The sequence below is a fragment of the Lepidochelys kempii genome, chromosome 7 (genome assembly GCF_965140285.1).
Source record: "Lepidochelys kempii isolate rLepKem1 chromosome 7, rLepKem1.hap1, whole genome shotgun sequence".
Taxonomy (NCBI): domain Eukaryota; kingdom Metazoa; phylum Chordata; order Testudines; family Cheloniidae; genus Lepidochelys; species Lepidochelys kempii.
The window spans coordinates 68,654,597-68,778,656 of NC_136386.1; the positions used below are offsets into that span (position 1 = coordinate 68,654,597).

The 124,060-nt window shown below is 41.5% G+C and overlaps 4 protein-coding genes across 4 annotated transcripts; 2 read left to right on the forward strand and 2 right to left on the reverse strand.

Annotated features, from left to right (window-relative positions):
* Positions 1 to 7,580: 7,580 nt before the first annotated feature.
* Positions 7,581 to 14,983, forward strand: LOC140915321 (pulmonary surfactant-associated protein A). The gene is made up of 6 exons (XM_073354905.1): positions 7,581 to 7,666; positions 7,979 to 8,097; positions 9,740 to 9,923; positions 11,501 to 11,620; positions 12,730 to 12,807; positions 14,493 to 14,983. The coding sequence occupies exons 3-6, from the start codon at positions 9,752 to 9,754 to the stop codon at positions 14,867 to 14,869; spliced, it is 747 nt and encodes a 248-aa protein (XP_073211006.1). The 5' UTR covers positions 7,581 to 7,666; positions 7,979 to 8,097; positions 9,740 to 9,751; the 3' UTR covers positions 14,870 to 14,983.
* A 13,694-nt stretch (positions 14,984 to 28,677) lies between these two features.
* LOC140915322 (pulmonary surfactant-associated protein A2) lies at positions 28,678 to 32,117 on the forward strand. Its single transcript, XM_073354908.1, has 3 exons — positions 28,678 to 28,837; positions 30,585 to 30,662; positions 31,741 to 32,117. The coding sequence occupies exons 1-3, from the start codon at positions 28,678 to 28,680 to the stop codon at positions 32,115 to 32,117; spliced, it is 615 nt and encodes a 204-aa protein (XP_073211009.1).
* A 30,408-nt stretch (positions 32,118 to 62,525) lies between these two features.
* Positions 62,526 to 73,945, reverse strand: LOC140914725 (uncharacterized). The gene is made up of 6 exons (XM_073353267.2): positions 73,672 to 73,945; positions 71,457 to 71,524; positions 69,611 to 69,725; positions 66,755 to 66,867; positions 65,810 to 65,924; positions 62,526 to 64,849 (listed from the first exon to the last, which is right to left on the reverse strand). The coding sequence occupies exons 1-6, from the start codon at positions 73,748 to 73,750 to the stop codon at positions 64,659 to 64,661; spliced, it is 681 nt and encodes a 226-aa protein (XP_073209368.1). The 5' UTR covers positions 73,751 to 73,945; the 3' UTR covers positions 62,526 to 64,658.
* Positions 73,946 to 77,009: 3,064 nt separating this feature from the next.
* Positions 77,010 to 105,516, reverse strand: MAT1A (methionine adenosyltransferase 1A). Its single transcript, XM_073353268.2, has 9 exons — positions 105,169 to 105,516; positions 95,816 to 95,893; positions 94,390 to 94,512; positions 91,980 to 92,092; positions 88,622 to 88,765; positions 87,380 to 87,598; positions 83,904 to 84,086; positions 83,229 to 83,362; positions 77,010 to 82,531 (listed from the first exon to the last, which is right to left on the reverse strand). Exons 1-9 carry the CDS (start codon positions 105,260 to 105,262, stop codon positions 82,426 to 82,428), a joined length of 1,194 nt encoding a protein of 397 aa, XP_073209369.1. The 5' UTR covers positions 105,263 to 105,516; the 3' UTR covers positions 77,010 to 82,425.
* Between the last annotated feature and the right edge of the window lie 18,544 nt (positions 105,517 to 124,060).

The following is a 124,060-nucleotide window of genomic DNA, read 5'->3' on the forward strand; positions in this document are numbered from 1 at the left end:
CTTCCTTTGACGAGATAGAGAGGGACTCTGTAAAGATCAGCTCCTTGGAAGTATAATCTGTTGGGACACTTCTGTGATTACTCGTGTACAGTGTTTTCCATTAAAAGGGCAGCATTTACCCAGTTATGATACTGTGATTGTTGAGACATCACAGGTAATTTCCCCTATTTGGAATAATTAGTATCTCCAATACTTCTGTGTGGCAATGGTTAGCAGTGACAAGCTATTAAAGATGGTCAAGGAGGCTCAGGGATGGCTTGGTTTCAGATTCAGTTTAGTTCAAACCATCAAGCATGGGGGACAGGATTCAGAGGAAAAATAATCCCATCTCTAAATTGCTATATTTTGCCAGACCACTGCTGTAATCAATGATCTCACATAATTAAGGTGAGGCAGTAGGTGTGAAGATTAACAATGGCTGTGGTTGGGGATTTTCGCCCACCTTATTTTAACCACAGGGAAGTGGTTATTTCATTGTATTCCAATTGTGTAACCTGAATGAAAGAACATGAAGTTACAGTTCCTCTTTTAAAATGTGTTGCCATGTAGTCTGCCCAGTTTCTTAGTAACACTTACCTACCTAAGTGTTGTTATTGGCTCCTTTCTTCTGCAGCTGTTGATAGGTTTATTTAAACACCACTTTCAAAAGAAATCATTCAGGAATTCAGATAAATTCCTAGCTACCCTTCAGTGACAGGTAAACATAAGCCTCCACAACTATTGGTCAGGTAAAGACTTTGGGGGTTATTATGCTTGAATCATAAGTAGTATGCAGCCATCGGAGTGAACTATATGTTCTTTTTCTTCCACAATAGTTTTTTAGGTTAATCTTTACTTGAATTTCCATTATATACTAAAACTTTACATGTCTGCAAATGTGGGAAACATCCATTTTTGAACATTTGGTACAGGGAATTATATGATGTATTTTACAGAAATGAGTCCTGCCTGCTTTTGAACCCACAAAAGCAAGGAAAATTCTGAGTTATATCCAACCTCCTTGTGCTTAGGAATTGCAACTCATATGGTTTGTAATGGTATCCTTTTATTTTTAAGAGCCCCGAAAGAAGGCTACATGTTAAAATCTACCATACAGAGGCTGAGTGGAGTAAGCAAAGGATGGAGTTATTACTTTAAATCTAAATTCACATAGGCGTAGTTTTGTTCACCATCAATGTTATTTTAATGCACCTTACTGTAATTAATTTCCTTTGTTTTTTAACATACAGCATGGAATAAAATTCAGAGGGAGGCAGGGAGGGATAGCTCAGTGGTTTGAGCATTGGCTTGCTAAACCCAGGGTTGTGAGTTCAATCCTTGAGGGGGGCCATTTAGGGATCTGGGGCAAAAATTGGGGATTGGTCCTGCTTTGAGCAGGGGGTTGAACTAGATGACCTCCTGAGGTCCCTTCTAACCCTGATATTCTATGAAAATGGTCCAGATACAATATATTTGACTGGCAAATTACCTGCTATTCCTACATAATAATCCTAAAGATCAGCCAGAAGGAGAACTATTTCAAGGTTTTTTTGCTGAATGTTTGAAAGTAAGAAGGGTTGGAGCTGAATCCCTGATCAGAACCTCTGCTATAGTTTTGATTCCAAGTCAAACCAACACCAAAAATGGTTTATTTTCCAGTTCTAGGTCAGACGAAGTCAAATCATTGTGAAAATAGCTAATCACAAGATGGACTGAAAATGCCAGGCTACATTTTCTAAACTCAGTTTAAACATGATTAATATTTGTCATGATAATCTAACCACTGTTCTCCAAAGCTGCCCCAGTGGACTCATTACAAGAGGACAGAAATCAGCTCTGAAGCTTGATTCAGAACTCCAGAAATGAAACTCGGTCATCAGGGAAAGAGGACTGAATACCTTTTGTCACTTTTTTCCTGCTTGTGTAGACCGATGTCCAAAGGTCTGATCCTGTTCTACAGAAGTCAGGGAGTATGTCTACACACCAGCGTAAGCCTAGGGATAGTGGGACTTGAGTCAGATGACCCTGGGCTTGAGCATCTACTCTGCATTTTAACCCTAGATTAAGGACTTTCTGACCTGTGATCGAACCTAGGGCTACGGCATCCACACTTCAGTACACAGACCTGAGTCAAAGTAACCACAGGCACTGACTCCGTGGGTGCTCTGGGGCTCCGGAGGAAAAAAATAGTGGGTGTTCAGCACCCATTAGCCACCCACCGATCAGCAGTTCAGCAGTGGGCTGGAGGTGCTCAGGGGAGGGGGCAGAAAGAGGTGGAGCAGGGACAGAAAGAGGCGGGGTAAGAGTGCGGCCTCGGGGGAAAGGGTGGAATGGGAAGCCAGGGCCTTGGGGTGCCTATAACCTATCCTACAGTACCTAACATCCCTCCCCCCCGAAGTGTCAACATTCTAGCCCTATGAATGTATTGCATTGTGGGAAAACTCTACTGCTCACCCTGTTTTCTAAGTGTGATGGTGCTATTGATGGGACTCAGGTGCCCATAAGGAGCACAAGTACATAAACTGCATAATTAACTCCTTTGGTGGCTGTCTCCGTAGAATGACAGCAGTGTGAGACGGCTTTATACTGAACTACCATCTAATCTGAGAACCGGCTCTCCACCTCTAGGTTGTCACATTGGCGGAAAAATGCCCATGTGCATGTGGTCTGAGGAAAACTAGGGCATCAGTCTCCTGGGCTGTCAAACTATTAAAATGAAACTTTGCAGTTCTTAATTTTGAAAATGGCATGTTCAGTGACGGCGCTTTTGGTTGGTTGGTTTTTTATTTATTTTTGTCTGTTTGTTTTGAGATTTGACATAGAATGGCAGGTTTCAGAGAAAAAACGCACAGACACCCCAGCCCAGCTGCTGCTGGCTGCAGAGCGTTGAAGTGCATCCCCAGACCTTGGGGTGCAGCACCCCCCAGGGATCACTTATCCCTGCTCCTGCTAAGGGGAAGTTTTGGGGCTTGTTCCCCCTCACAGTGCATGCTGCCCAGGTGCCCATGTGTACACAGCCCCAGGGAAGACAGGGTGGACCAGAGAGCAGAGCAGGAACCAAGTGGCTTGTGACCTTGTGACCAGCAACCAAGTCCTTGTGACCAGGAAGCAGCTCTCTTACAAAAAGCTTCTTCTGACCGGTCTCCACTGCAAACACTGCAGGCTGTCTGATGGTTGGGGGAACCCTTGGGGCTGACTGGCTGCTCCCAGCCAGGAACCAGCTCCTTAGAGTGATCATTCTCTTCCAACTAAGCAATTAGCTGTGCCTTGGTGAATCTTCCATTGCGCAGCCCTCTCTCTCTCTGCACAGCTCTACAATGTCCTTTTTAAGTAGATGGTTATAGGTCATCTCCCAAGTGGTCACAGACTCACAGTCCTGTGCTCTCTCAGCTCCTCACGGTCCCTGGGAGGAACCCCTTCAGTGCAACAGCCCTTCTTGGGGGCCCACTCTCTCTCAGGGTTAAGGTGTAGATTCCTCCGCCTCCTGGAACCGCACTTCTCTGAGCCTTCAGCACGCCTGCTAATCCCCCTTCCTTCTACTGCTCCCCAGTCACTTACTGCAGGATGCTCTGTCCATGGGGTGCAGTTGAGCCCACCACTAACACCAGTTATAACTGAGTCGCTGGATCAATACTCTGGGACTACTACATATGAAACCAGTCAGGACTCTGGGGGATCATGCGTCCTCTCTCTGAGCATACTGTCTCCAGGGTAAAAAGCTTACACAGCTTCGACCTTCCTGGGTCTGACCTCGGAGCATTCAGCATCCCCTTCCACACCGTGCGCTTCCTGCAGTGAATCTGCCCGGGCAGGCCTCCTGGGGAAGCCAGAGGGCCCTGCACCCTAACTCCACAGTCAGACATGACTCTCAGCCAGCTGGTAAACAGGTTTATTAGTCAACAGGAACACAGCATAGAACAGCGCTTGCTATTACAGAAATCAGTGACTTTCAGCCAAGTCCATCTTGGGAGTCCTGGGCCAGATGCCCTGAACTCCTCCTCCTCCAGTCCCACCACGCAGACTGCCAGCTTCCAGCTACCTGACCTCCGACATTCTACTGTTGCTCCTCCTCCTTCTCTTTGTCTCGCTTCCCGGGCAAAAGATGTCACCTGGTTGCATCCCCCTCAGCGGTCTCAGGTTACATAGGTGCAAACACCTTGGCAGCCTCACCTGCCCGAGGGCCTCAGCAAAATCACACACCCAATTCCCACCACTGAAGTGTTGGTGCAGTACACTGGGAAACTGAGGTACACACAGTATTAGTACAGGACAATAAGACTCCCATGCAACGTAAAAAGATGAATAAAACCCCACTTTGTCACATCTCTCCCCCAAGACTGAACTGAGTGGGGCCATTTTAGCCAGTGGCCTGGGGAAGTTCTGGCCCCCCTTTCTGGGACAAAGCATTGGCTATAATGTTGGCACTCCCCTTAACATGGACCACCTTCATGTCGTAATCCTGAAGTTGGAGACTCCACCTCAGGAGCTTGGCATTCGCCCCTTTCATCTGGGTAGCCACGTTGGGGGCAAATGGTCGGTGTACACAGTGAAGCGCTGCCCAAATAGATATGGCTGCAGCTTTTTAAGGGCCACATCATGGCTAGGCATTCCTTTTCTATGGCTGCATAGTTCTGCTACTGCGGCAACATCTTCCTGCTCAGGCACACGATGGGGTGTCTCTCCCCATTTCCGTCAGCCTGCATTAGCACTACACCCAGCCCTGTGTCTGAGGTGTCAGTGAACACCATAAAGGGCTTCCGTTTGCACTAGAGTGGAATAGACTGCATCACAGATTGTCTGCATAGAGAGGACTAAACAGGTGGCCTGAAGGAACTATGGGATACAATCCAGTCCAGAGGACTTCCGGGACCCAAGTCAAGCTGGAACTGTGTGCACACAGGAAAGCAATCGGGCTTGGACCTTTGGTCCCAGCTTAACAGAGGCTTGGACCCTCCACCCCTGCAGGGTCCTGGGAACCTTGATCCAAGCCCTAGGTTAACACAGTTGGTGTGTGGACGCAAGGGCGTTAAAGCTGGAGCACTCTCATTGCTGTGTAGACATACCCGAAGGGTGCATCTCAGGTCCCCAAAAACTAACATCTGCCATTGTCCTGTGGTAGGTTTAATGAGCCAATAAAAGAAGAAAAAACTCCCCACACAGAAATTGTCATGGAAAAACATCTAGATATAAAGAATGAGAGAGACTGAAGCGACTATGGATAATGAGGCACGCGGTTACCATGGTACCACATGTGAACTTGGATGACTACAAAGAGAATCATGTTGTGAGTAAGGTATGAATGAGTTGGGAAACAAATTAGGGTCTGAGGTAAAACCTACTGAAGGCAATGGGAGTCTTTCTGTGGACTTCAGTGGCCTTTGGATCAGGTCTGAGATGTCATCCGAATTCCAATTGCCACTAGTGGGAGCCGAGGTGGCATAGGTACAGTATGTGTGAGAATACTCTCCATAAGAGCCTCTCTGAAATATGGATGATATCACCAGCACCTCTTCTGAAAAAGAGAGTCTATAGGAGTCTCATAAAGAAGAGTGATAAAGGGAACTTTAGCGAGTGATTGGTGTGTATGCGATACACATACACCATATTAGAAGAAGTGCTGGCCCACCAGTTTGATATTTTGCAAGGGAGCTAGCTTTATAAATTAATCTATCATTTACCTTGATTAGTACCAAGTAGTATATGTGACATATGTGCAAGTAATGTCCACCAAACTAAATCCCATGTTGCCTCTGGAGGAACAAATTAATTTATTCTTTGCATAGATGTGGCCTTTGAACATGTTCCACAGGGTTAGATTAATGATCCATTCCAGGAATTATTTCCCAGGTCACAATCTTAGAAATGACTTATGGTAAATCAATGGCACCCACTTCTCTGAGATCGTTCTGCATTCAGTTGTTTCATCTAGCTTACTGTGACTCGCTGAGACAATGAACTCCTTTTGTCATGCAGTATCCAGGCTACTTGATTTGAGGATTTAACGTCTGACTTCAAGGAAATAAGAAATCAGGAAAAATATGTAAACCAAAAGCAAAGGACAAGTAGCTCTTCTGTTAATAAGGTTATATATTTCCTAAAGCAGAGAAACCACACCTACCTTTTTCCACAGAAGCTGAAAAATTCTTATGCTCATTTTTTTGGCTGGTATAACTGGCATTTGTTTTCCCTAGGAGAGCAAATAGATTAAAAGGGCTGAATTTTCTAAGACTATCTAATTGCTTGAAGATTTTAATTTTTATGGTTTAACTTAAATGTTCTGAAGTTTATTTTTGTAAGTGTGATACTACGGCAGAAGGCACCCCTGAAGTCACACCCTGCACACTATTGTAGGAACCCTTGTACAAAGCCTGCCTTGTAAAGTATCATTTGAAAACTCATAATTTGCTGGACAGTACTGTCCTGGTAAAAAATGTAGGGCAACAGCGTCTGTGAAGTTATAATATCCTCCCCCACCCCCACCCGCCACATGGTGGCGGTAAGGCATGTTTCAAACCCCGCAGCCCTGGCCAAACCGAAATTGGCAAACAGGTCTGCCCCTAAACAAAGGAATGTGTGCTCTATTTAAGTTGCATGTAAGCAGTAAACAGAGTCATCATGCAGGAAGGGAAGACAAAAGAAGTGCCTCTGTAGTGGTTTAAGTGTAGTGGTATGTACATAGTAAGAGACTGTCCCTGGCCTGAAGAGATCACAGTATGATGAGACAAGTCAGCCAAAGGATGGGAGAAAGAAAGTAGTATTAATATCATTTTACAGATGGGAAACTGAGGCACAGAAAGATTAAGTGCCTTGCCCAGGTTGTCAGTGGAAGTCTGTAGCAGAGCCAGAAACTGATTCTACACCTCATGAGTCCAGGTCCATTGCCTTAAAAACAACACCTAGTTTTTAGTGATTGTCATCAGTAGGTCTCAAAGGACTTTACAGAGGAAATCAATATCATTATCAGAGAAAAGGAAGTGATTTGCCCAAGACCACCCATCAGACCACTAGCAGAGCTGGGACTAGAGCCCTGTATTCGTGAGTCCCAGTCCAGTGCTGTACCCACTAGGCCACCCACTGCCTCCCTTAGCTACATGCCCATCTTTCCTTGTAATCTTTTTAACAGTAACAAGGTTTATTTTAGAAATGAGATGAAATGTCCATGAAAACTTTGTATTCTTTGAATTAACTCAAAAAAAAAAATCTTTTGAGACGATCTGTTCTGCTTGAGAGTTTTTTTCCTCCTTTAAAACATAACTTATTACTATAATCGAGAAAATCAGCATCACGCAGTTCCTGAAACTTTTCTAAGTATTTGTATAACAAATTAAGTGTGTGAACAAAACAAAAAAGAATTATGCAAATTATACTTATCTAGCCTCCACTTTGGTATGAAGGCGTGTTATCAAATAACATACTTTATAAGTGAGACTTTTGAGGACTTTTTTTTCATTCTACTTCAGAGCAGAAGGGTGAGTGAACTCTTTATAAAACTACAAAGAACTTCTCTTAGGCCATGCTGCAAACCTCTCCCTTTACATTTTCCATTATATTTTCAAATGCTTCGCTATATTTACCTTTATTGTTACTATTCCAGTCTACTTGTATTAGTGGTTTCAACAGATGTGGAGTTGCTTGAAAAATGCTGGGGTTTTATGACTGAGGAGCGAGAGGACGAGCAAGAATTAGGGTATGTCTATACTGCAATTGGGACACAACGTGTAGGCATACCAGAGCTAGCTTTGAGCCAGCTAGCTCACTAAAAATAGCACTGTAACCAGAGGGCCATGGGCAGCGGCATGGACTGGCCGCCTGAGGGTCTGGGTGGGATTGTACTTGGATAGGCATGCTGTGCCATCGCAGCTGCACAGCTATCTTTAGCAAACTAGCTCGATGGAAGCTAGCTCAGGTCTGCCTTCACGTGCTGCAATCGTGCCTCGAAATTGCTGTGTAAACATCCCCTCAGAGTTGAATAATTGCTTTTTCATCTTAACATCCAAAGGATCAGGAACCTGGAACTGCATCAAGATCCACTAGTTTGGAGTCAGTAGGACTCCAAATGGATGCAGAAGTCTAACACATTATATGAGAGTCACCCAATCAAGGACACAGTCACCCAAGGTAGGATGGGAGAGCCACACCGACATCCTGAACCCATCTTCACCACTCTCGCTATTTTAGCTGAATGATGCTAATAACTGAAGGAGAATTCGTGCTTTAGTACCGTACATTACGTCCAGTTTGACTTTAACCATTTCTAACTAGATTGTAATGAGAGCAGGTCAGAAAACATTTTGATTTTTTTTCAAAATTGCTCACATTTTTGACATTTGAAAAATTTCAACCAGCTGTATAGTTGATCCAAAATTGAGAAGAAAGTGTTGTCAAAACTGTTCTGTTTAGTTCTTGAATGTTTTCACCACTTTGAGTCATTTAGACTTGGTGTGGATTATAAAGTTATTTTGCAGATGCAAATAGTCTGTGATCTGCCATACATAGGGCCCTTCATTTTCAGTTTTTATTTTATTTAATTTTCCCCAGGAATTTACCAGTGTTTATTACCAAAACAACAAATACAGGTGAAAATCAGTGCAAAAAACTTAATAATTTTTCTGGGTAAATATCGGGGGGGAGGAGGGCGGTTGGTGGACGGAAAGACGGGGGGGTGGGGAGTATTTAGTAGATTAATGCTTTGAATTCCATTCCTCAGTGTGGTTTGCTGCAGAACTAAACCAGAACTCAAAACACAACGGTACATCTGAGTTTAAGAAAACAATATATCTCTAATCCCCAAATAAAACTTTTCATTTGAATAAACAGTTTACTGTTGTAGACTTAGAACTATTAGCCTATAAATATTTACATTTAATAATTGGGCCACACCATTTGTAAGCCATACACTCAACTTCATCCTTTTCTCCTGTGTTTGTTTATTTTTAAACTTTCAAATACTTCTGAAATATATTCTGATACAGATTTTCATTTTCTTCCCATTTTAGTGTGTTAAAACTTCAAACTGTTATCTCCTAACAGCTTGAAATGTATACGTGGTGGGTGAGGGATTTATCAGGATGCTCAGATGCACACGCACTTCAGAGCTTGCATGTGTGTCTGTTTGTTTATTGGGTGTATCTTCTAGACTAATACATAGCCTTACTTCAACAGGCAGGTTTGCGTATACACATAGACTAATGTATTATCATAATGCATGTATCTCATGCTATGTATTGTATTTTCCTAATAAAATAAGATATTTTAATATATTTGAATGATACAACAGTAGGGTGAAAAATCAGGAAAAAATGAATCATACTTTTTGTAGAACCTGGGAATTTTTCGGTAAAAATTGGTTGAAAACGAAGGGACTTAGCCATTCATAACATGAGAATCAATCCTGCTTGCAAGTTAATGTTTGGAATGATGCATTTTTCAAAACTGCCGTGTAATATATTACATTTGATTTACACACATCAAATAAAAAAAAGAGCATGATTTATGACCATTGCCACCAAATGACTAATTGTTTATTTTAATATTCTCTCTCAACCTTGGATCATTTTAGGGATACTTCCATAACCTCAATATAAATGGGCGGGGGACAGGACGAAACTTGAAAGATTTAATCCCAAATTGAAGACTTCATTCAAGGCCAAATTTCATTCAAGGCCAACAGTCACCACTTCTTCATTATTTCCAGTTAGCATAAATGAGCTCCTATTTTCTCAATGCAGAATTGCATGGTAAATGCAGCTTGTTTTTGTAGCTGGCCTGAACAATGCTGTCACTCCAGTCACTTCACATACTTGCAACAGCAGCTGTTTTTTTGGTGACATGTCATGCTGAGGAGAAGTGTGCAGGAGCTCCTGGAATCCCTGGCACCCCAGGAGTCAATGGATTGCCTGGAAGAGATGGAAGAGATGGTATGAAAGGAGACCCAGGCCCACCAGGTATGGTCAGTGGTTATCTCCCCTGTTAAATAGATGTATTGCTGTGTTGACTATTATGCTTAGTAAACTAAATGGTTTATCACCCGTTTCCTTGAGTCAGATGAAATAAAGAAATGATGAGTTCTATTTAATGCACAGTGGAACCCTCTGATGGTGAAGTCAGTAAATACCGTGAATTTCTGCTTAGAGTGAAATTGTCCTGTAATTCCAACTTTAGTGAACTTCTACTGGTGCAACAACTCCCCGTGGTGTGGAGTAGGAGGAACATTCATGTTGTGGAAATGAGAGGGAAACAAAAGCAGTTCTTTGGCAGAAGAGTGGGAAGCTGAAGGAGGGAAAAGTGGCAATTTTAATAGAGCTGGTTAGGAATTTTCTGACAATATTTTTTGTCATAAAATGTCAATTTGTCAAAACCATAATGGTTTGCAGAAAGGGTTATTTCTGACAAATCTCACAATTAAAAAAATGTTGATATTTTTTAAAAGAAAAGTTTGGGTTTGGGCTCAAACCCAGTTTTTATTTTATTTTTTTTTAGTTGAGTTGTAATGTAAAAAAGGGGGGGAGCATTAAAAAGGTCAAAACCAAAACGTTTTGAAATTATAGAAATGAAACACTTTAGTTGACCTGATCCAAACTTTTTTTCTTACTTATCAGTTCATGATTTCTACTTTTTTGTCCTGATTTGGGCCAGGAAAGAAAACTGATATCTCAAAGACTGTTGTGGAAAAAATCTCCCACTCAGCTCCAACTGTTAATTTGTCCCCTTCCCAGTGACAAGCTTCCCTTACAGCAAAGGTTTGTGGCTCCTTCAGCCATTTTTAAACCACTTCCAAGTGTAAAAGTTAAATTGGGCGCTGGTCTGTAGTCCCCATTTATTTTTTGCAAGAAAATGAGATGAAAGTGGCTATTGGGCATAAACTACAGCTGATTTCTTGGGCATAAGAAGAGAAGGCAACAGTTCACAGTATTCTTAAAATAAGAGAGAATTAGGGCAGAAAATTAACAATTGATCAATGCATTCACAAGCATAACTTTCCCCATCTCTTTTCTATTACCCTTTCAGTGGGAACTACTTTTCATGCAGAGGATACTTTCTATAATGCTCAACAAAACTGGTTTTTAAAATGAATTAATGAAAATGTAATACCAGGAAGCAATTACATGTCAGTGGATTAATTAGGCTTCTGATGCACTTCTCAGGTTGTTGAAGCCAAGAGGCTGTATGCACCATTGGTCTATTAATGCACCACCTGCAGATGCTGATTGTTTCATTGTGCAATATTCCTTCCATGCCAAAGGGCAGATCAGAAGCTTTCTCCAGCTCCATCACCAAAGATGCTCCAAGGTTCAAGTAGTTGGGATCCTAACATGCATTTGGTTGCTCATTCCATGGAGTCAGTGTTATGAAGCCAACAGTCACCCGAGGCTTGTGCATTAATGAAGTTATTCAGAAGCACAATGCAGTTTGTTGCTTTGCAGGCCAGCATCTGTTAAACCACTGTTCTGAATTTCCCATAAAATGCATCAGTTGAAAAGAAGTTTTGTATGTTTTTCATTTGTGTGCTTCTCTTCTCCAGGTCCTCAGGGGCCACCGAGTGGCATGCTAGGTCTTCCCGGAAGAGATGGGCTTCCTGGGGTTCAAGGGCCCCAGGGTGAAAAAGGCAACAAGGGGGAGAGAGGGGAGCCTGGACCACAAGGTGAATAAGACTAATCTTTGTTTAGTCCAAAAAACTGGATACTTGTGCTGCGTATAAAGCAGTCCAGGGAAAAGTAACTGAGTCTATTAAAGTGCAGTTCTGCTATTAGAAGTGACTGTACAAATGGTGCCTTTGTTATTCAACTGATCTGCTTCCTGTATCTATCAGATCTCCTGACTGTATTGACTAAAGTACATTTTACTACCTTTTACTCCTCTTACAAATGCAGAGCCAACACAGTTCTGAGATACTGAGAAGGAATCGATTCCTCCTTGTGCAACAGCAACAGAATTCTGTACTGAGTTTCATCAGTTACAGTTATGCTACCCCAATGACAGCAATGGGACTGTACAGGTGTCATGGCATAATTTTGCCTGCAGAAGTTTTATTACTGGTGATGATTTTGTATGAAAAAAAATAGCCAGCTTGATTCTCAGATCCCATGATAAACTTGCATGCTGGGAGGTTTTTTGTTTTTGTTTTTAAAATCTCTGTATCTATAAACTGTGGATATTTCATATGTCATCCTGGAGAGAACCTACATGGAACCCTACAATGACATTTTTGCAGTCACTATTCAGATAGAAGCATACCGTAAAACTATAAGAGTTTAACTGACCATAAAGGAGGCAGAGAAGAGGATTCCAGTTCTGTTCAATATCACACAAACTCCACACCCACTAAAGTTTTCCATTGTGGCTGTCAAGTTGCAAATTTAAATCAGAGCAAGTTCTGATTGGTTCAGCCTACGCAGGATATGGTTTCTAAAATATTAACCCTTTCATGGATTTCACACACACAAAAGACTTCAGATTAGAAAAACTGATCTTATTTCACATGTAATCTGCTTTAAGTAACTACTCTCCAGAGCTGGAGTTTCAACTGACATATATTTTATGTATTATGGATAAGAACAATCAATATGTGATAGGGTTTCTTTGAAAATATATACATACAGGAAAATAGAATTTTCCACCCCAGAAAATGAAACTGATATATGTCAAGTACAAGCCAATTTTGGAAACTTGTTATTAATTGTATATGATGCATTTTTCTTATCAGTGAAGTCCAGTTTAAATCAATTGTATAATTATTATTTTTATCTTTAGGCCTGCCTGCTTCTGTTGACCCTGAATTGCAAGAAAGCCTCCAGTTTTTAAAACATCAAATTACCAGACTGGAAGGAGGTAATCTTTCTGCTTTTCCTCACAACTTGTGTAAAATGCAATGTACAAAATGAACCATGATAGCCCAACTTAAAGTAAGTTACATTTCAAAAAATTTATTCAATTCTAAAACTTTCCTCACTAAAACTTCCTTCCAAATACCAATTAAGTATGCTGAGGTGTTTGTTGCACTTTGGAAGAAGAGGAAAGATGATCCAGCAGCCCAGCCTGAGATGTGGGAGACCAGGGTTCAATTCCTGCTCTGCCACAAACATCTTGTGTGACCCTAGGCAAGTAACTCAGTCTCTCTATACCATAAAATGGGGATAATAGCACTGCCCTACCTCACAAGGGTGTTGGAAAGATCATTTGTGAGGCACTCAGATACTGCAGTAATGAAAGCCTCCCAAGAAAGACTGGTCAGTGTGTGTGTCTATGCAGTATAAAGGGCAATGCAAAAGGCTGCCCATAAGATGCAGCATAGATGGGGGCTTAGGGCTATACAACATACTGAGCATTCTGCATACTACATGTATGAATGGACTGTAAGAACTTACACTAGAATCAAAAGGGACTAGGCACAGCCCAGTGCGAAGGACTGTGCTGTGCATCTCCAGCATGTAGGGCGGCACATGGAGAAAAACATCAAGCAGGCTGTTGCAGTTTCTCTTGCTTGTACATGTTGCTCTTTGGGAGTAGGTTTCCCTCACCATGACCAACTGATTAATGTGCAGCTCTCACTGTAGAGAGTGGAATCTACAGGTCTTAACAGAGCAGAAAAGTTACCCCCTTTTGGCTAATTCTCCATTGGTTTATCTATGAGGAGGAGCAAGATACATACAAGGTGAGGTGTGCGGCTCAGCTCTTTTGAAACATAGATCATCTGGGGTGGGTACTCAGGGGACTGAACTCCCTCTGGAGAAGCACAAATCCCTAATAGGAGACTGCTCAGGGCCCATTTTCTCAGCAAGAGGATCTGTATAGGACTACCACAATTGTTCTCCGAAGCAAATGAGATCTCTGGTGAGCTGACACAGGGCCTGATTCTCCCAGAGTAGGAAGGACCTTTAAGGAAACGCCACTCACATTCATTCAAATTGCATTAAAAATCTTGTTAAAAAGAATTTTTTTTGTGTTGAGCTCTTGGGAATCATTGAAACTGAGGCAGTTGTATGATGTCAGTAGTGCTTATATTCTCAATACACTCTAGGGTTGTGTAGTCATTAGAGCTGTTGGGGAAAATTGGGGAGAAAAATCAAAGATTTTATCAAAATTACTTTCCTTTTCTCTTGTTAAAATTTGAAAAATTCCAACCAGCTCTACCAATTGTACATAACAGATCAGGTCTGAAACTGTATTTAGTACGGGGGGAGCAGTGCACACTGAGGTTGTAGGAGGAGACAGATTTCCGTAGGTGAAGAATTATATAGACTCGCTGAAAAAACTAATGAGTTGGTGGGATTGTGACAGAGGTAGTTCCTCATTTTCTCCTCCTCTTCATTCTTTTCCTCTATCTCTTTTCAATCCTCTTTCCTTTCTCCCTTTATTTTTTCCTCTTTCTTCCCTTTCTATTTGTAATGTTCTCTTCTTTTCCTTTCTCTCATTTCCACGTGGTTTTTCTCCCTTCCCAGGAGTATAGTAGCAACATGTACAGTATAAAATACGACAAAAAAAAACCAACCAGATCTTTTCACTTTCCTTTGCAGTCCTTACTTTGGAAGGAAAAATAACAGAAGTGGGGGAAAAAATTTTCGCTACCAATGGGAAAGAAGTCAATTTTGAAACCACATTAAAAGCGTGTGAACATGCTGGTGGCTCCATCGCCACCCCTAGGAACAAGGAGGAGAACGATGCTATTTGGGATATTGTGAAACAGTTTAACAGATATGCTTATCTGGGCATAAGGGAGAGTGATGTTCCAGGTGAATTCCATGATCTGGATGGGAAACCTCTGAATTATACCAACTGGCGTGCATATGAGCCAAATGGCAAAGGAGGGGAAAACTGTGTAGAGATGTACACTGATGGCGGCTGGAATGACAAAAAATGCAACCAGTACCGCCTCACTATCTGTGAATTTTAAAGCACATTCTTTCAGTTGTTTCATAGGGCAGAGTCCATGCAATATTCTGTGTCTCAAACATAAACAGGAGCTTGTTCTCTCAGCATTATAGCTAATGTTGTCTGTGATTATTTTATCTGAGAGAAACAAAATCATGGTGTAATATTTTCCTTCCTCATGCTTACTAAGGAAATAGTAACTACTGAAGGTGATTGATCTGCAACTAGAACTATCCCTAATTTGAGAGGGGGTTAATGATAGTAACCAAACTCTGCCTTGTCTCACTGTGGCTGATTAAGCTCCAGATAAGGATTTCAGGGTTTGGCTTAATGTGTTTGAGGAGTCCCATGCTAAGATAACTTTGTACATTCCATTGTAGTTACATGCCTGGATAATGCAGCATACGCTATGCAACAACATTAGAGGAACAGGTCTCAATCCTGGAAGGAAATGCACACAGGTATACTTCAGTGGAGAAATACATGGTGGATCCGCCTTTATGCATCTCTTTGCAGGACTGAGGCCATACTGTGTACTATGAAACCCTGCAATAAAATGCAACTCAGTTATTATAAAGGGAGGCCACAACAAAAGCCCTTGAAATCATAGATCATTTAGCTATACTGCAAGCTGCCCATTTTGTTTTTTGTGTCAAATACCATGTTCTATGTCCAAGCACTATAGAAATAGTCATTTACAGTATTTTACAGTTCTGTCAAGACTCTTCTATATCATACTAACCACTGACAAATAGTATCATTCTGATGTGTAAGCTGAATAGATTTGACACACCCACACAAACCACATGCTCATCTGACCACCATTATCAGACCAGCAAAGGCAAGGTTTGAGAAGGGGGCTGCCAGCAGTGACATAGGTTCTGATCCAAAGCCCGCTGAAGTCAATGAGTGTCGAGCCGTTGATTTCGAAGAGCCTTGGCTCACATCACCACCACCACTACTACTACCTGGCATTCAGCTTGCGTAACTGGACTGGGCATTGAGAATCCTCATGAGCAGAAGGGGGTAAGAAATTTCTCATACACTTCCCCACCCCATGGAGCCAGCTTCCCGGGAGTGTCCTCAAACTGTTCTCTCACCAATGCAGGGAGAAAAGGAGGTACCACAGGGTATATAGAGCAACAGACACTCTGGTCCTATCTTCTCCTGTTCCCAAGATCTTCCTAGATGTTGCTACACAGAGAGCCTGCATAGTGTTGGACTCTACACCATGCCAGGGAGTGATCTTTTTCCTATCCTACACTGTAGGGACTCCTCTGTATGGCCAATTCATACAGTGTGCTTCAGCAAAACTTTGAGTTCCAATATTAGGGAATGGGCTAGTTTTTTGGGAGTAAAGGAGGGGTCTCTTGTACAGGCCCATACACAGCAAAGGTCTCCAGCCAGTCTAAGAATGTGCAACATGACTGCTACTTCAAAACTGGCATAGAATAGCAACTCTTGATATAATGTCCACTATGTGGGCTTCAAAATGTTGACTCTTCACTTGCAAAATAACCTCTTTAAAGTCCTATTGTTGTCTTGGCCAAAAATATGCCTACTAGAATGGCATAGATTCTGTGAAGAAGAAAGATTTATTATTCTACAAACAAAACTCTCTTGGCTTTATCTATCTTTGATTATCACAGTGTAGCCACTTAGTTCATTTTATCTTTTCATTACACAGCTGGAAGGACTTTCCTTTCATATATGAAGATTGCTGGATAACACCCGTCCTTGTGATAAATAGGTTTAAGAGGGGTTATACTTCCAAAATCAAATACAGACCTGGAAACAGCAGGAAATCTGCCCCTTTTGTAGGACTTCAGCATAGTACCAAAACCAAAGTCTGATGCTGAGGCTGCCATGGTTGACTTAACATAGGGTTCAGCCCGAGTACCTGCATCTCCCCAGTGACTTCTTTTCTTTGATGTGGATGCATGGGATACCAGGCAGCAGGACCTGTCTGCTCTCTAGAGTTTCTCTCATTTTTTCCTGTTGTTTTACAGCATCTGGATGAGTGGGTTCTCTTCTCTTAGAAGCCATGAAAGGAGCAATGTTTTGTGGTGCTGAAAAACACCTAGGGAGACAGTGTGGTTCATTAGACTGGACTGGGACTTGAGAGCTTGGGTGGAATCTTGGTTTGCCACTGAAGTCAATACCAAAACCCTGGTTCTGTTTCTTGTTCTGCTGCTGACATGCTGTGTGACCTTGGGTGAGTTGTTTCCCTTCTCTGGGTCTGTTTCTCCTCCCATTCTTTGCCTTTCCTGTCTGTTTGGAGTGAAAGCTATTGGGCACAAGGGTTGTCTCTGAATATTTATATGCACTGTGCCTCTAGGTACTACTGTAATACAAAAATAGTAATAAGAAAAAATGAAGGACCCTCTAGATCTCAGAGGCCCTGCCGTCTACATCTGAGATGGACAAAGTTTCTTGTACCGTTCCTTTTTGAACCTCCCCAAATGTGCAGTTTCTTGACTCCTCGAAGGCACCAAAACCAATTTAGATAAACACCTGAAGTTCGGAGGCCTTTCCTAAATCTTTTTCAGGTTCAACCATCGTTAATAAGATTATTACATTCTCCTAACCACTGCAGGAGTGGCTATGTGAACTGTTGGATTAAAGTTCATGAAAACTGATATTTGCCCTGTAATTTTTGAGACAAAAACACATAAAGCTTGGTATCTGTACTCAGCTGTGTAAAGTTAATTAAATGTTCCAAGAAGCATAAGTAAGCAGTGATTAAGTATTTATTCAGAGAAACATTTGAGAATCAGGAAGTTAAGTGTACTTGAGGTCTAGTTGGGAACCTGTCTAGCTCTTGTTACCTTTAATGACAGACCTCTATTATGAACCAGTAGTTGTAAAAGACTTAATTCCACAGTGATCTTTGAATTTCAATTGGTGCCTATATATAGCGAGCTCAGTTTCTAAAGCTTTCGTACACTATGATAAATAGGTAACATCTAGTCTATTGTTTAGGGTATCAGGACAGGGTTATCCCCTATAGTGTGTTCTCCAGTGATCTCCAATCCAATTTGAAATATCTAAACCAATGGAGCCTCCACCACTTCCCTTGGGAGACCGTACACATTCAAATAGATGTCATGATTAAGGAATGTTTCCTGCTATTTAGCCTAATTTTCCCCCTGTGCTAGACTTCATCCCATTACTCCCAGTTGGACCAGCTCTAAACAACTCCTTTTCCTCCGTGGTGTAAACACCCCATCATTGATGTGATTGGGTGCCTTGGGCAGGCCACTCTGAGAATTCCACATTCAGGGCAGACAAACCGCAAAAATTGGTGATTTATTCTTTAATTAGATTCACCAAACCAGTAACAAAATAGCCTCTGCAATACCACACTGATAAACCAGAAACCAAACACAGTTCCCTTAGGCCTGGTCTACACTACGGGGTTAGGTCGAATTTAGCCACGTTAGGTCGATTTAAAAATGACTGCGTCCATACAACCAATCCCATTCCGTCGACCTAAAGAGCTCTTAAAATCGACTTCTGTACTGCTCCCCGACGAGGGGAGTAGCTCTAAAATCAACCTTGCTGGGTCGATTTTGGGGTAGTGTGGACGCAAATTGAGGGTATTGGCCTCCAGGAGCTATCCCAGAGTGCTCCATTGTGACCGCTCTGGACAGCACTTTGAACTCTGATGCACTAGCCAGGTACACAGGAAAAGCCCCGGGAACTTTTGAATTTCATTTCCTGTTTGGTCAGCGTGGCGAACTCAGCAGCACAGGTGACCATGCAGTCCCCCCAGAAGTGTAGAGCGTAGAATGTTTCTATGCTCCCCCTATCATCTCCGTCCCTGAGGTTATCGCAGATTAGAAGGTGAAAAAACCGCACTCGCGATGACATGTTTTCCGAGCTCATGCAGTCCTCCCGCACTGATAGGGCACAGCTTAATGCATGGAGGCATTCAGTGGCAGAGGCCAGGAAAGAATTAAGTGAGCGCGAAAAGCAGAGGCAGGACACGATGCTGAGGCTAATGGGGGAGCAAATGGACATGATGAAGCATCTGTTGGGGGAGCAAACGGATATGATGAAGCGTCTGTTGGAGCTTCAGGAAAGCCAACAAGAGCACAGACTGCCGCTGCTTCCACTGTATAACCGCCTACCATCCTCCCCATGTTCCATAGCCTTCTCACCCAGATGCCCAAGAACACGGTGGGAGGCTCCAGGCACCCAGCCACTCCACTCCAGAGGATGGCCCAAGCAACAAAAGGCTGTCATTCAAACAGTTTGATTTTTAGTGTTGATACAATAAGCAATGTGGCCTTGGCCTTCCCTCCTCCCGCACCCCACCCGGGCTATCTTGTCTGTTTTCTCATTTTTTTTTAATTAATAAAGAAAGAATGCATGGTTTCAAAACAATAGTTACTTTATTTCGAAGGGGGGAGGGTGGTTGGCTTACAGGGAATTAAAATCAACAAAGGGGGAGGGTTTGCATCAAGGAGAAGCACACACAACTGTCACACCAAAGCCTGGCCAGTCATGAAACTGGTTTTCAAAGCCTCTCTGATGCGCAGCTCACCTTGCTGTGCTCTTCTAATCGCCCTGGTGTCTGGCTGCTCAAAATCAGACACCAGGCGATTTGCCTCAACCTCCAACCCTGCCATAAACGTATCCCCCTTATTCTCACAGATATTATGGGCACACAGCAAGCAGCAATAACAATGGGAATGTTGGTTGCACTGAGGTCTGACCTAGTCAGTAAACAGCACCAGTGAGCTTTTAAATATCCAAGGGCACATTCTACCACCATTCTGCACTTGCTCCGCCTATAGTTGAACTGCTCCTTACTACTGTTCAGGCTTCACGAGCCATGGGAGCAAGGGGTAGGTGCGACCGTGCTGTGCTGCCGGCTGGGAGAGCAGCCTGAGGCAGAAGCCTCCAGCTCGCATGATATTCCAGGCAGGACTGAATCTCCATGAGACGAAACTTAAAGAAGAGAATGACCTGGAGTCTCTGGCTCCCATTAGGTGCTATAAGAGGATAATAGCCACATCTGTCCAGGCGCCCCGATCGACCTCACCGAGGTCTGCCAGGAGCACCCAGGAGATATATGATGGCTCTCAGTCCTACTGCACCATCTGCCATGAAGGCAAGGAGCTGCTGCTGTGTAGCAATGCAGTACTGTGTCTGCCAGCAGCACCCAGGAGACATATGGTGACGGTGAGCTGAGCAGGCTCCATGCTTGCCGTGGTATGGTGTCTGCACAGGTAACCCGGCAAAAAAGATGCAAAACAATTGTCTGCCATTGCTTTCATGGCGGGAGGGAGGTGGGCCTGATCGCATGTACCCAAAACCACCCGCGACAATGTTTTGGCCCCATCAGGCATTGGGAGCTTAACCCAATATTCCAATGGGCAGCGGAGACTGCGGGAACTGTGGGATAGCTACCCACAGTGCACCGCTCTGTAAGTTGATGCTAGCCACAGTACTGAGGACGCACTTCGCCGACTTAATGCGCTTAGTGTGGACATACGCAATCGACTGTATAAATTCGGTTTCTAAAAATCAACTTCTATAAAATCGACCTAATTTTGTACTGTAGACACACCCTTATAGGCATTCCAGCCCATGGCTGCCATCCAGGCATCCCAATCTACTATACTGGGAGGTTATTGAAAACCCATTTCATGATATGTGAGGTACTTACATACCTACTTACATGGGAGGTAGTTAGTTTACTAAGGATTGGCTAACTGCATGAAATTTGGGTAAGATCTGTGCTATATATTGACCTGGGGGTATGTGTCTGATCCTTTGGGTTTAGAAAGACTAAAGATGTAATAATAAAAGAAAAGAAGAGTTATAAATGGTTAATAGATCATATACATACTAATGATTGCAAAGTCCTGATATCAGGTCTGGCTTGTAAAGTCTGTCTGATAACTTCCAAAAGATTGGAAGGGCCTCAAGCTATAGTTCAAGATGCTCTTTTTAGTTGTAAATCCACAGTCCAGAGCAGGAGAGAGGCAACATGGAGCTGTTTAAGGTGTCTTTTTATATCCTCTTCCAGATGCATGGAAAATTACTGTCCCAAACAAAGCTGACAGCCCCTGTAATGGAAAAGGTACTGGCCCAGGATGGAGTGCAGGTTCAGAGCATATCACATGCCCTTACGTGTTTTGCTGAATCATGGGGGTTGGCCTTTGGCTTTTTGCTGTCTGAGGCATTCTCAGGAAGAGCTATCTGTACCTGATGAGGGTTTGTAAATGGCCCATTGTGAGACTGGAGTGTCCCTGATAGGCCATCAACACATAGCTGTCTGGCCCACATTTAACTCTATCTGGGAGGTGTCACTCAGGAATACGCCACATGTTTAAGATACATAGACAATATTCATAACTTCAGATACAAAGGTAATGCATGCATATGAACAGGATAATCATACTTTGCAAATCATAACTGTTCCATTGACACCTTCAGCGATATCATTTGTTCAAGATATGTTGAAATTGTATAATAGTGCTACCAGCAATGATTCAAATGGTCATCTTTCTCTTTCACAGCATCACAATTGACATAAATTAATGTGTGTGAGTATGTGTGTGTGTGTGTTGTTGCTGGTGCAGGTGGCGATACATGTAGGTAAGGTTACCCAACACTTCCCATTACAACCTAAGAACCAGTTTTCAGTTGCTTATAACTTTGTCAAACTTTAACGGTTCAGGTATGTCTGCCTCAGCCTGAAATTTTTTTTAAAAGTCTCACCAAAAATGGTTCGGCCATTTCTGAGAGTGAGGGTAGGTGAGGAGAACATGCATTGTTTTACCCGTTTTAACAAATTATTTTTAAGAAATGTTTAAAACATTCTGGCACCTCTGTGCTGTGGAATAGGAACTTCGAATGTGGTAGGAGTATTGTCCTGGTGTCAGGGAAACGCCATTTGCTGTTCCCATGATAAGACACCCACATTTGGCTAAGTTATGAGCCTTTGAAAGCTCCACTGATTAGAGCAACTGATTAGGGTTTGTCTGCTAAATTCTTTGATGGTTATGTCAGTACTGGGCATGTCTCATCTGCTCACAGTTCCTACATGTGACCAGAATGCACGTGCCCCATCCCCTGAGAGCAACTGAGCATACCCCATCCTGGGCTTCAGGGTCTGAGCAGGTCTTTCCCTGAAGTTGCTGCTCTGAGCTGCTGTGACACTGGGCACCTGAACTGAAAGCCTGTAGACTCTCTTGTGCACTCAGTGCCTACCCCCACCCCCTGTTTCTGGCCAGGCAGGAAGAAGGAGGGGGAAGCAGCCTGACTTAGATTTCAGAGTGTTGAGGAAGTGGAGGCAGGACATGGGGAGAAGGGATTGCAGGAAGAGTGAGGGGTGGGAACAGGACAGTAGCCAGACATGGGGTGGGAAGCAGTAGGAGACAGAAGTTGGAGCAAGTGAGGGAGACAGGATTGTAGAGGAGGGGCAGTGGCATAGGATCTTGAGAGAGAGGAAGGGAGGAGAAGGGTTATAAAGAACTGTACATAGGCCTCAATAATCCTAAATAGGCCTGGATAGGAGCAGTGGAGGAATAAGGCAGGATTTGGGCAGTGGAGCACATAGGAGGAGAGGGGGACAAACAGGCTTGTGGAAGGGATGGGGCTGATGGGTCTATTACCACTAGAGGATTTTCCCCTTCGGAACCTGGAATGAAACCCAGGAGTCCTGACTCTCTACATTCCTTACAGCTGGTTACAACCCAGATTTTCCGTGCCACAGGCAATTCCAAAAGTTTGCTTGTTTTTTCATTTTTCATTGGAACAAAAATTCCAAAATTTCATTTAGGAAAAATCAAAGTGACATTTTGTTTTGAGTATCAGGGGGTAGGCATGTTAGTCTGTAACCAAAAAACAACAAGGAATCCGGCTACTAATGTGATATATCCCATCATGTGCCAGCAATGCCTTTCTGCCACGTACTTTGGCCAAACTGGACAGTCCCTACGTAAAAGAATAAACGGACACAAATCGGACATCCGGAATGGTAACACACAAAAGCCAGTGGGAGAACACTTCAATCTTCCTGGACATTCGATAACAGATTTGAAAGTAGCCATATTTGAACAAAAGAACTTCAGAAACAGACTTCAAAGAGAAACAACAGAACTTAAATTAATTTTCAAATTTAACACCATTAATTTGGGCTTGAATAGGGACTGGGAGTGGTTGGCTCATTACAAAAGCAGCTTTGCCTCTGACACCTCCTCATCTATTATTGGGAGTGGACTACATACACCCTGGTCAAATTGGCCTGGTCAGCACTGGGTCTCCACTTGTGAGGTAACTCCCTTCTCTTCCTGTGTCATTATATAATGCCTGCATCTGTAATTTTCACTCCATGCATCTGAAGACGTGGTTTTTTTAACCCACAAAAGTTTTTGCCCAGATAAATTTGTTAGTCTTTAAAGGTGCCACCGGACTCCTTGTTGATTTTGTTTTGACTTTATCAAAACATCTAGACTTAAATTAATATTATACAACAGAAAAGTCAAAATGATAAAGTTGAAATAAAACATTTTCTACCTTATAAAAATCAGATTTTCAAAGAAGTTTTCATTGAACATTTTAATGAAGTTGGTACGTTCCCAGGGAAGGTTTCACTTTTGTTGAAGCAGCATTTTCTGAAGGAATTTTTTTCTCTCAGACAAATTTCAACCAGCTCTACCTCGCCTTTGCTGTTAGCAAATAGGTATGAAACCCACTGGCACAGTATAGGTGTCTTCTCCCTCTACTGTCTGATCCACATACTAAGCCTGCTACTACTTTGTTACCTCAAGGGAAAGAGTTCTGTGCTGTGGATGTAAAGGCCCAAACCTTGCTGATGACCCAAGCTGGGGGTGGGGGGTCAATATAGTTCCAAAGTTGGAATTTTTGAGGTTTTTTTTTTAATTAGGAAATTAATCCAAATGAATTATTTTAAAGTGTGTTAAGGTTCTAAACTCAAGCACTCAAAAGCGAGGACTTATCAAATTTCAGGTTACCTGTGCAAAATTAATTTCCCTCCCCCCACATGCAATATGATAGTTTTTAATTACATGACTACATGCTATTTTTTCCCACAGGACTGACAGTGCTCTGAAACCGCATCAAGTTTCTGCAGTGATTGAGGCTGTTCTCTGTTGGACCCTAATATATTACAGAAATTAGGAGGTGTGTAGTGAATAAGGAAGGGGGTGGTTGGAAGAGAGAAGATAGTCTCAGAGTTAGGGAAGTCAAATGCCACCCTGGACAACTGGATTCTATTCCTGCCTCTGCCAGTGAGGCTCGCAAAGTGACTTAAACCAAACTTTTCACAGCTGTCACTAATTGTGTGTTCCTTTTGGAGTGCCCAATGGGAAATGTCTGAAGCCAGATTTGCAGCAGTGCTGAGTGCTCATGACGGCAACCAAAGTCGACTGGAGCTATGCTTTCAGCATTTAAAGTTCTATAAAATGCTAAGTACTCTCAAAAATCACGGCCTATGAGAATCAAGCTGGGCACTCAAAATTGGTGAGCGCTTTAGAAAAATTTAGCCTTAATTGCTCTGCATTTCAGTTCCCCATCTGCAAAATGGAGCTAAGTACCAACCCCCTCACCTTACAAGGGTGCTGTGAAGATAAGTTCATTAACATTTATAGTAAGAGCACCATTACTGTTTATGAAGTACCTATATACTGCGGTGAGAACCCCACGGAAATGCCCAGTAGAAAATTAGAAAGACAAGGTAAGTGAGGTAATATCTTTTATTGGACCAACTTTGAACTTGGAGAAGAACTCTGTGGCACTCAGAAGTTTGCTCCCTCACCAAGAGAAGTTGATCCAATAAAATATATTACTCCACCTACCTTGTGTGTCTCTTATCCTGAGACTCATATGGCTATAACAACACTGCAAACAAGGGAAATTTAATAATTTTGTAGTCAGTATGCAAGGTTTGAATGGCATGTGCAAAATAAGGCCTGGGGTCACACATTGAATACAGAGGATAAAAAGAAATATTGACTAAATACTCATCCACTGAATGAGGCATGGTCCTTCAGAAAAAAATAGTGTGTGATGATATACGTAAAGACTGTATCATAATGCATCTGCACAAAGGAGCTGAATTAAAGTTGTACAAGCAACATTGTCTGGTGTTTATTAATTTTTGAGAGGTGGACGTTGTCTTAGTATTCTTTTAATGTCATTATGGGATGATATATATATATTTGTGTGTGTACACAAGGTTTTTTTACATTTGGAAACAGATGTTATTGGTGAAAGGTGCGAGATTAGGAGCAGCTGGAGACTGATGAACTCTGTTTATCTAAAGAACATGCACAGCACAGAGAGCAACTGATTTCCCCCCATTCCTCCAAGATGTTGCAATCCTCAGTCCCTGTGCTCCCTGAGTTCAGTGTCTATTCTTCTGAGCTACAGTCTTCATATCTCTTTCCGTCCTTAGTCTGGCTTTTGAGATTACCAGTGAGGAGGCTGGTTTGTACCAGTTCTGGTGCTGATTTGGTGACATCAGACCCATCCATTGTAAACTGGACTATGATCAGCAGGTCATTTAATATAGATCACTAACTAGCCACTAGATGGGAACAACTTTTAGCAGGGACATAAAAATGTAAGATAATAGGAAGAAGTCTTCCATTTTCGGTATGTTTCCACCACTTTTAAGGCCTCTTTGCACTGCCAGAGCTGTGTAAAGGGAATTTAATCTCACTGAGAATCTGGCTTCCTGTTTCGTGGGTGATATTATCCCCCTCATATTATCATGTTGAGCTATTAGGATATGGAATTCCCCTTACACCACAGAAGATTGTATCTATTTGTGTCTTAGGGAGTCAACTAAATTCTTATCTGGGAGTTTCTCTGAATAGGGCATAGGTGGAGATGATGTGTCCTGTTTTGTATGCTTTGTCACTATTGTGTTAGATTGTATTTACTCATAAGCTTTCAGCTCCCATCACTGATGGGCATATAATGCTTTTACACTATGGTTTCTGAGAAAATAATATGTAGATAATAAAAGTCAGCTGTGTTCGGGCTTGTTTTTCCTTCTGTGACATTTAAAATCACAATGACAATGTAATTATTTAATACTTAGAGTAAGCAGAAGATCTATGGAAATGTTATATCCTGCAAACAACTCATGACAGACATCTCTACAATCATCTATTCTTCTGCTCCAAGACTGTTTTACTCAATTAAAATGTAATATCTTGGCTCAACAAAATGGGAAAGCATCAGTGCATGTTGACTTTTTAAATATTCTTGCACAAGGCTTTAAACATAAAGAAAATAGAAGCAAAAATGATTGAAGGTAACAGTTATCAAATGTCTGTGTTGCTGGCCAAATGTATATCCAATTACATTTTTGTGCCTATTAGAAATGTATTGTGTGTGTGTGTGTGTGTCTCCAATTACGCGCCCTATAAATTGTACCTTTATCATGCTCCTTTTGCATTTCACATTGGAGCTGACAGGTAAGTTGAACTTCTTTATAAATTACAAAAAAAAATCTATTTTAAGTATAACAAAGTCTCAATTTAAACTTTCCATCTTAAATGCTTTTTCAGAGTTTCTTTACATTTCCCTCTGTTGCTAATACACCAGTCTATTTTTACTGAGGAAATCACCACTGATACAGAGGTGTTTAGAAAATGCTAAATATATGATAATGAAGAGAAAGAGGCAGAAGAAGAATAAAGTCTGAGTGAAAAAGAATGAGGAGTACTTGTGGCACCTTAGAGACTTACAAATTTATTTGAGCATAAGCTTTGTGGGCTGAAGTCCACTTCATCAGATGCATGCAGTGGAAAATATAGTAGGAAGATTGTGTGTACACACACACAGAGGACATGAAAAAATGGGGTTGCTATACCAACTCTAATTGATTAAGGTGGGCTATTATCAGCAGGAGGAAAAAAAAACTTTTGTAGTGATAATCAGGATGGCCCATTTCAAACAGTTGACAAGAAGGTGTGAGTAACAGTAGGGGTAAAATTAGCACAGGGAAATAGTTTTTAGTTTGTGTAATGAGTCATCCACTCCCAGTCTTTATTCAAGCCTAATTTAATGGTGTCCAGTTTGCAAATTAATTCCAGTTCTGCAGTTTCTCGTTGGAATCTGTTTTTGAAGTTTTTTTGTTAAATACTTGCGACTTTTAGGTCTGTAATTGAGTGTCCAGGGAGATTGAAATGTTCTCCGACTGGTTTTTGAATGTTATAAATTCTTGACATCTGATTTGTGTCCATTTATTCTTTTACGTAGACACTGTCCGGTTTGGCCAATGTACATGGCAGAGGGGCATTGCTGGCACATGATGGCATATATCACATTGGTAGATGTGCAGGTGAACGAGCCTCTGATCATGTGGCTGATGTGATTAGGTCCCATGATAGTGTCCCTTGAATAGATATATGGACAGAGTTGGCAACGGGCTTTGTTGCAAGGATAGGTTCCTGGGTTAATGTTTTTGTTGTGTGGTTGCTGGTGAGTATTTGCTTCAGGTTGGGGGGTCTGTCTGTAAGCGAGGACTGGCCTGTCTCCCAAGATTTGTGAGAGTGAGGGATCGACCTTCAGGATAGGTTGTAGATCTTTGATGATGAGCTGGAGAGGTTTTAGTTGGGGGCTGAAGGTGATGGCTAGTGGCGTTCTGTTACTTTCTTTGTTGGGCCTGTCCTGTAGTAGGTGACTTCTGGGTACTCTTCTGGCTCTGTCAATCTGTTTCTTCACTTCAGCAGGTGGGTATTGTAGTTGTAATAACGCTTGATGGAGATCTTTTAAGCGTTTGTCTCTGTCTGAGGGGTTGGAGCAAATGCGGTTGTCTTAGAGCTTGACTGTAGACAATGGATCATGTGGTGTGGTCTGTATGAAAGCTGGAGTATATAGGTAAGTATAGCGGTCAGTAGGTTTCCAGTATAGGGGGGTGTTTATATGACCATCGCTTATTAGCACCATAGTGTCCAGGAAATCGATCTCTTTTGTGGACTGGTCCAGGCTGAGGTTGATGGTGGGATGGAAATTGTTGAAATCTTGGTGGAATTCCTTTTCTATGGGTCCAGATAATGAAGATGTCATCAATGTAGCGCAACTAGAGTAGGGGCATTAGGGGACGAGAGCTGAGGAAGCGTTGTTCTAAGTCAGCCATAAAAATGTTGGCATACCGTAGGGCCATGCGGGTACCCACAGCGGTGCTGCTGACTTGAAGGTATACATTGTCCCCAAATGTGAAATAGTTATGGGTGAGGACACTGCATGCACCTGATGAAGTGGGCTTTAGCCCACGAAAGCTTATGCTCTAGTAAATTTGTTAGTCTCTAAGGTGCCACAAGTACTCCTCATTCTTTTTGCTGATACAGACTAACACGGCTGCCACTCTGAAAGTCTGAATGGTTGCTTTTCCCTTTTAAAATATAAATAATTTAGACGGTCACCCAGAGTAATCTTGATTGTTCCCCCCCTCCCCCCCGTCACTGTAGTGGACATGCCTACCTAGTGCTGCATAAGTAATACTGAAGTTTAACTTATCTCATTTTTTCTTGTGTGACAAGTGTATCAACAGCTTTATAAAAAAGGGTTTTTGCTCTCTTGACCGCTGACTATAAAGGATGAATTGTTTCATCTGTAATGATCAATCATTCAAACTCTAACCACTTTATGGCTACACTAATCATGTTAGTATCACTGGGGGGAAAAAAAAAAGACTAAGCTAAAAAGATTTCAATCCCAAACAGAAAATGTTATTTTGAAATAAAGAATTCACACTTCTCAATCATTTTTAATTTTGAAAAAAAGCACTCAGCACCAGGTAGTAAATACTCTTTGTTTTATAGCTAGCCTCCAACAATGTTGCATCGACTGTTTCACATAGTCACAGCAATAGCCTTTTTGCTGGTGACGTGCCATGCTTGGGACCTCCAAGAAGGAATTCTCAGAATCCCTGGACTGAATGGACTGCCTGTGAAAGAAGGAAAGCCTGGTTTAAAAGCATTCCCAGGACTGCGAGGTAATTGCAGTGGTTACCCACCCCAGACGTATAGATATTCTGCTGTATTTCATTATTTGTATCTGATAAACCGAATTCTACTTCATTGCACTTTCTGTCCCATTTTCAAAAGTGACAGACATTTAGAAGCCTGAGTCTCATTGAAAGTTAGAGGTGCTTGGTTACTTCGATGTTTTTCAGAATATTACTCTGCCCCCTAAGCTATAAAGGCACCAGCGAATGTGATTATGAAGCAGTCAAAATGTGTCTACAGGGATGCCGGGGCTGAAGGGATTGTTCCAAACATATTGAGCTCATTCAGTTTTTAAATATCCCTTTTTTTGTCATTTAGACATAATCTCTGCATATCGTACAGAAGAATGAAAATCTGGAATTGTTTTCCAATCTGTTCATTTAATCTTGCGGTGGCAGGGGTGGGCGGGGGGGTTAATGAGTCTGAATCTGTAGACCTGGGCTCTTAGACTTGCTGCTGTAGGTTTTAAGTGTAGACATACCCATTGCGGGCATAACTGGGACTGCAGAACCTTCACACTTAAGGTATATCTACACCAACTCGAGTAGCCACACCTGACCCCCTCTGAGGTCCTAGGTACAATGAAGGTGGCTAGCCCAAGCTGCTGCCATGCGACCACAGACATACTGCTATTTTTAGCATGCTGACTTGAGCAGAGTTCGTGTGTGTTTGCTTGCCTACCTGCGCTGAGACACACCCTCCCAGTTGCTGGTAGGCATGACCTTAGAAATGATGTACCAGTAGGAAAGAGTGCAGCTTGACTTTCAGGGTTTGCACCACGGGAAGTGAAAACAAAAGGTCTCTCTCTTTGTAAAAAAAATGTGTTTAATACAGATCTCCTAGAGAGACTATAAACCTGAATCTCCAAAATGCCATCGTTACAGAGTCACTATTCAGAGTACAATCAAACTTTAAATGTAAGAGATTAATTTAATCAAGCTAATTGGCACTGTGCGAGCTGACAAGAGATAATTACATTTCTGCAAGGTTATCCACAAGGTTTGAATTCACAACCAATAGCACCAAAGCTTCTACCTTCCTTTATTATTACAAGGAGACACAACACCCACTTTACAAGTCTGTTACACTTGGTTCTGCTCCACCACCACCACCACACGTAATCAAGTATCTCATCCCAGCAAAATCTACTTCTCTGACCATACCCTGAGCGCAGACCATCCTTTATCATTAGCAGGATGCAGAGTAGAAAATTACAGATTATAGCCCAGATTCTCCTGACCAACCTGGTCCCAGGGGGATTGGAAGTGAAGGGGGTGAGTGCTACAAAAATAGCTTAGTGCTGTGGCCAGGAAGCACTGGAACAGCCTGATGGATGTTTATCTTACACCAGCCGTCAGTGATCTCAGGGAGCCCATACAGTATCTTAGGATCAACCCTCTTTTGCCTGGTTTGGTACTGGACTGATGCAAAGCACCAGTGAGGCATTAAAGACTCTAACTCAAAGATCTCAATTTTAATTCTTCATAAGTGGTTCCCTTCTTAAAGCAGTTTCCATGAGCCTTGTTTATCATCAGGATGGTCAGCGTCTGAAAAGGCCCTTCATTTAACACACTGAGATCAAATTCTTTCACATAGAAAATCAAACAAATGTTACAGTCACAAGTGTTTTAGAAAACTGCTATTAATTTTACACAATGACTTCCACATTATTGGTGAAGCCTGGTCTTAATACTTAAACTTAAGGGCATACATTTTTTTTTTTTTTGTCCATAGGCCTAATTGCTTCTCATGTTCCTAAATTACAAGAAATCATGAAAGGATTCCACAATCGAATTGCCAGACTGGAAAGAGGTAATCTGTCTGCTTTTGCTTTCTGCCCCACCCACAACTTGATTAACAAGTGTGGAAAAAATAAGCCATGAAATACCAGCACCTTAAAAATAGTCTGAGTCTTGTTCCATTTATTTTTATATTCTTTTTACACAGAGGATCTCTGGGGATGGGCAATGATACATTCTGTATTGTGTTAAAGAGATTAACTGGTGGGCCATCTAATTAGTTACTAGGGTTCCTCCTACCTGCCCCAGATAACTGCGATAGGTTGAAACACTGATGCAAACCAGCCAGAGGTGGCTTATTGCACAATTTCTCTGGGTCACCTGCACTCTGTGAATGACCCTCATGGCCACAACAGTTAATCTGTGGCTACAAAAATGTCATGACAAGTGACATATCTAACTAGGGCCTGCAAAGATTTATGCATGTGCTCAACTTTATGCACTGTGACTAGTCCCAAAGAAGTCAGTCCCATTACTCAGTGTATGCAAAGTTAAGTAGGTGCACTAGTCTTTAAATGATAGGAGCCTCAGGAGCAAAGTGAATTTTTTTTTATTTAAAATTCTTCTCTTCTCTCCTTCATTTCTTCCCCTCCCATTCACATTCCTTTTGTCTCTTTTTAAATTTAATTTCTCCCCCCCCCACCACTTTTCCATCATCTTCATCTATTTCTCCTCCCTTTTCCGTCTCTTTCCCATCTCCTATTCCTTTCTAGTTTTATAACTATCTCTAATCAATTCTCCTCCCCTTCTCTTCCTCCATTCTCCTCTCTTCTTGAGTTTATATTCTCTTTGTTCTGAAGTCACTAGACAGGAGCAATAGCCTATTCAATTTAGCATGTCATTGATGTTCCATCCAGCAGAGAGCAGGGTTTGGTAGGATAGAATGACATAGCCTATGTTCTGGCTTTCTTTAATCTGGGGTGGGGGGAAGAGAGGGTTGTGTCAAGTTTGCAATTTGTGTTCCTTATTTTATTCAGAAGGGTCAGTTTATTATAGAAGAATACAGAAAGTGGGAGTCCCAGTGTAGTAACAATCATGAGAGTGTAAAATGATTCAAAAAATTTTAACAAGATTTTTTGCTTTACTTTTAGTCCTTACTTTGGATGGCACCATAAAGACAGTTGAAAAAAAAATGTTTGCTACCAATCGGCAAGAAGGCAATTTTCAGACCACATTGGAAGCATGCAAACAGGCAGGCGGCTCCATTGCATCTCCCATGAATAAGGAGGAGAATGATGCTGTTTTCAGTATTGTGAGGTTATTTAACAAATGTGCCTATCTGGGCACAGAGGGGCGTGGGATTCCAGGTGAAGTCAGTTCCCTGAATGGAACAGCCCCAAATTATACCGACCGGCATGCAGGTGAGCCCAGTGACATAGGGGAAGAAAACTGCAGGGCAATGTGCACGGACGGTGCTTGGAATGGCACAAGTTGCAACCACTACTGCCTCACTATCTGTGAATTTTAATCCTTGCTCCTACCTTTCCTTTAAAATGTCAGACATCTGTAGGGTCCTTTGAATTCTCTTTCATCCACAAACAAGAATCTGTTTTCTCAATATTGTAGTTTGTGACTTCTGTGATTATTCTGTATGAGAAAATGAAAATCAATAAAGTCATGATGCACTATCTTCCTTTGTGATTTTCATTAAGGCAATGATAACCTGCTAACCATAAAAGGAGAGTTACCCTTAACCACAGCACTGACTAATTTACAGGATTCCTATCAACCCCACTGTACTGCTGGTTTCATTTATAAGCAGAATTTGCAATGTTTAATTACAGTTATGATATGCCAGCCTGGACCCATTTGGGACACTAAGGGGTAACCTATGAACAAGAAAAATTATATCACCACAAGTTAGGCACATATCTGGTGATCATCACCAGGATGGATGTAGATGCTGGAAGTGGTGCCGTTTTTCTAGATCATGTATGTTTAAATGTTATTGAGCATCCAATCCAAAAGTGTCATAAAAAGGGACACAACTCATAGAAACAGAGTTTAATTTTGACCAAAATTGGCAGAAAGCTTCTAAATACAATTAATAATGCAACTATGTACTCAAAATATACTGTTTGGGAAATATTTAGCTCCAGATTATCTATTTTCCCCGTACGTGGCCTTTGTCTGCAGTCACACAAAAATAGGAGCTTGTTTGTACCGTATAATACATCAAACTTTTTGTCATTATTTGTAGAATAGACTGATTTGAGAACAGTTTTTCCATCTGCTATTTTTATGAAGTTATGCAGATAATAAGACCCCAGCCACCTAATTATAGAACATTTTTTTAATTATTGGCTCAACCGATGACAAGTACACATGGTACACCTGTCATTACCTCCGTACTATCACTGAATACAATGACAATACATGTAAACTACTTATATAACAGCAATGACTCTGAGTAGAGGGCTGGAGAATGTCTTGTATGAATAGATCCTGTGAATTACAAAGTGACCTATATGCTGTTATGTAGCCCCTACATATAACTATGAGCTACTGGATGTCTAATGCAACATTACTACTCCCTCTCTGAACCTGTGACTGATGAGTACAGTACTTTGTTGGTATGCTCGTCACTGTCACCGTTGCCTGCATCAGAATACGCCAAGTCTTCCCTGTGTCATTTGCATCTCCTTGTTGCACAGGTACTCACAGCGCCACACCGCACAAAGGGGAGGATGGGTTCTGGAGCAGGTGGCAGCACCATTATGTAAAGAACAAGATGGCCCATGCTATTGTGGACACTTGAAGATACTAACTGTTGCATGAGGCCAAACATGTGACTGATATTTGCACGTTTCAGGTACTGCCTGAAGGAGCTCATTGTGGGTGGCAGTTTCTCACTGGTTATGTTCTTCTTAGCAAACGACATGTAGCACACATTATCCAGAGGTCCTTGCTTCCTATCGTAGTACAATAAAGATACCAGTGAGACCCAGGCTGCTAAGTCTGAAAAAGCTGCTTTGGGTGGGAGTGGAGTCACTTACCTTCAAATCCTGCTAGTGATACCAAGCAGGGACTTATTTGATTCAGCTACTGCCTGGTTCTTCATTAACTCTGGTTAGGTCAGGTCTGTCCATGCCATGAATTCAAAGTAATGTTCCTAATTTATAAAGCCATCAACAGGCAGAGATACAGCTACTTGCTAGACTGTCATATTAGCGTTGCTGTGTGACTGTGTCCGAATGTTTCTGCTCTTTGGGAGTAGGCTTATAACTAACAGCATGTGGTTACTTTACTGAGACACCGCAACTGATAGTTCATGCTGGTTCTTGGGATGGGAAAAAAATCACTTTTCTTTTGCTCAATGCCATGGAAAAAATAAGCAGGATTCACATAGAACATATCTCAGGAGCTTTCTCCTAATCTGACCAACACCCAGCTCCAAAAGACAATAATCCAAGCATTGTTTCTACCAAGTGCGGCTGCTGTGAGCAAGGCATGGGCTGCCAATGGGTGCCAAGACCCACATGCATGCTGCAGTCACATGGCTGTTTAAAGGTAAACTTTCAAAGCTCTCTAAAGTTCCTAGACAAATTGTCACCCCTTGACCATGACCCCAAATGGTACTCAAGGCCTTCTACTAGCATACAAATTTTCAAGCCAGAGATACAATTCCCTTTCCCTCCTGACAAATGAGTTGTGTTTAATTTTAGAGTACTCGCAAATACAGAACTAGATTGCCTTGAGCACTGGTATGCTAGATGAAGAGGCAGAATAGCATAGGCGGGGGGTACAATTTTGGGAGTTATTTGGTGATGAACTTCTCCCCTGTCCCCCCCCCTTTTTTTTTTTAAACAAAGGGGCAAACTACACGGGGAATCCAGTAGAGTTTTAGTCAGAGGTACAGCGGGCCCTGACGCAGCAGGCATACAGTGCTGAGCTGAGCCGAGCCTATGTGTGCTCAGTATGTACCATAGGCACACAAAGCCAGAGCCACAAAGATACCTAAATTCCAGTTTTAAGCACCACTGAGAGCCACAAAAACCCTGCTCAGCTGCTTCCTAACCATATAAACTCACTTGCCACTTACGTTTTTGCTCCGAACGCTGCCTAGGCACCTACGTTTATGCAGCTGGGCACACGTACTACTACTTCACTCTAGGCACCAGACACCTATGCACCAAACCCAGGGCAAACGGACATTGTGAGGCCTTTCTTCCCTGTGGGACTTGAGGTGGTTGGCAGGCTCAGTGACCACCTAACACCACATAAGGTGGTCGAGAAGACAGACTCCTGTTAGCTGAATGGTTAGAGTATTCACTCAGGACACTGAAGAGCATGGGACAGTTTCTTCGCTTTCCCTGTTGAGGAAAAGGGCTTTGAAGGTGGCGGGGAGGGGGGTCTGTTACCTCCCCGATGAGGGTTCTGAGAAGAGAAGCAGTGCTCCCGCCTAACCTTTACCCAGTGGTTAGGGTACTCACCAGGGGATGGGGGGGGGGAAGAGGTCGCTGCTGGTTCAATATCCCACCCAGTGAGCCAGGCTTAAAGCAGGGGGTATGCCATCTCTCAGGCGAGTGCCCCAATCATTAAACTAAGATATAAATTGATGTGGACTACCCTACAGCAATTGGTGAAGCTATTCCAATTTCATTCAATAATAATTGGGCCATAGTCTGAGGCCCTCTCTAGTCCAGGGGTTTGAGTGCTCACCCCGCAAGTGATAAAGTCAGGTTCAAATCCTCTCTTTGCTTGAGTCAAGGGGATGTGAACAGTGGCCTCTTACCACTCAAGTGAATGGCCTAAGTACTAGTCTATGAGGTATGCTGACGTGTCAGTCAGTCTTGTTGAAGGTGTTCCACATTAACTGCCTCTTAATGGGGGCCAAAGCAAAGATGAAAAGCCCACTAGGATATGGGGGTAGGGTTTGAAAAGGTGAGCTACAACCTCAGATGCATGCACTTGTCACTGGTTCTTCCCCTTGTACTTAAACATTAATGTGGGCCCCAGAAAATATGCAAATCACCCTTTTGTTTCCAGTGCTTAGGGTATTCACCCAGGCTGTTGGAGACTACACTGAAAAGCTCTCCTCCATACAGGGGTTTATGGATAAAGTGGAATACCTTCCACAGACAAGCCTGAGGGAGTCCTGTCCCCCAGGTATATAGCCCACATACCTAAAACTAAGTGATCCCTTTCAAACTGCGTCTTAACAGGAAGTGGGGGGTAGGGATTTGACTCAGGCTATCCCATACCTTAGGTCAATGGTTCTCAGCGGTGGAGCTGCACCCCCCTGGGGGGGTCCTGTATCCTTTCAGGGGGGGCCAAGGCGTCCCACAGCTGAAACCCAGTGCCTGAGGCCCAGAGCCCCAGTGTTTCCCATGGGGAAGAAGCTCTGAACCCATGGACAGAGTTAAGGTGCATGGGGGGGGGATTTCTTCCCCCCCCCCAAAGTGCAGTGCAGGAGCTGGGCAGTCCTCGGGGCAGCACCGCCACCCCCAGCCAGTTCCAAGGTGGGAAGCCAAACCTGGGCGGTGGGAGGTAGCTGCTGCTCTGGCTGGTGCCATGGAGCAGGCAGCTGCAGTGTTCCCTCCTTGCTGCTGATGCCTGGGGTTAAAGCTGCTCCCAGCCCCCTTTGCTCAGGCAGCTGGTGGCACCGATGCCTGGGGCCAACAGGGGTAGGGGCTGCCTGAGCCATGCGGAAGCTGGCCATGGAAAAAAGACCAAGGCAGTTATGCATAAACCCTGGGAGATGTTTCACACTGAAGGGTGAAGGGCTACAGTGAGAGCACGAGGCAAACGCTGCAGTCACTCTCAGAGAACTGGGGTTATAGCTATGAAGTGATCCATGGGGCACAGAAAGGTGAGAAGGATGCCTGGGAAGGAGGCTACCTGATAACACAGAACTGGAGCAAGCTCCTTTAGCCACCCCCTCATGCAAGGGCAAGCCCTGGATAGAGCTCTGGGAGGTACAGTTTGTTATAGAGCTCCCAGGAAGAGGCTAGGGAAAAGGCCTGAAGAAAGATTAATGGTAGGAAGGATTCCAGGGTGATAGAGGCAAGGTATCCGCTGGCAGAGAAGATGGACCTAGGTTCCCCGACCAGTCAGTCACTGGGAAAGTGGCATGAAGTGCCCGGATGTGAAAGGATGAGGACAATTCAGAGCACAGAGATACAGGTGCAATGACACTGGGCCCAGAGTCAAGGCCAGAGATTTGACACAAGGGCTTGGACTTGTTTGTTGGATGTGACTCTCTGTTCACCCCACCTCCCTCTCCTTAAAGGGTGGCACTAGACCCTGCCCTGGACGGAGAACCAAATCACAAGGAGATGAGCAGGACTAAAGCAACTACTGACAGGAGGCAATGCTACTTCACACCCAGCCACGGCAGGAGGGACAGAGGGTTCGCTAGTGGTGAAGCCAGTCTACTACAAGTGATCAAAGCTGTAGTTCTAGTGCTGAACCAGGACCTAGTTCTGGTTGAACAAACTGGTGCCTGTGTGACTCCTTATACCATTGTCTGGTGTATTCAATTTGGCAATACTTGTATCCCTTGCTGTACCAATAACATTGCTTATATTATGTAGAACTGCGGTTTCGTGTGATCGGAACAGTGCCATTAACCCACTCTATTGCTTATTATGCTGCAGAAAAATACAATGAGCATGATCCATGGCTTGCCCTGTGCACCTGCTCAAGGTGCAGGAATCAGAGTCTTAATTTCCTCTCAGATTGGCTCCTGGGGCAGCGAAGAGACTCGGGGCAGATTGTGAACTGACGCTTCAGTCCTAGCGCTGTCGATCACTCTACTGTTATGTTTCACCCCACTGGAGCAATATTGGTGGTATCATGATTTGTTTCTCTATAGCAAGTAGGACCCCAGTCATGGATTAGGGCCTTATTGTGCACACACAGCACCAAAAAAAAAAAACAGATCTGTCCCAAAGAACTTGCAATTTAAGAATAGCCCAAGAGTCAATAGGTAAATACAGATGTTCCAAGAGGGAACCGTGTAGCAGGGGATATTGGCTTTTTCTTGGTTTCTCTACTCTGCATCTTCTCCAGGACATGTTTTAGCACTTATGACCATCCTTTCCCCTGCCTATGGCCCTGAGCCTTGCTTGCCTCCTCAGTTTGAGGCTGGAGAAATGATGGCCCGTACTACAGGGGAACAGGCAGCAATTACTAGATTGTTCTCTTTGTTATACTAGTGTTACACTCACATACCTGCATTGAAGTCAGCATTACTCCTGAGTCTCCCCCACCAGAGAAGAAACTTAGGCTTCAGTATTTTTAAGATTGGGGTAGATATAATCTTGCTTTTTAATTTTGATTTGGTTGACTAGGTGGCTCAAGGGATTGGTTATGCAGATCAGAGCCTCCCTCAGGTCAGATGAGTAGTCACAGAGATTCATTGCAATATATGAGGGTCATGTACTGGCAAAGAGAAATGAGTTGCTGGTCAAAGTCTAGTGCTCAGTGGACATATAGCTACCTCATAAAATGTACATGCCACCTCAAGTATCAAATCAAAAAGTGCCCATGCATCTTTGTGGCCATTCTTAACTGACAGGCCATAGGCAGACCTTGAGTTTAGCCCTGTTAGTTCAGGAACTTGAATCACACTGCCAAGGGATGTCTAAGAAGAAACCTGACACACAGTTTACCTGGTTGTATCTATTCAGTTAATAAAGTGGAGAAATTCATCTCCAGCACACTCAGGCCAGCATGGCCTTTATAGCAACTAAATTCACTTTGAAATTGTTTTTTTAAGTTGGCCTATGCATATGTGACTCACAAACTAAGGTGAAGGATTTTTGTCAGAAAATGCCAGACTAAAACCCAACCCTGAAACCTTATTCATCTCTTAAGTTTACAAAGTTCTGATGAAGGCAGCTAACTGGTTTAGTACCCATACTTACTTGCCCACACCCTCAAATACCACCCTGCTTCCTGGCACTCCAAATGATGCCATATAACGTTTGAAACTCAGGTAGCTGAATGTGTTGCTTCCAGGAATGACATGTAAGTGTCACTGTGCCTCAGTAGGTCACCACTGAGGTGGTCATATTGAGGACAGTCCCCTGAGAAATAGGATAGACTCGACCCAAACTGGTGGTTACTCTGTCATTAGATAAAACCAAGCCAGTAACAAAAGAGAACTTCTGTAATCACCACACTGGTCAACAAGAAGTCAAAAATGCAATCTCCTTAGGCATTCCAGCCCTTGGCTCACCACCCAGACACTAGAGTTCACGATGAGCGGTTACTGAAAACCAGTTTCATCAGTTATAGGGTCCTCCCAATCTAAAGAGACCAGCCACCTAGCCAGATCAATATATAACACGGATCATACCCAATAATCCCCTGATGTCAATCCTTTAGTAACTAAAAACTAAACATTTTATAATAAAAGAAAAGAAGAGTTATAAATGGTTAATCGATCATATACATACATGTGATGGCTAAATCCTTATATCAGGTTTGAAGCAGTGATGGAATAAACTGCTAGCTTGCAAAAGTCTCTCTACAATTGCCCAGACTGTTCAAAGCTTCCTTGTTAGAAATCCAGTCCAGAAAAATGAAGCCCAAATGAAAATGTCAAATGCCTTTGATATCCTCTGCCATGTGCATGGAATTTTACTGTCTCGAACAAAGCCCCAACAGTACAGGCGCTCATGAAGTCCAGGGTCACCTGAGCATATCACATGCCCTTACATGCTTTGATGACTCACAGAGGCAGCCATTGCCCATATTCTTTCTGAGGCATCCACAGGAAAAGCTTACTGGGCCGGATTAATTTCTTCAATAGCCCATTGTAAGCTAAGTGTCCTTAATTGGCTATTAACACATAGAATTTACATTAGGGCAAGACAGCTATCTGGGGGTGCTACCCAGGATTACAACGCATGTGTAAGATCCAAATACATAGCCAATATTCATAATTTCAGATGGAAAGAGGATACATGGATTTAACCAGGATAATCATCATATTTGATTGATTGTAACTTTTCCATTGATACCTTACATGATACACAATTTCCATAAATCTTATATGAAGTGTAACAGTGGGCTTCTTTCTTATACACAGCATCACAGTTAGTTTGTCACATTAACGCTAAAACAGATTGTTTAGCACAGACCTCACTGAAAACAGGTAAACATACTTTTAAGCAAATGATCATTTGGTTTGAAATTTTCCATGAAACAAGAAATTGACCCTCACCAGTTAATATATTTGACAAGATATGGGAATTGCAGCTGGAAATCGGGAACATTAAGGACCAGATGCAGAGTCTAGTGCTGTCTATGGAAAGAGTCCCATTGACTTCAGTGGGACTGGATCAGGCCCTAATGGGGCAAATCAAGAAAAATTAATAAATACATAGCTGTGTGTGACTAGTAAATAGGGTGACCAGATGTCCCAATTTTATAGGGACAGTCCCAATATTTGGGGCTTTTTCTTATATAAACGCCTATTACCCCCGACACCCTGTTCCTATTTTTCACATTTGCTATCTAGTTACCCTACTAGTAAGTGATGATGTTGATGATCTATTTAAAAAAAAGCACAAGCCATTTTCCTGCCAAGAAGGCCTTCATTAATAACCAACAAGTGACTCTTAAAATAAAGCTTTTGACAGTGTGCAAACCCACGGCCTATCCTTTCACCGTGTTTCAGGACAAATCATCAGAGGCACGTGTGGTGAAGACAGATTAAGCCCTACTTGAACATTTCTTTAAAAGGATCATGTCACTTTAAGAACAACAACAAAGTGGGAGGTGATAGAGGTACCTACAGTATAACTAATCAGCCGTGTGTACTTTAATGTCAGCCTTACTTGATCCCTTCTGTCTCACAGGCTAATTATCCTCCCAGCTAGCTACCTTTGTCCGATATGCTGAACAACTTTTAAGAAAAACTTACTCTGTTTCAGGCTGACAACCAGGAATGGAATCCCACACAAAGCAACTTGATGGTATCAGTGAGATTTGAAAGCTACATCTAAGACTTTAATAAGAAGGTAAGATTAGACAGGAAAGAACAGAACTGCTAATGATACCATACGTCATGCTTTCTTAGTTGCCTATAAGAGTAGAAGAAACAGTGCCTGAACAATTCAATCCAGAAAATTAGTTTATTAGCCAGGTTGCAAAAATAAGTGACAAATATGGTAACAGTTAATACTGGTGTTTCTAATTTCTTTTTTGATCATTTTAAATTGCCGATTTTGTCATTCAATTTAATAATCTCACTGTTAACCCAATGTAGTCTATGATAACTAAATGGGTGTGGAGTTATGTCTGCAAATATGTTGCCCTCGACTGTCCTTTATTATTTGAAACAAAGCTCCTGTAATGTACAAAGATACTAGATTCTCAGCCAGTGTAGACTGGCATAGTTTCATATAGTTGATGTCAGTTCTAGATTGATTTACACTACTGCTACTGGGTTTTGTTGCTTCCATTTTAGGTATTCTCAAATGTATGAAAGACTAATTATAGACATTCTATCATAGGAGGAGTTACTGTCTTGTATACAGTATATGGCCCCTAATTACAATAAGTACAGGAGACAGGTGGATAACAGACATATGCCACAAATTCCAAAATACACACAAAACATACCTGGGTCAAATATTAAGAAAATTATAATTTTTCATATTCTACAAAGAGACCCCCAAACTCTCTTTGAAATTTGGGTTCACAAATTTTAAATAGTAAGAGAAAAATCATGGGGCTATTTCAACTAACAGTGCTGCTGTTTACTTTAGACAACTGGCTGAATCATATCACAAGTAACGGGAAAAAAGACATTTGTCAATGAAGTCCTAGTAGTCAGAAATGGTCTTTTATTAATAGTCTGAGATAAAAAATGATCAAATATACTGTGTAAGTATTGTTTCATAATGTATTCTCATTTAGTATTTTTCTTTCCTACTCCTTATTTTCATTTTATCAAAATATATGTCAACACCAAAACTTCTTATTGTTTATAGAACCCCATCAAGCTAAATTTACATTAATTTACACTGCGAGACTACCAGCTTTATTATTGAATACTGTGGCTCAACAATGAAGTCATTTCCCTTTAAAAGAATAAAATGAAATTGCAACAGTTTAATATGTTCAAAAGAAATTCCAGAAATCAATTGAAATATTTATGAACTAAGAGCTTGATCCTACACTTAATACCATTGCTGGATGGGAATTTTTTCAACAATAATTTTGCAGTGGAAAATGCCAATCTGTTGAAACCAAAACTTTTCATGGGAAGGGGGCATTTTTTATTACACTTTTGTTGGGAATGGTTTCTTATGTCCAGGATGCTATTTCTGGAGAGACAAAGAGAGAACACTCATGTGAGATGCTGAAGAGTCAGAAATCTCTCCCACATGTGCCTAACCTCTAGGCTACTGGCTATTCTGGGGTGACTTGCTGAATTTCCATGAAAAGGTATCCAAAGGTTTCTTTCACCCCAATGGGAAATTTTTTGAAGTCTCACATTTTTGCAGAGTGGGGAAACAGTTTCTCACCCAGCTCTTTTACTACCAGATTTAGGGCTTATTATTATAAATAGTAAACATGACTTTAAAATAATGGGACTTCTCATAGCAGTAAGCACTGTGCCCAGTAGTTAGTGTTTTCAGGATAAGGGGGTTTGTTGGGCTGGGGGGGGGGGAGGGTTGGTTGCTGAAGAGCATAATTTCCATTAAAAAAAATAGACAGGCATTTAGGACACTAAATCTCATTGAAAGTCACTCCAGTGCTTTTGAAAAAAATATATGTAGGACTTAACTCAGGAGTTGAACATTTTTTTGTTGGAAAGTGGCCTATTTTAAAAATGAAAACTTGTCACATAAAATTTCAGATCATCAACATTTTCTGGCTCTCCAACGTTTTCTACCAAGCTTTTGACTGATACGCTTGCCAATTTTTTCAGAAAGTTTAATCAAAATCATTTTAACTTGTTTAATGGCACATTCATTTTCCTCACTGAAGAACCCTGCAAAACAAACTAAAAATTTCAAAACATTTCACAAAATTGTTTCCCTGTTTTGACTGGCTCTAGTTATTGTGTCTTACTGTTACAGAGAGGGCCCAGGAACCCAACTTCTCACTGGTATATGCCTCAGTGGACTTGCATAGTGTAACGTAGGCTCTTTAGGAGCAATTACTTTCTTTAGAGGAACAATATAAATCCATTCGATTGTTGTAACTATGAAAATATGGGTTTGGCAAATAGTAACAAAATGGGCATATAATGGAATATCATTTAGACCATTAAGTTATAGTAAGTTAATGGAGACTGGATTACATGAAGCAGAATCAGTACACAATTGCTATTTTTAATCCATTTTACATTATTTTCCCATAACCTGTTTTAGAGCACCTGTCGCCACACACGAAAGGATTTGTATATCCTTGATATAAGAGACTTAAAAATTTCCCAGTTCTCCAGCTGATGTCAGAGCAGGAGCAGCATAGTACAGAACAAGCCCATATGCACACGGAAATTCAGACTTACATGGAAAAAAAAAAGTAGCTAGAGAATTTTGATCATTGGAGAACATTCACCAGCAAAACCCATCCTAAGTTAACTGTTAAAACATCTCTACCCTCCTGATTGTTTAGGGTTCAGAAATGTCACATCCACCTTGACATGGAGGCCTCAATTTATTATTTTCCCCACTACTAATATTGCATGCTTTATTTTGAAACTGGTATGTATCATTTTTATTAAATACTCTAATACGGTAAATCAACAATCTAACTTACTTAACTGATACTGTTTCCGTAAAGGGATGGCCTAGTGGTCTAAGCACCAGGTTTGCAATACTGAGACTATGCTGATATATAAAATATAGGTGTTCAGTTTTCTGAGGCATGAAAGACTGCGGTCTCTTCTGCCTGAATTCCAGGATTGTGTCATTTGCTTTTTGTGCACCTTAACAACCCCAATGAGTTTTGTTTTTGAAGGAATCGGAAGTTGCTTCAGTATCTTGGATTAAAGTTTTTCTCTCTTTCTTACTTTGCTGATTGTTTGTCTTGCAGCTAGCTTCTATCCGAACTGGCTACATTTCATTAAGTTCTCAGATTCACTAACTTCTAGGAAATGAGCAAGGGATGGTGCTGCTGAGACGGCGGCTACTCTCCTTTACAAAAGCTCAATTGAAGCCACATCAGATGGGCTTCTACTTGATGGTTATGATGCTGCTGGAGAGGTGAAATTCCACTCTTCCACACAAAATGAGGGAGAGCTCCCTAAAGAGGGAACAGCCTAGGCCAATAGTCTTAATCCAAAAGTCACAACCAAATAAAATATATATTGGATCTACTGTGCTGTCAGCACTACACTTAACCCATCAGGGCAGTGAAGAAAACTCAGGATCTTTTTAAATCTTGTAAAGTTTTTTGGGGAAAAATCATGGGTGTAGTCTGACTTCTATATTGTGGGGGGGCAGGGTAGAGGGATTTAACCAGGGCCACAGGTGGCTAATGCGCAGGAGCCCCCATCCGGGGTAGGGGTTGCCTTGGAAGCCACGTCTGGCAACCATGCAGGCTCCAGCCGGAGGAGGGGCCGGGGAAGTGCGGGGTTAGCCACCCAACTCCCACATGTGGGTTTCTTGCTGACTCAGAGCCAGCTCCACTTGGTCACATGGTACACCAGGCCCACTCCCTGTGCAGCAACTGACGGAGCCGAGCCAGTCAAGTCACCGCTGAGCTGCGCTGCCAGGGGAGAGGTGATTTTATGGATTTTAACTTAGCAATTGTTTTCTATGCATTGATGTATTTATTTATTTCATGGTACTCTTGTGCAGTACATGTTTGCTTCAACTGTCTGCTGATTGTGTAGAAATTAGTATGTTTACTGCAGCATGGGAACATCTGAGCAGGTAGCCTCATTAAATTGTCCCTCACCAGCCAGGCTGCTTTGCCTGTGAGCTCCCACTCACAGTTGATAGAGCTCATTGCTATCAATTAATCTGAGAGCAAACATTCGTTTACAGAAAATATTTCCAGCCCTGGGGACTGATTCTGCAGTCCCTTACTGATAAGTATAGTGAGAGAAGTACCACTGAAGTCAATTGGGCTGGCCTCAGTGGAGTTTGTAGACTTGGGCCCCTTCTGTATGTGCTGAAAAGCAGCAAACCCCTTTCTGTAGGAGGCAACCAGGAAGGATTCTCCTGCACTCAGGCTCTCCACACATCACTCACGGAGCTCTCAATGCTAATGAGAATGGGTGATCCCAGCAGGTTGCATGCACCCTATGGGAACTTAGGTGGGATCCCTGTGGTGGGGCCTGGCCTCCCCCACACTGGGGCCAGGCAGTAGGAAGTAGAGCTCCCCATTCAGCGCACCTGGACTTTGCTCCTATTCTTGTGCCATGAAGCAGGAACCCCGCACGCTACTGGGATCTGCCAAGCCCTGCAGCAGCCCAGAGCCATTGAGCTGCTGGGGTAGCTCCAGCAACTGTAAATAGCAAGCATGGGGAAGCACTGACCCATCTCTCTGTCCCTGCCTCCTGATGCCTTCAATGAGAGCCCGCCCTGGGGAAGGTGGGTCGGGAACTCACTGGCCACCTGTGGAGTCCCAGGCTTCCCATGCCCCAGTGGGCAGGAGCAGGGAAGCTGCCCGGGGAGCAAACTGCACTGAGTTTCTATAACCTATGAGAAGTCCCTCCCTATAAAGGTAAATGACACTCTGCAAAAAGAATTCTGTTGCAAACAGACTGTGCTCTTTGAAATGATAGAAGCAAGATAACAATCCCTTGCTACATGCTTCAGAGAGGGCAGCAAAGCAGCAGAGCCGCTCAAACAGGCTCTTCCAGTCAGGTCCAATGAATATTGTATTTTTGTTCATGAAACAAAAAAATCTTCCAGAAAATGCAGCTAAACTATCCAAAAATCCTCTTGGCTGTCAGTACAATGGTGACAATAGTCAAGAAACTAGTAGTTATAAGTTCTTCAGGGCAGAGACTGTTCCTTACTGTGTTTGTATAGTACCTAGCTCAATGGAGTGCTGTTCTCAGTTGCCCTTCAGGCACTACCATGATAATGTTGAGACTTGAATGTCAGAGGCCATTCCAAGACAAGGAGTTAAATATTACAGTCAGCAACTTGGACATACTTCACTAATCAAGTGCCTGCTAGTTTCTTTGGTACCTCATTAATGCTCACTGCTAAAAACCCACACACAAGCTTCAAAGCTAAGGTAAGTCCATATTTGCTTTCCAAACCTTTAGCAGTTTGTTCTTGCTCAATGAAACACAAAGCATCAAGCTAATTCACTGGCAGGGACTTTTTTTTTCTATTGTTGCGATGTCTTGTGGTCTGTACCTGTCATTTAAGGGATGACATTTCTCCAGGAGTTATTCAAGAGTAACACAATTAAACTGAAGCCATTTCAAAAAAGCAACCATATGTTTATCCACATGTCCTGTACGTTTCCAGCTGACTGACTGTAAGCTCATAGGTGCTATATGAGTGGCATTAGACACTAGTTGCTAAGGAAGATCTCCAGGTAGAAATGGGAGCACAGACTCAGTTATATTTGCTGTTACGAATACTTCAGAACATACGCCTCCATGGATTTTGGAGCCATTATTGCATTTGGTCATTGTGTCAAGTTCTTGACAGCCTTCCCCAAGGAGAATCCCTTGTTGAACTTGCTTTGTACATTTCCAGAGAGTAGTCAATAGTGTAAGATTTGTAGTCTTTCAGCACTCTTCATAAAAGTTAGCTAACTTTTATGAAATCTAAAGGAGGACAGAATTTTGAAGCACTTAGCTTTGTTCTTATGATCAGTTCAAAGAGTAGGGCACTAGGTTACAGTCACTGCCCCCTTTGTGAAAGCCATTTTAAGATGTATCTGAGAATTGAAAACAAGAGACTAGTTACCCTCTCTACCCACGTGCCTTTTACTCTCACTCACCATTTCACTTTCCCTAGGCCTATGAAACCTTTACCTTTTTAGAAGAAAGTCATTTAAATATTAGTGTATTTTTCTGATTGTAAACCAGCTTTCATCTTGCTTACTGCTATTTCAACAACCTTTACACACAACTTGGAACTGGTCAGAAAAGGGCCTTTTAAGAAAACTGGCTTTTGCCAGCTACATAAATATTTGTATTAAAAAAAAATAAAGCACGCATTTCATTTCAGGACAATGATATTTTTGGGGGTGGTGTTGAGGGTAAACATTTCTACATTTTGTAAAAACTGTTCCCATATGTGAAGACCAAACAATGGTTTGGTTTGGTTTTTAAAAGAAAAAATACCCATAAAAATTGGGTGCTGGTGGGAAGACACCAAGATGGTTCCTTGAAGGATAAAGGTGACTGGGAACTTGTCTCCTCTTCTTCTCCCCCCAACCCCCTATATTGCTATCAGGAGTGCCTTCAGTGATGATGATTAAGGGCACCAGAATCATCTCTGTTTCACACCTGTCAACAAAGACTAAGTCTTCAGACCACCTGGTCCAGACATATTCCCATCTGGTGTTTGAACTCTGTAAATTCATTGTAGACAAGTACTAGACTGCAACTATACTGTAAAACAAGGCCTTTCATCAGTATTTTGTGTTTCTGCAGCCCTCAGCAATGATCTTAAAGGCTATGTTATAATTATGAGCCGTAAAGGAAGTCTCAGCTATTTGAAAGAATGGAAGCAGTTCACCATCTTTTCAAGGCAGCCTGTTCTTTCAAGTTCTGATTTAGACTGTCAGTCATATGCAGTCAATGAGATGTATAGTTTAATTTGGACAATGACGACAATAAGAGGCCTATTTGCTAAGGACGGGGACACACAAGTTTGAAATTGTGGTTGGCCAAGGAAAGGGTTTTGTTTGTCTGGTGGCAATATAAACCCTTCCATGAGGTACCTTGTTCTAAATAAATGAATAAATAAATAAAATAAAGGAAGCTCCAGAATCTACTGCCCCTTTAAGGTTCAAATACAAATACAGCTTCCACCAGCTATAGTCCAAAGACAAGGTAGAAAGTGTGGCTAACTTCAAGCAAGTCTGAAGTAAAATGGCTAAAGTGTAGGAGCCACCTCTCAGATCAAGTTTAAGTTTAGCTCTCTGATCAAGTTTAGCTCTCTCTATTTCTCCTAAAACCCCTCCGTCAAGGCATGCTTTGTTGTCTGCTACTATTGAAGAGTCATCAGCTGTCCTTGCTAGAGGCTCTGCTACTCCACCCATGCTGGTCAGCAGATCTCCAGGATGCATCTCTCATGAGTGTCCCTCCTTCCAAGGAAAGTTACTCATTAATATCCCCAAATCACTTATGTTCCACACCAGTTTGGTGTACCCTTACTTCCATTGACAGTGATTTACCTTAGAAATGAAGAGGTGGTTATGGACAGACTTATTTGAAAGGAAAAATTCCATCATATTTTACGTACCCAGTATGAATATTTTTGTTGTGACTGGCATCTAATGCCTTGTGTCCTACATTTGAGGCTTGGCAGGTTGGGAAATATGCAGGATGGTTGCTTGTTTGAGGTGGTGTTTTAAACCTATTTCTACAATAGTCTGCATGCAAGGTCCCTTCACATCAACACAAAGCTATACATGATAGAAAAATGGAATTGAAAGTAGTTGTAGGCCCATTTCAGAGGCAGCGGATAAAATATCCAAATGCTGACTATGTCACAATGAAGCCTGTTCAAATTGACATTGTCAATGGGGTGGGAGGTTGGGGGGGGGAGGGGGGAATCATATTGCCAACAGCACCAGATACAGAAGTTAGTTACAATGAACCCGGATGTTTTTTAGAACTGACAGGAGTTAGTAAAAATGTTTCCATTTGCCCCTCCCATCATCATAGTATGAGTGCCTTATGAATTTAGCCCACTTATAAGACACTATTGAAATGGTTGGTTAAAATCTAATTTTGAAATAAATATAAAGGTAAACTGGGATAAAAGGGTGAGAGTTAACTGAGCTACACAGCCCCATTAATGCTCACATCCCCCCTCCAAATGTCTTACATGCCGCCTTTTTCTGCTCCGTGTTGCATAGTCATTTGAAGTAGGTAATTACTGGGTTGAATTTTTAATGTGCTCATTTCATCCCAGCCAAAATTTAAAAGAAAAAAAAGTCAGTTCTGCTCTTTGTTTCCACTGTGTGAGCAGAAACTGCTATGCACTGTTACACTGGCTTTTCCTTTCCTCTCCGAATTAGCAGCTGAGGGAAGCTATAGAGCATTAAATGGGAAAATAAACTTCAGGTGGAAAAGAATGATGCAGTTGAGAATTATCTGCCTGCATGTAGGGGTTTGGGGGGGTGGGGTGAGAAAAAATTGAAACACAAATGGGAACAGAAAACAGTGGAGGAAAAGCAAATGTCCAGGTAAAGGAGAGAAAGGGAAGCAAGAGAAAAATAAATCAAAGGTTAAGACAAAATGTCAAGGTTCCTCCCCCACTCTGAACTCTAGGGTACAGATGTGGGGACCTGCATGAAAAACCTCCTAAGCTTATCTTTACCAGCTTAGGTCAAAACTTCCCCAAGGTACAAAATATTACACCTTGGACAGGCCGCTACCACCACCAAACTAATACTGGTTACTGGGGAAGAGCTGTTTGGACGCGTCCTTCCCCCCAAAATACTTCCCAAAACCTTGCACCCCACTTCCTGGACAAGGTTTGGTAAAAAGCCTCACCAATTTGTCTAGGTGACTACAGACCCAGACCCTTGGATCTTAAGAACAATGAACAATCCTCCCAACACTTGCACCCCCCCCTTTCCTGGGAAATGTTGGATAAAAAGCCTCACCAATTTGCATAGGTGACCACAAACCCAAACCCTTGGATCTGAGAACAATGAAAAAGCATTCAGTGTTTTACAAGAAGACTTTTAATAAAAAAATAGAAGTAAATAGAAATAAAGAAATCCCCCCTGTAAAATCAGGATGGTATATATCTTACAGGGTAATTAGATTCAAAAACATAGAGAACCCCTCTAGGCAAAACCTTAAGTTACAAAAAAGATACACAGACAGAAATAGTTATTCTATTCAGCACAATTCTTTTCTCAGCCATTTAAAGAAATCATAATCTAACACATACCTAGCTAGATTACTTACTAAAAGTTCTAAGACTCCATTCCTGTTCTGTCCCCGGCCAAGACGACTACAGACAGACCCAGACCCTTTGTTTCTCTCCCTCCTCCCAGCTTTTGAAAGTATCTTGTCTCCTCATTGGTCATTTTGGTCAGGTGCCAGCGAGGTTACCTTTAGCTTCTTAACCCTTTACAGGTGAGAGGAGCTTTCCCCTGGCCAGGAGGGATTTCAAAGGGGTTTACCCTTCCCTTTATATTTATGACACAAAACCTGAAGGAAAACTGAAGGCAAGAACCGAGTGAAGAAAGCACTATTAGAAGAAGAGACAAAACAGGTTAGCAAAACAAAGGCGGGGGAGGATAGTCTGATACAGAGGTGTGGAGAGGCCACAAGGCCAAAATTAACCAGCTCCTGGATAGAGCACACTGTACTCCTGCTGTTCTGGCTCCATGAAGAGTCAGTGCAGCATTAGTCAGAGAAGCTAAAGTGGAGAAAGATGATTGTGTGAAGAAAAGGAGGAAGAGGAGATAAAAAGGGGAGAATCAAAACCTACAAGCCAGTAAACTTTTTATGAGATGTGTATTTTATACAATTGGTGGCACAGGACACAATACAGCTAGCTATACTGAGAGGGGAAATATCCTTGTTGGAATGCAACCAGTCAGGCTGACTATTTAACTACAAACATGCAGCTAAGATAACAATAAGGGTAATCATCATATTCATGCTTCAGGGTGTAATCTGATCTGCCAGGCATCTGGACAGAATTTCTTCCTTCCCTGTACAGCATTGCACAATTTACTACAAGTGAAATTAATTCATCAAGTTACACTTATGTGGCTGAAGGGGAAGGGAGCAGCTTTGCTATGTGCTAGGGAGCAGTTCTCTAAACAGCCTTACCTAGACCAGAGGAGGGGGATACAAGATTGGGGTTTATGGATTTGAAGTTCAGAACTCCCTGCATAAGGGGAGCAGAGTGGGTGCATTGGCACTCCAATTGCCCAGAATGAAAGGGAAACTCCATCTCCCCAAAACCCATGAAAAATTCTTGGATTGGAAGCAGGGTTCAGGATTTGGTCGTCAATTACCAGGTTCTGTTTCCTTTTTCCTTTTGCCTAATGCCAAAATGAAGTTCCATTTGGAATCTGCTTGATGATAAATCCCAATGTTCATAAAAAAATGTCACCAGCAAAATCCTGCTAGCATTCATTAGCAAGTCAGGTGTGCCAGATACCTTCTTCCTCCATGGGTCACAGGATAAGATCCTTATTACAGATCCTTTGCCCTAGCCTTCAAGGACCTGCACAGTTTAACTCCTGCCTACCCCTCTGCTCCAATCTTGCTCCTTTATTGCCATTTGCACCACCTGAGATGCCTGACTTACCACTCAGCTACACACTTTTTCCAGTGCAGGCCCCTTCAACAGACTCTGTCCACCTGTCTTGAAGTTTCTCCTCAAAAGACCTCCTCCTTCAAGGAGGACTATATACGCTAATCCACTCTTAATATAAATAAAAATAAAGCAGCATTAGGACACATGCTAGACACTACATCTCACTCATTTGCTTTCTGCTGCACCATATCCCTCACCTTTTGTCTGTATGTTGTTTATTTAGGCCCTGATCCTGCAACCTGTACAGTGAGGGCAGACCATGGAATACATGCATTGATCACTGCAGGACTCGGTCCTTTAATTATAAGATCTCTGGGGAAGAGATCTTATTCCCTTTCTTGTCCATAAAGTGACCTGCACAATTGTGTCACTATATAAATAGACAGGTTTCAGAGAAGCAGCCGTGTTAGTCTGTATTCACAAAAAGAAAAGGAGTACTTGTGGCACCTTAGAGACTAACAAATTTATTTGAGCATAAGCTTTCGTGAGCTACAGCTTACTTCATCGGATGCATTCATTTTTTCCACTGAATGCATCCAATGAAGTGAGCTGTAGCTCACAAAAGCTTATGCTCAAATTAATTTGTTAGTCTCTAAGGTGCCACAAGTACTCCTTTTCTTTTTATATAAATAGAGCCCATCAAAACTGTATAAAGAGAATTTCAGTGGAAATGGCTTTTGGATAAAATGGAAGTTTGCTTGAAAAAAATACATTTTCATCAAGAAGTTTGGGGGTTTCATCAAAAAGGAAGGAAATGCCAAAAACTGAACAAAAATAGGGTTTGAGTTTTTGGACAAACCCCCACAAAATTAAGAAAAAGGTAAATAAAGATGTGAAAAAATGTTTTTCCATCTACATTTTTCACAGAAGAAAAAGTGTCCAGACCCATTCTAATAAATAGCAATAATATAAAGTAACTCTACCAAGCAATTCTGTTTATGAGAGAGTCCAGACAAAATTCAGTGGTTGGATTCATGAAAGAAGTGACTGTGAGGAATGTTTTGTAGCTAACACACTAGCTACAAAACCTGTGTTCTCATTATTAGTCTCTCTTTGAATTCTAGGATATAGTTACAATGAAAATTCATGTATTTTCTACTATTTGCGAGTCAGTATTCAGTATGTATGAAGTTTTTGCATTTTGTACATGATGGAACAAATTCTCATCCCCTGTGCAAAGTCTAAGTGAGTGGGCTTTGTACAGGACTGTGGTGAGTTGTGTCTTGTCCCCACAAACCTTCCGGTATGGTGTGGAAAATCAGCACTGCTACTTTGTGGCTACCACAGCAGCTTTACGGCTGGGTTAACAGAAGCAGCCCTCTATGCTCTCCTGTTATAGAGAGGTTTTGGCTCAGTGGATCTGCATGATTTGTGCATTACCTGAAGTCATATAAACATAAGTGGCAGGTGGAAAAGGGTAGCTCAAGGATTGAGACTTCATTCCTCTGGAATTTATTAAAACAACCCAAGAAGGGAACTTTAGAAATTAACATTGCTGGGATGAGCAGGTACTCATATCTTCAGTAAAAGAAACTACGGCCTCCTGAAAGAGTGTCTGACCAGTAGATTGCAATTCCTGGAGGAATGCTTCCATAAAACATTGTTTTACTTCTCCTACTTCTGACCCAGCTTAGCTTGTGAGAGATAATAGTATGATGTGATAATAACATGTAGATAATAATAGGATGTGGCATAACTTTAAGGTTCTGAAGCTTTGATTTCATCTTCAGAGCCTGACCTGCCCTGTAAACTATCAGCCTGTAGTTTTATGATAAACATATTAAAAAGTACTGTAGTGCTGATACATATCACCCTCAACTTTACAGGAGTAGAGAACAGATTTGTTTAAAACACCAAACTATACTGCTTCTCCTAGAGCTTTCCCCATCCCGTAAGCTGTTCATATGAGGGTGGCAGTGTGCTATATTACAATGGATATCATTAATGCACTTGCAGGGGTAACTGGCAGCAACCTAGGCCTTCTTGAATGGTTGGGGGTGGAGGGCTTAGGGTTTGTAGTTTATGCTTAGCCAGGCTATTGGGTTGAAATACATGTCTTACCAGTCTACGCCCAAGCGATGTGATCTCACACACACACTAACATGGTTCACTTACCACTGGGACACTTTCTTGTAGCAGGGTCTGAAGATCAGGTCTCATCCATTCTGGCATCCCCTTCCGTCATTTGCTTGTCCCATAGCCTCTCTCTGCAAGACTCAGACAGGTCACCCTATAGTTTTCCCCTTCCAGGGTATCAAAGCTTCTCCAGACAAACTGTCTGACACCATCTCAGATAGTCCTCCATACCAATTCTAAGTCCAGGCCACTCACCCAGTGACTGATAGGGGAACCCAGGCCTGCCCACATTTCCAGCCCAGGGATCCAATAAACAGCAGCCAAAATCTACAGATTCTCAACCCTCACTGCTCTTTCCCTGGGCTTCTTCCTACTCTGCCTTCCACAGGATTTCTTCCCCACAACATCTCTGGGTAAACCCTGATCACAGGGCTCTTACTCCCCCAAGTTTCTGCCTACCAACCCACCTCCCTGTACCCAGAGAAGAATACCAGACTCATTTCCTTCTGCTCTCAAATTCCTGGCTGTATAGAAGCCTAGCCTGCTGCTGGCCAGCAGCGCTTCATCTCCAATTAATGCTTATCAGTCAAGCCTGACTCTCCCCAGAGTGTGGTTGATAATCTTAATTGGCCTCTTCTGAGCCACCTTCACCTCTTCAGGCTCAGGTGGGGGAAACACCGCATCTCACACACACACACACACACACACACACACATACACATACACACACACCCTCCTCCCTCCCTCCCTCGCGGCAGGATGTCTCCCTTGGAAGGCACTTTGGGAGGTGCTGCTTCACACCTCAGCACTGTGGCTGGTGAGCAGCATGGCGGCTCACAACCTATTGCCCACTAATGCGAGCTGGCCCAAGCAGAATCCCTCCAGCCACTCAAATCAGATCTGATTCCTCCTTTAAAGAAGAAGTCTCGATCCTGGCCAGCTGTGTAACATCTCTCCTGTTACTATAGCTCCTGCCTCCCAAGAGAGGGCTTTTAGTTCAGCTGGGGATACAGTACCTTTATAGGGAACAAGTCTCCACCTAGACCACATATAAGTATCAACATGGCTTCCTGTAGCTCACCTTCCTTCACCTGCCCTGGGGTGCAAATGCTTCATTATAGGATGTAGATAATGTGTCCTCTGCTCACTTCCTCATACTGTCTCCCTTAGATCACACCACTGATTTATCACTCTGATCTGAGCACAGAGCCAGCACTCCCTCCCTCTGCAGCAGAGCTGTCTCCTTTCCCGGTTGCTCTTCACACTACCTTGGGATCTAAAAAGGATACAGGATAAAGTAGGGCTGTCAAGTGATTATAAAAATTAATCGTGATTAATCGTGCAGTTAAACAATAATAGAATACCATTTATTTTAAAAATGTTGGATGTTTTCTACATTTTCAAATATATTGATTTCAATTACAACACAGAATACAAAGTGCTCACTTTATATTTATTTTTATTGCAAATCTTTGCACTGTAAAAAACAAAAGAAATAGTATTTTTCAGTTCACCTAATACAAGTACTGTTGTGCAATCTCTTTATCATGAAAGTTGAATTTACAAATGTAGAATTATGTACAAAAAAACCCTGCATTCAAAAATAAAACAATGTAAAACTTTAGCGCCTACAAGTCCACTCAGTCCTACTTCTTATTCTGCCAATCGCTCAGACGAACAAGTTTGTTTAGAATCATAGAATCATAGAATATCAGGGTTGGAAGGGACCTCAGTCATCTAGTCCAACCCCCTGCTCAAAGCAGGACCAATCCCCAACTAAATCATCCCAGCCTGACCTTAAAAATATCTAAGGAAGGAGATTCACATTTGCAGGAGATAATGCTGCCTGCTTCTTGTCACAATGTCACCTGAAAGTGAGAACAGGCGTTCTCATGGCACTGTTGTAGTTCATGTTGCAAGATATTTCCATGCCAGATGTGCTAAAGATTCATATGTCCCTTGATGCTTCAACCACCATTCCAGAGGACGTATGTCCATGCTGATGACGGGTTCTACTTGATAACAATTCAAAGCAGTACAGACCGACACATGTTCATTTTCATCATCTGAGTCAGATGCCACCAGCAGAAGGTTAGTTTTCTTTTTTGGTTTGGGGTCTGTAATTTCCGCGTCAGTGTGTTGCTCTTTTCAGACTTCTGAAAGCATGAAATATGAAATAAAGCTCCACACCTCATCCCTCTCAGATTTTGGAAGGCACTTCAGATTCTTAAACCTTGGGTAGAGTGCTGTAGCTAGGTTTAGAAATTTCACATTGGTATCTTCTTTGCATTTTGTCAGATTTGCAGTGAAAGTTTTCTTAAAATGAACAACGTGCTGGATCATCATCCGAGACTGCTATAACATGAAATATATAGCAGAATGTGGGTAAAACAGAGCAGGAGACATACAATTGTTCCCCAAGGAGTTCAGTCACAAGTTTAATTAACACATTTTTTTTTAACAAGCGTCATCAGCATGGAAGCGTGTCCTCTGGAACAATGGCTGAAGCATGAAGAGGCATATTAATCATTAGCACGTAAATATCTTGCGACACCAACTACAACAGTGCCAGGCGAACGCCTGTTCTCACGTTCAGGTGACATTGTAATTAAGAAGTGAACAGCATTAGTTCCCATAAATGTAAACAAACCTTGTTTCTCTTAGCAATTGGCTGAACAAGAAGTAGGACTGAGTGGGCTTGTAGGCTCTAAAGTTTTACAAAGTTTTGTTTTTGAGTGCAGTAATGTAACAAAAAAACTCCATTTGTAAGTTGCATTTTCATGATAAAGAGATTGCACTACAGTACTTGTATGAGGTGAATTGAAAAATACTATTTCTTTTGTTTATCATTTTTACAGTGCAAATATCTGTAATAAAAAATAATATAAAGTGAGCACTGTACACTTTGTATGCTGTGTTGTAATTGAAATAGATATATTAGAAAATGTAGAAAAACATCCAAAAATATTTAATACATTTCAATTGGTATTCTATTGTTTAACAGTGCGATTAATCACGATTAATTTTTTTGAGTTAATTGCATGAGTTAACTGTGATTAATCGACGGCCCTAGAATAAAGCAGAGCTCTGACAAGAACCTTAAACCCTGAGTGATCATCACAGTTTCTTGTTGCTTTCTTCTGGTTTTTTGAATAAGATTACTATTATCTCAAAACAACTGAAATCCTGAGATGCTTGGCCTGAATAACAGAAAAGAGTTCATTATTCTGGCAGCTATATCCTATTTTGATGGGACCCTATCATAAGCTAGAGTGTGTAAGACAGACTTGACCCACAGCACTTGACAGACGGCACCCTTTCTGCTGAGCCAAAACCAGTTGTAAATCAAAGCGCCACAATGAAATTGGAGCGACCATACACAACCTGAGTTGCTGCTGTCTTTCTGACAGGCTGTTACACTGAGTTCTTGCCTGCTTGCAGACCCATAAGATTGCGTGGATCTTCTTGAAAGAGTAGGAAGTATTAAGTCTGGTGTTGTGGATAAATTCTGCCTTTTTCCATCATTTCCACTCTATTTTGAATCAGAAAAAGTATCTTTGCCTCTCGTCCAGGATTGTTATGTGGTGGTGCTATATGGTATTAGGCAGCTTCACTCAGAGGTAGCTGCATTTCACTGGTGGACGAAGTGATCCTTGGGGACCATTTGTATTTCATTTCATATTTCAGGTTGTAAAGTATGTTGGAATCCTTTTTGCCATGAAAGTTGCTGTCTGCATTTAGGATTACTTTTCTCATCCTGCTCTGTAGCAACCAGTTGTGTCACCATGGCCATATGGTGCCATCCTTCCCACCCTTTGGCTGTCTTGTCTCATTAGTCCCTGCCCCAAAGAGCTTACAGTCTATCTCCACGGGCTTGTAAAATGCCTTGAACAATGGAGCCTGATCTAAGGGTGGGCCTCTAAGCATGACCCAGGTACACATATACCTAATAATTATTCTAAGCTAGTGTTTAGTCCCAAGAAACCACCTGTTTTCTAGAGGTGCATGGCTAGCACTGACAAATCTGAATGGGATATTGAATGAACCTTGTCCATGTGAAACAAATTCCCGGCCAAACTAGGGCTGGTTGCTCAGTTGCTGCGATGAGTTAGGGCAGGTCTATGCTAAATTGCTACAGCAGTGCCACTGCAGCTTTTGAAGTGAAGATGCTACTATGCCAACAGGAGAGCTTCTCCCATCGGCGTAGTGAATTCACCTCCACGAGAAGCGGTAGCTAAGTCAAAGCAGTAGCGTTGTCTACTCCAGGGGCTAGGTCAGTGTAACTATGTCACTCAGGGGTGTGGATTTTTCACCCCCAGAGAGATATAGTTATACAGATGTAAGTTTGTAGTGTAAACCTGGCCTCAGAACTCATCTGGGCCTTCAGTGAGTCAGCCCCCAGGCATGCGGGGCAGCCTATCATTGAGCAGAGCCTGGGTCAGATGGCCCCAGGATCAAGTATTTCCACAGCCCCAGCAGAGCTGCAGTTCAGGCTGAGCAACAGCACGACCTGCCCAGGAATCCTCCTGCTGCCACACAGTGCACCAGACTCCAGCGACTCCCAGCCTCCTTGCCTGAGCCCTGCACTAGCTTCACTCCAGCCTTATCACTGACCTGCTCCAGCCTTGTCTCTGCCTCCTGACCCAGCCACCCCACACCCTCAGACTCTGACTATCTGGTTTTCAACCTTTGGCATGTAACTGGACCCTGGCTTCGGTACCAACTTGGCTTGCCTTTGAACTCTGACCACTGGCCTGTACCTGGACTCTGGATCTCGATTCCGCATCCACCCTTCACTCAGGCCCAATCCTCCGCCTAGCTGTGACCCATGCTCCAACCACTAGGCCTGATTGTCAGAGGCAGAGCCTGATGTTGTGTCTCTTTCTATAGCCTTCTAAATATTGCCAAATACTGATTCGGCTCCACTAGGGTTAGTGACATTGGGCACCATAGTGTAGACAGGCCGCTGACATCCATGTCAGGTAATGCTGTTCAGCGCAGGTCTAACTATGCAGTACTTAACACCAATGGAAGCTGGCTGCTCCTTAGGATCAATTAAGCTGAACTGGTGCTGGCCCCATGGGAAATGCTTGCATATTTTCCCCTGTGTAAACAAGACTCTTGTTTCCTGGAGACTGAAATCCGGGATTTCTGTATTGTACATCTAGATCTGATTTACTGTGTGGGCTTGAATAATACTTGTCTACCTCAAAGTGCTGTTGTAATTATTTATTGTCCTGTATTTGATTGTTTGCAGAACAATAAACATTGTTAATCTTAAATAAACTCCAGAAGATTATAAAGATGTGATCTAGTGCAGCATGTGCTAGGCTGGCAGTCAAGCGTTCCGAATTGCAGTCTCAGATGGGCCGTTTGCTGTGGTAGTTAACCCAATCTGTAAAGCAGGGATGCTAAATGCACTTTACAAAAATGGGCAACATCTCTGAATAAAAAGTACTAGCTTTATTAATAAGCTGTTACAGACAACAATTATTCTTGATATTCAAACTAAACTGTTCTTTCTCCATGTCATATCCTTACTCTAAGTAAAGTGAGTGCAAAGTAATCTTCAAGCAGACTTTTTAGAAAAAGACTTACGTGTGTTTTCTCTTCACAGATTCAGGTCTTAAAAGTGAGGAAATCATGGTGGACACTGTCTTGGCACCATGGACAATAATCTTGGTGATCTTTGCTTCAGTGCTGATAATGAGCTTTCTGATGTTTCTCCCCCCTGTTGCCATGGTGATCTGGAAAATGAAGCATGTGCCCCAGATCTCTTTGCATGGAACTGTGTAACCAGGCCTAATGGACAGTGCAATGCCCTGGAAACCCACAAAGAATCCTGCAACTAAACAAGCTACAAACTTACTCACAAATAGCAACTATTTAACAGAATCCATCACAAAACCTGAGCTTTTCCCAGGCCTATTGCTGCTGAAGTCCTGCAGGACTCTGTATATAACTTTATATTAACTTGCTAAAATTCCTACCACTCTTCCTACATCTAATTGGCTGCACTGTACTTCATATCACTTGTTTCTTGGATTGTGCTTCTCTCTATGACCATAACTGACCAACCTATGACAAAAAGAAAAACAAGTAGCACATGCCTTTGTAGTTATGACCACTTGTAAATAGCACCAAAAAGACACAAGGTAACTATATTAGTCTGAAAAGCATGGTAAGCCCTGGAGCTATATATATATATCTATATATAGTTTGATAGAAGCTGAATATATTTTCCCTCAAAGGGAACAGTGCAATGAATGGCATAGTCATTGCTATTAATTAACCACAGTCTTGTGTCTGTTTGGTTTGAAAACTCATTCTTCTGTTTTGACCATTTCTTGTTGTTGTTGGCTTTTTGGTTAGGTGGGTTTTTATTTTATTTTTTTCCCCAAATTCTAAGTGTCCCAACACAAAGCTATCCCTATCCCTTGGCTAAAATTCTTGTGTGCTTTATAACCTGGTGCTCAAAGCTCAACTGTGCAAACACAAACTGTGGCAGGTTAAAGCACACATGCTGCAGGAATTTCCCCTGAATTGTAGTGACCGAATTTACTATGGAAAACGGAATGTGATTATTTAGGTTTAAATATGTCCTGTTGTTCGTGTTCCTTGGTGTGCCTTAGCACTTCTCAAACTGAATATTTTGGAAAGGCGGGACTAGAACAATTAAAAGCTTATTAGCACTCCTATCAGTATAGTAACCTCCAGCATTTTATTTCGAACATAACCAACGTCATTTAAGATTGTGGGCCTGATTCTGCCCTTCTCATGCTGGGTTTAATAAGATGATTTGCACTATATGTGGTTAATGCTTTCCCCTCCCATGTAGGTTTGCTCTGAGCCACATTCTGATCTGTGTAAATCTGGCATAAACACGCGCCACTGATCAGACTCTGAAGTTTGTCCGTTTATTGATAATTATTATGTCAACTTTAAAAAATAATATAATAATAATAATCAAGAGGCTAAGTCGTATTGTTCTTATTCAGGCAAAAGTCTATAGGAGTTTTGTCTAAACAAGGCTCAAAGACTAGATTTCTTTATTTTGGTGAAAAAAAGAGAAAGAAGTCTGCTTCTTTTGAAAGGAGATAGCAATAGTTTTTATCTCACATGTAGGGAATTAAGCTACTGCCTGCACTGTAACTGACTGAACCAGAAGACTTTTTTTCTCTTTCCCTTGGCATCCTTTTCCACTTCCATCTAATAAATAAAGGAGGACTGTCCTGTTCAGTTATAGGTCTGAAACCAAATATTCTGGATAATTTTACAGTCTGTTTTTTTTTTTACTTACTAGCTTTTTAAAGCTGTAACTTCACTTCTCAGCTATACAAAGTACAGTTACCCTAAAATGATCTTCAGTGTCCTTGACGACAATGGCTACGGAGAGGGAAGGCTACTGAGGGTCAAGTGCAGCATAACAACTCCCTTTCTTTGAAATTACTGCTAATAGTCATGAGGATTGGGAAAAGAAACTTATATGAGAAAGAACACAAACAGTGGGGGTGTCTGTTATTAGAGCTGTGGACATGGTGTACAGTCAACAAAAAAGTAGAACAAAAAATCTTCCAGACTCAGATTGCCTAGAAAACTAAGTAGCCAACCCTCTGTTTATGTTTCATAATTGTTTGTTTTCATGTTCTGTTACTATGTCACCCAACACAGATTAGTCCCATCTTTGAAAAGGACCTGGGATTTTCTTCTCACCTTCTGCTCCAGGTGACCAACAGCTAAGTGTTCTTTTCCTCTTCATGTTTCTCATTTAACTTGCTAAATAGTGATTAGATTTTTAGCAAAATGGTCTTAACCTCAATCCTCCTCCAAAATTAAATGAAAGACCAAATCATTGTGTATCTCTTCTACCAAACCTGCCTCAGTATTGGATTGGAATCAGACAAGGAAGTATAGAAGGAATGTGGCTGGAAGCTTTTGAAATCTCCTTTCATGCAGCTAAGGGAGCTGTACACTCTTTGAAAGTGATGCATGAGGATGGGCTACTGCAAGCTCAAGGCCAAGTGTCTCAAAACTCTTACAAGTGACATCATCAAAGGTGCCTAGAAAAGTTCCATGCTAGAAGCCACCTGTGGTTAAATCCTCTGAAGAAGAATTTAGTGCTTCATTGAAGGGTCAAGGTAAAATAACCAGAGACACTCATGATCCTAGTAGGGCATGTAAAAGTAGAGCATGTTCTCCCAACTGTCTAGCCTTTGCGGGCAACAAAAGTGACTTATGCTGCTTGCTTATAACAATCAATTGAGTTCATTACACAGTTCATTGCTAAGGCCAGCTAAATAATGGGGGAGGGGAAATAATGACACTTTTTTCCAAGCGAAACTCAGAGCTTACAGACATTTTCAGACAGGCATATCCATGGGCATTTAAAGTGTGTAAATTCTCCAATATTCTTGGCTATTGAGTATCATTAACTTCGCTCCTGCTCTGTTAAAAAATGTAGGCGGGAGTTGGAGGTTTGTGTGACATTAGGTATAGACTAGAAGTTAGTGCAAGATGTCCATTTGTATCTAATCTGTTTAAAGGAATAATTGCACGTGAGTCTTCACTGAAAACAGATATACTTGCATAGGTTTTTTAAATAGTTTTTCATTAGCTCATGTGAGCTACTATTTGCTCTGCTGTGTTGCAATACATCTTCATTGGCAATGAACTTGAAAACCCAGCTAATCTCATTTTATCTATTTATCAAAAAGTCTGCTAGGCTTGACCAAACTGAGTAAATAGCTTTTACCACAGCAGTATGTGACTGTCAAGGTTCCTCCCCCACTCTGAACGCTAGGGTACAGATGTGGGGACCTGCATGAAAACCTCCTAAGCTTATCTTTACCAGCTTAGGTCAAAAAGTTCCCCAAGGTACAAAATATTCCACCCTTTGTCCTTGGATTGGCCGCTACCACCACCAAACAAATACTGGTTTCTGGGGAAGAGCTGTTTGGAAACGTCTTTCCCCCCAGATACTTCCCAAAACCTTGCACCCCACTTCCTGGACAAGGTTTGGTAAAAAGCCTCACCAATTTGCCTAGGTGACTACAGACCCAGACCCTTGGATCTTAAGAACAATGAACAATCCTCCCAACACTTGCACCCCCCCCCTTTCCTCGGAAATGTTGGATAAAAAGCCTCACCAATTTGTATAGGTGACCACAGACCCAAACCCTTGGATCTGAGAACAATGAAAAAGCATTCAGTTTTCTTACAAGAAGACTTTTAATAGAAATAGGAGTAAATAGAAGTAAAGAAATCCCCTCTGTAAAATCAGGATAGTAGATACCTTACAGGGTAATTAGATTCAAAACATAGAGAATCCCTCTAGGCAAAACCTTAAGTTACAAAAAAGATACACAGACAGAAATAGTTATTCTATTCAGCACAATTCTTTTCTCAGCCATTTAAAGAAATCATAATCTAACACGTACCTAGCTAGATTACTTACTAAAAGTTCTAAGACTCCATTCCTAGTCTATCCCCGGCAAAGGCAGCATAAAGACAGACCCACAGACCCTTTGTTTCTCTCCCTCCTCCCAGCTTTTGAAAGTATCTTGTCTCCTCATTGGTCATTTTGGTCAGGTGCCAGCGAGGTTACCTTTAGCTTCTTAACCCTTTACAGGTGAGAGGAGTTTTCCTCTGGCCAGGAGGGATTTTAAAGGGGTTTACCCTTCCCTTTATATTTATGACATGAGTAAATAGCTTTTACCACAACAGTACGTGACACATATCTAAACAGTTAATGCAAAATTTCCAAGCTTTCATTTAATCAGACTTGCTGTCTGTTTATACCATTGATGGGACTCTAGGTACTGTTATACCATCACCTTTCTATGGCATACAGTCCATTTTGAAACACTTCAGGATTTTTTGCACTCTATTTGTAGACCAGGCTATTAAAAAAGACAAGCTTGTTTTACACACAGAGAGGGGATAGCTTCCTGAAGGGAAAGTTAATATCTTATAAATAAAATATAGAATTTTAAACAAAATGACCTTTTTAAAAATGTGTCTACTTTAAAAACGTAATTAATATCTCATTGCTATCATCCTGTATTCACTAAGTGGTCTTAGATTTGACACATAAGTGATCTCAGAATCTTCACGTAGATGGCCTTTGTTTTGTCATTTGGTTGCGGTGAGTTTTGCTCTTTAAGAGGGCTCAGGAGTGATTTAAGTGGTCTCAGTTTTGCTTTAGTAGGGTGATTTTGGTATTTAAGTGGTTGCAGGGGTAACTTTTCCCAAGGAAGTTATCCCAGTTTTGCCACTTAAACGCCAAAATCACCCCACTAAGTGGCAAAATTGAGACCACTTAAGTGACAAAAGTAACCAAACTGAGATACTTAAGTGAGCTCTTTAATGGGATGGTTTATGTGGCAAGTCCGTCCCCCCCCCCCGACTTCTTAAGTGGCAAAAGTCTCCTAATGTGGCAAAACTGAGACTATTCAAGAACTAAAACTGGATATCTTAAGTAGGAGAAGTCACCTCAGAAGATAGCACTATTATGGTACTAGTAAGCACTAGATAGCACTAGTGAGACAACTAAAGTGGCAAAACCACCTCTCAGGTCCAATTAAATGGCAATCACATCCAAGACCACTAATGTGGAAAAAATGGGACTCCCTGAGTGGCAAAAAACACCTCTTAGACCACTAAAGGGGTAGAACTGGGAACATCTAAGTGGGAAAAGTCACCCCAAAGGGCACTAAAATGGCAGAAGCCACCACACTAAAATGGCAAAACAGGGGCCATTTAAGTGGCTAAAGTCAACCAACAGACCACTAAAGGGAACACTAGTGGTAAAGACTACTTAAACAACAAAATCAGGGTCACTTAAGTGGCAAAAATAACTCATGAGACCACTAAAGTGGATGACACCAAGCTGGGAGGGGTTGCAAGCACTTTGGAGGACAGGATTTAATTTCAAAATGACCTTATAAAATTAGAGAATTGATCTGAAATCAACAAGATGAAATTCAATATAGATAAGTGCAAAGTACTACACTTAGGAAGAAAAAAGCAAATGCACAACTACAAAATGGGGAATAACTGGCAAGGCAGTAGTACTGCTGAATAAGATCAGTCCAGGATTGTTAAACTGACATGAAGAAAGTTTGCGCTATCACTACTCATGCACTACCTGTTCCCTAGATAAAGAGAAGATTTCAGTCTCCAAGGCTGTCAATTAAGCATCTTTCATCAGCACTGAACAAATTTAATCTACATAACTGAACACTTTCTTTATTACACGATACACATGTTGGGATATAGACCATATTGCCTTAGCTTCAGCTCTGAATTCTATGCAAACTCCATATTTGTGCGCATCTAAGGGCTGAAGTTAGTTCAAAAAATGGATGTGCTCTTCAACCCTTCCTAAAAATGCCACACGTTCATTGATCTGAGAACTATCCCATTAGATTGATATGAATTAACCTGCCTTTAGCTTTTAAAATATCCTATGGCAATTACAAATATAGTAACCCGCCTGCCTGCGCTATGTTTGTTGAACCATATACCTAGTTACCACACAATATACAATTAATTGCCATTTCACGTTTCTGAGAGATGTCCTTCTCAGCCTCAGCAAGTTCTCTGAAGAAGATTTCTATCTGCTCGCTTTCAGCAGTGGCATTGGCTATTGTTTGTTGACAGCACATGTGAGTGGGGAAGTATGCAGAATCGACTCCACTAACGGCCACTGGTGAGGCTGTAAATACAAAAGGAGATTAATTACTAATCTGAAACCAGTGGACTAGGCATGGGAAGGGAGTTTGGGTAGTGGCCCCAGAGAAACTATGTCCACCCCTACTAAGTGAAGCTCAGGAATAGCATTTGCTGTCTGAAATAAAGCTGCTCCTCTTTTTGACCCTCGTAATCAGCTCAAGTAAAAGGAAATGAGTCTCCATATTTAAGAGTGGAACGCTTTCACCAAACACAAGAAGGATGGCCTTGTGGGCAAGGCACTGAAGTAAGACTTAATAAGTCTGTGTTCCATTCCTGGCTCTTCTCCAGACTTCGTCTGTGACACATAATCTCTCTAGTCTTCATCTGTAAATGGAAGATGATAATGCTTTCTGTGTGCTCCCCTTTGTCCATCTTATTTATTTAGACTCTCTGGGGAAGGAATTGCCTTTCATAGTGACTTGCACAACAGGTCCCCAGTTGGGTTCTTTGAGCACTACTGTAATATAAATGTCAATCCCTCCTCCTAATATTATTCCATGCATTGATATGGATACACTATCTACAGAAGATGTTAGAATCCACACATTCGTCATCAAGCACACAAGAACAAAGTAGAATATATGTTCAGGTATAATGTCATAAAAGGTACCGCACGCGCCAGGATGATTATTGGCTAATAAATGTGAAAAATGATCAAAACTGAAACATAAAAACTCTCACATGACCTTTCCTTTACTGTGGGTTTAAAACTAACAGTATTTCTAAACCAGCAGTAAATAAAACAGTACTATTACCCATATTGGAATAATTGCTTATTAGAATTTTAAGGAGTTTTCTTAAATCAGTGGTTTTCAACCTGTGGTTGAAATCTAAGATTTCCAAAGGGGTCTGCACCTCCATTTGAAATTTTTAGGGGTCCAAAAATGAAAAAAAATGTTGCAAACAACTGTCTTAAATAATAACAGGTTTCAGAAATACTCACAGATACACTCAGCCAGCCTGTTTCCACCAACTAGTTCTGGTGTCCAGGAATAACCAGTAGATGCTCCACATTTCTCATATACCCTGCTTCGTCTCAGAAATCCAAAGTCATAACCCTTGTGTAACACACATGAAAGAAATTCTATGAATTAGATGACATCACTGAATCATGTTTACTACAATAAACTGTAATGTTAGTCCACTGGATTTCAGTGAGAGTACTTGTGTTAATAAATGTATACATGTTTGCAAAATCAAGGCCTTTGTTTGTATATATGTGCAGTGACATATCAGTAGTTACAATATTAATTGGCAAATTGGAGGGAGTCAGAAGAAAGTAAAAAAAAAGGAATTTAAAAGGATCTGAAACTATGATGAAGAGAAAGGTAAATATAAACAGACAATAGTTATGGGATAACAAACTTTGGGAGGAAATAACATTAAGGAGGCATGATTTAAGGTGTAAAATTAAGGAGTATTGACTTAGAACTAAAACAGGGGGAACAACAAGTTAAGTATCAGGACTCCATGAGACACAAAGGAGGTGACTGAGGTGTTTAGAGTCCCACAAATCCAATAAAACCAAGCATAATGTGAAGTCATAATGCAATCTTCCTTCAGACAGGTCTAAAAATAAATACATCACGATTCTGTTCTGCAAAATCCTTCCTATTCCAAGCATCATTCTCCCCAATACAGACAATAAATGCACAGCAATATATGGACATATGTTCATACAAACATTAGGCTAAGGGTAGCCTTCAAACTTAACACTGTGATCTAAGCATTCAAAGATGTCTGTGATGGGTGCAGGAAAGCGTTAGAAAAGAAGAGGAGAGATGAGACCAGAGGAGGGGAGGTTTCCACACTTACCTTTCTGGGTAGAAGGGCTACTGTATTAAAGCACTGAATTACAATAGTACTAACTGTAAAATGTGTACAATACCTGGTTACACATTGGCTTGCAGTAGTGGTCGCTGTCAATGCTGACACACACAAGACCTCCATTTTTGGGAGCCTCTGGGACAGAGCAATTTTTTGACGTAAAGGCATGGCAAGCTTTAGAAAGAGAAAATAATTCAGAGAATTGGAAATTTGGCAACCTTACAAAATTATGCTATGTGTGACAGGGTCAGGCCAGATGGCTACAGGAGAGTGCAGGGAAGGAAGGTATTAGCCTCAGGATAAGCAGGTCCCTCTTCCCCAGTAACTGAGCAGGGGTTACTCAAAGTTAATTAGGACACCTGGAGTCATTTAAGAACCTGCCAGAATGGGTTAAAAGCCTTCCCTGCAGCCAGTCAGTGTGGGTGATAGGTGTTGTGAGAGGGAAGGTGAGCTGAGTGGTATGAAAGTTGACAAAGACCAGGGGAGAACCCCACAGGTGTAGAGATTGGGGAAAAACCCTACCCTAAATAGGAGCTAAGGACTCTTCCAGGTCCAAAGACCTGAAGAAAAGGACCCTATCAGAGGGGAGAGACTGAGCCATGCATTTGGTGTGATGCTGCCATGCCTGGAAGGGCTGCCAGAGACCAGGGGCTCTCCCTCCCCCAGCAGGAGGGTCAGGAGGAACTCTGCCCAAGCAAAGTGGGAACAATAAGCCAAGGGGCATGGGGAAGTAACCCAGGGAAGCTAACGGCTTTCCTGGAAACTGGCAGCGTGAGGCTGCTACTTGTAGGGTCCCTGGGTTGGGGCCTGGAGTAGAGTGTGCTACTACCCTCCACCCCTTTTCCTCTCACTGGATGTCCACCGCGGAGGCCAGAAGCCCCAGTGAAGCAGTGAGGCCCAGAAATGGGAAGGCCACTTGGAGACAGAATTTATCCACCCACTATATGGGGGGGGGTGTGGAATTCTGAGAGACAAGATGCTAACCCGACCCACGGCTGGAAGGAAGTGTGGGACCCACCGAGGCAGAGAAGAAGCCCTGCTACATATGATTGAAACAAGTCATAATTGCACTCAATGCAATTATCAACATCAAATCTAGGGGCCATATTCTCTTCCATGCTTCCGTCTCTATGTCTTGTTCAGGAGGCTCAGAGCACACACTTTCTACAAAAATATTAGTTTTGTCAAAAACACAATTTTCCATCGAAGACTGTTTTGATAGAATACTCTCGACCAGCCCTAGCTGTTATGTTGTAAAAGTTCATTATGTTGTGCATGACTCAGGTTTGCATTTACAATCAGTGCAGAGAAAATTGAAAATATCACATTTAAAATAATTCAGATGTTACACAGTTTTATGGAAAATATGATAAACTGCCCATTCCTCAGTGCTACAGATTCAATAAACCTACTTACTGCAGCTACTTACATTTCTTATAACATGAAAGGCTAGAAACATTTTGTTTTTACTGACATCTCAGGGTTTATCTACACTGGTGCTGAAAAGTTAGTAATGTCCAGTTCAAGGAGACATAGTCATACTAGCTGTGATCAAGCTAGTGTGCTAACTAGTATGGCTAGTGTAGACACAGCAACACAAGGACTGGAACTGGCAAGCTGCCCAAGTATTTACTTAAGGTTTCAGACAGGATCATACTCATGGTAGCTAGTCCCTCCCATCATTTGCACCACCATGGGTATATTTATATTTTTAGCATGCTAGGCTGATCAGAGCTAGTGTGGGTATATCTACCTGAGCAGGAAATTACACCTTCCAGCTCCAGTGTAGACATTGTCTTAGATTCTGTAGAAAATGTGATCCCCAGAATAATACTCTTCACTGCTTATTCAGGGGCATAACCCCAAGTTTGAAAACCTCTGATCTAAAGCCAAGTTGTAAACACTAATATCCTCCTATTTTATATAGATTGTGAAGAAAGGACTTGATGGGAGAAATGGACAGTACTGCTTCCAAAATCTCAGTAAACATCATTGCATCCTCTTGTGTGTTTGGACATGGTGAAGGAGGAGAACTGGACCCAAAGAATATATGTATCTGGAAGGAATCCATGTCCCCAACCAGGCCCATAGCGATCTAGACAAGGATGTATGTACACACATGTGTGCAGTATGTGGAGCTGCATAGGAGAACATCTCTTGCCTCTCAGATGCCCTTTGCATCTCAGCCTACTGCGGCGTGTCTAGAGGGCAGACGGAACTAATGAGGCCCTTTTACCCTTGATGGGGTTAGGGATACTGGTGGCAGGATCTGCTTTTTCCCCTCTGTCCCCATGAAGGGGAGGGAGACCAGCAAGGGGACAGATCTACCCCTAGAAAAAAGGAGGCTGTTAAAGGACTCATAGCTTGGACAATTCTTCTCCAAATCCAGTTCAATATCTCTTCCTTCCTGCGTAGAAATTGAGGCAAGGCCTCTCTGAGGTTGCTGGCTCTACACATCTGGCTTTCTGGTCTGATTTCAAGGGTTAGGCGTTTGTGATGTCATTGACTAACCACATCGAAGCTTGCTTGTCTGAGGTCAAGGGACAAGCTGTTGTGAGATCACCGGTTCAGCATCTATAGCTTGCCAGGCTGTTGATAGCACAGGCCCCTGTGAAGTTTCTTAGGCCCAGATCTTAAAAGGTATTTAGGTTTAGGCTTAAGTACCTTTGAGGAGCTGGGACTTAATCATGATTTTTTCCTGCTGCTTCCACTTCGGACCTGGTAAGTTCTCATTTTGTCAGCCAGCAAAGAGCAGGAGAGCGGGTTTTGGAAGAGCTGAAGAGGGTTGGATCTGACATTCTGGTTCAAACCCATCATTAATGATGCCCAAAGAATTCCTCTGGCTAATACACTACAAACATAGATTCCCCTTCAGGTAAAAATGAAGAGTTTTTCCAATAAAAGGTAAAATCCTCACCTTTCCCTTGAACCTTTCTTAGGCGATCAAGTACCTGTTGCAATAACCATGCAAGGGAATTAATTTCAGTTCTCTGATCATCGGGAAGCATTTCAAGGAAGCACTGAGAAAACCTCTGTGGAGGAAGGAAAGAATGGATTGTTAGTGTGGGAAAGGCTTATGAAATTCAGAGAAAAGAGAAATCTCATAGTGTTTTTCATTATCTTAACAAAGATATTTTTTCCTAAAAATAATTAACCTAAACCTGAAATTTGTGTGCTTATAAACAAATCTGCATAAATAAATGCAGACACTATTGCTAGAGAGCACTGGGATATTGACCTTGGTTGTTTTATTTATACTATATATGTATAAGGAGCAGTGTAAAAGTGATTTTAAACACAATTATCCCCACATCTGCCACCACACAACCTCTAATGCCCTCAAAATTATACAGAATTTGCAAAGAGAGGTGAGACAATAAATCAGTCCAAATCTGGGTTCCATCAGTTAGAACAACCATGCTTTGATTTCCTAATGGCCTAAGCACTAAGGGTATGTCTACATTGCAATGTAAGCCCAACAGCTGACTGGTATTGGGGAATCTGGGCTTACATATCTACATTGTATTTTAACCCTATGTTAAGACTTTTCTAACCTGTGCTCGAACCTAGGGCTCTGGCATCCACACTCCAATGAGCAGACCCCCACAGTCCCTAGCATCCACCTCAAAATGTGGCCGCTCTTGCCCTACGACCAAGGTGCACTGTGGGAAAGCTTTACTGCCTGCCCTACTCGTTATCAAGAAGCAGCTCGCTTTCCAAAAGACTTGATCGGTTCGCTCTCCATTACAAACTCAGGAGGCTCTCTGATACATGCTTGCAGATCAGTGATCAGAACAGAATGGGTTAATGCTGGCCTGAGCTACTCCTTCACAGGGGGGAGGGAGTGGCTTCCATTTTCAAAAGAATGGATTCCAGATTGTTGGAATAGAGAAGACTAAGAAAGTTGTCCCATGAAATTGTGGGATACTTCTGGAGATTCCCAGGACAAGCAGGGCTGCATCTACACTGCAAAGCAATAGGGCTCAGACCCTGAGTCCTGGTGTAATACAAGCTCTTACCTTCCAGCCCTACAGGGTCCCGGGACCCTGGGTCATCCCTCAGCTAGTACAATTGCGGTGTAGATGCAAGGGCGGTTAGGCTTGAGCCTGGGCTTAAGCACGGGCTTAAGTTGCAGTGTAGCCATACCCCAAGGCTACTGTGGTACCAAGGAGAACTGCAGGTGGCATGAGTGGAAGGAATAAAAAGCTGCAGTCCATGGATTGTCAGCAGAACCACTCCTCAGAACTGCAGCTGTCCCTGTGGTGGGTGTGCACCTTCTCTATGGTGAGAATGGAAAGACGAATAAATTTATTTGTTTATCTGACTGCCCCATCCCAGCTCCTCCATCTCCCTTCCTCTGTTCCACCCTTTCTCCACAGTGTGAAAGGAGTCTTCTGCACAGAGTCCTGACATCCTGCCACACCATTTCTTCACTGAGTGATTTGCTCCTAATAATGTTGTTAGTCCACATAAAGATGAGGCACAATTCCATGCAGAATACTCCAGCCCATGGCTGCATTTACTCTTGTCTTGTACAGTCTTACAGCTGAGATGCAAACTCCCATCTGTCTGATTAGTAGGGACTAGCTCTACCAGCTGAACTAAAAGGGACTCTCTTCATTCTGGTCTAGGCAAAAGGAACTGTTACAGACTAGTGTACAATGTAAATCCCTGTTTTTTTATACAGCTTAAACCTCATCAACTCCAGCCCCATACATGCATACAGCTAAGAGACCACAGAGTGTATAAAGCCAGTTCTTTACCTTCACCTGATGCGTCAAATCACTTAAATCAGCATTTTTACAATTGGCAGTTCCAGCTTCAATAATATCTACAAACAAACAGCATATTTATCTGTTGATGCTTCTGAAAATCAAAAAAGTACATTTTTCTCTGCCTGTTGAAATATCATAGTGGAGCACTAAAAAAGGTGAAGGGTGGAAGTTATGCTTATTATATTTATTATTACGCACACATTTTTCCTCCGTAGAGACTCATATCACAGGTACTAGCATCTGTTCTCAATATTATCACAACTAAAGAGACACTCAAACAGCGTAGGCCACATAATGCACTATTCTAAAAGGAAGTTAAATCCAAAGCAATGCCTTTAGTAGAGGATGACATCAGATGCAATTGTTAATATTTTGCTCACCCCATTCAGGAATACTTTGTGACATTTCTGGGAGGTAGATTTGAGACCTAAACAGGTAAACTGTGTCCTTTTACCACATGGGACCAAATTCTGCTCTCAGTGACATGGATATAAATCTAGAGACAGACTATTAATTTCAAAGGCGTTATTGTAGAATTATTCAAATGTAATTCAGATCATAATCTGGCCTATAAAGTGCATTGGGGAGAGAGGATTATTACTGCAGTGGCTACTAGACTTTTGTCTTTGGAGACCTGGGTTTAAATCCTGGTTTAAGTCATGAGCAAAACTGAGCTTTGTTGATTTTACCCAAATGTCTCCTCTGAGGGGACTTTCTAGCCCTCCAAGCCTGCGTATGCCAATATATTTGTTGGCCTAATGAAAAGTATCACAATACCTACCTTTAGGGTTGCCAACCCTCCAGGATTGTCCTGGAGTCTCCAGGAATTAAAGATTAACTTTTAATTAAAGATGATGTCATGTGATGAAACCTCTAGGAATTCAGCCAACCAAAGTCGGCAGCCCTACCTACCTTATCCATAGTTTTAATAGCACAATACTGTCTTTAGCCACAGGGTGAGATCTGGCCTAGTGCTGAAGGCGGCACAAGGCCCTCTGCACCACCTAGTTCAGAATTCTAATGGTGCTCACAGCTTTGTGTGCGGCCTTCAGCATTGGGGTGAACTTCATCCTGAGTGGTTAAGTATGTGTAGTCCCTTTGAGGGGGGGCAGAAAGAGCTTAAAGGGGAGCCTGATGTCTCCCCCTTGCTCTGTGTAAAGTAAATCCCATAGAGTCACCACAGCAGCCTCTACCTCACTCCCAGATCCCAGTCCCTATGTCAGAGAGCATGTTTGAGAGAAAAGTGGTCAAGCCAGGGAATTCCTACCCCCCCGCAACCTCTGGCTGCTTGATCCAGCCTTCATCAGCCAGGTGTAGGTTAGACTGAAGGTGCTTTAACTTACGCTGACGACTGCTTTTGTCCCCGGCCATCCTAGGTTTAGATGGGGAGGTGTACATGTTGCTTAAAGCCACCCTTGTCCCACCTCCCTCGCTTAGCTGCACAGAAGGCAGCTCAGACAGCCCCACAGCACAGCCTTCTTGATAACTCTTCTCCTTATGCATGACTAGTAATCTCCCTTTAAAATTACTGCTAGGTCCCTCTGGCTCACCCACTGTGGTGTTTAGATGTTGCTTGTAATTATTAGAATTGGGAGCACTGGCTGTTGGGAGTCTGAAAGGACAGGGAACAGGAAGGAGGGGGAGGAGTTGAAGAGGCTGAGGGAGAGCTACTGAGGGTGCAGCAGCAGCTTGGAAAAGAGGTTTCCACTTTAAAAAATAAAGTCCTGTTGAAGTTTGTTAGTACCTTGCCTGGCTAATACAACAACCACTCCCTCCCCTGAAAAGAAATGACAAACTTTATGATCACATTTGTCAGGGATAAATCTACCTTCAAGTTTCACTGTGAAGAGGTGACAAATGTAAAATATGTAAATAGGAGATTTAAAACAAACAAACCTTGCCTGTCAGACAGACAAAGGGTATCAAATAAATAATCTCTAGCAGCACAGTAAGAATAAGCAAAGCAAAAAGAGCAGGGATCACTTTGTGTGTATTTTTGCAAGATCAGATGGTTATGGTTCAGATTCTAGCTTGGATAGCTGAGGATATCAATTTTCAAATTCAAACCAACTGCAGGAGGTGCTCAAATACCCATTTTAGACACTGCCTTGTCTATTTGGGTGCCTGAAGGTAGAAGTAACTGCCTATCTTAGGTTGAAAATTGTTTTCTGTAAGGTATTATTAAAGAATGGTCACAACTTACCTGTAACAAGCCATACTGCGCTGATGAAAAACAGCATTCTCCAGAGCAGGTGGGAGTTGTACTTCATCTCTGCTACCATGGAGCAGGTAGTAGTTACTCTTTCCTTTCAAAGTCTAAAACAAAGGTGCAGGAAGCACAGACAAGGCTCTATTTGCACTGGGTCACTGGTTATTTAGCTTGTGCTTTATCCAAAGTTAACAGGCTCCCGTCATGGAGTATGCACATTACCCAAGCTGCTGGGAACCCACTGGAGACCTTGCCAGGAATGCACCTAGGAAAGATGTTTATTTACATAGTATTGGATAGGGGTGCCCACAGTCCCTGCCACTGCTGCCATAACTGAGAAGTCCTCTGACTAATTCACTGGTTTGCTGTAAACGTTTTGATCACTTATTATTATTATTTTCTAATCTTCAAATGCCTATGTCACCTTTAAAAAGAAAAATCTCAAAAAAATGGCTCTCACTACTAGTTTTCACCCACTTCAGCGAAAATGGGCCAGACTCTCAGCTGGTTTTAGGATACTGCAGTTAGTTAAGGGGTAAGGGCAAGAGGTAGTTGAATCATTCATGGAGTTAACCCTTTTGGGCCTGATTTTCCACTGCTTTCTGCCTTTAGTAGCAAGTTACAACAGTGCAAAGTGAGTGGAGAACTGCCCTAAATGCTACCACTGTGTAAGCAAGTGGAAAATTCTGATTTGTTAGCATTTTGCACCTGTTTTGTATCTTTGTAAATGGCTACACAAGTTAAAATACGGTGGAGAATCAGACCCATTCTCTGGGAATCATTCACATATTAATCCTGATTTCTGCTATTTACTGGTAAGTTTTTGCCAAGTTCAGACAGTTTACAGACTAAAGTTTGTTAACAGATTGCTTGCTTTGACTATTTGTTATTCATTATTCATGTTGTCTGATTGGTCAGCTAAAGTCACATAAGATTGATTCTGCTCCCTCATTGGAGGACTTTATAAAAAGGTGAATAATTGATGGTGAATAGCATGTAATAAATTGCAAACAGCAAATACCCCTTCTTTCCCTGTGAAAAGAGCTATCCATGCCAAAAAAACAAAAACACACACACACTCCAACTACAACCATTCCCAAAACTTCCATGCAAAGAAAAACCTGTTCACATTAATGAATGTGAGTAGCAAATTAAAGGGAACATCAGCATGGACCCAGAGAGCTGCTAGGAATTTGAAGGGCTGTTGGAGAATACTGTTTTTGCAGGACTCCACCTGCTCTATTTGAATTACTCTGGTAATATGCAAAAAGCCCTCACTACCACCACACATGAGGTTGTCCCTTCTGTAGATAAAGATAGGATGGCTTCAGCCTCCTGGGTTGCCAAACCAGCCCCTTTCACTTGTGCTAAATTCACTCTGATAAATCTTCTAGCATAGCTTTATCTAGATGTCTCTCATCAGTTGCTCACGTGACCTCCTGAGGCCCAGATCTTGATTTCAACGGGAGTTAAGCACCTAAATACCTTTAAGGAGCTGCGCCAACTTTCACATCTCATGGGGAAACAAATACAGAAGCAATCTGTGAAAATGCTGATCGTGGTTTTGATATATTACATGACTTCTGCATATGGGTTTCCAGATCGACATAACAAACAAATGAGCTATTGTTTGCACTTTTATGGGAGCTTTGCAATTGACTTCAGTGTTCTCAGGACTGGTTGTTTAGCGTGGAAGACTCTGAATGCGAGTAGGCCCCCAGCCAAGAGGAAGGGTAAGTATTTTAGCAAGGCCTCGGGCCAGATATTTTCAGGAATTAGGCACTGACAGACAAGGCGCCAGATCCTTCATCTCGCTTCAGCTGCTTTGTACTGGTCTGACAAAGCAAGCCAGCAACAATGCTAGTTGATCCAGTCAGCTGAGGCTTCCCCTAAAGTAAGGGGAATCTCTGGATTCTCCATGACAATACTTCCCCACAGCCATGCTGTAGGGGTCTTCTCTCCAGTGTGTTCTGTCTGTGGAGTGTCTATGTCTTGGCAATCTCTAGCTGCTGGGACTCTCCCTCGGGGCCATAGACAGCTGGTGTAAGCTAAAGGAGCCCTGAGGCTGCTCTGATTTAAGCTAGAGACTGGCCTGGAGATGGGAGGGTAAAGTTGGTGGATAATCACCTTTGTTCCTGTCCCTTCCCTGTGTTGTGCCAACTTGAAGCAAGCCAAGGACCAGGACCTACAGAGTGTGATTTTCATAAATGCCTAGGGGCCAGATTTTAAAAGGTATTGAGGTGCCTAAAGACGTAGGTAGGCATCAAGAGGGATTTTCCGAAGTTAGGCACCTCACCGGTTTAGGTTGTTAGGAAAAAATCCCATGAGTTGTCTGCCTGCACCTTTAGGTATTTAAATACCTTTGTAAATTTGACCCTGGGGTGAAATTTCGAAAGTGCTTAAGAAAATGAGAAGGCCAATTCTCACTGACTTTCAATAGAAGCTGGGTGCCTAATACTCTTAGGTGCTTTTGAAAATCCCACATTAACTGACTTAAGGCCACATTTTTAAAAGGCACTTTTGAAAATCCTAGTGAGTATCCATCTACATCTTAGGGCTGTCCATTAATTGACACATTAGGGTGGATAAGTGGGTCCTTAATTTTGCATGTTTGTTTCAGTGTTATAAGGGGAGGGGGATCTTGAAAAATCACCCACAAATGTGTTACGGAATTTATGGAAAGCCCTTTAAATGTCCAAATACCTTTACAATTCTGACCCTTAAGACCTATTTTCAAAAATGACTTATGCATTTAGAAGTAGAGCTAAGTGAATAACTGATTTTTCAATACACTAACATTTCTAAAACAGTAAAAATTTTGTTTTGGGTCAAACTGAAAATGAATTTTTTTGAAATTTTTGGTGAATCAAGAAGTACAACAAAAATTATTTTAGGGTCAAACAGAAACTTTTATTGTGACAAAATTGAAATGTTTTGATTCAATTTTGATCATTTAAAAATATTAGGGATTTTTTAAATAACATTAAAGAAAATGTTAAACCAAAAGGTCTTCTGAACCAAGAAACTGAAACATTTAATTCTGAAAATGTCAAAATGAAACATTTCACATTTTTCAGATTTTTTTTCACTGAAACACTTTGTCAAAATCAATATAAATTTGCAAAATAATTTTGGTGTCACCAGCTCTGCATTTTTCACTGAATTTTTTTTGGCAAAAAAAAAACAATGTGCCTGTTCTAATGAGAAGTCTAAGTTTCATTGAAAAATCAATGGGACTTGGGTGCCTAAGTCACAGGTTCTTTTGAAAATGTTACCCCATGTTTGTAGCAGTTGTTTTCCTACAATTAATATTAACAGGAAATAGGATCCAGTTTATGACATGGGTTTTATTGATTCAAAACTACTGTACATTGAAACATGATGAAATAGAAATTAAACTCAGAGGCCCTTTGTTGTCTATTTATTTTTCATACACAGAACTAATAGGAAATGGATAAGGAAAGATGTCGGCAGTACACAAAGATCTCAACAAATAAGACCGCTTGGAAGAGAAAGCAGAAAAATACTTTAATCACAAATATGCTTGGAGGTGGATTTTCACGTAAACATCATAGGTGTAAAAAATGTCACACAGACAGGCACCTCTCTGACCAGCTACCCAATGGGGCTTTGAAGCATTCCTACTACCCTCATTACCGCTCTGCAGTTGCCAATCACACAGGCTTTATCCCAAACTCATCATTACTGGTTTTGCAAGGTATATAGGCTCCACGGGCCAGATTCTCAGCTGGTGTAGATCAATGTACTTTCATATTAGACTGATCCAGAATCTTTCTGGACAACCAGGATGTAGGCAGTAAATAGCTAATTGAAATCAGTAGTGCTTTGGTGATTTACACAAACTGAGGATCTGACCCTACATATTTTTAAACTTTAAGAACTTCTCCTTCTATATTTAGAAATTAATCCCTTGGTAATGATGCTCTACCCAGAAACCAGAGGTGGTATTTTATGCCAACAAAGGATATGCATTTCTAGTCATGCGAAATTGGGGCTCTCGGATGAGAAGAACCTTAGCTGGTCTGTTTTATTCCATGATATAACGTTCATTAGTATATGCAGAGTTTTAATTCTTTCCAGCAAATGAAGCCAGGAGAACTACTGACAGCCACTTGGTCACTGCAAGTAGCGCTGTCAGACTTTGGAAAGGGTTGGGGGAGTTGGGTCAAAGTGCTTGTGGGAATTGTAGGCAGGCTTAGCAACTGGCAGTTAGGCATATGGAAGGGTATGGCAGCTGAGAAAGCCAGCTCGGGTTGGGACCTTGTGACAGGGATACATTATGGACAGTACTGCTTATCTGCAGTACCGGTTACAAGTAAACTCAACTGCAATGTTAATACTAGTATTTCTACAGCACCTTTTTACCCACAGATCTCAAACCTCTTCCCAGTCACAAATTCACACAGTCACCTTATAACATTCCTGTGAGGTATGAACATATTATTCCATTGCACAGACAGGGAAACTGACACAACTTTGACTTGTCAAGGATCACACAAGCAGGGCCAGGAATAGAACCCAGGATTCCTGATGCATACATTCCCCACTCTACCTACTAAACCAGTCGAGAGGAAAGTTTCCAAGATGGACAAAGGGAGGGCAGATGAAAGATTCACCCTTCTCATGGTTAGTTGTTATTCCCATTCCACATTTAAATAACAGTATAAAGAAGCATGGGCATACAAAGTAGCCACTATTATGAAGTTTAAGTTCCACATACAGACAGGAAACCCAAAACTCAATCACAGTCTCCAGTTGTGCTGGAAACAATTTTCTCCTGTCTGTACTAACAGTTTAAACTGGTTTTCTCACTATTTCTGGTGGGACGCCCTGCTGACAAGTGACCTTAGCAACAGGTCAGTTTCCCACAGACAGACTGGACTTCAGTGTGTTCTTGAATCACACATTTAAAAGCAGTAGTGATAGGATATGCAAAAGAACAAAAGCAAATTAGTAAATGCAATTTAAAATATAAAGACTCATTTGCTAACATGCTTATAAATTTTTTCATGCAAACCCTGCTAGGTAAAATATATAATTGGCTCAGTGTTTTTATGTACCCAACATAAAATCCTTAGCCATTTTTATTTCTTCATGTAATGGGCTTCCCTTGCCCAGAACTGTTGCTACCATTTCCTATGAAGCAGCTTGAGTTGATCCTGATGGGATCATGGCACTTTTATAAGAGTATCAGCAATTTTTTTATGTATATTGAGCTCTTTCTAGGATTGGGTTGGGTGTTCTTTGTTGATGGTGGCTTACTCCCTCTCCCAATAATGATATAAATCATTAAGGTCCTAAGCCAATGCTCAATGAAGGCAATGGAAAGATCACGACTGCAGGCGAGGCTGCCTGTGGACTCCTGGTGGAGTTCCTTGCTGAAGAACAGGTGTAGAACTGCAATTTATTTTTGCATACTAATCCTGAGGCAAATAGAACAGGTCACGTGCTTGTTATTAGTAACCTCTATCTATTAGTAACTGTCTATCCTTGGGTGCAATGTAGGCCAATAAAGGTTCATTAGGTAGTCTTTGAAAAACTATAGCACTTTTTTTTTGTAATGACTTAGCAGCAAAGCATGGCTTTTATTATCCAACTAAAGTTACTTTGCAACAATTGGCCAGTATGGAAATCAATGAGAGCAGGAACAGATCTGGTAATGCAGTGGATCGCCTTGTATTGCACTGCTAGGATAATCTGACCTTACAATGGAAAAATCACCCAGGGAAGATCAATCAGGGTAAAGATGATCCCCCTACAGCAGAACCTATGTAGGGGCTCTTATACCACTGACCCTCGGTGCTCCTAGCATAGCAGGGAAGAGAGGTAGTGGCTGGAGGAAAAGGGACATGGCCAGGGTGCTCCCGTGCTACTGTAACGCCAACAGACCCTGGTCGTCGGCAGGTGGGATCAAACCTTGGGCCTTTGGAGCTTAGTGCACGAGCCTCTACCGCATGAGCTAAAAGCCATATGGCTTTTAGCTAAGGCTGTAGAGTAGACTCATTAATCCCTCTCTCTCTAAGTGGTCCCAGTGCCACTAGATGGGACAGAACACCACACCCAGAAGGGGTGTGGGTTACACTATCACCAATCCATAGCCCATTTTTGGACCCTCAGGGCCAGTTGCAGATAGCATAAGTTAAAGCAGGCCTTCGGCTGTTCCAACACAGCACAGGGAGTGGACTTTACAGAGTTGCAACATACCTAGCCCTGACCCCTGACACTCAGTCTGAGTCCTTTTTATCCTGGGCATCATAACTAGCCATAGGGCAGCTGAAGCTCAAAAAATGCCATCAAATTCACCTGTGTGAGCTCATGGTCTTCAAATGATGCCTTCAGGTACACCTGCATAGCCCCATTAGTCCTGAAAGGGTTTTCACAGGTGGCAGTGAGAGTGTAATATGAAGGCAATGGAGTAGCATAGGTGTATTCCAAGGTGTCATGGCCTCTATTACTAGTAATGGGATGGAAAGAAACCAGCTCGCCTTTCTGAGCCTGGGCAGAATTTTTTGGGCTAGCAGTTACAAATAACAATTTAATTTACAAACTCTGCAAATCTGATCTGGAAATCAGTGAATCAGACCGACTACAGAACCCCACTGTGTCTTTTTTGGCCAAATGACTCTTTTACGTGCAGCTGCACTTTGATGTTTTCCTACCAAAGGGCAAGCATTTGTGTGGCTAGAGGACACGGATTAATGTTCTGATTTCTTTTTTCTGGAGACGTGGGTTCCAAGCCACACGCACAGAAACAAATAGTTTTGAGGTTGTTTTTTTCATTCTAGCTGGTACACATTGCACAGTCTAGCACAGATGCTGAAGAGGGGAGGCTTGTTCCTTGAATAGGAAGGAGGCATGTTGAATTTGAGATGCACTGAAAGGGGAGAAGTTTCCACAATACCTGGCTAAATCATGCCTACTGTTAGCCAGTGCTATTAGTTCTTTATTTTAATGATCACCAAACTTAAACACACAGCAATGAGTCAGGTATTAGATTATTCCAACTGCTTCCATTTTCAGAACAAGTCAGGAGACAGTGTGCAAAGAAACTGCATTCCCCTGAAGCAAAATTTCTCCAGTGCAGAAATCCCGTACAAGGGCCACCTAACCCCTTAACCCTTATGTGAATTTTGAGTGGCATTTTGGGTCAACCCCTGCAGCAGCATTAATTTCACTCTTGGTGCCTACTACATCAACATGAAATGTTGACAGTGGACCAGAGCCTGATTTCACTGAAGTCAGTGAGAAAACCCACCCATGACTCCAATATAACCAAGACTGGCCCAAGTCCTTTGCAGAAATGGACTAATCCCATTTCCTTTCACTCACGCTTTAAGACAACACAGTGTGTGCGTCCACAAATGACACACTCTCCCTCAACCAGCTATTGCCTGGATCACAGAGATCCCACGTCTACATTTTGTAAGCAGAGCTGCTAAAATAAAAAAGCAGTTGGTGACTTTTAACTTTGGCAGTAACATGTACACAACTCAAGCTATTCTGGAACATTGCCTAGAGCCAAGTGTTTTCTACAGATGTTAGACTTATAAACCTAGGGTGGGTAGTACTACCATCTAGAGGATGACTCAATCATAGTCTTTCAGTTAAAGATGCTGTCAAATTTGGTAGATCCAAATTTTAACATATAAGGACCTTTTATTTTTATTTCCAATGTGTTCTGGTTGTTTTATGTGCATATTTTGTCCCCATATAGCATTCAATGTCAAAAGTGAAAGCCTTGAGCCTACCACAAGTGAGCAATGCTCCAACAGCAAACCAGTGTATGCATAAAAGTAACGGACAGCACATTTCAATAAAGAAACAGATTTCAGTGTCATTCTCCCAAAGGGCTGTTGTTATAAATACCAGTGGGAGAAAAATAACTCCATAAATTGTGGGTGATACCTTGACACCATGCCTTTAAAAATCTATTAAAATAGGGTACTAACAGCATGCTCCTCTACAGTGTTTAAAAGCACTGTCGCTACTAGGCAGTGTTCATATTAGCACAATCCACGAGAAGTCAATGGAGCTCTAATGTGCCATACATTGGGATGAGCCACTGACTCCAAAATTTGATGTGCTAAGATGTAAACACATAGAAAAGAAGCCCCTATAAGTACATAGTAGCTAAAAGCTTTTTGCTGCAAGGTCAGTATAGAAGAAAAAGTTTGAGTCACCAATGAAGGAGGTCTAAGCACCAACAACATCCTTTAAAGGAGCAGCTATGTCGCAGTTACATGATAACGAATCCCTTCCAAGCAAAATGCCCCATAGTTGTATGCAATACCAGCTCCTATAAGAAAACTGTCCCCCCCTACCCCCCCCCCCCCCACCATATTTCCTAGTGTCCAGTCAGGGTGAGGAGACCTACTGCTCCTTAGCTAGACTCATGAGGAATACCTTTTCTTTTGAATGTAAAATCACACTGTAACAGAGTTGAGGCCCAAACGCTGGTTTGTATGTCCTAGTCAGATTTTGCCTTTGTCAGTGGAACCAACATAGCAGCAGTAAAATAAACTGTATTGTGTCTTCTTGTGACAATAAAAACAGACTCTGCCTTTGGTGTCTTTGACAATGAAATAGGATAAGGCATTGAGAGTAAGTATTAATTCCCATGAGAATATCCTGTCCATTTAAAATCTGAAATTCCTTGAGCTGATTTCTGCCAACATCTTATTGACTAGTAGAATCCTCTTCACTTCTGCTTTGGGGATGGACCCATTATTATTGAAACACAAGTTTCTTAGGCACCTCCCATGAAAATTCATTTCTTCCAAAGTGACCGTAACAGGCAGTCTTCTGATAAATTGGCTTCTTTAAATCCAAATCCCTTAGTGTTCAAGAAAAAGAAAAGAAAATAGTGTTACACTTTAGACTAAACTATAAATCATTGAAGTTCTGCTGATTGAGGCTAGTTCCTCCTTTCAGTCCAGCAAGTGGGCTGAATTTTGGAAGTGCAAATGTACCAATGAACTTGTTTTATGGAATAATGACCATGAACGTGGCTATAAGGGTTAGTCTGTAGCCTTTTTGGGCCAGACTCAAAACCCATTGAAGTTTATGGAAATTTTGACCCAATTTTCAATGACATATTTGTGAAAAATAGTCTCCATTTCTCAAACAGCTCTAGTAAAAATGAGATAACATTACTAGGAGCCAAAACTATTTCCATGACACATACTACAGAACACACACATGTAGCTGTAGTAACCCCTATGCATGGCCAAATTCTGAGAGGGGCTGAGTAGTTGCTGAGAACACAAAACTCCAGCTGAAACCACTGGGAGTTACATCTGGCTTCTTATAAGATCTGGAATATTGTTAGGTCCAGAAATAGTTACAGTTTGTGTACAGAGGTGAAACATCTTTTTTGTACTATAGGGACCAATACTATACTAGAACAAGAGGTTGGGCAGGCTGATTTAATAGCTCTTTTCCTTCTGTAACCTCAATATTTCTTTGAGATGAGTTCCAGGAGGTGTTCACTCTGATTGTTCCATATACGTGTGCTCCTGGAACATGCTTACTTGACAATGACTCCGGGTCGAAGGTCAAAGTTCTTGTGCACAATGTCTAGTAGCTCTTTCTCTGTTCTCTGAGAGGTTCCATAAGTGAACAGTGAAATAGAGAGGGGTTGAGCAACTCCAATGGCATAAGAAACCTTTGGCAGACAAAAGCAATAGTTAGAAAACAAGGATGGAGCCTCATATGGCCAGCAGGACATGTGACAGAACAATGTAGTATCAGAACACCCTCCTCCAGCACAGCAAGAAGAACCCCTAATGGGGATAGTCGATACAAGAAGACTGATGGACCCAGTAAATATCCAGAATAACCTCCTGTAAAATGTAAACTATCCAAAAAGTCCCAGGCCTGAGGAAGCTACTATGCTGAAAGCCCCAGTGACTATGATCTTGAACTAAGCAGAACAAGATCTTTCTCCTGATCTTCCTTTTAAACTCAGTCCAGCTCCAAGCTAAGCTTCCAGAATTCCATAAACTTCTGATTTCTCCCCACCTGCCCCATCGCAGACTAACCAAGGCCAGGATAGCTTGAGAAGTGCTGGCCACCTCATCAGCTCTGTCCCTCACAAACCCATATTTCTCAGGAGGATTTTTCAGGGAAAAGGTAAAAATGAAAAGTGTATTTTAAAAAAAAAAAATAAAAAGGCAAAAATCAACAAGATTCAAAATGGAACATACTTGAACCAGAACACGATGACACAGCCCAGCTTTCACCAAAGACTTGGCCACCCAGCGGGCTGCATATGCTGCCGACCGGTCCACCTTTGTATAATCTTTGCCTGAAAAGGCACCACCTCCATGGGCTCCCCATCCTCCATAAGTGTCCACAATGATCTTTCGACCAGTAACGCCAGCATCACCCTGTGATATTCAAACAAGCGTTACCTCTCATGCTTTTATTAGCTAATAGCTTTTTTGTGAAAAAATAATTCCACTATTTCACTATCATGTTATTATACTGGCTCCAAGGAATGAACGCTTAAAATGTCTGATGAATACAGTAATTTCCTCACAGACAAAGAGACTTCTAGAAAGCAAGATAGTGAGCTGTGCATTCTTGAGGTGCAACTGTAACAATGAATCTACCGGTATCACATTGAATTACCATGACAGTGGGTGGCTATGTATGTTCTTTTAGGGCCAGATTCCAAGCCCACTAGAATTAATGGAAAACTCCCACTGATTTCACTGAGCTTTGGATCAAGACATTAATGAGGAGCATTTAGCGGTCAGGCAAAGAGGTTGCAAGATGGCTATTTCTGCCAGCACTATTTCCTAATGCCTTTTTCAAAGGCAAATATTATAAGCTTTCTTAGCTGCCGCCAGATCCCAAATATCTGCTTAAAAAATGACTTTTATACTGGAATTATACTGAAAAAAAAATGCATCTACTTGCAAGATAAAAAGTTCCATTGACGTCAATAGGAGTTTTTCCATTGACTTAATGGAAGCAGGATCAGGCTCTGTTACTTTGGATAAGATCTAAAGCTGGGTGAATAATTCAATAAATACTGTATTTGATTTCCTCACACATGTTCACAATTTAAAATGAACCAACTCACTTTCAGGTGGTTTTATTTTTACTCTAGGGATATGTTGGTATTGTTATTAATAATGATTTGTATCATGGCTGCACCCACAGATCTTAGTCAGGACTGAGATCACATTATCCTGGGTGCTGTGCAGATATCCAGAAAACACAGTCCTTGCCCCAAGGAGTTCACAGTCTAATTTAAGACGAGATGCAACAAATGAGAGTAACAGAGATAACTGGTGAAGGAGGAAGAGGCTAACAGTGACAGGAATATGAGGTTATCTAAACTAGTTATACACATGACTTGAGGGTTCTTAGTCATTTTAAACGTATGATTATTATGTATATTAATGAGAAAATAAAACAGACATTAGTAATCCCCACTGGCCATCTACACAGCTACCTTGATCACCACTGCTAACAGTGAGCAGTTGATATTCCTATTCGAACTGTGTTGGTCATTTACAACTCATCAAGTCCCATGGTATTCTTACTGCTCCCAGATTTGCTGAGTGCTTAAGTATTTCCTGAGTGAGGAAATTTAAAATGTAGCATGGGCATATTTAAAGTGTAGTTTGTATTTTTGTGTGTGAACCTTGAAATTCTCTTTATAGAGAATTCAAGCCAGTAAAACTCAATCACTGGAATATTTGCAGATAGGAAATATAAAAGGAGAGCCGAAGCTTTACTTAGAAAGATTGAGCAAATATTCACAGAAACTCTTTGGGTGTTCGCCCAGTTCTACTAAGAAATTTCTGAATGACAGAAAATGGAATTACAGCTATCTGAGCTTGAATATAAGCTCTCTCCCCCTGAGAATCTTCTGTTAGATCCTGTAGTACATTCAGAATTTAGGCTTGGGGTAGCACATTCAGTTGCAGTGGGAATGATTGGGATGTCATGAACTTAGCATTATTATGACTTAACTGAAGGATCAAATAAGAGACTATGAGATGTGTAAGTGAGAGACAATGTATTCAAGCACAGATCTCTTTTAAGGTGATAAAAAGAGCTCACATATATTTGTAAACGTTACACAGTGTGGAGTCATGCTTTAAAAGGGGGTTGTGATGTAATCAAGGAGCCACTGGGTGCTGCTGCTGTTGGGAAAATGGTGTTTAGAAGTTTCATTATAACTTGGCATTCATCAAAGCTCTTAAATTGCCAAGGCCAACATGCAAGTCATCATTAGCCTTGAAGATGTGAGGCAGAGTCCAAATGAGGTAAGCAACACAGACACTCCAGAGTCAGCGTTTACAGCTTTAGATTCCCTATAAGCCTGCTGTCCATAGCTAACCATTTCTAGTTTTGTTGCCATTTCCCTTTTTGGGGTGTTCTGTCTATGAAAGGGTAGACAGAACAGAGTAAGACATGGAAGTAGTAGATTTATAGCTGCGTTGGTCCCAGGAGACCAAGAAGAAGAAGAGAGAAGAGCTCTGTGTAGCTCAAAAGCTTGTCTCTGTCCCCAACAGAAGAGGGTCCAATAAAATATATTATCTCACACACCTTGTCTCTCTAACAGAAGAAAGTAGGCATTTATGTTGGTTGCCACAATGAGCTGCATATCGTTATTTATAGGGCCAATATTTGTCAATGCTGATGGTGCTTGTTAGACCGTTAATACTGCACAGCTTGTTTTATTAGTCATATTATGAACTGACCACTTCTAGTCTACATTTCTCATATGGGTTATAGTACAATGATGAACTAACTTTGGCAACATGCTTTATACCCCAGTGTACTGGTGCTTAGATATTATGGTAACAGCCACCCTAGAAATACCTGAGATAGGTTTGAATAAAGTGAATGAATTTCAACAATGAAGGATAAGTAGGTCTGTTTGGGATAGACAGAAAATTGGCCCTACAGTCAGGAATGTCCCTGCTAAGAGGATGTGGTGCTGGCCTAGTTATGCAAGGAAGCATTATAGGGGGAAGCGGAACAAACAATGGCCTAGGAAGATGTTTTTCACAAAATCTGGACTAAAGGCCTGGTCCTGCAATAGTGAAGTCAATGGGTATTTTGCCATTGACTTCGATGAATGCCACATCAAGCTCTAAATCCTGGCTCCTAAGCCTTAACACGGCAAATCTCTCCCTCCCGTTCTCCTCTTGGACAAACCTGGCTAGGGTCTGATTTTCAGAGGTGCTAAGCACCCGCAGCTCTCATTGATTTTAACTAGAGTTGTGTGTGCCGAGCACCTCTGAAAAGCAACAGCTGCTAAATGTTTGGCTATGTTTGGCTATCCCTTTTACTTCACTGAGTGTTTTGCCTGAGAAAGGACTGAGGGCCTGATCTTGTGAGGATGCCCAGCACCTTGCCGGGCTGGACACTGAATACACAAAGCAGGTCTTGGCCCAACTTGCTTATATATATATGACATAACCATGCCCTCAGAGGTTTCTTTGGAATCCAGTGCATTAAGGCCTTGGTCTCACTCCCATGTAAATTAGTGGTGAAACTCCCATTGGCTCTAATGGTGCAGGACTGGTCTCTTAACATGTGTTTAGTCTGTGCCCTTCTGTTAGAAATACAGGCTGAGGACACAAATTAATCTGTAGAACAATATGATGGGAAAAGGAAAATTGGCAGAAAGATCAAAAGAATACTAAACACACACCTGTGGCCCCCCAATGACAAAACGCCCACTGGGCTGAAGGTGGTAAATTGTTTTCTCGTCCAGGTATTTGGCAGGAACGACAGGTTTAATCACACAGTCTCTCAGGGTTTTGCGCATGTATTCCAGCGAGATGGTTTCATCATGCTGCACAGATATCACAATGGTGTGAACACGGACCGGGATGACGGCTCCATTTTTCTGTGTATACTGAACAGTGACCTGAATATGAACAAGGGGGGTAAAAGAAACAGCTGTATGATACATTACCATATTGTATATATACCACACCAGGCAGTACAACAGCTGACATACAGGAAGGTGCCTGTGGCAACAAAGTATAAAGAGACAACTGTTTAATGGGTATGAGGAATGAAGTGTATGGTTTTCATGTTTGCTAAATATATTGGTGAGCAAAGATGACCCAAATTCAGAAGGCTCATATACAAAGCAAATATTTTACCTCTATGCACCATAGCTCAGGGGTTTTAGCATTGGCCTGCTAAACCCAGGGCTGTGAGTTCAATCCTTAAGGGGGCCATTTAGGGAACTGGGGTAAAAATTGGGGCTTGGTCCTGCTTTGAGCAGGGAGTTGGACTAGATGACCTCCTGAGGTCCCTTCCAACCCTGATATTCTGTGATTCAAACTCTCCAGTGACACTCTTAGCAATACATACTTAGACTGGGATTTTCAAAGGAGCCTAAAACAATTAAATCCCTCAAATCCCTAAACTCTCAAATCCCACTGAAATTTAAATCCTTCAGTGAAAACCACACTTAATTTGTAGGCACTGATGAACCAGATTTGCCCTTCAGATTTCCTGACATGTTTTCAGACAGCAGGGAACACCCCGCTCCTGGTACTCAAGGGTTAAATGTTTCTTCAGTGCTATGCAGTGTCATGTGTCAGACATCCAGGTGCATGCTAACAGTTTTTGCAACCCTCAGGAGATTGTATCCTGAGCAGAGGAACTGCTTTATATACAATCAGTAGGAAGCTGAAAACAGACTGTATGTTATAATGTGGAAATTCTGGATTATCCACTTAAAACGACATTCTGAACTGAACAAATAGCAGTAATTAAATATTGGAAAAAGAAATCCAAGATTTTTTGGGTAAAACAGTGGCTTTACTGAACCAGACAGATAGTTATTAATAGCCTGCAAGTGATCAGGACTTCAAAGGATTCTTTCCATGACTCCTGTATTGAGCAGAGGGACATGCTGAGTGAAAGCAATATTTACCTGTGTCTTAGAGTCAGGTCTAAGCCAAGGGAGATCACCACTGTGTCTCAGCTCTGCTAACTTGGTGTTCAATTTGTGAGCGAGAACAATAGTGAGAGGCATACATTCTTCTGTCTCATCTGTTGCATAGCCAAACATCAACCCCTGTAATGGGAGAGGAGGGATAGATTTTAAATCACTGGGGCAAGCAGGGCTTTCAATCCTGTTAAATTATTAATATGAGCATTACAGAAGTGCCTAGAGACCACAGAATTTCATCTGAGGCAAACAGGGCCTTACAATTACTTTTTATTGTTTTTATTACTGGTGTTACAGTAGCATCGGATGGTCTACACTGCCAAGCTTTTTGCCAAAAGGTAGCTTTTGGCGATGAAACAGCAGAGGTGTACACACTGCAAAGCCACTTTTTGCAATGAAACTCCTCAGTTGCAGTGCTGTAATAAAACCACCTTGACGAAAGTGATAAGGCTTTTTGCACAAATGTTTTATCACCAAAGAGCCAGCGTAAACACCTTGCTTGCTTTTATCACTATAATTGGCCTCCAGAGATGTCCCACAATGCCCGCAGTGACTGCTCTGCTTACGCATGCATGTGCCCCTCTCCTTTCAAAGCTCCATTCTGACAGCCTGCATGCTGTGCTGCTCTGGGAAACAGAGCAAATCTTTGGCTGGAATGCTCCTGCTGTCTCCCACACTAAGAACACAGAGGCAGGCAGGCAGAGAGGTGTGTGTGTGTGTGTGTGTGAGAGAGAGAGAGAGAGAGAGATTCTGTGCGGTGCAGAGCCAGGGAGGGAGGTGGGGGCTGATGTCAGGATTTCCCCCTCCCCCTGCCTCAGGACAGGTTGCTTTCAGCTGCCTGGCTGAATTTAGGAGACAGCCTGCTGACACACTCACTCTGCCCCCAACACACACTGTCTGTCTCTTCCCCTCCCCCCATACACACATGCTCCCTGTCACACACTCTCCCCCCCGCCCCTCTCCGCCCACTTCAGCTGGAAAGCAGCTAGCAATCTAGTAGAATGCCCATAGAATGATGGGATTGAGAAACCTGCATCATGTGACCCTGTACCTGCCCCATGAGGCATTGCAAACCCTTCCCAAACCACCCTGTGGCCAGTTGCATAGTGGGATAGTTACCCACAGTGTAATGCTCTCTTTGCCTTTGCAAGAGCTGCTAGTGTGGATGCGTTCCAGCAACACAAGGAGTAGTATGGACAGGCAACACTGGTTTAATTAAAGCCCTTTAATAAAAGTGGTATAACTTTTGGCAAAAAAAAACTTGGCAGTGTAGACACAGCCTTAGAGGCCTCAATTGAGATCAGGCCCCCTACTGTGCGAGGTACTCCCTAAACACATAATCAGAGACAGTCCCTGCCCAGTAGTTTTTAGTTTTTGTTAAAACATTTTCAATTTTTGGCTGAAAAGTTTGTGACAGGACCTCAAACTTTTCTGTGGTAATCAGACATTTTTCGTAGAAATTTGTGTTTTATTAAATAACAGTTTGGATGGACAATTTTCAACCCACCCTATTGGCAAGGACTATACCCAGATAATACAAGTGATTTGTCTAAATGCAAAAATGTAAATAAAATATCTGGGCATATTTTGGACCCAAGCCTTGCTTCTTTCTTAGGCAGAACTCCACAATGAGTAAGGTGGCCTGGACAGCGTTAGAAATACGGCTTGGGGCTAGGGCTGATGCTTCTCCAGTTTTTCCCAAGATCACCCCTTTTTTGAGGTAGCTGTCCTCAGAAATCTATAGCCATGCTCGGTATACACTGCCAGCTGCCGGATTCATGGGCTCAGGATCATCCCAGATGTCCCTGTTTTTTGTATCTCAGAGGTGACAACCCTATCTGAGACTTTCATTAATGAATGTTGTCACAGTATGCCTGAACCGGCCAATGCTGGGAGTTAGCAGGGATATTTCCTTGGTGTTACTGCTTCCTGTCAGGCAGTCCAGTGGAATGGCAGCTCATAAATGGAATTATTTAAACACTGAAGAGAGGAAGCATGGCCAAGTGCTTAGGACTTGGGAGACCTGAGTTCAGTTCCCTGCTGTGACCTGGTAATAGTCATTTTGTCTCTCAGTGCCTCAGTTCTGCACGTGTTACATGGGGCCAATAGCACTACCCTACCTCACAAGAGTGCTGCAAGGATAAATACATTAAAATTTGTGAAGTGTTCAGCTCCTGCAGTAATCAGAGCCATGTAACTACTTAAGACAGATGCATTTCTATTTGGTCCCTCTGCTGATAGAAATGCTAAATGTTAATTTAGTTCTCATGAGGATTTGGGGGTAATATGACTTTGGTTCCAAGACTCTATCATGGTTCTATTACAATTCTCAACAACATTACCATAAACTAGATATTACCGCTAATGAGAACTACTGTAAATGTTAAACACACATTCATATTGGCTTCAACTGGAGTTGCAGGATTTTCATGCTCTTGGGGAGAACTGTAATCATCTCCATTTGCTATTCAGCTCACAGAAATATGAGTTGGACAGTCTTAATTATGTGGAATGCCAATTATACTGAAACTGATCCCTGCCTCTGGGAAATAAATGAGAGTTACAAATGTTCGGGCAGAATTGCCTTCATTTTACAAACACTGCTCTCCTGCTTACGCTTGAAACATTGACAGAGAACACCTTTTTACAACATCAAAGCTCCAGAGTTATGTAAACATGGCACGATCTTATATGATTTTATTTGTTTATTATTTATTTAGTTAATCTTACTGGGCAAGTCCTGCTGCAAAGGCAATATCTGATTAATCTAACCCTACTAAAACAGAACTATGAAGCCTACTTGAAAAAGCTAACTTTGCTAAGCTTTAGGGCCCAGATCCTTAGCTGGTGTAAATTGTCACAGCGCCATTGACTTCCATGGAGCTATGACAATTTAGCTTAGCGGAGGATCTGCTGCATGGTCTATTGTGTGGACCAAAACTGTCCTTGGTGTAACTCCACTGAAGTTAAAGAAGTTACACCAGAGATTAATTTGGCCCTGTGTGTCCCATGGGAGCTCCATCAATGTATTCACACACATGTGCATTTTATTCTATGTTAGAACAGGATGAGACTGGGCAAATTCTCATGAACTGTGACCAAGCTGGTTTTAATTTAGAAAATAGGACAATGGGGTGGATAAACCCTCACTTTCTAACCCTGACCTTTTCAGAAGAAATGTTTTCATTTTAAGGAGATACAGTGATCCTGTCTCTCCTAGCATTGGGAGTAAACAGAGCTGGGAGTGTACTAGCGGGCTGCCCTAATGAGCTAATAGGATGATTGTAGAGTGTGTTTTACTTTACTATTGTTTTTGTAAACAGGGATGACTTTTGATTACCTGGTCACCAGCACCAACATCCTCTTCATTCCTGTACATATGAACACCTTGGGCAATATCAGGCGACTGTTGTTCCAGTGCCACCAGAACATTGCAAGTCTTGTAGTCGAAGCCTGTTTAGAAGAAGACACAGGAGTAAATTAACTTCCCTGCACAGTGAAGCATAACTACATGGAACCATATGCCAGAAATTCCAATCCTGGACAACAGTGCCTTCAAAACTCAGAATCTGCCTGCTATTTGCTTTTACATTTTTGTCAATGCAACAATTCTAATGTGTTCTTCTCCGTTCAACCTCACAGCACGGTCTCATCTCTCTTAGCTGCTTGGCACAGGCATTTCGTCTAAAGCAATGCTCAGGAAAGTCCCAAACAGCATGAAAAGTAAGAAATCACAAGAGAGAAAATGTATGATCACAGCTGCTATGGTCCTTCCCCAGCAGGGCTTACACATGCTATTTCATCATTGGAAGGGTCTAAACACCAAGGAGGGAGAGTCTAAGGAAATATCACTAGGGATAATGAATCAGATTAAGTTAAGTAAAGGACCACCTGAATATCAAGAATATTTCTTATCAGGGCCATCTGTCAGACTGGAATATTCTCCCAAGGGAAATGGCAGAAGCCCCATCACATGAGCTCTTTAAAGCTGAACTACACAAAATCCTCAGTAGAACATCTTAGGGTACAATCCTGTGTTGGCAGAAACATAAAGATGATAATACTATAGATATAGATCATCTTTAATTTCTCTGATTCTGGAACATCAACCCAAGGCTCAGTGACAGAACCATTAGTATTGCTAACATTTTCTCTCTGATCATGATATCTAATGTCCCTGGGAAATAACCCAGCAGCAGAGCACCTCCTGAAGAATAGCATGATCTGTGTACAGTTGGAGTTAATATTTTGGGAAACTCTATGACATTACTGAACAACATGAAAGGCCCACTGTATTTTCTGACAAATAGATATTTTCAGCAAATTCTCCTTTTGGTAGATCTCGCTCTTATATTCTGTTTTCCATATATGCAAGAATCTCCCGTGAGGGTCAACGGGAGATCCACACATGTAAGAAAAGCAGATTTGAGACTTGCCATCCAGATCTGAAAGCAGAGCTTTGCCTTCAAAGGACAAGTGAAAAGGTTTATACAAAATTGTCAAGGACTTGCAGAATATTATGGCAGAAATTCTCATTTTCTTCCCCAGTTATGTAGAGGATAATCAGCTTTACCCTATGCTCACGTCTCCCAAAATTCTAGCTACTGACAGCTGTTTACCAAATCTAGAATCAAACACCTATACATCAAATATACACATACACACAAGCGTCCACTTGAAGAACACTCCATGCCCTCTTTCCTTTAAGTAGGCTGTGATGGGAAAGAATTCCATAAGGGAAAAAGTTGTATGCAATTCTGCCCCTTTTAGCTTTTTCTCCTATAGTTTCTGTAGGGCAGGGTTTTCGACTGGGTTCACTAAGGGACCCACACTGCTTTGGTGGTAAGGGTAAAAGAGGAGATTTCTACACTACTGGATCTGGCAGTATTTTCTGAGAGCAATGTTATTATGTTACATAATATTCTGCCTTTGCAGCCAACTAGCAAATGTGCTTTTACAGCATTCTCCCACCATTCTCTCTTCAGAAGTCTTGTACCAACAAGATTATATCAACCAGGAAATACCGCTAACAAAGTTTTTTTAAAGAAAAAAACATACTTAATCTTCATGATAACTGTAAAACATTTGCAATATGTAAATAATACAATACGTTTATAGATATTGCAAACTGGATGTTGAAATGTATCTCGGATATAAAACACTGTTTTTTGCATCAGTACTACACTCCACAGTGCTATGAAATTTACTTTGATTGTAAGCTCCTCAGGGTAGGGACTGTCTTTTTGTTCTGTGTTTGTACAGCTACTAGCAGAATGGGGGCCTGGGCTATGATTGCAGTCCCTACGTTATACTGTAATAGATAATCATAATTAATTATTAATAATAATACAGATTCACTAAGTCTTCTCTTTCCACTCCATCTGACTAATTTACATTAGTCTGATTGGTCATTTGAATAACATGCAAGTTGCAAGGAGTTAAACTGAGAGTAAATTCTATAGCACAAGTTAGCAGCTACTCTGCCAACATGCTCCAGTTCAAAAAATATCCTAGCTGCCTTTTCCTGATGAGCACTTTAACCATACAGTGAAAAGTTTCTCGTTGGTATGTGATGGAGTCAGAATGTTTTTCTTATGACAGTGTTTGAGCAGCTCCTAGCCAAGACATATGATTTGATTAGGCCTGCAGAAGCACAAGTATGCAAGTGGAGAGAGACCTGTTCTGGAGCTACTCACTGACCAGCACACCATGTTGGCAATAAACTGGATTCCTGGAATTTTTCCACCAACCTTTAGCTGAATCATCGTAGCCGATTTGCTTAATTGTGTCTCGAACTACTCGCTGATAGTCGACAATGGCGAGGGATGTGATCTCCCCACAGAGCAGCACCATCCCTGTTTTACACACTGTCTCTACAGAGAGCGGGAAGACAGAAAGAAGGAAAAGGGATAAGGGAGGGCTGGATAACTCAACATGCTATTGCAAATAACTCCATTTCTGTCAATGGTGAATTCTGAACAGCCCCTAACGAATACAAATAAAAAAGGTAGTTATCGCTCCCATCTGCATAGTATTAGATCCTCACACATATGGATCGATTTATCCTCATTACACCCCTTGAGGGAGGGAAGGACTAGTATGCTGGAGAAACTGAGGCACAAAGTGATTTGATGACTTGCTCAAAGTCACACAGGAAGTTTGGAGCAATGTAGGAACTGAACTGAGATTCCAGAGCATCATTCCAGTGCCTTAACCAGAAAAGCATCCTTCTATCCTGCTTACGGAGTAAGTTTGGGCCCAACAATCCACACTAATGACCCACTGGTTTGCAACCTTGCCTCCATTTTAAGGAGGGAGGCCCAGCTCCTGAAAGATCCTGTCTCCTATTCATTTGAATGGGAGTTAAGCACCACAGTTGAGGAACTGGACCAGAGAGACAAAAGCTGGTGGTTGTTTTTTCATGAATGCACAAGGCCAAATTCACACGAGCCCCAATTAAACTCTGTTTTAAGATCTTCAGTTGGACTTACATGGAACACAGGCCAAGTGCCAAATCTCACCCTCAGGTATGAAGGTTGAGGGGAAAATGGGTCATTTCCATCATGAAAATGATGCCATTGGCCATTTACAAATCTGAGAATTTGGAGACATTTTGCTGACTTTCTCAATGTGGGTCAAATTTCAGCAGTTTCAACATGTTAATAACAACAACTGGCAGACATAACCAAAACAGGGTTAAAACATTTTTCTTTATGATGAGCTGTCAGGAAAACACCTAGAGTTAGCAATGAAAAATTTAAAATATCTATAAAGCCAAATAAGTGCACTTTGCTACAAATGGTCACGGTTCTTTGGACGATCAACTGTAGTGGAATTAAATCTCTTTTCCTCTGGAATACTAATTACATTTCAAAGTTAACTCTACCACTGGTTTGGTTATTTTAGGCTCTTGCTACAGTCCTCAAACACAATGTACTTTCAAAATTTCTTTGAGAAACAATGTAGTGACGCTGTATAATTGTTTGTTCAGATCTTTTTTGTTTTGTTGTACATATATTTTTGAACACAATAATTAGAATAAAAAATGAACAGGCACATGTTCCCATCAACCTCCTACATTTATATATTACAAAGAGGGAACTACAAGCAGGTGATAGTAAAGCAGTCACTTTTCCATCTAGTCTAAGTGAAAGAAGAAAATGTGTGTGTCCTTACCACAAGCAACCTTGGCATCTGGATCTTGTTGAAGATGGGCATCTAGCACAGCGTCGCTGATCTGATCACAGATCTTATCTGAAAGAGAACAGAGCCAATGTGTCTAAAAACAGTGTTCTCTACAGAAAATATGGACTGTTGACATCACAATGAACTAGAAAATAGTTTGTGGGAGCTGTTTTTTGCTTATCATCTATCTGTCTAGCTAGCTAGCTATCATACTTATATGGCCCCCATTACTGTAGTAACTAAGCTTATATAGATTTTAAAAACCATATGACACATTGTCCAGGCAAAGAAGATACACAGTGATGGTGCCTCAACCTGTTTGACATCAGATGCAGTATGGCATTTATTTGGTGATGTAAATTAGCACTGAATACAACTTTACCTGCCCATTTTGCCTGTTCACTTAAGGGTGAAACATGACAGGGACAGTCTTTCCAACAAGGCAATATTCAGCTATTAAGATGACCCCTTCCAGTCCAACAGAGAGTATAATACATTTCTAGGTAATACAGCAGTTAAAGCCTAAGAAAGAGACATTGAAAAAAAAACTTTAAAGAAATTATAAACATACGTAGATATTCTCTTGATTGTTTTCGAGGACAAACATTTGATGACTCCTATTGTCCTCCAAAGCCTTCTCCCCATAATCCCCACACTCTACTAAGTGTGGAAGGGAGGTGGGGTAGAATGCAGGGGAGAGCAGGAGGGGATTACAAATTGAAGTTCACTGAAGGCACAAAATGCCCAGGGCCAGTCCTAGATACTCCTAAGGTTATGCACCAAGCAAAGATCCCAGCTCCTTCTTTTGCTAAACAGAGATATTTTCATTTGGTTTTGGTTTCTCGTCTTTCCAAATAAATAAAGCGTATTAATAAAAGATGTATAACGGTCCCTTCTGACCTTATTAATCTGTGTTGAGATTTTAATTGATATATAATTATAATTATATATATATATATATATATAATTTATATTAAAATCATTTCATCTCATCTGCCATAGTTATATGACCTGAAGATTATTGATTAATCGGGATTCAGGTTTACTGGTTATCACATGAGAGAGTGCTATCTACCTCGTTGATCAGCTGATCCATACACTACATTTCAGGAAATTCAGCTGCCTATTAGTTTTGGTCTCTAATTTAAACATTCCTGGTTTTAGCAGTGATTCTGTTTAGCAAGATTTGCATATACTGGATTCTGCTATTTAAGTTTCTGATCTCAGCTGTCCAAGTCTTTTTATTAGCTCCTAAATATGGCAGGATATGTCAATCATTATTATCTTATTACTGCTTTACCCATCTCTGGGAATGCATTATCCTCCACAAAGTTAATAAAAATATCACAAACTTTTCTAATAGATAAATAGTGAGTCACCAGGACCATGCACAATGTACTGTCCATTTCCCTAATTTGAGAATAAGGACAACAGGACAGTGATTTGAAGGTAGAACAGCACTGTCAGTGATTCCCTTCACTAGTCTCATGGGTTTACTAGACCAAATAAATAAATAAAACCACACCCTATCAGAGTGAGAAGAACATCTCAGGTTATCCAAAGAGAATTATGTTTGGGAATTCTCACCCAGAAACCCAATCATCTTGTAGGTGGAGTTCCTATAGCAGATGTGCTGATTGTGTAGAGAAACAGCTTTCACTGGCTACAGAAGGAAAGGTAGTGTCTAACAGAGTTGATGACAGAATTGTCTTAAAATGCCCCACTATTAACTTATCTCCTTTAGTTGGTATTTTTATGAAAAAGCTGATGTCTGCAAATTAGGGATACCCTGTGTGCGTGTGCGTATGTATATATATAAAGTGAATTCTCCATATACTTGGACATTCATTTGTCATAAAGACATCAGTTTGTCCAAATAAATAACGATTGATTTTTAGAAGTGCTGAGCCCCCACAAGTGATACCATCATCAGCAAATGGAATGGGAATGGTAGGTGCTCAGGACATTGGAAAATCAGCCGACAAGAGTCTTCGGATTCACAAGTTTAACTGACTCACAGAAACACTTTTCTATGAGTGATAGAGGTAGCCAGAGGATTGATTCCAGAAAAGTGCCTCGCCTCACCCTGAATGAATTTCAAATAGGCAAATATTAAAATTAGAGCAGGCCAGGAAACAATTTTACTGTTCCAGGAATTATTTTTGAGATATCAAAAAAATTTCCTGTTGTGAATCAGGACAAAAAGCCCAAATCGTAAAAAAATTCACAAAATAAAAATCCAAAACAAAAAAATAAATGGTTTCGTTCAATTGAAACATTTCATTTTGATCTTTTCAAAACCTAACATTCCAATTGTGACCTTTTTGTCTACTTTTTTTATTCTACATTTACTAAAGTTTCTAAACAAAAAGTCATTTAGCCTGGAAACAGAAATTTTTTGTTTTGAAAAAGTTGAAATGGGACATTTTGACAATTTCAAAACTTTTCCCCCTCAATAATTTTTTAAGTTGAGAGATTTGTTCAAACTGACCTTGTTTAGTGAACAGTTTGGGTTTCAACAAAAAACTTTTGTTTTTTTATGAAAAAATTAGTAACTGAAAAATTCCTTATCTCTTGTTAAAATATGTTCATAATCAAGTGAGTAGCGAAATAAATATGGTACTTTCTTACTTCCTGTTGTAGAAAAACAGGTTCTTCAAAAAATATCTTCCTTTCCTCTCCTATGTGTCTTTGTAGCTCATCTACTTCTTTAAGAACATGAGAACGGCCATACTGGGTCAGACCAACAGTCCATCTTGCCCAGAATTCTGTCTTCCAACAGTGGCCAATGCCAGGTGCTTCCAAGGGAATTAACAGAACAAGTAATCATCAAGTGATTGTTTCATTGAAACAAATTAGATTTTACTGCCATCAACAGTACTGCAGAGCCAATATAACTAGGGTAGGGCAAGGTGGACACTATTATGTTTCATGCATCATCATCAAAACTGTCAGCTAATTGTGGAATGCTGAATGTTTGTTATGATGCAAAAGGCTGCAGAGAACCCAGCTTGGTTTTCCGTTCCCAAATAGAGTTTACAATGAAGGTAGCTGGAAATCTCATCTGATCTGTAAACAAATCTGATATGGAAAACGAATATTAAAACTCTCAATGTCATTTGTAAAGAATATCCTTTCTGAGTACAACTAAGTACAACTATGCTTCAAATATGATTATTTCCATACTTTACTCATATGAGTAGATCGGGTATAATGAATAACACAACTGCATATTTTATATTTATCATTAAATACGTATTTATGTACAGAGTTCATGACATAAGAGATATACGTGCCCAGGACAGCTTATTAATCACAGATTTCTAAGACCATATAGTTTGGAATACTGCATGTCTACTTTATCATTTATTATATATGATATCCTTACAAGGTCAGCTAATATGGCTTGTTACAATGTTCTATGATCCACTGGGTAAGGATTTCATACTACTATATCTATGGGAAGACTTCCATTTATGTACTTTAATAGACTTTGGATAAGGTCTGAAGCACACTGAGAGACAATATTCAGCTTTTCTGCATTCTACTTAAGGTGCATATATATCATTTTCACACTTCAAAGTGTGTGCCATTCCAATAAAACCATGTAGTACTTACCAGACTCCCAAGTTGAACTGATCAGAAAATGGGAGGGGTCCAGACAGGATTTTAACTTTTTGTTAAAAAAATTAGATGTTTTTGATTTTCAACAACCAAAAACTGAAGAAATGCAACAAAAACTTGAAACTTTCATCTAAAAGCTGCCAAAATCTGAAAAATTTCAGTTTTCAGCCCCCAGAAATGCAGTTTTCTGACCAAAAAATCAAAAAAAAAATGGGGAAAGCATTTTCCACAAAAATTTTCATTTTGTCAAAACCCCAACTTTCCATCCACCTCAGTGGAAAACTTTCCATCGGCCCTCTACACGTAAAGGTGGTGGTAGAAAGTGTTTCCACCCCCTTCCCATGTTTTCTCCTGTTCCATTGTTTCTATTTTACAAAATACACAGGACTGTTAAGTAAAAAGACTATGACAATGCAACATTAAGGCTGCACTGTTTAAATGAAAAAAAGTCAAAAGTGTAAAAGTGAGGATACTTACAGAAACATGAATTCAGCCACACTGAATATATGCAATACTTTGCATTTCTGTTCTCTTTGTTAAATATATTGCTTAGTAATATTATTGTATATGTTGTTAAATGCCATCAAATATACAGGTGGTGCATGGTGAATAAATTAAGCCTGCTGTAAGACTTTCTGATACTTCATGGAAAACTCTGAGAGGGGTTCTGTTTGGAGGCAATTCTGCTTAAAGTTACATCAGCCATTCTGGGTGGAGAGGAAGGTTTAGTTTTAAGTGCCAAAGGTTTGGGACCTGGTACGCACTGAGACTCAGGGAGAACAATGCCTTCCAAAGCATAATGCACCATCATCAAAGACATACAGCATGGCTTCCCTTTCCTGGCTAGAGGGTTTCTTGACCAGTCAGTTCTCCTGTACAATTCAAAGTAGAGCAGATCTTAAATGGCTTGGAACCAGGTGACCTGAGAAACCATCTCACTTTCCATAAGCAGTTGTGATTAGTGGAGGTGCTTGAATTGGAATTTGGAATTCACTCTCCTTTTTAGTCTACCAGAGCCCAGGTTTGTTAACCTTCTAGGAACAAAATACCACTTTTGCAACCCCCCACCTGTATTCTGAGATGTTTGTGATGAGGTTGAGCTGCTGAGGTGGGATAAAGGGAGTTCTTATATAATGTTTACTTGGCAGTCTTGTGTAACAGCAGTTCATTAATTATTGTCAGATCTCAACAGTTTGTGCTGAATCTGGTCTTTTTAATACATGTGAGGCATAGAGCATGCTGCAGGAGGTCATTACATCTAAATAAATAAATAATGTATTCCCTGTATTTCCCCTCCCTCTCTTGTTAAGAGGACGTTTATATGGAAAAACCAGCCAGATCACACCAGCTGAAGATCTCGTCCAGAAGCTTTACTTCTTTGAGTCTTCTCAAGCACAATTTTGTAGAAATTATTCTAATGTCCAGCTAGGAGAGGGATAATCACCAGTCACAAATGAAACACCTTTTCAAACAAATGTCCCCACAGAGGAAGAGAAATGTGAACATTTTAGTGCTCTCTGTGTCTAAACAGAATGTTCTAAAAGATTTCCATCAAGAGTTACCTTATCTGTAACATGAGGACTCTGTCATATTCATTATTATATTAATATAATCAAGATAATTTAAAATATCTATTAACCTTTTTAAAAAGGACTATAACTCTGTTACAATCCCACCTCTTCAACTAGAGGATCCACCAACAGCAAACCTAGGCTGCTGGATTTATTAATATTGCACATGTGACATTAGCACATGTAGACAGTGCCAGCCTTTTGCTTTTGCTGATTACTTCAATTTCTGTAAAGAGTCCAGGGTATAGAGAACATTGTGGAGATAGTATATAGTATGATTCTGTAAGTGGTAAATTCTAATAGTATACCCATTTAGACGTGTGGAAAGATGGTGTGACCTATACATACACAGCTTCAACAAAAGCCAGGTCATTGAGTGCAATGTCCAAAGAAGATTCCTCTGTCCTCCCTGATGGGGTCTTTGGTATAACTGATATAGTAACTTCCTCCAAAGAATCCATTCTAGATTTTCCATCAAAAACTGGGAGCACTTTTATGAAGCACTGAAATATCTCCCATCAGTCGCATTAGAGAACACACTGGCATTTTTAAGCACCTCTTTTTCCAGAAGAAATGTTTCCTTGTGCTACAGAATCTTTATATTCCAAGAGGCACCAAGACAAACAATGGGCATTTTAGACATTCTACTGACTGGAAAGGCTAATTACAAATTAAAAAGGGATCACAGAGAAATGTTCACAATTAAACCAGAAACTATGCAAGAGTCAACTGGTGTCAGTTTTAGCTACAAACTCAAAACTCAGGATGAAATCCCAACCCCATTGAAAACTACTGTTAGCTCCTATATGGGCAGTATTTCAGCCTCTGCCTCAGACCCGGACCTAGTTTTGAGAAAACCAAAGATGATTTATGGTTTTGAGCTGCCACCTAGAGAAATTTGTGGTTTCACACAATTTTGCAGCTGAATGCCAAGTTTCACCTTACATATTTACTGATTTAGATTTCTACAATACTTTGACTTATTGGGCTTGTTCTCACTGGAAACTCAAAGCAAACCTCAGGAGTAACTCCACTTTAGACAACAGAGTTCCGTCAGTGTAAGTGACAGAAGAATCAGGGCTGCAAATCCATGCAGGTGTAAACCAAAGTAAACATTGGCATCAACCCCAGTGACTCAAATGGTAGATTTTTTACAATTTTACTATTTAGTTTTAATTTAATGTTTCAAATAAAAATTAGCTTTGGCTGGTTTGTTCAAATCTGGATCCGGATCCAAATGTCTTGAGAGACTGTGGGCATTCAGCACTGGGCATTTGGTTTGGCTCATCTTTAATTAAAATTGTGTAACTAATTCCTCTTCTTCCCTGATCACAAAATTAAATGTATTTACAGGTAACAAATGCTCATCTGTTTCAGTGCTTTATAATACATAAGCGCTCCCCTGCCTGCCTCTGACTTCTGTTACAAAGTGTTCTCACTTGCTGTTTGCACAACTCCAGCTTGGCAGTATTTGCTATCTCCTAACAGTGCCTGGGAATTTTACCATATACATTACTTTTGTCAGTTCTATACAGACATCTAGCCAGAATTAATGCATTCAAGGAAGCTTATTTTTTAACATTAACACTCAGCAAACTTGAGATCCTGGAGCAAATTCATATTTTTGTAAAAGATTATGCCATGAGTCTATTGCTGTGGATATTACTGTAGTATAACAAATTCAGTCTTCTATGAAAATAGACTAGGGGGAAACCTGTATTTGAATACAGGTTCAGAGAGTTGAGCAATTAACAAATTTAACAAGAACACACTTGCGAAAGGTAGAATTTAAGAATTTAGTCTGATATATTTGATAGCGTTCTCCCATCAGATGCCCCTTTTCAGACCTTAGGGCAGATCCTCTGCCCTGTTAAGTCTGCTTTGCACCACTCACGCGTCTGAGTCAAGTCAGTTTGTCTGTACAGTGAAATCTGCAGAAAGCAGATTTAAGCCTAGCTTAAATGGCCAGCTGACACAGGGAAATTCTAACCTACGGCTAATGTTTCAGATCCTACATCACCTCTCCCTGGGCCTTGTGTAGAAGCATAGCTAGAGAAAAGAGGGTTTTGGCTACGACGCAACAGCATCACGCTGACCTCCAGCAACCAGATCAGCCCCAAGAGGCCGTTGACAGCTGAAGTATGATAGAGCCCCAGAATCAGGGAGCTGCAAAGGGTGTCTTGGTGCAAACCTTGCCTGCCCCAATCTGGAAGCCTGTCAACTCTTCTTTGGGAGGAATGATCGTTTTTCACACTGTTATATATGAGGATGGGTCTGTTGGTTTGGAAAGAACAAACACTGGCCCATATGTTAGCTCAAACGTTGACTTGAACCAAATAAACCCAAATATTTTCATATGATGGAATTCAAAAAGCCCTGGCATGTTTCACCTTCCCTCTCTCTCTTTTTTAAATCTACAGCAAGCCTCCTTTCTTCCCTGAAATGCAATTTGAGACCTTCAGAGATCTGGCAATCACTGCTGGGGGAGATGCTATCCACAAATCTTATAAATTCCTAAATTTTCCTAAGGCCTGAGGAAGTTCCAGTTACCCAGGAAGCAATAAAATGTGGGAGCTTTAAATAGCACAGCCGAAGAGTTCAGCAGGGAGAGAGACAAGCCTGAATACTCAATGAAAAATCACCAGTGGTGCAGTTAGTCCTCCTGTTGGTGATCAGAATGGGAACTGGGGGATTAAGGTGATGCTGGGAACTGCAAAGAGGGAGGAGGACATCAGTGAAGCACTTGCAAGCTGAGAAAGGGACTTCTGGAGATGAGGAAAGGAATCTGAGGGTCAGTTAAACTGAAAGATGGATCAGGGCAAAGAATGGGAGACAGAATAAAAGGTGAAAGGGAAAGAAGCTAAGTGAAGCACTTTTGAGTATTTATCTGACCAAATGCTTGGAGGCTCACCATCACTGACTGAGGAATTAAAAAATAATTAAGAGACATTTTGGACCTATCATCCTTTAAAGTGTTGCTTTAAATTAAAAAGCGTTCTTTAGAATGACATAAGACTCTTGGTGCTGTTAATCACCTGTCCTCTATAGTTGCTGAGCAAACACTACGGTGGAACCTACCCTTCAGTTGGGTGTCTTGTTACATCAGCCACTGACAATTGGGAAAGATTACCAGGCACTGTAAACTGGCATAGCTCCATTGAAGTCAACAGAGATACACCTGTTTGCATCAGCCAAGGATTTGTAGGAGCCAATTAATACTATGGAGATGAGCAAAAATTGAAGAAGCATAAAAGCAGAGATGGTTTTGGTTTTGCCATTTTCTTCTTATCAGATAGGTCATCCCCACCCCACCCCTGCTCAATTTCATTATTCACCCTTATATCACCCAAATGAGTGCATAGACCTGGAAGGCATTGTCATGACAAAAGTAACAGGATGAAAAATGGTTTTCTAAAATATACTTTAAAGGACATCAAATAGGTCATTGTCCTCTAGCCTCATTTGTAGGGATTCTTTCTGTTGGCACAAACTACATGTTTATGGCAGATGATCATTTGTTTTCAAAATAAATTAAATTAAACTTTGCTGACAATACATAAAGTTTAGAAAATAACTGTCCACTGCCTGCTTAAGCAATTCCATATGTTTTAACAAAAACCAGATCATGGCGGGGAGGGGAGTCAGGGGGCTGCCATGCATAGCTGATGGGGCCTTTCATTTTTAACTGTTTTTAAATAGCCTGCTTAGAGATATTCCTGTCATTGTGACTAGCAGTTTTATGGCAGAACATGTATGCAGGAGAGTTTCACAAAACTTCGAGGTTGTGGAACTCAACATGTGTGAAACCTGAGGCTATCAGAGATGCAGTATTATCTCAAGTGTAATCTGCCGAAAGAAAGATGCAAAACAAACAAGCAGAAAAGGAAGAGCAAATTGCCACATGGAAGGAACACACAGCCAGTTCACAGACATGAATTAGAGTGGCAACTCACCATATCCTACAGCAGCATCATAACCGCCAGCATTTTGAAGTCTAAATGGAGAAACATCCAGTGGAAAAATACTCCACCATCACCACCGCCCCATATGATAATACTTACATTGACTGGATTCTTCACCAGACTTTCTTAAACAGACTTTAATTGAAAATATTCTGACTTGTCTGTACCCCCGCAGCCAGTTACTTACCTGGATGCCCTTCTCCAACAGACTCTGATGTGAACATGAAAGCACCTTCTTCATTTACAGTGTGGTCACATAAGCCATCCACCACTCTATTCATGATGTTGACACTTTTCCTGATGGGTTAATCAAAATAGTAGTTCAAGAGCTCTGTCTTTAGTGCCTTTCTCTTTCTGAGTAGAAGGACTAAACTTTATCAGCAGGGCTAACACTTCTGTCAGTTGCTACTTTCCACAAAAACTTGGATTGAGCATGTGAAGTAAGTGTAGTCAGTGTGTGTGTGTGTGTGTGTGTGTGTGTGTGTGCGAGCACTGATCAGGCATCTGTCTGAGGTCTGTACCTCTACCTACTTCAGCTGTCACTCTGTGAGTTGCTCCTATATATGGAGAAGTGAAAGTGCCTGGATAATCATGTGAGGAAACTGGGAGAGCCCATTTCCTGGGAGGGGAGCAAGTTAATATTGGGATATTTCACTTATTAACTCACTTTTCAGTAACTCAGTATTCAGCCTGTGCAAGATGGGTAGCCATAAAGATTCAATTCACAGGAGTTAGTAAAGGAGTTCTAGCTTCCGTTCAGTTCAGTGGTTCTTTTGGTTTAGCTCTCCCCGAGTTTGGGGCTGTTTGCTGTGAGTGTTCTCAAGCGTGTGTTGTGATCACACAGAAATAGAAGAAAGTTGTATAAGCTTGTCCCTTTCCTGTCAAAAGGGTGAGGGATGTAAAGTTTGTTAAGCACAATATGACTTTGTTTCCTGGTTTTCATTTTCATCTCTAAGTGTGATTCTCCCCTGGAAGGTCTTGTACATTTGCACTCTTTGTGTGCTGTTCTGAAAGGAAATACTGTACATGAACTAGTACCTGAGTAATAGAGATTCCGCTGATCTGATTTTATAAACAATCTCTATTCAGCCTCCTCCTTCTTCTGCTTTCTCATCTGCTAATTAGAGTCCATCTTAAAATTTTTGTAATTCCTACTAGTCACTAGCAACTAGACATGCACTGACTGTCACACCTTTAATTTAAGGGAGGTGGAAAACACCACCATTTTTCTAAAAAGGCTGATTAGGAAATCTTTATGGTTGTGCCTGAACTGCTCTGGAATGTACCCAACCTCAGCCCAAGCCTTGGGGAAGAAACAAAATATTTATATGTAGCTGGGATGCTGAGATCGAGTTACAAATGGTTCAAAGGAAACTATTGCTCAGGCTGTCTACTGAAATCTTTTTTTGACATGCAGTGTAGTTGTAGCCATGCTAGTCCCAGAATATTAGAGAGATGAGGTGGATATCTTGTATTGGGCCAACTTCTGTCAGTCAGAGAGACAAGCTTTCAAGCCACACAGAGCTCTTCTTCAGGTCTGGGAAAGGTACTTCAAGCATCAGGTAGCCAGTGTTTGGTGTGGGATGAGAGAGAGAGATTTTAGTTTGTGTGTGTATGTGTGTGTGTGTGCAAATGCATGTTCATTGAACAAATGTTACCAAACACAAACTAACCATACAGCAGAAACAGACTCCCCAGCACCTATTGTACCACTGCAAAAGAGAATCATAAAGATTAGTTCATTTACAAAAAATCATTATGGGTTCAGTCCAGTGCCAACTGAAGTAAATGGGAAAGTTTCCATTGACTTCAGAAAGCATCGGATTAAGCCCTATGATATATTTTTCATCCCGTTGCAATGGTGATGTACCTGATACATGGATCGGTACTGGACATATTGGTTGCTCTGTATACGTTGCAAGTTAAACAGCAATGAAGCTGTTACTCTTTGTCACTCTCCAATTTGGCATCTGACTATATACTTCTCCCCCACTGATTATTATGATTATTTTACAAGCAGGAGGAGGACTTGATAGACACTTCTGCTTCAAATCTTTGCTTTAATACATACTTGCACAAGTATTCTTGAGACTTTCATTTTCTGCATCCATTCCCGAGAACAATAATTTATACCAGTAATTTCCTGCATTGTTTGCCCATGTCTAATGACTATGGCCACCCAGTGGGACAGCTCTTCACTTGGTGTCTGTTGTCATTATTCCATTGCCATGGGATCTGCCCGAGTCTGTATGCAATGTGGGTAAATGCGGCATTGATATGATTGAGGAAAAATTGATATTTTGAAAAGAAAAGTTTGTCATTTTTAGAAGACCAAAGAGTAACACCAACCTACAAGGGTAATTGTATTAACTCCAGTTAATGTATAACATTCAAAGTTCATATTAACTTTTAAAGTTACATAAAACCAAGCAACAAACATTCCTCTTTGTTAAATCCAGACAAACACCTGAGAGAAAAGCTTTCTGAGTGAAAGTTTCAGAACCTTTTCCTCTTCAACTGAGGGCAGAGAAAGTTTTCACTCTAGTTCTCTAGTCCGCCAAGGAAACCTCCAGCAAAAACAGAGCAGACAAGATTTGACATTCTAAATATTTATAAGGTAAAACACAAACAGAAAAATCAAAACCCATAGACAGACCTACCAGGCTACCTACCAAGAAACAAGAACTCCAAAACACAAGCCCCAGTCCTGCAAACACTGATGGATGTGAGGAACTAAAGGGGAACTGCCAGTGAGCTTGCAGGGACCACTGTTTGTTTTGCCTTTGCAGCTCCCCTTTAGTAATCCACATTTCTGGAGATGTGAACTAATCTTGCAGACCTTTAGAGGATCACCCATTCTATGGCCTGTGTTAAGTGAGAGGTCAGACTAAATCAGATTTTTCCCTTCTGGCCTTGGAATCTATGAATCATCAAGTATAACAGAAGTGCATATGCTGATAATATTCTAGAAATGCTGTATAGCTACTGTAAGACTTCCAGTTGTAAGACTTGTAAGACTTCCAGTTTGAACTGCTTCTAGATATAGTTTTAATATCAGCAGTAACACAACCAGAAATGTTTGTGCATAGAACTATTACATGGCCATGGATCCCCTTGACATGTTGTTTTTTAGAAACTTTGTTACCAACCATGAGCCATTATAGGTTGCAATAATATTTAATTTGGCTTCTTTTCCCAAACTCCTTAATTTGTTAAATATTTGTAAAATGGCAAATTTACAAATTTACAAATTTACAAATTTGACTGTGTAACTGTCAAGGCAAAAGGAACATAATAAAGTACTGCATATGCCCAATTTTCCCCTTTCCCACTCTCGCGATAGTGGGCTCGATGCTGCAAAATCTACTCAATCTGGCTGACTCCCATGATCTGAAAGTGCAGCCATTGTCAGGAAAGTTATTCTGTTAAAACAGCACCTCCTTACCTATCAGGTCGGCTCCCTGTGTGCATTCATTCAGATCAGCTGACTTTAGTGACTAGAAAGCAATATCCAAAGCCAATGAAGCCAGTGTGAATCTTTCCTTTGATTTCAATGGTCTTTGGATCAGGCCCTATAATGAGCTTTTACTATTTTTTACTCTTGGTAGCCCTGCAGAGCCAACCCAACAATGGGAGAATGTATTGTACTAGCTTCTGTCTCATACATCATTGACAGAATCATTCGTTAAAGTCAAAATGTAGGGCCAAATTCTGCTCCCAGTGAGCCCTGTGTGATCTCTTTGAAGACAATGTGGTGGCACAGATGTTAATGAGGACAGAATGTAATGCACAAAATTTCAATCGCTGGTGACAATGCACTACCCAGAAAGATTTTAGGTCCCAGGTTGGTCCAGCAGGCTAGGCAGCAAGAAAAAAAAATTGACAAAATAAAGAGTCTAAAATATATAGATAGCAATCAGGAAATCATCCAAAAGCCAAGGAAACTTTATAGCAAAAATATAGGTATTATTTCTCTACAAAATATTGCTCAGAGGCCAAGGAACTGTCATGATTTTCTTAGTTGCTTAATGCTCATGCAAATACTTCCAGCACTGGCTGGAGTGCCAATCATGCATTGTGCACAGCCCACGCACAGCTTTTCCTGTCAGTGCACCTCGGTGTTGACATGATGCAATAATCTCTTCTCTTGCAGGTCAGGGTAGGATTTAAGAAAAGTGTCCTTCAGGGTGCACATATGTTGAAACTCAGGCAGCCTTTCCACACATTGTACTTTATTTCAGAAATCTAACAAGCCCCTTTGTTGCTGATTCTTGGTCATTTTTGTCAGAGCCCCCAGAGAATTGTTATTTCTGCTTTTTAATCCCTGGGAGCTGCACAAATACTTGTGGTGTGGAGGGCTGTGTAAGAAAATAGTTTAGATATGAGATAGAATTGATGCTTTGGCCTGGCCCCAGACAACTTGTGCCTTAATGTCATCAATCCCTTTTATTTGCCCATTTCCCCCCTCCTTTTCTCTATGCTGTCCTTTTATGCTCTTTTTGCCCCATCTTATCCTATTTTTCTCCTGTGTATTTTTCCTTCTGTTGTCCTCTTACCTTTTTTATTCTTGTTTGTCATACCATCACTCTCCCCTTTCTCCCATACAACTCTCCATAAAGCCACAGACCACTCATGGAGAATCTATTGGTGGTGCTCATGGAGGAAATGGAGTCTGTGGGAACAGAGAAAAGAAGCTTGAGTTAACACATTGAAGCCAGGACAGCTTACCAGGAGCTGATCCAGTGGAGAGCTACACTCAGGGTTTTCACAACAGAGAGGGAGGAAGAGATAGGTGTCTAAGAATTGGTCACCATCACTTTACCCGAAGAAGCAGAACCATGTTTGCATGGGAAATAGATTTCGAGTCATTCAGCTTTCCTCACTATCATTGGTCTTCTATTCTTGGTAGCTCATAAGCTATTCTGGTGACTCCTAGAGAAAGAGGGAATGAAACCAGGGCACAGTCAGGTTGGGAAATACTGCACTTTTATGAGCAGATTTTGAGAAGACATTCACTTAAATCATCTGTAATTTGGTTTAGTGCAGCCCCTTGTCTCTAGAGATACAACATTTTAGGCCCTGATTCAGGAAAGCATCCCTATTAAGGACAACACATAAGCCAATTGTTTAACTTTATACATGTGTTTAGCTCCACTGAAGTCGTGGGATTTAAGTACATGCATAATTTAAAGCATGGGTGTAAGTGCTGTCATGTATAGGAATAGACTAAAGCACATGGTTGAGTGTTTTCCTGGATCAGAGCATTACTCAGGAAAAAAACAACCAAGCAGTGAACTCTCTCACCTTTTATGACTGAATAAGATAATGACCATCTTAATGAGTGTATTTACAAACATCTCTTCTCCTCTCCTTCAAATTCAGGTACCCTAAACAATGGTTAGTAATTTAAGTTATTTACCACTTTGCTTTCCTCTGACACTTCAACATTATAAGGAATTAGCTCCAAACCCAGTTTATGCCTGAAGGTATAAAGCAGTTTTCTACAGTGCTCTGTTAGAATGACTTCCCAGTTTCAATACTGGTTTCATGTATACACTCATTTAATGGGAGTAGTTCATATAGCACAGGGATATATAAAATGTTTAAGAATCATGGGGGTTCTTTTTTTCTCCTGACATAGAAATGTGCACAAAATTATGGGATCCTCCCTAGGTTTTGTTGTTAACTTTTTACCTGTTTGGCCTAAGAATCTTAGTTGTCTTAGAATCAACTTCCACCTTTTCATGTTCTCTGTATGTATATATATCTTCTTACTGTATGTTCCATTCTATGCATCTGATGAAGTGGGCTGTAGCCCACAAAAGCTTATGTTCAGATAAATTTGTTAGTCTCTAAGGTGCCACAAGTACTCCTGTTCTTTTTGCGGATACAGACTAACACGGCTGCTACTCTGAAATATAATAATAGTAATTAGCTCTTACTGAGCACTTTTCATCAGTAGATCTCAAAGCACTTTACAAAGGAGGGCCTTATTATTATCCCCTTTTACAGAAGGGGAAACTGAAGCAAAGAAAGGTAAAGCAATTTGCCAAGCTCACCGAGCAGGCCAAAGGCAAAACCCAGATGTTCCATAATTCTCACTCTGTACCTGTGCATTCACTGATAACAAGGGATCTTATTAGCTTCTACATATAGTGTTAAGCTAAAATGAACAATATAGGAGAAGTGGGAATTTGGCAGGTAAGGTCACAAATATATGGGCGTGAGGATGCCTGAATAGATGCAGCTGAATGCTCAGCACTTTTGAAAATCAAGTCACATTGGGCCTGATCCAAAGCCAATTGAAGTCCATGGAAAGACTTCCATTGACTTCAATGAGCTTTGGATTGGGCCTTTTATTTGGAGTCAGGAGCCCAATGCTAGGCTTCTATTTTTGAAAATCTTGGCCTATGTGAATATCATGGCAGATCTGAATACAGAGTCATAGAGTTTAAGGCCATAAGGGACCACCAGCTCATTTCATCTGACCTCCTGTATATCACAGGCCACCAATACCACCCAGCACCCACACACTGAACTCACCAACCAAAATTAGACCAAAATATTACAGCTCACAGCAGACTAATCTTTATGTGCCCCAGGCAGAAACTAGAAGGGTCTGAGATGCACCAGTGCCTGAGGCTTCCACAATGGCAGAGAAATGATTAAGTGAGATATACCCATATAATCCTGGCAAGTGACCCACACCAACTTTGCTGCAGAAGAAGATGAAAACCTCCCAAGGTCATTGCCAATCTGACCTGGGGGTAAGTCCTTCCCGATCCCACTTATGGTGATCAGTTAGCCCTTGCATATGTGAGCAAGAACCAGCCAGCCAAGCACCTGAGAGAGAGAGAATGCTCGGTGCCACCTCAAAGCACTGACCCAACCTGTCCAGTCTCCCATCTCTAGCCATGGCCATCTTGATTCTTCAAAGGAAGAAGACAAAAAAAACCCACAACAGAATACATGGGGGGAGCAACAGCTGGAGGAAATCCCTTCCTGACCCATGCAGGTGGCTGGCTGAAGACCTGAATTCAGCATGAGCATTTAGGAACATAAAACATAAACTGCTAGGGACTCCCTGGATTCCTGAGCCCCACCACTCAACTATCAGAAGCAATGCCAACATATAATCACCCTTATAAATTTGTCCTGCTCTCTCTTAGAACTAATTAAGTGGTTTGTCCCCACAACTCCTAGAGGGAGGCTGTTCCAGAATATCATCCCTTTGATGGTTAGACACTTTCTCCTAATTTACAGCCTGAATTTGTTCATGGTCAATTTATATCCCTTTGTTATCGTGCCAACATTATCCTTTAACTTAAATAGCTCTTCACCCTCCCTTGTGTTTTCCCCCAATGTATTCATAGAAAGCTGTTGTATCCCCTCTCAGCCTTCATTATGCTAGGTTAAGCAAATCAAGCTCTTCCAGTCTCTTCTCATAAGATAGGCCTTCCATTTCCTTGATCATCCTAATTGGTCTTTCTGCACCTGTTCCAGTTTGAATTTATCTTGAATATCTGTGAGCAGAATATTCACTTTGGCATGCATTGGTGGACCAGAAACAAGCATCCAATCAGAACCAGGAAATTTCAAACTGAAAACTGAGCTAAGCAAGGCATTAGTTACCAGTAATCATCTTCATTTCGTTAGACTCTCTTTATTTAAAATTGACTGAACTGACTTGTCACTATCAAAGCAAAGAATGTGAAACTATCCCCGGATAAATGGGGCAGTTCCTTTTCTAAGGGTGAGATTTATCTGTGGCATAACTCTAAGTCTCCAGTGGGCTAACCACAGGAGTGATTTTAACTCCAACTGGTAGAATCCTACAGGTGGTGAGTGGCTCTTTGTTTTGGCCTCATAATCCATATTCTGGACCCATGAAATATCCGGTTTTGGTTGTTCCAGAAGTAAATAAGTCAGCTCACATTTGGGGCCAAATCCTGCTTCCATTAAAGCCAAAGACGGTCTTGGTATTAACTTTCTTGGGAGCAGGATAGTGTACTGATTGGTTCCCACAGAGCAGGGGCACTAGCATGAGCTGCACACTAGCCCCTTATCTGCTTATTATCTTAATAAAACTCTTAGCTGCTGATATTCAAACCATTCCTGAACTCATTCCTGGCAGCTCTGTATACGAAATACCTCTTTACAAAGACATGAACCGTGACATGCATCAAGGATGGATACCTTAAGTTCACAAACAGTAATGACAAATTAAAGTGTCTCTGTTTACTAAATCAGTTTTTATACATTGGAGCTGGCTGATTGAGGAAGACAGAACAATAACAAGATTAGTCACTGAAGCAGAGTTTATAAGATTTCTTTTACGCAGGGATCCATATTGTCTCCAAATCCTATAAACAGCTCAGACCAGGTTATAGTCCCTTGACATCTGAGTAGTTTATTTCCAAATGCTCTGTTTCCTTTCATTCTTTTTGGTGCTTTTGGCCAATCGGATACATACGCAAGTGTCTCTCTGGAAAAGATAGAAAAACAAGTATGATCTAGTGGATAGGGCACTAGAGTGAGTGTCGGAAACCTGGATTCTATTCTCAGTTTCATACCTCCCAAGAGTCCTGGGTTTTGACTCCCAATCCCTCTGTCACAGTTGAAGTTGTACACAACCTGCATTCAGTGGCACCCACAGTCATATGCACATTACACATGGTGCTTACCATCGGCCAAGGGAAAGCTAGGGAAGGCAGCAGCTTCAGCTGTTCCTTGGCACGTTCGGACCTGCCAGGAATCCTCAGTGGCTCCAGGGGACCTCCGGGTTGGGGAGTGACACTGCACTGGGTGGGCCAGGCTGGAAGGCAGGGGCTGAGCATGGCATGGACTTGGTGCATCAGGGACTAGGGCCAGTAGCTGCAGCAGCATTGGCTCAACAGGGATTGGCAGTGACCAGCTGCATCTCATTTTAACAACTTGAACTGTTGGGAGGGAAGCAATTCTGCTGTCTGATCTTCAGCAAGTGACTTTGTCTCTCCATACCTCTGGTTTGCTGCCTGCCCTTTGTCTGTCTTGTCTATTTGGATTATAAGGAGCAGCGTACAGGACCAGCAAACAGAGCTGAAAACAGGGGAGTTTGAGTGGAGATCTGTTGGAGGAGAAGGGAGGCAAGCCTCTGTTCTTTAGAGGCAGTGAGTGAATTCTTGAGAGTATATCCACTTGCTGTTTTCTTTATGTTTGTTTTCAGTTTGCAGAGCTGGTGTGGGTATTGTGTTAATCACAGACAAGCCCTGATTAGGGGACAGGACTTCCATGATTAGGGGAAGGGCTTCCTTAATCAGCAGGCCTATAAAGGCAGCCAAGCAGCCAGTCAGTGGCACAGGAACCAGCAAACAGAGATGGAGTTTGTAAGGAGAATTTGGGGGAGGAAGTGCGTGGTGTTCAGTTTTTGTGTGTGCGAGTATGTGTTGGTTTTTTCCTAGGTAAGCACTTAGGAGGGAAGCCTATGGTAGAGCAGGGGTAGTGATTCAAGGAATGGAAGAGACAATGAAAATGATTGGATGTGGTGGTTTCGGGAAGTACATTATCCTGGAGAGGGTACCATTTGTATGATAAGCCTGCCTGATAGATCTGATCGAAGAGAAGATCCAAGGTTTGGAGATGAAGCTAGAAACTATGATTGAGTTTCAAAGGGGATTTGAACGGATAATGGATGAAAGGAGAGAGGAGGCTGAAGGGAAAACTCAAGATCTGCAGAAGCAAGCTGGACTGGAGAATTGTGAGAGTAGGCTGCTGAGTGAGGAAAGTGGCCAGTGGAAGCATGTGACTATGAGAACAAGGCAGAGGAAAAGACCAGCGAAGAAACAGAGCTGAGGGACCAGTTTGCTAAGCTGGAAATTGAAGAGGGAAAGGCAGGCAGTAACAGAAGGTGGGATGGCATGGAGGAAGAGATGAGTAGCTAGTCCTACAGGAAGAGGGGAAGAGTCAATGGAGATCTCCTGGGGCTCTGAACTCAGGCTGATAGAGGATGACTCGCAAAAGACTGCAAGTGAGAACAAAAGACAAAAGGACTTACAGTCAGAACTAACAGGAGGAAGGCCATGGAATTGCACCAACACCAGGAAGAGGCAGGTCTATGTGACTGGGGAGTCAGGCTGGAGGGAGGTTACTAGTGGAGTTTCTCAGGAATCGGTCTTGGGACCAGTCTTGTTTAACATTTTCATTAATGATCTTGACACAAAAAGTGGGAGTGTGCTAATAAAATTTGTACATGACACAAAGTTGGGAAGTATTGTCAATATAGAGGAGGACTGTAATATCATACAAGAAGAGTTGGATGACTTTGAAAACTGAAGTAATAGAACTGGGAAGAAATTTAGTAGTGCAAATTGCAAGGTTATGCACTTAAGGACTAACCACAAGAATTTTTGCTATAAGCTGAGGACATATCAGTTGGAAGTGACAGAGGAGACCTGGGTGTATTAATCAATCACAGGATGACTATAAGCAGCCAATGTGATGCAGATGTGACAAGGGCTAATGCATCCTGGGATTGCATCAGGTGTGGCATTTCCAGTAGAGACATGGAAATATCGTTACCATTATACAAGGCACTGGTGAGACCTCATCTGAAATCCTGTGCGCTATTCTGGTCTCCCATGTTTAAGAAAGATTAATTCAAACTGGAAAAGGTGCAGAGAAGGGCTACTAGGATGATCAGATGAATGAAGAACCTACCATCTGAAAGGAGACTTAAGGAGCTTGGCTGGTTCAGCCTAACAAAATGACGGATGAGGGGAGATATGATTGCTGTCTATAAATGCATCAGAGATAAACACCAGGGAGGGAAAGGAGTTATTTAAGTTAAGGACTAATATTGGTACATGAGCAAATGGGTACAAATGGTCATCAACAAGTTTAGGCTTGAAATTAGACAAAGGTTTCTAAGCATCAGAGGAGTGAAGTTCTGGAACAGCCTTCCGAGGGGATCAGCGTGGGTAAAAATGTTAACTGGTTTCAAGACTGAGCTGATAAGTTTATGGAGTGGATGGTATGACGAGACTGCCTACTATGGCAGGTAACCGATCTGCAACTGCTAGCAGCAAATATCTCCAACAGCTGAAGATGGGATGTTAGATGGGGAGGAGTTTGAGGTACACAGTGAATTCTTTCCCAGGTATCTGGCTTGCGGGTCTCTCTGACATGCTCAGAGTCTAACTAATGACCATATTTGGGGTTAGGAAAGAATTTCCCCCAGGTCAGATTGGTAGAGACTCTGGGGTTTTTTTGCCCTCCACTGCAGCATGGGGTGTGGATCACTTGCTGGTTTGCGTTAGGGTAAGTGGCAGATTCTCTGTAACTTGAAGGCTTTAAATCATGATTTGAGGACTTCAGAAACTCAGACAGAGGTTATTGGCCTACTACAGGAGTGGCTGGATGAGGTTCTAAGGCCTGTAAGAGGTCAGATTAGATGACCACAATGGTCCCTTCTGACTTTAAAGTCTATGAGTCTGTAAATAAGCTCTTTGGGTCTGCTTCTTATTGTGTGCTTATACAGTGCTTATCACAATGGACCATGCTCTTAGATGGGTCCTCTAGGTGCTACTGTAATAAAATTAATAATAATAATAATAATTAATAAAGTATAACCCAGACCCCATTCAGGCTTTGCCTCTGATCACAACAGGGGATGACTTTATAAACATGAAACTATATAACTGTGTTGCCTGAGCTGAAGATATATTTGCCTAAATTCACAATTAATATATTATTTCATTTATTATTAAAGATATTCATTGGACTAAAATGGAAAAGCTTTTTGATCAGAAGTGGGCTTCCTCTAAACTCACAGTCATGCATGCTTTCCCCACAGGATAATTGTCCTTTGAAATGTGGATTAAAGCATTGCCCTTCATTTCGATAAAATAGGGACAGATTATACCTAAAATGCACAGACATACACAACTCCCACTGAGCATCAGAGGGAATAATCTTGAATTTAAGAATCCTTGTTGGTACTTATCTATTTTTAATGGTAATTCTCTAGGTCACCTGCCTATGTTTCCCCATACCTAATGAGATCAGTGGATTTCAATCCAGAAAAGAATTTTGTCTTGAGAACCTTGGCACTCTTCCAAAAACTCAGAATCTGTATAATCTCAACCATTCACATTGCTGGATATATTATTAGCATAAATAAATAAGATGCTCCAACCTCCTAACTACCTCAGAAAACAGAGCCTTTTATCAGGGGTTCTCAAACTGGGCATCGTGACTCCTTGAGGGGTTGCAAGATGGTTACATGGGAGTTCTGAGCTGTCAGCTCCATGCGGCTGACAGCCCTAAGCCCCCATTAAATTAAATTACTCCCCCCCATTTTTAATTTATAAGGGGGCTCATTCACTGGCTTGCTATGTGAAAGGGGTCACCAGTACAAAAAGTTTGAAAATGAGGGGTAATGTTTATAATACTGTAAATTAGACCTTGGACTGTGAAACAAATATTGACTCTAGCACATGAAGTCAGTATTTTGTGAACATCCAAAACTTACCCACCGTTACAGAGTTGTAGAGAGACAGCTTCTGTGAATCTAGGCAGGCTGGCTTCCTGACAAGGAACATTAGGTTAAGTTCAGATACTTTGGACTTTGTCCAGGATATGAAACACCTGCAGACTCTTTCTTTCATGCGGTGCACAACTGTAATTGCATTACTTGATACATACTTAAACACCTTCAGGTCAAAAAACATATATGAGTTTCTCTGCAAAAGTGGCCACAGTATTTGCAGTTGTACCCTATTTGCACGCACAAAAACTCACATTTTTGCTCACCAGATAAATACTAACAATTGCCTGATATAAGCATGTAAATGTCCATTTGTACATACAGATGTAGGGATTTGTACATACATGTGACAGGTCTCATAAAGGAGTATTTGGAGGCAGCTTGAAAAATGTGTTCCATTATAGGAAGAAGAACATAGGCCTGGTCTACACTACAGGGTTAGGTCAATATAAATTGCCTTGTGTCAACCTAGCTGTGGAAGTGTCTTCACTTACATTTGGCTCCAGCCAACGTAAGTGCCTTTCTATGCCAATTTAATAACACCACCTCTTCGAGTGGCATAGAGTTACAGTCGATGTAATTAGGTCAACGCGGTGTCAGTGTAGACACTGTGCTGCTTATGTAGATTGCTACTAGCTTTCAGAAGCCATCCCACAATGCCCCACACTGGCAATACAATCAAAACAAATGTTCCTGATGAGGATGCACACCACCAACACAGGGAGCCAAGTGTGCACACTCACACACAAGCGATTTCATAACTGCGGTGGTTTTATGATGATGTAAGTTAGGTTTACATAATTTTGTAGTGTAGACCTGGCCATAGGATTTCAGATCACATGCATTGTGGTGTAAAATGACCCAGAGAACATTTTAGATTGAAAAAAATAGCAGGAAAGTTTATTGTGGGCTTGCAAGATTCACCCGTTTAGCAAAAAGAGGAAACATGGATATTTTTGTATTGGGTAGCCTGGATCCACTTAAACTGATTAAGGAAAATCTCTAAAATGTCACATACATGGAATCCTGGGAGAAGCTAATGAATTCTTGATGCCTTTTTATATGAATTGTTAATCCTTTCCTTCTGTTCCTGTTCTGGCAGGAGAATTCAACCCTCTGGACTTGCCAATTCTCACTTGATTGGAGTGAGTCTCAGACATTCAGGACAAATTTAAAGACCATTTTTACAGCAGAGTCCCTCATATTCATGATGAAGAATTATTGTGGGGTTTTTCAACAAGACATTTAATAATTCGCTTATTTTTTTAGATAGACTTGATGGCTTGGGGCACATTGGTAAAAAGCTCCAGAGCCTTTCAACTTCCCCACTGCCTTAAATAACTAATGAATTCCCTCTTTCCCACATCCCCCAAGTTTGCAGCATTGCTGAGGTATTCCCTGTGGTAAATATAGGGAATATTATACTCTGTGAGCAATAGTGGCAAGTTCTTAGGGAAATTATTGCAATAGTTGCTAGTTCCAATGCAGACTACGGTACTAGTGAATGAAAATTCTCTTCAGATTTCACTTCAGAGACCTATATGAAATGAGTTTGGTGGTCTCAGTCCACTTTCCAGTGGACAGGTGACCACACCACAAAAACACTATAGTTGTTACTAACATCCTTATTGGCAGACTGAACAGAAAGGCTAAGGCCTGAAAGAACAGAGATATTAAACTATCTTTGTATTCCTAGAGGCAGACCCTTCTGAGCAAGGATGCAGCACATTGGTGGAGCAGGGTGGGAAAGCTGACAGAGCTACTGTGCTAGTTTGGTAGACTGTATTTAGTAGCATTTTATACTCACTTTGCACATGTGTAAGTCCCAGATTGTGCAACAACTCTCTTGCTCGATGCAGAAGAGATTTCATTTTGACTAGATGAAATGGCAAAGAATGTAGCATTTAATATATCTGAATTATTCTGCTATCCTGCGTGGCATATGAAATACGTACCTTGCATCCATAGCAACCATTATTCCCAGTCCATGGCTGCATGCTCCTTCCATCTTGCTGCGGGGCTTATCCAGAACCTTGACAATGTAAGGCTGCAGTAAACTGGCAAGATCACTGGGCACTCCCAGGTGTAAGCCCTATGGCCCGAAGCCTAGGAGAAAAGGAAGGTAATTGAGTGAGCTATCTGCTGGAGAGCCAGAGGAGTTGACTGAGTGAGGCAGAATCTCATTTAAATATCAACTGTGTTCTCTGCTGTCATCTGCTGGAGAGCAAGGGGAGTCAACTAAAAGGGCAGTTCCTCGGGTGCACCTTAACTAAGGGTAGTTTGGGGACATTGGAGTATAACTCGATTAAGTTTTGAACTTGAGGCCCATATTTTTGAGAATAGCCTGTTGGGAGCCCACTGGGGCAAGGCCTGAACAATGACTAGGTCTGGGGTCACCCTGATGAAAACTGATGTTTGACTAGGTGGGGCAAGATGCCATGGACAGAGCTAAAGAGTGTGGGGGAGAGAGACTGGACTTTCCAGGCTTGCTGCTGGGAATAGCTCTCTGGGTGGCAGGGGCTTTGATGGGTTCCAAAGGCCACCGCTCACCTTGCATCTGCAAGAGTAGGGCTAAAAGCTATAATTGCCTTTTGTGAGCAGAGCTCAGCAGAGATCCCAGTTGTCTAGCCGGTGGTGAGCAGAGAACAAAGGCCAGCCACAGTTCCAGTCACCTGAGCAGTATAAGGCAGCAGTTGGGACCAGCCACAACACACAGCAGGTGAAGCAAAGCGGCAGCTGGAGTCTTCTAGCAGGAGAGCTGCAGGGTGAGCACAGTTGTGTGTCCTACAACGGGAGCAGCCATCTACGTCAGTCTAGCTACTCTGGTGAGGCCTCCCCGTCCTAGTGGCTGAAATCACTACAGCAGGACAGGCAGTAGAGTCCCAGACCCTAATTTCCTGGACTCCTGGAACCACAAATTGTGAGTGAAGAAGGAGGCAGAACAAACTGTATCAGCCATTCAGTGTCTGTGTATTTGAAATTTATGCACCTTGAGGTAAATGTGGTGGAAGGTGTTAATAGTTGTCCCCATTCAACCTGGCCTTTCCCTCTTATCCATGCTCCTGCCCAATACAGTTTGTTCGATTAAACCTCTGTGCTTGCAAGTGGTTACAGATTTGCCTAGCAAAGGCCCCAGAGGAATTATAGGTTCCCAGATTAGTGGATGTGGGCTCAAGCCAAAATTAAAGAGAATCCTCTAAAATAAGGACATGGCCCTTGTTACTGCCAGTGCATTCATTGGCAGAAGGGTTACACAGGCTAAGGAACCTCATTCTTAGGATGATTAGGGATCATGGTTTCAAATGGGTATAGTTTTCACTGCGTTTCATTAATCACTGAGAGCTTTCCATAGCTTCTGGCCAGGTCCATGTTCAGTTTTGCCAGCTCTTACAGTTCTATCATGTCTCATGATATTTGGTCTTTTTATACATAAACTACTTTCAGAAGTGTGAAACAAATCTTTTCCATTACTTTTTGTTCAACTTCCATCAAATACAAATGTTTCATTATCATAGGGCTGCTTGGAAGAGTCGGCCAGCACACAATTGATTTTTTTGTCGGGTTCCATATTTTATACCTTGATCCTTTGGTGGTCTGCTGTGCCCACATGGAGCCCCATTTAACCAGGTGCAGCAATCTGCCTGTGCATTGTACATTGCAGGGGCAGGGCCCTACACTGTGTCCTCTATCACACAGCTGTTGCAATACAGTTTTGCGGCAGTTATGTTGGGATGTTTCATTGCATCTGCCTTGGAGATATGTCGAGACTGTTTCAATGCCCTGTGAATTGTGGGATAGCTCCATCAAAATTGTGACTGTACCTTGAAAAAGAAAAGTGGGGGCGGGGGAGGGGATGAGAGCTAGAATTGATAAGATTGGCTGGGCTGTGAACTCTTGTTTTGTTATTGTAGGGGTTGCTCATCATAAAGACTACCTGAAAGTAATGTCTGTGGAGTTCAGTCATCGGTCGGTGCTTAGGGTGCTTTAAGAGCTGATTTATTCTGTGTCCATTTCCAATGGTCTGTGCATAACTGTGACCTGGGAGCCCCTTAATACCAACTGGCAGAGGGCCCATAATACTGTAATACCAGGCCTGACACATTCATTATCCCCAACACACTGTTGTCATAATGTGTATTTGAAAGGTGTCACGTCAGGTATTATATGTAAACTGGTACCATGCTGGTCCTGAAAATCGTTGGAGCATGTATATACAGATTGTGTACCAAGGGTTATATATGTCTTCTGGAATAGGTGCATAAAACGTGGTTGGGAGGCACAAACCCAACTTGCCCCAGACAAAGAAATGTGCATTAACCTGTCTGACCAGCTTGATTACAGGTAGAGAGCAAAGAAAATATTTACATATAAGGCAAACAAAGCCATCAAGCTAACAAACAACAGAGGAAGAAGCTTAGTGAACTCACTGGAGGTTGGAGTCTGCACACCAGGAAGGCTTCCTGGCTGTCAAATCCATTGATTTTGGGTAATTTAAGTAGAGCAAATCCATCACTTAGGGGACGTAGGATACAACACCCTCTGAACCTGTGATAATTGGATCCCCTGGCTTGGAGGGCTAGAGATGCTGGTAACTTGAAGAAAATAAGGAAACTACTTTGGCAAAGATTACTTGGTAAAAATAAATTTTAGTCTCTAGAAAGCATGTTTTTGTTTTGTTTTGTTTGTAACCATACCTGTCTCTTTTTCTCTTGCTCATTTATCACTTAAATCTTTGTTCTTTGTTAATAGACTTAATCTAGTTTTATTACAAAACCATCTCAGGGCTATATATTCAAGTGAAGTGTGCGTCTTCTGCTAATCTAATAGGCTCTTTGGAAGCAGCAAACTTAATAATTCCTGTGAGTGTCACAGGGAGAGGGACTGAACACTGCAGAGAGGCATCTCTGGGGAAACTAGGAACTGGGGTTCACTGAGTGTTACCTGCAAGGCAAGGTTTAGACTGGCAAGGTCTCAAGATATTTGCTGGTGAAGTAGACAAGAGGGGTGTGTCAGGGAGCTGACACACAGTCTAATCTCCAGCAAAGCTCTCACCTCCTGAAGTAGAGGGGTAAAACGGTGGCTTATGGTTCTGGGTGTTCTGAGCAGAACATCACAATAAGAACAAGACCTTCACATCATCTTGCTTAGACGCTCTGTCTGGGAAGCTCCACCCTTAAAGGCACAGTGCCCAGTACCCATTTTAAAAAATAAAATCTCTTGCTTTGGTAAAAGAAAAAATCACTGGATGCAGAGTCACTGAAATTTCACAAACAAATACAAAAATAAAAAAGAAACAAAAGCAGATCAACTCTTTGTTTTAATCAACCTTCCCAATGTCCCTTCAAAATTATTAGTAATAAAAATAACTGGTTCAAGCTTCTAGAATAGAACTGTTTCTCATTTCCCATGTTGTTTGTTGCTCTCCTGAAGTGAGTACTTAGTGGTTTACACATCAAGAGTATGTGATTTTAATATTAGAAAGTAAATGAGAACTACCACACAACCCTAGATTGACCTACATGCTTCCACTAGAAATAGCATATCACAACTTGGTCTAGTCTTTGTAAATAAAAGTCAGTCCTAGGCAAAATGCACTAAGCCTATTTTGAGAATTTAAGGGGGTCGTAAGCGGTGCACTCATCTCATTCGGGCCTTCACCACAGGGGGCAATTTCACCCAAAGAGGAGCCAAGTATGGAGGATACCACTGCTGACTCAGTGCTGGGGGAAACGTATGAAAAGATTAGTAAAACTAGGGCTGTCGATTAATCGCAGTTAACTCACACGATTAACTCAAAAAAATTAACTGTGATTAAAAAATTAATAGCACCATTAAATAGTAGAATACCAATTGAAAGTTATTAAATATTTTGGATGTTTTTCTACATTTTCAAATAGATTTATTTCTATTACAACACAGAATACGAAGTGTACAGTGCTCGCTTTATATTGTTATTTTTATTACAAATATTTGCTCTGTAAAAATTATAAAGAAAAGAAAAAGTATTTTTCAATTCACCTCATACAAGTACTGTAGTGCAATCTCTTTATCATGAAAGTGTAACTTACAAATGTAGATTTTTTTTGTTACATAACTGCACTTAAAAACAAAACAATGTAAAATTTTAGCGCCTACAAGTCCACTTGGTCCCACTTCTTGTTTAGCCAATTGCTAAGACAAACAAATTTGTTTACATTTACAGGAGATACTGCTGACTGCTTCTTATTTACAAAAAGTGGGAGTGTGCTAATAAAGTTTGTGGATGACACGAAGCTGGGAGGTATTGCCAATTCAGAGAAGGACTGGGATATCATACAGGAAGATCTGGATGACCTTGTAAACTGGAGTCATAGTAATAGGATGAAATTTAATAGTGAGAAGTATAAGGTCATGCATTTAGGGATTAATAACAAGAATTTTAGTTATAAGCTGGGGACACATCAATTGAAGTAATGGAGGAGGAGAAGGACCTTGGAGTATTGGTTGAGTTGCCAATGTGATATCACCGTGAAAAAAGCTAATGCGGTCTTGAGATGCATCAGGCGAGATATTTCCA

Coding starts and splice junctions, on each gene's coding strand:
- MAT1A (XM_073353268.2), bottom strand. CDS start 105,262: ATGAATAGAGTGGTGGATGGCTTATGTGACCACACTGTAAATGAAGAA. Junction 87,599..88,621: donor GACCTGACTCTAAGACACAG/GTAAATATTGCT, acceptor GTTCATATTCAG/GTCACTGTTCAGTATACACA. Junction 82,532..83,228: donor CGACCCGGAGTCATTGTCAA/GTAAGCATGTTC, acceptor TTGAACACTAAG/GGATTTGGATTTAAAGAAGC.
- LOC140915322 (XM_073354908.1), top strand. CDS start 28,678: ATGTTGCATCGACTGTTTCACATAGTCACAGCAATAGCCTTTTTGCTG. Junction 28,838..30,584: donor AGCATTCCCAGGACTGCGAG/GTAATTGCAGTG, acceptor TTTTGTCCATAG/GCCTAATTGCTTCTCATGTT. Junction 30,663..31,740: donor AATTGCCAGACTGGAAAGAG/GTAATCTGTCTG, acceptor CTTTACTTTTAG/TCCTTACTTTGGATGGCACC.
- LOC140915321 (XM_073354905.1), top strand. CDS start 9,752: ATGCTGTCACTCCAGTCACTTCACATACTTGCAACAGCAGCTGTTTTT. Junction 11,621..12,729: donor AGGGGAGCCTGGACCACAAG/GTGAATAAGACT, acceptor TTTTATCTTTAG/GCCTGCCTGCTTCTGTTGAC. Junction 12,808..14,492: donor AATTACCAGACTGGAAGGAG/GTAATCTTTCTG, acceptor TTTCCTTTGCAG/TCCTTACTTTGGAAGGAAAA.
- LOC140914725 (XM_073353267.2), bottom strand. CDS start 73,750: ATGGTAGCAGAGATGAAGTACAACTCCCACCTGCTCTGGAGAATGCTG. Junction 69,726..71,456: donor ATTTGACGCATCAGGTGAAG/GTAAAGAACTGG, acceptor CTTCCTCCACAG/AGGTTTTCTCAGTGCTTCCT. Junction 64,850..65,809: donor CAGGCTGGCTGAGTGTATCT/GTGAGTATTTCT, acceptor TTGTATTTACAG/CCTCACCAGTGGCCGTTAGT.